Consider the following 119,907-nt stretch of genomic DNA (forward strand, 5'->3'; position numbering starts at 1 on the left):
ATACTTTAGTTATCACTTTGTGAACTACTTCCACCAATTTCTGTCCCCCATTTTTAACTAATTCTGCGGTTATGCAATCTGATCCTGGTACTTTATGGTTTTTCAATTTGTTGATTGCATCTCTTACTTCCTTTAACGATGGTCAGGTATCTGGGGTTCTGCTGTATATATTTCGTACACCTGTTTATTTCCTGCTTCCTGGTGTACATTTAATAGATGCTTAAAATACGCCCTCCATTTACTTAATATAGCTCTGGGGTCTGTCAGTATTCCCCCGGCATCCCCTCGAAGTGCATTTGTCCTAGCCTTGAACTTCTTCCTATACCCATTTATGTCTAGGTAAAGTTCCCTAATGTTTTTTGTTTTTTTCTGTTTGTTCCCATTTTTTAATTTGATTGCTCAAATAATCCCTCTTCTTTGCCCATAGCCTACGACCAACTTCCCTTCTCATGTTAAAGAACTCCTCATTTTCTGTCTTCCATTCTATCCCTATCTAATCGCGCTTTTCTCCTTTCCTCTACCAATTTCTTGCATTCCTCATCAAACCATGGTTTCCTCCTGTTCTTCTTAATTGTACCTATTGTGACCTTCACTGCCTCTTTGATATTATTTCTCACAGTGATCCACTGTTTATTTACATCCTCGTCTTGATCTTCGTGTGTCCTAAGAGCATCAAACCTATTTGAAATTTCTATCATGTACCTTCTTCTAAAGTTTTCATCATTTAGCTTGTCAGTGTCAAACCTAACAAGTTCTGCATTGTGACACCTTGATGTTGCTGTAGATAGCCGTTGGTGAACTTTGGCAACTACAAGAAAATGATCAGAATCGCAGTCTGCTCCCCTGAAAGTCATAACATTTTCTATATTAGTGTGCCATCTCCGATCTACAAGAACATGATCAATTTGTTTTTGGGTGTGTCCATCTGGAGATACCCAAGTTGCTTTATGAATGTCCTTCCTTTTGAAATATGTGCTCTCAACAATCATGTCTTTTGAAACAGCAAAATTGAGCCATTATCATTCGAAATGTTATGCAAAATTTCTTTCCCAATTGTAGGCCGGAATGCTTCCTTCTTCCCTATCTTCACATTAAAATCACCTATGATTAATATTATATGCATTGCTTTCTTCCCCAGTTGTAGGCTGGAATGCTTCCTCCTTCCCTATCTTCGCATTAAAACACCTGTGATTAATTTTGTAAAAAAAAAAAAAAAAAAAAAAAAAAAAAAACACTCATGGAATACTCAGTTGACATGTACAGGATACAGCTTTTATGTGCGTCTTTTTTTCACCTTCGCTAGTACTAGTATAAACTGAAGACTAGTGAAGGCGAAAAATGCAACAAATATAGGACCTACACAGGTCAAATGCAAAATAGGATACTGGTACTAGTGAATGCGGAAAAAGTGACAAATGTAAAATTTGTATCCTGCACTTCAGCTGACCTATATAGGTCAAATGAAGACTAGGGTATGACCTTGGTAGTTCAACTGAGGAAAAAGATGCTAGTGTTATATTTGCTTTTGCTAGTACTAGTATCTCATTCTTCAGTAGACCTACACAGTACAGGATGCATATCAGTTGCACAGGAAACAGTAATTGGAGTGACTCACTATCAGACAAAGGTATAATTCAAAATGTGTACGCAAATGATGTAGAAGTACTACAAGCAACAAAAAAAACATACGCAATTTCTGTCTCTTGGTAACACATTCATTTATTTTTATTTACAATTACAACGCTTTGCCACAGAAGATAACTGATATATTATCTATAGCTCGAAAATAAAGAAACTAATGTCTATGACTAAAATGTGAATTCGTTGGACAAAGTCGATGAGTTGTATCCCATTCTTCAGTTGACCCAATTTGGTGCTTAGTATTTCTTCTTCAATAGAATAGTGATAAATAAACATCTAAAATAAAGTCGCTACAAATGCAAGTTATCTCCTCTCAATGGAAACTAATTTCTAAATTTTGATACTATATCCTAAGAATAATATTCTTATTTAAACTTCACTGTTGTAGCAATAATCTCGAAAACACTACCATACTATGCTATGGGAAGCACTAAATTCGTTCTGGTATGTGATTTATAGTAATATACAGTCATGATAAATGTAATGTGAAATTTTAATGTTTCAAAATTATCTTCTTGTTACATGTCCTATTACTCTGTTCAGAGCAAGCGAGGTGGCACAGTGATTAGTACACTGGACTCACATTCATGAGGACGATGGTTTAAAACCATGTGTGGCCATCCTGATTTAGGTTTTCCATGATTTGCCAAAATCACTTCAGGCAAGCGACATGATGGTTCCTTTGAAAGGGCACGGACAACTCCCTTCCCCATCCTTCCCTAATCCGATGACCTCACTGTTTGCTCCCCTCACTGAATCAACCAACCATCATTCAGAATGATTAAGGGACAAATAAATAACTAGTTCTTTTTTCCCCAGACTACCTTATTTATAGGTGGATAACCTACTACAACAAAATGATTCAGCAGTATTATCTTTTGCTGGGAGTGTTGGATCTACACAGTGCTCAGATAAAGGAGTTTGTGGCAGATGTAGGACTATTTTATGGCAATAATGTCACAAACATCTGATATTCAAATTGAGATCAGTCTTCAACTTTCTTCACAGGCTTGTTTGCAGTTTTATTCACACGGGAAGAAAATCTTTACTGAAAATTGTGCAAATTGCATTTACTAAAAAGAAAAATACAAAAAGTATGGCACGTTTTATTAGACCGAAACAAAAAAACCTAGCTCACATATTGTGAAAAACATAATGATACATTAGTTCCACCAAAACCAAATGCATTTTTTAAAGCAATCCTCTTCTGATGATTCCACTCTCTCTTAATGTTTGAAACAAAATGTACATTTTTGGCATCAATTGCATTTTCAATATTTATGCTCGGAGGTAAGAAGCCGGTCTTAATAGCCATAATGGTGAACACAGATTCTAGATTACCTGCAGCACCAAGCAAATGTCCATGAGCTCCTTTGGTTGAAGAAACAGCAACACCACCATGTTTACCAAGCAGTCTGCTGATAGCCTTTGCCTCTATCTCATCACCAAGTGGAGTAGATGTAGCATGAGCATTGACATAACTTATTTCCTCTGGCTGTAGCCTAGCATCACATATTGCTCTTGACATTGCTAATGTCGCTCCCAGTCCATCTTCATTGGGTGCTGTTAGATGAGATGCATCTCCAGATAAACCATACCCTAACACCTCTGCATATATTTGTGCACCTCTTTGAATAGCATGGTCTAGTTCCTCTAAAATAATTACGGCTGATCCTTCGCCCATCACAAAACCGTCACGGTTCTTGTCAAATGGTCTTGACGCTTTCAAAGGCTCATCATTAAATTTTGTACTAAGAGCTCTCAACCTACAAAATCCTGCAATTGAGAGTGGATTGACACTTGCTTCAGTGGCCCCACAAACCATAACTTTAGCATCACTATGCTGTATAAACCTATATGCATCGCCAATTGCATGAGCACCAGTTGCACAAGCTGTAGAAACAGCATGGTTAGGTCCTTTAAAGCCATATCTAATGCTTATCAGACCAGCTGCCATATTTACAAGAATTCTAGGAACAAAATATGGGCTTACACGATTATATCCCCTCTTTAGTGATTCATTTGTGCTACAAATATCTTCCATATCAATCATTCCCATTCCTATTGCAACACCCGTCTGCTGTTTCATTTCCTCTTCCTCTGGGAACCAATTTGCGTCCTCTAGCGCTTCTTTTGCTGCTACCATTGCATACACTGTCGCTGGCGCCATTGTCCTTAGCTCCCTGTCAGCGAAATGAAGATTTATATTTAATTCACCATCACTGTTTCCTTTTTTCACCAGAGCTGCTATTTTGCATGGAAGGGTTCCATATCTGTCGTCGGGGAGACGAACAATACCACAGTCACCTGATAATATTCTGTTCCATGCATGCTGGGCCCCGCATCCCAATGGAGAAACGACTCCTATACCCGTTACGACAACACGACGTCTTTTCGTCGTTGAATACTGCTGAAAACTGACCATAGCCGAAGAGGTGACTTTTATCTGTAAAGAAATGTTAATATTCCTGGAGTATAACATTAGAAAATATATTTTGAAAGTTTGATATTCAACAGGTACTAACTCTCTGTATTCTCCACAACATTTTCTCAGTAACTCGGTTCTTCAATTTATATATAACCTATATAACAACCCTACAAGATTATGTAACTAAGTTTATGTTAAGCTTAAGTTCTATTAACTTGTAATGTGAAAATCTCATTCTAAGAACTGTCAGTCACTGTATTAATTGCATGTAGGACACCCAGACCAAATAAACTCAATGTATTCTACGTATGTCATATTATGTACACGAAAACATAATAAATGCGACAGATAAACATTGTAATGTTTTCGCGAAGACCACTGGCTCACAACGAACAGCTGTTTTTTTAGTTAGCTATTGTTGGTATACACTATACACCATACCAGACTGTTTAGGCAAAGAAAATAAACGCCGTTTCGGAGACAATTCAACCGTAAAATTAAACGTATTATTGCGAAAATAAAGTGGAGAAATTAAAATAACTTCTTACTACAACATAAATGTAATATATTTCTCCATTTATTTTTTTCTGAGAAAATGATTGTTATGGCATATTCAGGTTTGAAAGAGATATTTCATCTATGACGGGACGCGTGGTTAACTGTTGGCAGAACTGTAGTTGTTTCAAAATACACAACGTGAGAGAGAAACAAGCTGGAGTTTAAAGTTTCTGTTAAATATTCATGGAAATGATTTTTGTACATAGTCCACTGAGTATTTTGAATGTCAGATTAACTGCTTTCTACCAACTGCATTCGGAATCCAGCTGATATCATTTCCGTGCTGTGACGGAAACAATTATTTTGTGCATTAAATGGATGCTTTCTGTTTATATCCTGCCAAACTAGTCTCCTTCAAAGAATTTAACAGCTTCTTGTTTTAAAACTGTGAATAATTATTACTCTCAGTGACATTAAAAGATTTATTTTAATACTAAGATAAACAAGTGTTGCTGCTTAGTAACACATGCCAAAAATGGTTGTACAGAGAGGATTAGCTTCTTGGCCATCAGAGCTAACAGAAGTCCAACGAGAAATGATACACTCTAATCATGAGTTACATTACGATTCAACGACTGCACTTGGCACCTCAGTTGAGTTAGAACAGACCACATTATCAGTTCACAACTGTGTGTTACCAGAAGTTCCTTCCCAAGAGATCCCAAATGACGAGAATTTCGTGGAATGGGTAAGTTTTAAAGATCACAAAGACATACGTAGCTTTCGAGATTGATATTTTCTAGCCTTTGGTTTTAGTTTCTAGACATACATAGATTTCATCGTCGATATTTTCTAGTTTTTGTCTTTGATTCGTATACATTTTACAGTCAGACATTTACGAGATATTGTAAACATAATTTGAAGCCATAATAATTGCAAAATGCGCATTTTTTGCATGTTTATTTATTTATTCATTCGTCTCTACACCATCTAGTAAAATGGTGCCGAATATATCAGATACAGCACAGAAATAATGCAGATAAAATACTAACAAAGTAGGATAAGATAAGGTGAGGATAGGGCAGGAAGTCCGCCATGGTTTAATGAAAGGAACCATCTCAGCATTCACATTAAAAACTCGGGGAAACCATGCAAAACTCAAGTTAGGATGGTTGGATGGGGAATAAACCTTGTTCCTCCCAAACACGAATCCAGTACTTTAAGACTGGAGTAGCCACCTTGCTCGGTATGTGGTTAGAAGAGGAATCACAAATACACAGTGCGCATTGCAAGTTCAACATGAACAAGAAATACTGAAAATAAAAACACTACTGACAAAGTGAAAACATGAATACATTCCATAGCACTGCCAAAAAGTACAACATACACAAAAAGTAAATCAGTGATGTAGGTAAATCATGAAACTTTGATACAGAACATCTATGATAAGGTAAAAACTCGTGAGCATGTTATGTAGCACTGCTGAAAAGTTCATCGTATGAACACACAGAGACCTGCAAACTCTATATCCATCACATCTAGGCTTGCACCAGATCCCTTTTCAGAGGTGGAGTATGGCACTGCATCTAGACCAGAGGAAACAGAAAACCAACATCAGAAACATTCTGTGCAAAGACACACACAGCATAGTTTGTATATCAGTTTACAGAAGCAAAAGAATTCAACAATAAATGGGCTTAGTAGTCCTGTAAGCTTACGTTTTCATTTTAATTGTGTAACCATTTCTCAACAAGAAACGACTTTAACTCTGCTCTAAAAGTCATTTCTGTCTCCAACCTCTTTATGTTTGTTGGTAGTGCATATAAAAAATGACACCAAAGTAGCTCATGTGTTTTTTGAACACAGGTTGTTCCAACTTGTTCCATATGGAGGGCCAAGAGTTGTGAGTATTACAGCTATCGCAATTGGAGTTGCTATGCAGGTCATCAAGTCTAGTTTGTCATCAACACACATTTGCAGGGTAGAGTAAGCAAACACAACTTTTTAAGTAGGTAGGTGATTGTGGTGAGCCCTAGGAGAGCTATGTGACAAGATGCGAATATCCCATTCCTGAACGTAAAAATGTCGATATTGGATCATTCTTCTTAACAGTATAGGCAGTACAGTATCTTATTTATCTGCTGATAGTAGGTAGCGACTTTCAATTAAAATGTCCTCCCCTGTATAGTAATGTTATAATGTGTGTAGGGTCATTCCATATCAAATCACCCAATAAAAAATAAATTTTGCACCCACCTCCATAGATTTTCATGAAATTTGGCTCAAATGGTTCTAATACCATCCTGACAACACCTGCAAAATTTTTTTGCTATATGTCTTATAGTTTTTTTAATAAATTTTTAAAGTTTTTATGTTTTGCGTTTTCTGAACCTTCGGAAATGGTAAATTTAATTTGTATTCAAAACTTTAAAATTGCTTGTCTTAAAAACTCTTTTAGATAACATCATGAATTTTTTGCAGCAAGTTTATTTATTATACATATTTGAAGATAAAAATGATACTATTAAAATATATTAATATTTTCTATGAAAAGGCGGCGATGAAGATCATCAGAACAGCGGAACTGGCAGGCTTTTGTATAAAAGCACCAGACTGTAGCGTCTGTTCCCACAGTGGGCGGCTGCAAAAGGCGTCTGTCCCACTTGTTAGTGGCGGCCTCACTTATAATTCTAAGCCAAATGCTTGAATTTTTATCATCGAAAGGTTCAACTACCTTTCCCCAAACCAAACTTTAACCTAAGACATGATGGTAAATTTCAAAATGAAAAAAAAAAATATGTAGCCTATATATGTATTTTTTTTTTTTTAACGGATGTTTTGTTTTATAAGAATTGCAATATCTAGAGTCTCATACCTGATAGAATGCTCAAATTTGTTTTAATTTACTCTTAGACATATCTAGGCTACTTGATAAAACAAAAATAATGATGGCTTTTTAACATGTTTATTAATTATAGTAGATTACATTAGAATTATGTACAAAGATAGTGTACTTACGACACTTATCTATAACCCAACTGATTGCTTGAAACATTAAATTTTTTGAGTAATTTTCTCTTTTTAATAAACATTAATGCTGATTCAAACTGTTTTTCCACTTCATCCAAGAGCTTTCAGTTCTTTTGATACAGTCTTTTTTGAAGTAATACATTCTTCCAGTGCCGCTTGATTGAGGTGCGTCTGCTACACAGACTATGTGCTCCAAAGGCACTATGCAAGAATCTTCTCTTTCAGGCCAATAAAATGATGCAGCTGGTCCTGAAGGATGTAGAAATAGAATTTCTGCATCTTCTTCATCATTGTCCAAAGTACCAGTTACCATCATAATTTGCAGCCACATAGCTATTTATGGATGGTTCAACACGAACCCAATCAGAAGAAGAATGGAAAGAAAAGACTAAGGAGGATTTTACACTATCTGTAGTCCTTCTAATTTCAAGGTTGTTTGTTGGAAGTGGCTTGAAGTTATGAAAACTTCTTGTTCCAGGAATGGTTCGGGTTGCTGAAAAACGTTTTTCTAGTTTTAACCGTAGCAAATCAGCTTCTTTTTTGTCAATAAAGTGAAAATGAATGTTTTCAATATTTTTTTCACAAAACTTGTACACATCGATTGCTGTCATTATTTGTTCTTCGTCTGGAAGCTGTAGACTGCCTTTCCTTAAAATTCTTTTAATAGTTCCTCCTAGGCCATCTCAAATTGACTTCCCATGACTTGTTGCAAAAAAAGAGTGTTGGGCCTTCAAATTAAAGTCTCTCAAGTGTTCAGTCAAATTTTTAAAACTGTTTCTATTTTTGTACTGCCCAGCACAACCCAACCATCTGTAAAGTAGTGAACTGAGTCAATGTCAGTATGATGTAATGACAGCCTCTTTGTAATTTCTTTTTGTACAAAGTTAACAAAACCAGTGTCATATTCTTGGTCATCACTAATAAAACAGTGGTTGGAAACAAAAACATTGTTTTCCTCATTTCTTAGAAAAACTCCAACTGAGTGTAGAGTACAACCACCTCTATTCCAGTGGTAACTTTGGATCTCATTTTGTATAACAAAGGAATAATTTTCACTGAAATCCATCACAATAATTGCTGGTTTGGGTGGTGGGTCTTCTTTCAATCTTTTAAAGTCTGCTGATTGGGATTTTGCTATAAACGAGTGCGGGGTGAGCTTTTCCAATGACCTAACCAATAAAGAAATGTAGTCTTCAACACTGATAGACTGTTTGATCATTTCTGCCCTGTCTGTGTTAACCCGCTGACTGATTACAATTTCTTCTTCTAAATCATAATCTTCACTTAGTTTTTCAGTTAAGTACTCAGTTAGTGCAGTATTTGCAGGACAGCTGTCGCAATGATGTAGCATGCAGTTTTGGTTTTCCGTGTTGCACACAAGCATCTTAATTAGGTCTTTATAAGATTCTTCAATTTTCACAGCATCCAGTAATAGTTTAACATTCTGGTGGATACTGCATACACATACAGTGTGTGTGCCTGCAGCACCAGCAAGGATACACCATTTAGGTCTCAAGAAACAAAATTTTGAAAATCCTACTTCTACCTCGGGATTCTCCCATTTGAAAGAATAATAGTGTTCTCTCAAGTTACACAAAATGAGTCTTTTTTGCATGTACAGTTTTTTTTTTTTTTTGAGCACTTACTTTGTCTTTTATTCCAGGTAGCACTCTGGAACTTTCATCCTTTTCATAAAAATCTGTTACAAGTCTTACTGTATTTTCAGAAAGAGTTTTACCTTTTTTTGGACCAGGAGTTTCCAAAATACCCTTTTCAGATTTTAGCTTTCTAGCTTGTCGCACCATGTACTCACTTACATTAAATTCTTTCATCACTTTATTTCGACTCCAAGAATCTGGAGCCAAGGTCAGAATCTGGATTTTTCTAGACCTCCCAACAGATGAAATCTTCTCTTTCATAAGAGAAATCATTACCTCAAATTCCGTTGCTTTCTCAACCACAATTGTATCTTCTTCGTCATCATCAGAACTTGGTGCATCATATTTTAATGCTTTTGAAACTGCCTTTTTTGCAGTCTTTTCAATACTGCTAACCTTCCTTTTAAAATAAGACCCTTTACTTTGTTCTGACAAGCCATGAAGCTTTATCAGTGTTAAACCTAGATTATCAAGAGCAATGTTTGTTTGTACGATGGATTCATTTCTGGATTCCAATGATTCTAATTCAGCCATGGCTTCATCATCTGTTTCACTTTCATTGACTTCAACTCTTAATTTTTCCTCACAAAAGTTATGGCCTGTTGAGCAAAGCTTTTGTCCAGGTTTTATGCTAGTATTTTTTGTCAGTAATTGTTTAGAAAGATCCAAGCCTACACTTCTCAATGATTTTTGATGGGCTTTTTGTGTTTTTTTAGTGGGTCTGCACATGTTGTTTGATACTTTTCAAAAACATTTAAAAAGTAGTAGCTGTGGTGTGAACATATGTTCTTAAATTCACACAGATTAATTCCAGATCGTAAGTGGATCAAATCTTTTTCTTCCTCACTCAATTCAGATACCGGTTGTAACTTTTTTGAAGGTGTGTAGATTGTTTGGAAACAGTCAGATTTTTTAAATAACCCGACGCTACAGGTTTGAATATCTGACATACTGATTTCACTTTTGGTCTGATTACTGTTCTGGTTACTTTTATAGGATATTGGAAAACAATCTCTGTAAACTAAGTAACAGTACTTACTGAAAGTTCGAATAAACTTAATAAAATACTATCCAAGCACTATTTAACACTGTAATATTTTTTTACTTCAAAACACAGGAGTAACAAAACAAAATCCAAGCGTACATTGATACTCCAAGAAGACAAAAACTTATTTTCGGTGTCTAAGTCACTTGGTACTTTTTATTTTTAAAATATAATTAATATTATTTTAAAAGTTAGATAACTATTAAACAGGTTAAAAAGCCAACATAATTTTTCTTTTATCTAATAGCCTATGCAATTAAGAGTATTTTAAAACAAATTTGAGCTCTGAGACTCTAGATATTGCAGTTTTTGTAAAACTAAACATCCGTTAGCTAAAAAAAAAAAAAAAAAAAAAAAACTTGTAAATTTTTTTTCATTTGGAAGATTTTAATATATCTTTATGGTAATTTTTTTTAACATTTAGATATAATACACAAACTTATTCCAAAATTTCATACTGATATCTTGAGTATTCTTTAATATATAAATTTTTTTAGTTGTGAGGACACGTTTAAGTTAAGATTTCAGACTGCTGAAACAACGCCAAATCTAAAAACTTTAAAAATTTATAAAGAAAAAACTATAAGAGATAGAGCAAAAAAATTTTACAAGTGCTTTCAGGATGATAAAAGAAGTAATTGTACCATGTTTCATCAAAATCTGACATGGTTGGTATCAAGGCCTGGGTGACTTGACATGGAATGACCCTGTACGAGTACAGGTTGTGATGCAGAAATGATGGCATGGAAGTTTGGTCCTGCTCGTGTGTTGAAAGCCAAAGCAGTTAAGCCAGCCACTCGCATAAAGTGGGAAATTCGGGCTCGAGTCCTGGTCCTGCAAAGATTTTCATTCCTTTATACAGGTGATGGTTGGTCATATTTTCAACTGTGAATACATTTCATTTATGTAAAAATTTCATTTAATTGGTTGTTAATTTTACCCCATTCCATAAACTCTAAGGGACCAGAAGAAACCAAAATAAGCCATTGTAGCACTATCTGTGGCTTAAACCATACAAAAAATTCTCAGAGCAAAACATGCAGAACAGAATCTGTGCGAAGAATTCAGTTACATGGTCTTTCCAGTTTAAGTGTTAGTCAACATACATTTCTAAAAGTTTGGTGCATCACACCCTTTGTAACTCAACCCCCCCCCCTCCCCCCAGTACCAGATGGAATCTTGATTTTGATTCATCTACCAAAATTGTAAATATTTTGTTTTCTTCACATTAAGTATCAAGTCTGTTGGCATTGAACCATGAATGCAAGGACATGCAGACTTTATCAGTTGTAGTGGGCAGAGATTCCTTAATACCACTCACTATTACACTAGTGTCACCTGCAAACAAAATGATCTTTGCTGCAGTTTCTGAAGTGTGTATGTCATTTATATAAGTAAGGAACCGAAGGGAGGCTAGCATACTACCCTGGGATTTTTCTACTTTCCTTGCATCAGATATTAATCTGATTTTATGATTAGCATGAGGTGGCAGAAGTTCCATCTGTGATCTATTTTGGAAAGATGATTGAAACTACTTGTTTTCTATACCTATTATCCCCATTGCTTTCAAATAATCTAACAGAATATCATGAATAATTGTATCAAAAGCTTAAGAAAGATCCAAATTAACTCATACAACACTATTATTGTCATCCAAGTTTTCAACTCTTTCTTGGGTGTAACCATTTATCACTATTATTGTTCTTGTAACTGTACCTGTTGGTGTCATGTTGATTATTATTCAACAGGATATGGTCATCTAAGTACTTGGTGATTCATTGTTTCACTAATCTCTCAGTTACTTTGGAGAGGAGTTGAGAGGAGTTGAAACCTGAAATAGATAGCTGTGAGATTTTCAGGAAAAATTAGCGTATATTGAAAGGATTGGCTAACAGAAAATGGAGGTAGAGTGTTTGTCCCAGTAGACAAGAAACTAAAATCCACGGAGATAGAATTTGAAGCTGTATGTGAGATTTTTTGGGCAAGACTCAGTATCAGGGATGGACATAAAATAGTTGTTGGATCCTTCTGTCACCCACCAGTTTCACCTCCTGATGTAACAGAAAACTTAATAGAAAACCTCAGTTCGCTTGTACGTAAGTTCCCTAATCATACTGTAATGGTAGCTGGAAACTTTAATCATCCAACAGTCAACTGGAAAAATTACAATATTGTTAGTAGTAGGCATGACAAGACATCCTGTGAAGCATTACTAAATTCCTTCTCTGAAAACTACCTAGAACAGATATTTCTAATGGCAACTAATAGACCTGACCTCTATGAAGAAGTCTGCATCGAAAGTGGTATTGGTAACCACGACCCGGTTGTGTCAGCAATGATTACCAAAGTACAAAGAACACCTAAAACAAGTAGAAAGATATAAACTGATGGGGAAAAAATTGCAACACCAAGAAAGAGTTGGCAGGCATGTTTCTATATCTGAAAGATGATGTCTATTCAAATGTCATGCCAGTTGCATAAGAGTGATGCTAGTAGCGCCACTATGAGAATCCAAATAGGGTTTGCTTAAAATACATGTTGTAATGATCATCAGCTTTAAGTTACCAATGAGATTGGGCGTGGTGAGTTGATTAGTCAAGAATGCCTTTAAGGTGACAAAAGACACCATTATCAGCACCTCACTGAGTTTGAATGAGATCATCTAATATGCCACTTGGCACTACTGAAAGGGAAGACCATTGTGTTCAGTATATGGCTCTGGCGCATCGTACTGCACCTGCAGCAGCAATTTGAGCAGCAGCTGGTGCCACAGTGAAACAAAAGACTGTTAAAATTTGTCACCTCACAGACATCTCCGAACCAAACACCCTGTAGTGTGCCTTCCACTGACACCAAACCACCGTCATTTGCGACTTCAGTGATGCCAAGCGAGAGCTCAGTGGAGGGTAGAGTGGACGTCTGTTGTGTTTTCTGATGAAAGCCGGTTTTGCCCCTGTGCCAGGATGGCCGACTGTTGGTTATAAGGTAGCCAGTTGAGAGCCTGCAACCAAACTGTGTATGTGTGCTCGACATGCTGGACCTACACCTAGCGTATGGTCTGGAATGCGATTTCGTATGACACTATTGTCGAAATTTGTATGTCAGTCAGGTGATTCAAACTGTTCTAAATCTACATCTGTACTCTGCAAAACACTGTAAAGTGAATGGCAGAGTGTACATCCCATTGTACAACTTTTTATAGGGTTTCTTCCTATTACATTCACATATGAAGAACAGGAAAAATAATTGTTTGAATGCCTCTGTTTGTGCTGTAATTATTCTAATCTGATCCTCGTGATCCCTATGTGGCTGATACATAGGGGATTGTAGTATATTACAAGTGTCGTCATTTAAAACTGGTTTTTGAAACTTTGTTAGTAGAAATTCTCAGGATAGTGTATGCCATCTTCAGGAATCTGCCAGTTCAGTATCTTTGTGACACTCTCCCATGGATCAAATATACCTGTGACCATTCATACTGCCCTTCTCTGTATATGTTCAATATCCCCTGTTAGTCCTATTTGGTATTGGTGGCAAACACTTGAGCAGTATTCTAGAACCAGTTGTACAAGTTCTTTGTAAGGAATCTCCTTTGTAAACTGATTGCACTTCCCCAGTATTCTACCAATAAACTAAAGTGTACCACCTGCTCTACCTGTTACTGAGCCTACGCGATAATTCCTTCCGCAGCTCGTGGTCGTGCGGTAGCGTCCTCACTTCCCGCACCCGGGTTCCCGGGTTGGATTCCCAGCGGGGTCAGAGATTTTCTCTGCCTCGTGATGACTGGGTGTTGTGTGATATCCTTAGGTTAGTTAGGTTTAAGTAGTTCTAAGTTCCAGGGGACCGATGACCATAGATGTTAAGTCCCATAGTGCTCAGAGCCATTTGAACCATTTTTTTGAACGCGATCATTCCATTTCATATCCCTACAAAGTGTTACAGCCATTTATTTGTATGAGTTGGCCAATTCCAAAAGTGACCCATCGATATTAAGTGTACAATTTTACATTTCACATTTAGAGCAAGTTGCCATCTTTGCACCACATCGAAATCTTATCAAGATCTGACCGAATATTTATGCAACTTCTTTCAGACAGTATATCATTATAGATAATTGCATCATATGCAGAAGAGTCTGAAGTTACTAAAGCAACTATTAATATTGTCTAATGTAAATGGATAGGTAAAAAATCTACTCACCAAGCGGCAGCACGGGAACACACACACACACACACACACACACACACACACACACACACACACACACACACACACAAGGATTGTCCTTTTACAAGCTTTCGGAACCAGTGGCTCCTTTTTTTGGCAGAAGAGTTGAAGGGGAAGGAAGAGGGGTGAAGGAGAAGGACTGGAGAGGTTTAGGGTTCTTTTCAGAAAAGTCACCCAGATCCCTGGGTCCCAGATGGGATGAGAAGGAATTCTCCAGTCCTTTTCCTTCACTCCTCTTCCTTCCCCTTCAACTCTTCTGCCAGAAGAAGAATCGATGCTGGCTGGCATGGAGAAGGTCATTCTTTTCAAGATATTTCATTATGTTTGAGCTCTGAGTATGTTCTACAGCAAATCAATGTCAAGGACATTGGAAATTAGTTTTGTGGATCACTTGTACTACCCTTCTTGTAGGTGGGTGTAACCTTTGCTGTTTTCCAAAAACTGGACTTTTTTATATTTTTTTATATGTTCATAGAATATAGTTAGAAGAGGGGCTAACTCAGCTACAAATTCAGTATAGACTCTGGCAGGGATTCCGTCTGGCCTGGAGTTTTGTTCAGCTGTTTCTCAACACCACTGACAGTAACACTTATTTCACTCATTTTTTTCAGTGGTATGAGTATTAAATTGGGGCAATTCTCTTGGCTTTTCCTATGTAAAGAAACATTTGAAATAAAAGTTAAGCATTTCATCTTTTGCTTTGCTACCCTCAATTTCAGTTCCTTTCTCATTCACTAGTGATTGGACAGTAACTTTAATGTCACTGACAGCATTTACACACAAGCAGAATTTGTTTTGTTTTTATACAAGATCATTTGACAATACTCAGCTACGCTAGTCACTGAAGGCTTCACCCATTTTTCTGTTGACATCCAAATGCATTTCATTCAGCATCATTCTCTCGCTCTCTATGTCCCTGTGCTTTGTTTTACACCTATTATACATTAATCTCTCTTTCTTTAGCAGTTTCTGTACAGTGGCTGTACACCACGGAGGATCTCCTCCCATTATTAACTATTCTACTGGGTACATACCTATCCATTGCTTTGTCAATTATTCTTTCAAACTTGAACTTAGTTACTCTACGTACTCCTGCCCTTTGTTGAAAGTTTCTGGTTGTTCATTGAGATATGAAACTACTGATTTTTTATCTAGTTTAGTGAACATATATACCTTTCTGCATTTTTTAGTCGTCCTTTGTACTTTGGCAATCGTAGTCGCCACAATCAGTCATGGTCACAGATATCAGTTTTGACGTGGACACCATCAAAGAGATTGGGTCTGTCTGTTGGCTTTAGATACAATATATTTCCATCATGAATGGGGTTCCGAACTAGGTAGTTTTCAGAGAAGTCATTTAGTAATGTTTCACGGGATGTCTTATCACACCCACCACTTAAAAGAACTGTAATTTTCCCAACTGATTGTTGAATGATTGAAGTTCTGCTGCCATTCATGAACAGTATTCCAGGGAGTGTTTACCAACAGGATAACACTCGCCCACATTCCGCTATTGTAAACCATCATGCTGTACAGTGTGTTGACATGTTGCCTTGGCCTGTTAGATCATCAAATCTATATCGATTATATATATGCATTATCCACAAACAATGTTTGATCATTCCCGTATTGACCAATCAAGTGCAACTGATGTGGAACTCCATCCCACTGATCAACATCAGTTACCTGTACAACACAATGCATGAACATTTGCGTGCTTGCATTCAGTATCCTGGCATTTACACTGGTTATTAATGTACCAGCATTTCATATTTGCAATGGCGTATCTTGCACTTACATTAACCTCTTATGTTAATCACTTAAATACGTTTCCTAAACACACATACTTCCGAAATTACATTCCTCTACATCAATTACTTTTTTGGTGTTACAATCTTTTTCTGTTGGTGTATATGTTCAGTAAACTAAATAAAAAAGCATTAGTGCCACATCTCAGTAAGGACCATGAAATTTCTAGCACAGCATAGAAGCATGTAGAGGAACTATGGCTCAAGTGTGAAAGAATAGTTGACCGTGCACTGGATACGTATGCACCTAATAGAACAGTTCATAGTAGGAGGGATAATCCATGGAAAAAAGGTCACTGTAAAGAAACTTCTAAAGAAATGGAGACTACTGTATATTATGTGTAAAACGAAGCATAGGACTGTAGATAGATAGTTGCAGAATGAAATGCATTTGGCTGTCAAGAGAGCAGTGTGAGAAGCCTCTGATGACTACAACTGCAGAATATTGTCAAATCATCTTTCACAAAACCCAAAGAGGTTCTGGTCACTTCTAATGACTGTTAATGGCACCAAAGTTATTGTCCAGTCTTTAGCAAATGAGACAGAAACTGAAATCGAGGATACCAAAGCAAAAGCTGAAATGCTTAGCTTCGTTTTCAAATGTTCCTTTACAAAGGAAAATCCAAGAGAATTGCCCCAATTTAATCCTAGTACCACTGAAACGATGAGTGAAATAAGTGTTACTGTCAGTCATGTTGAGAACAGCTGAAATTGTTAAAACTGAACAAAGTCTGATGGAGTCTGTATCAGATTCTTTACTGGATTTGCAGTTGAGTTAGCCCCATGCCTATTGTAGATCCCTCAAACAAAAAACCGTGGCCATTAGTTGTAAGAAAGCACAGGTCACACTCATTTACAAGAAGGGTAGTTGATGTGACCCACAAAACTGTCCTCCAATATCCTTGATGTTGATTTGTTGTAGAATCTTCTGAAGTCAAACATAGTGAGGTATCTCAAACAGATTGACCTCCTCCGTGTAAATCAACATGGATTCCAATAACATCGATCATGCAAAACCCAGTTCACATTTTCCTCAAAAGACATACTGAAAGCTGTTGATCAAGGCAGTTAGGTAGCTACAGTACTTCTTGATTATCGAAAAGCATTTGACTTAGTACCACGTCTATGCTTTCTCTCAAAAGTATGATTGTATCGAGTATTAAGTGAAATTTGTGATAGTATTGAGGATTTTTTGGTACAAAGAATGCAGCTTGTTATATTAGATTGGAGTCATCATCAGATGTAGAACTAACTTCAGGTGTGACCCAGGGAAGTGTGTTGGGATCCTTGCTGTTCATATTGTATATTAATAACCTTGCAGACAATATTAATAGTAACCTCAGACTTTTTGCAGATAATGCAGTTATCTGTAATGAAGTACTGCCTGAAAGAACCTGCATAAATGTACAGTCATATCTTAGTAAGATTTCAAAGTGGTGCTAAAATTGGCAATTTGTTTAAATGTTCAGAAATGTAAAACTGTACACTTTACAAAATGAAAAAAGCTTGATATCCTATGACTATAATATCAGTGAGTCACTGTTGGAATCAGCCACCTCACACAAATACCTGTGTGCAACCGTTTGTAGGAATATTAAATGGAATGACCACAAAGGTTCAGTCATGTGTAAAACAGATGGTAAACTTTAGGTTATTGTTAGAAAACTGGTGAAGTGAAGTCAGTTTACAAAGGAGATTGCTTACAAATCACTTGTGCGACCCATTCTAGAATGTTTCTCAAGTGTTCTGGAGTTGTCTTCTCATTCCACACCATTCTCATCACATGATACAACCACTGTTTTCCAACCTCCCTTGTTATCTTCATCATTTTGACATTCACAGCATCCATACCTGTCGCGGTTCCTCCTTTCATCTTGTCCAGTGCCATTTCCATTTCTTTCCATGTCAGGTTCTTTTCCTCCCCAAAGTTTACTTCTACCTCCTTCAGTCTATTACTCTCATCTCCAAGTCCATTCGGGTTTAGTGAATGTTCAAAATATTCCTTCCACATCTTCATTGACTGTTATTAACCTCATCCCATTTTATCTATCATTGTTGCATCTTCCCTCAAACCCATTTTCTTACTTTGACATTTCCATATTGTACTTTCTTTCTTCCTATGCTGTCTTTCTCCATATTTGTCCTTTCTTCCGTCCACTTTCTTCTCTCCTCAGCCACTATCTTATTTGCCTGTTTCTTCTTTTTCTTATGTCCCTCTCTTGCTAATTTGGTCCTTTCTTGGAACCGCAGTTGAAGGTCTGGTTTCTTCTTTCCACCACCACTTTGACTCTTTCATCCCATCATGGTTTTCTCTTCCACAGTTTTCTGCCACTTTTCCTTCCGCATACAGTTACTGCGGCTTCTACCATAGCACTTTTAAATTGCCCCTATTCCTCTTCATCTGTTTTTGGTTCATCCTTTGGTAACCTTTCCCTTATAATCTCCTGGTATTCTTCCGTTATTTCCTTTTCCTTCAATTACCATACTCTAATTTTCCTTTCCTGGTTGTCTGTCTTTTTCCATTCCTTCTGATTCTCATGCTCATCACTAATAGCCAGTGGTCACTATCCAATTACCTATCGGCATATTTTCTCATAAGTCTGTAAATATTTAATAACTTGGAGATATGTGGATCTTTTCATTTGAGAACTGAGCAGCATTTTTAACATCTTACAGGAAATTTTAATGTGTGATGTAATCCAGAAACTAGATTTAGTGATCCGACATGAATGGACCCTAGTCAGTCTCTTAGGGAAACACATTTCAGAACTGGACATGGATATTGAAGACACAGCATCATAAGCATTGTGAAAGCACTTCTAACAAGGATTTATAACTTAGATTAACAACAACACTAGCACAGGTTTCCATGGAAAAATTTGTTCTGTAAGAAAGAAGTAAATTCCCATTTCTCACAGGTATAACTGGAACTGTAAGTATGGGGGCATTCTGACTAGATAACCCTAAGCAGTATTAATAATTTCTATCTCTGTTGTGTTCAAGTTTGGAAGTATGTTGTCCGTAATACTTTCTGTTCTATTTGTTGTTCTTGTGGGGCTACGTATAAGAGGAAATATGTTGGAGCTGTGCAGTACATTAAGAAACAGCTTGATTCTTAAAGTCTATTTTGAAGTCCACACAGACAGTTACAGTGGATTTTTCAGTAAAGATAATATCCAGCAGAGACTCCAATTGAATAGAGAAAGTGTCTGTTCCCACAAGGTGCTCTATAAACTGATATGATTATTATGTTACGCGGCTTCCCAAGAAATGAACAGCAGCAGCTTCAAAATGATTTTCAATACTCAAAGCTTATTCAAAATGCTTTTCAATACTCAATGTTTCTGCCACACACATTTTTGCATATTCCACATTACATTTAAGAATAATACAAACTCCACTACTTTTGCCACCATTCCTATACAACTGAATAGCCAGATTTTAATAATTAATATTGACAAAACTCTATTTAAAATCCTCGCAGTAGTGCTCCCGAATACAAATTCAGCCAGTTTTGGCATCCTTAACAGCAATTTCAAGTTTGAAGTATTTATTTCTCAGATTGTGGATATTACAGCTTAAAATGTGAAAACTGCTAGAATAGAGACTGGTGACAGTTGTACTCACATTTTACCATGCCATAGCTGATGCTGTTTTGAGATGGGGTACCAAAAATTCTTGAGCACTAAGGGTTTTCTGTGCTTTCGTATATTGATGCATTGTATTGCTCTCCATAGCAGCTGCTGAGACTGGATCAACAGCTGTCAGTAAAGGGCCTTCTGAGGTTGTTGGTGTCTGATCTCTGACTGCCAGTGAGGTGTCCTCTGCTGGCGGTAAGGTGTCCTCTGCCGCCAATGGAGCAACCTCCACTGCTGGTGTAAAGTCTGCTGCTGGGGATGTCCCAGCATCTGTAGGTGACCTGGCCTCAGCTGTGAGTGATCTGACCTTAGCTGCAACAGTACTTGATTTCGGGATCCTCAGGAATTCTGCTGCCATAGATTCTTTCCACATTCTGTTCTGATGGAAACCATGCCTGGTGAAGTCGCCTCTAAAAGCACTGTCAACATAAACAAAAGTTGCATGCACAGACTCTCTGTAGACATTTTCTGGATTTTTGTTCATATACTTTATTGCACAGTTCACATATATTTGTTTTCCATTAGGTCATGCCCATGAAGTACACTCACAACAATGAAATTCCCTTTCGGAATTTTTTTCAGTGTCCGTAAGAGTAGACTCAGCACTTCTGCACTCTTTCTTATAAATGCCATTTGCACCTCCAATTAGCACACAGTCTCTGCCAGGTTAACTAATTTGTCACAGCCTTTCAGTACGTCTTAGGTTCACTACTAGCACTGATACACCACTTCAAAGGTTATCAGACAGTATGGTAATGTTGCTTCCCCCCTCCCTGCTGTTCTCTGTTAACAGTATGGCAGCTTAGGTGCACTTACACAAACCATTGCACTGTCCATTGAGGCTGACAAAAGTGTGACAGATTCATCTGAATCCAGGACTTGGAATGTATTGTTAGTCCTCAACATGACCTTTGGGTCACTATGCCCACTATGCCATAACTGAGATGATCTACTTGGCCTCGAGTGACTGTTGTGCTGCACAGAGTCATGTAATGTATGTGTAGGTACATGGTGAAAGACTCGCAGGATATCGTAAATTTAAAATTTATTAAAAACAAAAAATGAAACGCCGATCAACCATAAACATTGGCAAAGATATTAATTATGAATTCGCAGTAAGGTGCAAACAAATAAAAAAAATCATTCATTTTTTTCCTTGTACATGATTTTGTTTTCTCACTCTCTCATATGTTGAAGTTTCTGTTTAAGATGTGCGGCTTGGAGTATGATGGGCTATGAGTGTTTTGTATCATATAAGTTTTGAAATTAGAGAAGATTTGATATCAGTATTCAATATCCTTTTATTGAAGTGAAGTGGAACCGAGTAAGGAGGATTTTCTTATTTTTGGTGTCCTTGAAGTCTGCTGACTGCATCTACAGTTGAAATGTAAAAGAGGAAGTTTGATTAGCCAAAAATCGTACAAGCACAACATTTCTAATAATGCAATTGTAATATACTTTAAACTTTTGCTTTCCATTCACATATGTATTATTATATTTTTTTATCATAACACATTTCATTTCCCAAACATGCCTTTTGGCTGCTGAAAGTTAACAATGAGGAGCACTTTCCACAAATACTTCACTGTTTTCAAAACATTAGGCCATTGCTGTTTCTCTTGGATTGCAGTAAGAGAAACCACAAAAACAAGTTTCACTTAAAGTACTTGTGTTCACCTAACATCCAAGTGCGTCCACACATTGAAAACAGGACATAGCCTGTCATAACAGAAATAATGCTAGTAACTAATGTTCCAGTTCTTTAGAAATTTTAAGTTGCAACGTAGGATTTATTAACAGCATTTTACATTAAATGTTCGTTGCCATTGTTATTTTATTGCTTTGCAGTGGAGCACAGGTAAAAGCTACTTAGTGGTTTTACATTTTTCGTAGTTTGTATGTGATATATGGTATGTACATAATATACAACAAAATACTCATCTTAAACTTGTCTATTATCAAATACAGATTTTCTGAACATATCTTGTAGGGTTAACTATAAACAAGAAAAATACATTAAATATAGTGCAAACGTAAACATCATGAGACACTACAGGCCTATCTGGTACAACAATCTTATTTTGCATTCGCATTTGTGGGTTTCACCAACTATCAACCAAATTGCCACCTTGCACAGACATTTGGCTATGCTACATACCAGTGTGTGTGTGTCACCCCAACTAAGATTTGAGGGGAGAGGGGGGCCGGGATCATTATTGCACTCTACGTGAAGTATCTACACACAGATTTTCATGTAAGCAGAATGCAGAATTTCTCTCTCTCTCTCTCTCTCTCTATCTCTCTGTGTGTGTGTGTGTGTGTGTGTGTGTGTGTGTGTGTGTGTGTGTGTCAGCATTGCTAAGTAAATTGTATTTATGACTACAGTAAAGTCTCATTTGCTAATTTGGCATTTACTTACTGCATATGCGATTCTGTTTGAAATGTCAAGCACATATGAGTCTGCTACTTTGACATGTGATATAATGAATGGATTGAAATCTTTTTTATATAATTTTGTTAGAATGTCAAAGATAACAGTGAACCTGTTGGTGAAACTGTCCTAATATGCAGTGTACAGCACAAAAATTAAAAATTGTGCATTAAAAGTTCATAGAGTCAGTAATTTGATACAGCCGACAGTTAACAGATGGAGTGATCCATGAGGAAGCTCTTCAGTTTCAATTTGAAAGCACGTGGATTACTGCTAAGATTTTTGAATGCTGTGGTAGCTTATTGAAAATGGATGCAGCAGTATACTGCATGCATTTCTTCACAAGAGTCAAGGAAATGCAATCCAAATGCAGATTGGATTTCTGCCTAGTATTAACTGAGTGAAAGCTGCTAATTCTTGGGAATAAGCTGATATTGTTAACAAGAAATGACAGTAAAGAATACGTGTATTGAGAGGCAAGTGTTAGAATCTCCAGACTAGTGAACAGGGGTCGACAAGAGGTTCGTGAACTTACAGCCCTTATTGCCCGAACTGCCCATTTCTGAGCCAACACTATCCTTTGAGAATGGGAAGAGTTACCCCAAAATATAATACCATACAACATAAGCGAATGAAAACAAGCAGACCACTTTTGGTGTCAAATGATCACTTTCTTCTGATACCATTCACATAGTAAAAATAGCAGCATTAAGTCTTTGAACAAGATCCAGAACATAGGCTTTCCACAACAGTTTACTATCTATCTGAACACCTAGAAATTTCAGGTGTTCAGTTTCACTAATCATGTGCCCATTCTGTGAAATTAAAACATCGGATTTTGTTGAATTGTGTGTTAGCAACTGTAAAAACTGAGTCTTACTCTGATTTAGCATTAGCTTATTTTCTACAAGCTGTGAACTAGTCTCATGAACTGCACTGTTTGAAACAGAGCCAGTGTTACACACAACATCCTTTACTACCAAGCTAGTGTCTCATCAAACAAAAATATTTTAGAGTTACTGGTAATATTGGAGCGCATATCATTTATATAAATAAGAAACAGGAGTGACCCCAGCACTCATCCCTGGGACACCTCCCATTTGACCATACCCCCTCAGACCCCACATTACAGTCATTCTCAACACTGTGAATGTTGACCTTTTGCTGTCTGTTATTAGAGATGTAAGCTACTCCCAATATTCAGTAATGGTCCAACTTCTAGAGCAATATTTTGTGATCAACACAATCAAATGCCTTGTTGTTGTTGTAGTTGTTGTGGCGGTCTTCAGTCCTGAGACTGGTTTGATGCAGCTCTCCATGCTACTCTATCCTGTGCAAGCTTCTTCATCTCCCAGTACTTACTGCAACCTACATCCTTCTGAATCTGCTTAGTGTATTCATCTCTTGGTCTCCCTCTACAATTTTTACCCTCCACACTGCCCTCCAACGCTAAATTTGTGATCCCTTGATGCCTCAGAACATGTCCTACCAACCGGTCCCTTCTACTTGTCAAGTTGTGCCGCAAATTCCTCTTCTCCCGAATTCTGTTCAATACCTCCTCATTAGTTATGTGATCTACCCATCTAATCTTCAGCATTCTGCTGTTGCACCACATTTTGAAAGCTTCTATTCTCTTCTTGTCCAAACTATTTATCGTCCATGTTTCACTTCCATACATGGCTACACTCCATACAAATACTTTCAGAAACGACTTCCTGACACTTAAATCTATACTCGATGTTAACAAATTTCTTTTCTTCAGAAACGCTTTCCTTGTCATTGCCAGTCTACATTTTATATCCTGTCTACTTCAAGCATCATCAGTTATTTTGCTCCCCAAATAGCAAAACTCATTTACTACTTTAAGCATCTCATTTCCTAATCTAATTCCCTCAGCATCACCTGAGTTAACTCAACTACATTCCATTATCCTTGGTTTGCTTTCGTTGATGTTCATCTTATATCCACCATTCAAGACACTGTCCATTCCATTCAACTGCTCTTCCAAATCCTTTGCTGTCTCTGACAGAATTACAATGTCATCAGTGAACCTCAAAGTTTTTATTTCTTTTCCCTGGATTTTAATACCTACTCTAAATTTTTCTTTTGTTTCCTTTACTGCTTGCTCAATATACAGATTGAATAACATCAGGGAGAGGCTACAACCCTGTCTCACTCCCTTCCCAATCACTGCTTCCCTTTCATGCCCCTCGGCTCTTATAACTGCCATCTGGTTTCTGTACAAATTGTAAATAGCCTGTCGCTCCCTGTATTTTACCCCTGCCACCTAAAGAATTTGAAAGAGAGTATTCCAGTCAACATGGCCAAAAGCTTTCTCTAAATCTACAGATGCTAGAAACCTAGGTTTGCCTTTCCTTAATCTTTCTTCTAAGATAAGTCAGTATTGCCTCACATGTTCCATCATTTCTACAGAATCCAAACTGATCTTCCCCGAGGTCGGCTTCTACCAGTTTTTCCATTCGTCTGTAAAGAATTCACAATAGTATTTTGCAGCTGTGACTTATTAAACTGATAGTTCGGTAATTTTCACATCTGTCAACACCTGCTTTCTTTGGGATTGGAATTATTATATTCTTCTTGAAGTCTGTGGGTATTTCGCCTGTCTCATACATCTTGCCCACCAGATGGTAGAGTTTTGTCAGTAGTTCTAATGGAAGTCAATTCCTGGGGCTTTGTTTCGACTCAGGTCTTTCAGTGCTCTGTCAAACTCGTCACGCAGTATCGTATCTCCCATTTCATCTTCATCTACATTCTCTTCCATTTCCACAATATTGTCCTCAAGTACATCACCCTTGTATAGACCCTCTATATACTCCTTCCACCTTTCTGTTTGCCCCTCTTTGCTTAGAACTCGGTTTCCATCTGAGCTCTTGATATTCATACAAGTGGTTCTCTTTTCTCCAAAGGTCTCTTTAATTTTCCTGTAGGCAGTATCTATCTTACCCCTAGTGAGATAAGCCTCTCCATCCTTAGATTTGTCCTCTAGCCATCCCTGCTTAGCCATTTTGCACTTCCTGTCAATCTCATTTTTGAGACGTTTGTATTCCTTTTTGCCTGCTTCATTTACTGCATGTTTATATTTTCTCCTTTCATCAGTTAAAATCTATATTTCTTCTGTTACCCAAGGATTTCTACTAGCCCTCGTCTTTTTACCTACTAGTTCCTCTGCTGCCTTCTCTACTTCATCCCTCAGAGCTACCCATTCTTCTTCTACTGTATTTCTTTCCCCCATTCCTGTCAATTGTTCCCTTATGCTCTCCCTGAAGCTCTCTACAACCTCTGGTTCTTTCAGTTTATCCAGGTTCCATCTCCTTAAATTCCCACCTTTTTGCAGTTTCTTCAGTTTTAATCTACAGTTCATAACCAATAGATTGTGGTCAGAGTCCACATCTGCCCCTGGAAATGTCTTACAATTTAAAACCTGGTTCCTAAATCACTGTCTTACCATTATATAATCTATCTTATACCTTCTGGTATTTCCAGGATTCTTCCATGTATATAACCTTCTTTCATGATTCTTGAACCAAGTGTTAGCTATCATTAAGTTATGCTCTGTGAAAAATTGTACCAGACGGCTTCCTCTTTCATTTCTTACCCCCAATCCATATTCACCTACTATGTTTCTTTCTCTCCCTTTTCCTACTCTCGAATTCCAGTCACATATGACTATTAAATTTTCGTCTCCCTTCACTACCTGAATAATTTCTTTTATCTCATCATACATTTCATCAATTTCTTCATCATCTGCAGCACTAGTTGGCATATAAACTTGTACTACGGTAGTAGGTATGGGCTTCGTGTCTATCTTGGCTACAGTTATGCGTTCACTATGCTGTTTGTAATAGCTTACCTGCACTCCTATTTTTTTATTCATTATTAAACCTTCTCCTGCATTACCCCTATCTGATTTTGTATTTATAACCCTGTATTCACCTGACCAAAAGTCTTGTTCCTCCTGCCACTGAGCTTCACTACTTCCGACTATATCTAACTTTAACCTATTCATTTCCCTTTTTAAATTTTCTAACCTACCTGCCCGATTAAGGGCTCTAACATTCCACGCTCCGATCCGTAGAACACCAGTTTTCTTTCTCCTGATAAAGACGTCCTCTTAAGTAGTCCCCGCCCGGAGATCCGAATGGGGGACTATTTTACCTCCGGAATATTTTACCCAAGAGGACGCCATCATCATTTAATCATACAGTAAAGCTGCATGCCCTCGGGAAAAATTTCGGCTGTAGTTTCCCCTTGCTTTCAGTCGTTCGCAGTACCAGCACAGCAAGGCCGTTTTGGTTAGTGTTACAAGGCCAGATTAGTCAGTCATCCAGACTCTTGCCCCTGCAACTACTGAAAAGGCTGCTGCCCCTTTTCAGGAACCACGTGTTTGTCTGGCCTGTCAACAGATACCCCTCCATTGTGGTTGCACCTACGGAACGGCCATTTGTATCACTGAGGCACGCAAGCCTCCCCACCAACGGCAATATCCACGGTTCATGGGGGGGGCAAATGGCTTACTTAAATCAAAAAAAGATGCCTAGCATTCGAAACCTTTTGTTTAGTGCATCTAGTACCTCACAGAGAAAGGAGAAAACAGCATTCTCAGCTGTTAAGCTACTTCTAAAGCCGAACTGTACATTTGGTAGCCAATTATGTGATATAAAATGATCAATTATCCTTACATACACAGCCTTTTCAGTAACTTTAGCAAACACTGATGGCCTAAAAACAGGTCTAAAATTGTCTACATTGTCCCTTTCTCCCTTTTTATAAAGCAGCTTTACTACTGACAAGGGAACCTCCCCATCGCACCCCCCTCAGATTTAGTTATAAATTGGCAAGTGGATAGGCCTTGAAAAACTGAACACAGATCAATTGAGAAAAAAGTTGTGTGGAGCTATGAAAAAAATAAGCAAAATATACAAACTGAGTAGTCCATGCGCAAGATAGGCAACATCTAGGATAATGTGAGCTCAGGAGCACCATGGTCCCTGGTTAGCATGAGCAGCTGTGGAACGACAGGTCCGTGGTTCAAGTCTTCCCTCTAGTGAAAAGTTTAATTTTTTATTTTCAGACAATTATCAAAGTTCAGGCACTCACACATAATCAACTTCACTCTCCAAAATTCCAGGACATGTTCAGATTTGCTTGGACATATGCAGGATTTGATGGTCTACACACGGAAAAATTTGAAAACATTAAACACATATGTTTTGACAGAGCACAGGGAAAACTGTGCGACTGTGAAACTGTTGCATTCGTTTGTTGCAGTTTATGTGACAAACTCTTATGTTTTCATCACTTTTTTGGGAGTGATTATCACATCCACAAGAAAACCTAAATCGGGCAAGGTAGAAGAATCTTTTTACCCATTCGCCAAGTGTACAAGTTAGATGGGTCGACAACATATTCCTGTCATGTGACGCACATGCCGTCACCAGTGTCGTATGGAATATATCAGACGTGTTTTCCTGTGGAGGAATCGGTTGACGTATGACCTTGCGATCAAATGTTTTCAATTCCCATTGGAGAGGCACGTCCTTTCATCTACTATTCACACGGTTTTGCGGTGCGGTTGCAAAACACAGACACTAAACTTATTACGGTGAACAGAGATGTCAATGAACAAACGGACAGACCATAACTTTGCAAAAATAAAGAAAGTAAACTTTTCACTCGAGGGAAGACTTGAACCAAGGACCTCTCGTTCCGTAGCAGCTCACGCTAACCATGGGACCACGGCGCTCCTGAGCTCACAGTATCCTTGATGTTGCCTATCTTGCACACGGACTACTCAGTTTGTATATTTTGCTTATTTTTTCATAGTTCCACACAACTTCCTCCAGTTTTCTCGATTGATCTGTGTTCAGTTTTTCAAGGCCTATCCACTGTGCCAACTTATAACTAAATCTGAGGGGGGTGTGCAATGGGGAGGTTCCCTGGTGAGCACTTTTATCTTCAGGAAACTGACCATTCTTAAAGGAAACATTACAAATATGGCTAAATACAGGGCTAACATGTGCAGCACAGTACTTTAACATTCTGCTAGGCTCTCTGTCATATCCATGAGAGTCCTTAGTCTTCAGTGATTTAATTATTGACTCAATCTGCCCCTTGTCAGTATCACACAGGAGTGTTTCAGACATCAATATCAGAAAGGCGTTTTCCGAGATAGCAGAAGCAGCAATCTGCAGGGTATGAGGAAGGGGATGGGATAGCAGGGTTCAGTTTCGGGGGGGGAGAGAAGAGCACTGTCTGGTGGAGCATGAAGGGACCAGACCACCAACAAGCACAGCATTGAGGCTGTGGGGGAGGAAGGTGGGGAGGGGAAGGGGAAACGGAGAGGAATAGGGAAGGGGAAGTGTGGGTGGGTATGTTGGCAGAGGGTGGCACACAGTGAGGGTGGGGCAGATGAATAGGGAGGGGGGTAGGACGGGGGGGGGGGGGGGGTTGGAAACTGCTGGATACAGGGTGTGGGGATAGTAGGTTACAGTAGGTTGAGGCCGGGATAATTTTGAGAGCAGAGAACATGTAGGAAGGAGCCATTGAAATCACCATTTTATGTTCAGCTGCATGTTGTGCCACAGGGTGGTCTTATTTGCTCTTGGCCACAATTTGGCAGTGGCCATTCATCCTGGTGGACAGCTTGTGGGTAGCCATACCAACATAAAAAGCTGTGCAGTGATTGCAGCAGAGCTGGTACATGATATCACAGGTGGCGCGGCCTCCAATGTGGTAGGATAAACCTGTAACAGGACTGGAACAGGAAGTGCTAGGTTGGTGGATTGGGCAGGTCTTGGAGTTGGGTGCTTCACAGGGATATGATTCAGCTGTGGGGACATGAGAAACCTTTCATCACTTATTACCCATCAGGCCTTGTTTTATTTTGGAGATGCTTGCGAGCCGCGGTGGCTGCTGCATGCAGATCCACATTACAACTGCAGTGAGTGGCACTTCCATTACTGTATTGATGACACTTTGGTGGTGGACAGCTTGTTGGTAGCTATAATATATATAAATATAACAGTATTTACTAATATAAAAAGCTGTGCAGTGATGCGCAGAGCTGATATATGACATGGCTACCTTCACACGTGGGCCGGCCTGTGACAGCATTGGAACAGCAAGTGTTGGGTGGGTGGATTGAGCAGGTCTTGCACCTGGGTCCACCACAGCGACATGATCCCTGCGGCAGGGGGTTGGGAGTGGGATTGGCATAGGGATGGACTAGGATACTGTGGGGGTTGGGAGGGGTATGGAACACCACTTTAGGAGAGGTGGGAACAATCTTTGATATGATGTTCCTCATTTCAGGGCATGATGATACATAATCAAACCTCTGACAAAAGATGTGGTTCAGCTGTTACAGTCCAGGGTGGTATTGAGTGACGAAGGGGCACTCCTTTTGTAGCTGGTTCTTGCGGGTTTTGGGGTGGGGGTGGGGGGGTGGGGGGAGGGGGGAAGCACTGGAGATCTGTTCGTGTACTAGGTCTGGGGGTTAGCACCTGTTGAACAGCCATCTATTTGGTGCTGCTCACTGCATTGCAAGCAAGGCCGGCAATGCAGAACACAGCATTGTTGGATGGTATGTATGTGGTGTTGTCGGAGTACCCAACCATTGTCGGCCACTACCATGAATATGGATGATGTCCATATGCATCCTGGGATCCATGCTGACACTGCAGTCCCTTCATCTCACTGGTGGTGACGGCCAGGCATCAGTTATGGTAGATCACAGCCGCATTGAAACTTGCCCTTCCCCATGCAGAAAGAGGCATCAGCAGAACCTGCAATTAGAAAAGGATTAGAAGGGGTGGCAGGCAGATATGCCGGAGAGCACAGTCATAGTATGATGATGGGAGGTTGCTATGTCTTGTTGTGCTGTCCCAGCCTAGTCCCCCTCTTGAAGGCTGCAGCTCCGATGGTGAGCTGTCGTTTACCATGTGGGAAGCCGGTAACACCTGTGGTGTTCTGTTGATGGAACACTGACTCAGACTGACAGGTCCACATTGAGCACCTGTGCACACCAACAGCCACATCCATGAGAAGAATGCAGGTGTCAGAATTGTAGATCCTGAAATGCAAATCCAAGAAGAGGTCAAGGCCCAAGATATTGAGTGCTGGTAAATTTGAATAACTTGAGAGATCCAATCAAAGCATTAACAGAAGCATTGATAAGAGAATTAGGTGCACCAGTGTCTATTTGAAAGTGAATCATTTGACCATTAATATTGATATCCACAAACATTTCAGTATGTGAAAAAACCTGGTCCCTAGTATCAGAGTTAACATCGTCAAAGGTAACATCGGAGCCAACTTTATTTGATGAAAAATCATTGTATGCATTAACATCAAATTTTTCAGTAGTAGAAGCAGCATGTGAAATAACATTATATACTGTATGTACAAAATATTTAAGATTAATCAAATGCACGGAATTGTCTGTGGTTCTGGGGGAAGTAGAGCACTTGGTGATGTGACGGAATTTCTTGAGACAAACTTCAGCCTTATGACGCTGTTTATGGCAATATAAACTTTTCGTGCTTATTTAATAGCAAGATTTTCTGTCATGGGTGACAAAACATTGAGAGCAAGGTTTGACGGGTGACGAGGGAGTTGTCCCCCCGGAGTGTAAGTGCTTGGCATTGGTTACCATTCGTTATATCAGAGGGAGCCTCAGTACAGTGAAAACTCATTTGAAAAACTTTCGGTTGCATACTGTGAAGCATCTGATCTGAGAGTCTGGATTGGTCAAAGACTTGCGGAAGTAATAAGCACTCCTGTAGTGTAGGATGAGGTGGTTGTGGCACCCAGCATCTGAGATGTGAATAATTAACAGGTGCCCCACTGCAATTTCTGCATAGGAAAGAGCACAGTCTTTGTTCTCACATCTAAAATGACAATCTCACATGAGGCTCTCAAAGCGGTAGTCCAGTTAGTGTATGATTGGCCAAGTGCCTTGCATGTATGCTAGAATTTATGGCATGCCACTGCAGTGAGCAAAGATCTCCAAAAATAGGTACCTAGCTTGACCTTAATGTCAGAATAACTCAAGTCACCCAAGTCCTTATCAGGGAAAAATTTTTGAACCAGGACAAATATTGAAGCACCCTCATTAGGTAAGAGAAAAGCTCACTTTGTTACATCATGGAAAGTTCCAAGGGCGATGAAATGTTGTTACAGTTGGCCACATAGCTGGCCCATTGCTCCCAATTCATATCAAATGGGAAATGCTGGTGGCATTCACTGAACACTGAAATGGCAAATTTGTCTGGTCCTCTAGTCGGTGGCACAGTAGGTCCTCTGCAACAGCCAATTTCTCCAAAGAAATGTAGAGGGGAGTAAATGCTAGAACCGCCAGATCAATTTGTTACACCGTCTGGAACAGAACACGGCCAATGAGAATTTCAAGACATTGCACAAGTCTATCAGATGCATGACTCAAGTGCACAATGTACATCAATGAGGCGAAAATGCAAAGAACATTAAGAATAGCGACCAAAGAGCAGAGAAAATGTCAGTCATGCTGTCCACTATCCACTCAACATGCCGAGATCAACACTAGTAGGCAGAAAAATCATAGGAAGACACTGTGCTTTAGAAAATATCTTACCTGCGAGGTTCAGCAGATACTCGTGAATCAGAACCACTGTAATGGCAGTTCATATATCACCAAATACCTGAAGAAATGCAGTGGATGCTTGGGCATCAGATCACAATACTAACAAAGCCATTGAAACGTTCTCAATACTGGTGAAGTAAGTCATTCTGAATGACTATGCCAGTGTAGCATTCTGAAATCATTACACAATGAATTAGTCAAAGTCCACAAACTCTGCTTTAATATAACTCACAAATACCTTGATGAGAACTTTTAACAAAAGTATACCGAGGGCTGTTCAAAAAGTAAGGTGACTTTTCAAATTGGGCAGGCAACGTACATTCGATTATCAATCTTTATATTTTATTTTATTTATTTTATTTTTTTTTACACACATCATGAACATGTGTTCACAGTTTCTGAGTTTACTGCATACTGCATTTGTTTTTGACAGATTTCTAAAAGTTAGACATGTTTTAGTGTGCTTGGTGATTTTTCATTATTATGAAAAATGGAGCAGAGAATTTGCATCAAATTTTGTATGAAAAATGGAATCCAGTGCTCTAAAACACTTGAAATGTTGACAGTGGCATACAGTGAGTCTGCTCTAAGTTAAAAAAAAATTGTTTACAAGTGGTACAAGTTCTTCCAAGATGACCGAGAAGATGCCAATGATGAACCTCACTCTGAATGCCCCAGCATTTCAACAACAGATGATAATGTCGAAGCTGTAAAGAAAATTGTTTTGGAAAATCAAGTTACGGTAAGAGAAGTTGCTGAGGATGTTTACACATCAGTTGACTCTTGTCGTGCAATTTTTTCGGATGTTTTGGGCATGAGTCGTGTGTCGGCGAAGTCTGTTCCAAAACTTCTCAATTTTGATTATCGCTCAGGAGCTCTTGAATGACGTCAGTGACGATCCTGATTTGCTCAAAAGGGTCATAACTGGTGATGAAACATGGGTTTACGGTTATGATGTCAAAACCAAAGCCAAATCATCCCAATGGAAACATCCCATAGAGCCAAGACCAAAAAAAACATGCTAAGTTCAATCAAATGTCAAAGCTTCGCTCACTGTTTCTTCCCCCCCTCCGTTATGGTGGTGTAGTGCATCATGAATTTTTGCCACAAGGTCGTAAGGACAATAAAAAGTATTACCTTAATGTTATGTGCTGTTTGCAAGAAGCAGTACGCATAAAAACGTCTGGAATTGTGGAAAAACAATTCAGGGCTTTTGCATCACGACTATGCACCTGCTCATTCATCGTTGCTTCTGAGAGGTTGTTTGGCCATAAACAACATGACAATCATGCCTCAGCCACCATATTCACCAGACTTGGCCCCCTGTGACTTTTTCTTGTTCCCATAAATGAAGAGACCTGTGAGAGAACGAAGATTTTAAGTGATTGAGGAAATAAAAACTGCGTCGCTGGAAGTACTCAAGACCACACCAAAAAGCGCTTCGAGAACTATAAGAAGTGTTGGAACAAGTGCAGGGGGATTACTTTGGAGGAGGACAACATGAATATTGATGAATAAATAAATATTTTTTCACAAAAATATAAAGTCACCTTACTGTTTGAACACACCTCATAACAGTACTTCTAGTAGTACAATCTCAGCCTGAGTGATACAGTAATTGACAGTACTGACAATAACAAATCCATCACTAATACAGCATATTCGAGGATAGCGGCTCAATTAATCCGCATTGATTGAAAAACTGCCAGTCGAAACTTCGTGATACAACTTCAGGATTTGATTCCAATATGAGACTGCCTGTGCAGCCTTTGGTTGCGACTTAGAATACCATGTGGATTAAGACAGTGGAGTTGCACGATTGACCACAGCTATCGGAGATAGTGAGCTTGTCACTGAATGGCACTGCAATGGCAGACAGTAGTAATAGTAACATCAGGTGTTTTGCAGATGGTACAGTTAGCTATAATAAAGCACTATCTGAGAGAAAGTGCATGAATGTACAGTCAGATCTTGATAGGATTTTGAAGTGGTGCAAAGATCAGCAGCTTGCTTTTATGTTCAGAAATGTAAACTTGTGCACTTCACAAAAGGAGAAAAAGTAGTATTCTGTGACTATAATATCAGTGAGTCACTATTGGACTAAGCGAACTCACACAAATATCTGGGTGTAACATTACAGGGATATGAATGGAATGATCTCATAGGTTCAGTTGTGGGTAAAGCAAGTGGTAGACTTCAGTTTGTTGGTAGAATACTAGGGAAGTTCAATCAGTCTACAAAGGAGATTGCTTACAAGTCACTCGTGTGACTGGTTCTAGAATATTGCGAAAGTGTGTGGGACCTGTACCAGATTTGACTAATTGGGGATATTGAACATATACAGAGAAGGACAGCGCAAATGGTCACAGGTTTGTTTAATCTATGGGAGAGTTACAGAGATACTAAAGGAACTGCTTGGAAGACTCTTGAAGATAGAAGTAAAGTATCCCAACAAAGTCTATTAACAAAGTTTTAAAAACCGGCTTTAAATGATTACTCTAGGAATATATTACAGTTCCTTACGTATTGCTCATCCAGTTATTGTGAGGATAAGATTATAATAATTACTGCATGCATAGAGGCATTCAATCAATCATTCTTCCCAAACTCCATACATGGACTGAACAGGAAGGAAGTGTAATAAATAGTGCAATGGGACATACCCTCTGCCATGCACCTCATGGTGGTTTACAGAAAATAGATGTAGATGGCTTTCCTGACCAAATAATGTCATCATCTCAGATGCGTGTTCCAGTGGGTCTGCAGCAAAATGACTTCATCCGCCAAAGGCGACATCTGTTGAGCAGCAGATGGACTGGCATCGCGGGATATGTTACAGGCATGGCCGGCTTCCCGGAACACAACAATATGAAAAGTGATGTCTGTGGCATAGTAGTTGGAGTATTCAACAGTGGCCATGACAGTACTGTAGATATTCTGCAATCTACTGTTTCTCACTAGTTGTCAGTACAAATTTAGCTGAAACTTAGTCGAAAGGTTCCTCATAATCTATGAATCCCAAAGAAAGTGGTAAACAATACTCATTGCTTTGTCCTATACTATTACTGAGCCTTGCTATGGTTCATTGTACTACATGTGTTTCTAAACCCAACTTGTATAAACAAGAGACTGATTACAAGTTATGTGAGATTTATACTCGTAAATTGTGTGCATTTGTGGAACAAGTCTATAGAAGAGGTCTTGATGTGTTGATGATGAATGAGAAACACAAAATCTTGTCCACATGGCCATACAGCTGTATCCACAGTATTGATTCACTGCTGCAGTACTGCAGTTAGTGTGAAGTTGTTTGTGTTGATAACTTGCTACCTCTTTGTATAAGTATCAGAAGAAATGGAGGTTACACAACAGCCTGCAGCATAATCTAGCTTGACACTATATTGTTAGACTGGACTGTGCTTCACTGTGAAAAATAACGTAGTTAGTGGAAACTAGATATGATGGTTGGAGGGAGAGTGTAATAAAAGTCTAAGGTCAAGCGGACTGTCCATTTACAGGAGGACTCTTGTAACCACTGATTCACGTGAGCTCGTCACATTATATTTGCAAAAGACTGCTGTCATTGTGTGTGTATGTATTAGTAGCTTGATTACATGTTACATATGTCATTTCTTTCATTTTTATCAAAATGATGGGAATTGAGTTACTTTATGATGCTACATCCTGGATATGTACATATTAAAATAGATAGCACATTGGTGACGTAAGGATGAACATATAAGTCTTTAATACTACTTGTATAACTGCTGATAACCTTAAATTTAGTTAATTTAAAGCAGGGCTTCACAACATACGTGCTCGTGGAGCAAACTGTGAGCAGCAAGGCGCGAGCACGGAGCAGTGCGAGCACGCTACCCCCACTACCGGACCAGAGCGGAGAGTGGGGAGAGTCACGTGGGGTACACAACAGCTGCCGCCAGTCAATGTAAATCCGCGGCCACCTGCAGGGATATCATTCACGAATTATTACTGCGACAAATGAAACAAATAAAGGAGAATGTACACGTGCCACATAATTTTAGCTTAGTGTATGCCTCTACCATCTGTAGACACTGAAACTAAAGAATTCCACGACAATCCTATATTTTCAACACTTTCTTCAAAACTACTTAAAATATCACCTCCGGTTGTAGTGTTCTTCATGGCTACTACATCGAGGAGCTTCTCCGTCACCTGAAGATCTCTATTGACACCGCTAATAAATATGGCAAGCTGCGCTGTTCCAGTGATATCAACACTTTCGTCCAAAGCTAGAGAATACGCCAAAAAATCTTTACGGATATTTGCAAGCTGGCTGTGGACGTCGTCTGCTATGTCCTGTATGCGACGCATAATGGTCATGTTAGATAATGGCACAATCCGAAACTGTTCAACTTGAGATGGACACAAATGTTCCGCGGCAACTACCAAACATTCTTTTATTAAATTGCCATCAGTGAAGGGGCACAGGGATTTTGCTAAAAGCAAAGCAATTTTGTAACTCACTCTGAGAGCTGCCTCAGTTGATTTTTCTTCGTCGTCCAGATTTTCTTCGGATAGCTTCCTTTTAGGTTTAATAACTTCCTGTGTACGATCTGGTCCATCACATTTTCCACTTCCGTAGTCTTTCGCGTGGAATGACATATAATGTCGCTGCAAATTAAATTTCCTAAAAGAATTCAGCGTTTTGTGACATACTAAACATTTTGCAACACCATCTTCTTCTGTAAACAGATACAATTTCTCCCAATGGGGGTTGAACTACGAAAGCATGGTTGGGGTTATACAACGACGACTTGACTTGATTCTTAACCAGTGAAGTGACTGTTAGAGCTGATCGTAGTACTTTAAACGTTACAAAGTCGGCGCGAATTCAATAGGCACGCTGCGGCCCTATTCAAACGTGTGCGCGCATTTCCCCTTCCTCCCCTCCCACCCTACTCCGCGACCTTGCACCTGCTCGCGAGCACGTGCCTGAGCAGACGCGAGTACTCGCGCTCAAATCCGGCCAGTTGTTAAGCCCTGATTTAAAGCTTCAAATGCTACAAGGTTTTAGTTAAAATGTTGTCTCTAGAATAGGAGAAGTTGTCCAAAAGAAAAGATTTTAGGTCAAATTTGAAATCTGCTTTGCTGTTTGTCTGACATTTTATGCTATAGTTTATGGCTGCATATTACTCTCATTACTGAACCACTGACAGATTCAGTAATGAGGAATAAAGATAATATTTTCTTCTATGTTTAGCTTGGGCCATCACTATACTTCTCAAATTGTGTTGGATTATTTCGTTACTGAACATATATGTTGTGAAGGAGTTGTTATAATGCCTAACTTCTTGGTTGGTGAATATCACATATTATTCTCATTCCTCACGTTTACGCGTTGTTGTTGTTGTTGTTGTTGTTGTTGTCTTCAGTCCAGAGACTGGTTTGATGCAGCTCTCCATGCTACTGTATCCTGTGCAAGCTTCTTCATCTCCCAGTACCTACTGCAACCTACATCCTTCTGAATCTGCATAGTGTATTCATCTCTTGGTCTCCCTCTATGATTTTTACCCTCCATGCTGCCCTCCAATACTAAATTGGTGATCCCTTGGTACCTCAGAACATGGCCTACCAACTGGTCCCTTCTTCTAGTCAAGTTGTGCCACAAATTTCTCTTCTCCCCAATTCTTTTCAATACCTCCTCATTAGTTATGTGGTCTACCCATCTAATCTTCAGCATTCTTCTGTAACACCACATTCCAAAAGCTTCTATTCTCTTCTTGCCCAAACTATTTATCGTCCATGTTTCACTTCCATACATGGCTACACTCCATACAAATACTTTCAGAAACGACTTCCTGACACTTAAATCTATACTCGATGTTAACAAATTTCTCTTCTTCAGAAACGCTTTCCTTACCATTGCCAGTCTACATTTTATATCCTCTCTACTTCGACCATCATCAGTTATTTTACTCACCAAATAACAAGACTCCTGTACTACTTTAAGTGTCTCATTTCCTACTCTAATTCCCTCAGCATCACCCGACTTAATTCGACTACATTCCATTATCCTCATTTTGCTTTTGTTGATGTTCATCTTATATCCTCCTTTCAAAACACTGTCCATTTCGTTCAACTGCTCTTTCAAGTCCTTTGATATCTGACAGAATTACAATGTCATCGGTGAACCTCAAAGTTTTTATTTCTTTTCCATGGATTTTAATACCTACTTCAAATTTTTCTTTTGTTTTTGCTTTACTGCTTGCTCAGTATACACATTGAATAACATCGGGGAGAGGCTACAAACCTGTCTCACTCCCTTCCCAACCAATGTGCAGTGTTACGTGGCTTTATGCTTAATTACAGACTTACTATTTTATCAGTTGATTTGTTTTCACCACGTAACGCCCGCTGTTTATGTCCTTCTTCTTTGCTGAGTGATGCATCACTTTTCGTTCTGACGCCGCAACTCTTTCTTTCCTATATCTTTACTACTTCTTATCTATATAAATGAAGAACTATTGGTTTTGCCATTTAACAACTTTTTAATAACTGTGGAAGTATTACAGGCATCGGGTCCCACCTAATGTGTCACCCGCCTATACGTTTTACATGAACCTTTCAAGACTCGATCGACCTGTTTACAAAGAGAAAGCAGAATATCTCTTCCTTTCACGTTGTCCAACAACGACCTAGGAAGCTCGATGACCTCACGGCCCAGGCTCTTCCATGACTCGCGGTAGTTTGCAGCATTCGTTTTATTCCTTGCCCACTTGCCGCTACGTCGAACTTTCATGGTGATCATTGGGCAATGTCTTCCACGTTATCTGCAACATAAATAAACTTTCTTCCCACAGTATTTCTGAAAACCCAAAACAAACTTAACATAATAATAATAACTGTTCTTACAATTGTTCATATAAGTCTTGGTCGATTTAATGAGGGGTGGGACAGGCCTAAGCCTTGTGACACCACAACTGCTTCCAGTTCATGCCCCTCGACTCTTATAACTGCCATCTGGTTTCCGTACAAATTGTAAATAGCCTTTCGCTCCGTGTATTTACCCTGCCACTTTCAGAATTTGAAAGAGAGTATTCAACATTGTCAAAAGCTTTCTCTGAGTGTAGAAATGCTAGAAACGTAGGTTTACCTTACCTTAATCTATCGTCTAAGATAAGTCACGTGTTCCAACATTTCTACGGGATCCAAACTGATCTTCCCCGAGATCGGTTTCTACCAGTTTTTCCACTCATCTGTAAAGAATTGGCATTATTATTTTGCAGCCATGACTTATTAAACTGATAGTTTGGTAATTTTCACATCTGTCACTTCTACACAATCAGCACATTATTTCTAAATGATGATTTATCTCAGAAAATTATGATAGGCACTTAAGTGTGAGTTGCAGAGTGGACATGTAGATGTAGACATTAATGAGTGGGAATGTGCAAAATATTTTAAGACCTTTTTTTTTTTTTGCAAAACCCACACCAACAGGGGTGGCACAGGCGTCAGACATTATCCAGTCCTTCCCCAAACCAAGCGATTGCTCTTTCTCTAATGACCTCATTGTTGACAGCAGGTTAAACCCTTAATCATCATTCAATCTCTCTCTCTCTCTCTCTCTCTCTCTCTCTCTCTCTCTCTCTCTCTCTCTCTCTCACCCCCCCCCCTCCGCCCCCCCCCTTCCTCCCTCATGCACGCTCGCACGCACATGCTCACAGTCTTATATTCAACAGAAACTGGCATTGTTGTTTTCTATTGTTTCTCCTTCCTTCATAGTAAGAGATTTCTTTCATAATTACTGAACATTTCATGTATATTACTATTTTTAACATAATTGTTTATTAATTGGAAAGCATTATTTCCAAACAATGCCGAATTGAACTTCTTCATTTGTGCTGTATTATATAAGGTTGATAATATGGTCATGCTCATAGCACTAAGTACTTTCATATCTGTAAAGCACATGTGCACTGTCGATTGAAACATGTTGGTTTATTTATAATTTAGTTATTTCTGTTTACCAGAGAAACACCTTCAATATGCGCCAGGTGATACTTTCAAACTTGTCAAACAGCCAGATGGGGTCACGTTTAACATTTCGACCACATACACATCTACCAATGAATAGAATACGCGGGCGATGCATCACAAGTGCTGCCAAATCACTGGATATACTCCGACTGAATATTCAGGCAGCTGTCAACAAAGAGCTTGATCTTGTAATAAAGAAGTACCTGGAGGTGAGCAGTTAAGTAATTACAATCTCTTTCTCCCCCTTTTCTGTCCTCCCGTACTGTCCCACTCCACCTCCTCCACTTCTCCCTAACTTCCTCTTCTCCCTATTTGTCCTCCTCTCTTATACCTGTCCTTCCCTCTCTCCCTTTGTGTCTCCCCTACGTCTTGCTCTTTTCCATCAGCTGTCTCTCCCCACTCTGTTTGAAAATTACTGGATCTTTTAACATTAATTAGTATTGCTGTTCACTGTTACCAATACTTTGATATTACAGTGCTGAAGTAAACTTTGACAGTATTGTTAATGAGAATTCTTGTTCCTTAGAATAACTGGAATAAAATGAAACTGTTAAAGCATCAAATCTTATTTCCTAGTGTGTACACAATGAAAAGTAGACAGCAGTATAATTTGGGCTCTGGGGGGAGGTTGTTGCTAATACTTTTTTTTAAAGTGATTTGCTCACCTTTTGTAACTGATGTAATTTCTTTTCTTGTCCATTTGGTTTTGATGTTTAACACTATTTTCATTTTATCTTTGCAAGACGTTGTGCATATCATTAATGTCCTTGTTAATATTCACAGAAGTTCTTCCAGCCTGCTGTGGACAATATTCGCAACAACCTGGGTGCAGGCTCTGTAACAGAAGATCACATCCGTGAAGTATGCCGTCAGATTTTGGAAGATGCGAAGCAAATGTATTGTAGTGGTCCACAATCTAGGGGTAGTTCGCCATCGAATGAACTTAGTGATTCAGAAACGGGCAGCATCAGCGATCATAGGTTTGGTAGGCCTGCAACAAGGGTAAGTGTGTGTGGACCAAAGTGCACTTACAGTGTCAGCAGTTCTTACATGGGATGCTGATGTTACCAATTTCTTGAGGTTTTTCATAGCCAGTTGACTGATAATACATAATAGGCAATGAAAATCACTAATTTAATGTTTTCTTTTGGTGGATGACAGGAATTGCTTAGCCTACATTTGTTTTCGGTAAAGAGGGTATAAGAATAATTTAGTTGTTCTGGTTACTGTGAATTTTAAGATTGGTTCCTGTATTTGATTTTTACTGTGTTTAGTTTTTTGTACATTTCTTGGAAAAAAACAGGAATTTTTGTGATGTTGTTTCATGTTCTCCAATGCAGTTGCTTTAATTTGCAGGGTGAAGTTGTAGAATGCTGTTTACAACAAAGTTTTAATGCTAGAGAAAGTTTCTGTAATAAGTATTCTCTGCCTATGGAGTTAGTTCTGAGAAAAGTCCAAAGTGATGGTGTTTCATGTTGTTGCAGAAAATGGTTCTATGGTTGCCACTACAGCTTACAACAGATGAATTGGGTTGTCATAAGCAGGCTGAATATGTTTTAAAAATAATGTAGCTGTGACTGAAAAAGTGTGGTAGCTCCTTCATTTCTGAAGAGTTAAATTTGTTGAAGCACATTCTTCAACTGGCACAGTTTTTGTTGTGAAGTGTGTTATGTCTTGTATAACTAATGGTGACTTATTTGGGGGATGAGGGGTAAATGTGGTATCAGCAGAAGAGTGTTTGGCGGGGATGAAAGAGAAAGCAATATTTCTTAGAAGTTGTTCCGCAAAGAATCAAATATGTGCTTTTAAATATACTTAAGAAATATGTGGTATGAGGAACAATTGTGATATCTGATTATTTCCTGTCATATGATTGCTTATCAGATGAAGACTACATCTATTTGTCTGTGAACAACAAAATGCACTTCGAAGATCCAATTACAGGCGCACACACAAATAATATAGAGGGGACATGCTCCATCTTTTCAAACAATGAAGTTCTTTTATTAAAAGAACTTTTATGATTCTTATTTTTTGAGTACATGAGCAGGAAGAGGTAATTCAATGGGAACAGCTTACTTATTAAATTTTTGGAAGCAGTAATTCGAATTTATAATCCAAAATAATTTTGTTGTTTTTAAGTACAACTTCAATTACAGTAGTACCTTTTCATGTCAATTTGTTGATATTAACGATAATGTATGTCACCTTTTCTGATTTAGTGATTACTTTGGGACTTAATAGCGCAGCTTAGTCATGATTATCACTAGTGTGGCATTAGGTTGGAAAGTGACAGTTCATAGATGTATGGACATACTGACCTATATTGTAACCTGAAGCCTAGATTATGTTGGTATGTTACAGTTTGGTTGTAAGTTGGTCAACCTAGTGAATGTGAATTGAAGAAAACTAGACGTGCCAACAGACTGACTTGTAGTGTAGCTCAAGGCCTAGGTTAGGATGAAATTTGACAACTTGGCTTTGAGTTCCAGAAGGTATTTTTTCACTCTGCAGTAGACCCCCTGCAGGTCCGGCGGTTAGAATAGGCCCGAGGTATTCCTGCCTGTCGTACGAGGTGACTAAAGGGAGTTTCACATGTTTAGGCCTTTATGTGATGGTCCCCTGTAGGGTTTGACCTCCATTCTTCAAAATTTTCCCAAAGAGCGAGCCAATTTGGGAAGGGCGCCTTACATGGTGCATAGTGTCCATCGTGCAATGAGATCTTTAGCCCACTTACTCATCGTCGCATTGCAGTCCTGCCCATTCTCCGTCTCTTGGGCAAGGACACTTTCCTGGGTGCATTTTCCACCAAGCACTATGCAGTGTCAATTTCTGTGTCGAAGATGACCATGGACTTCTCTGCATCTGATATCCAGCACGGTAGCCAGTCCGTTGTGGTGGGGCCACCATGTACCCTGTGGGTTGTAGCCCCCTAACCACACTGGGATCGCTCAGCTGATGCCTGTGCTGTTAACTCCCCACATATGCCAAGGGGTAGATGCCCGTCCCCCTGGGGCATCGGGACACCTTGCAAAGGCCATCATGCCAGGTGGCCTTTGCTGCGGCTGGGTGGTACCTGTGGGGAGGACCCCTGGTCAGAGTGGGTGGCATCAGGGCAGATGACACGCAATGAAGCTTAGTCTATCATCTCTTGCTAGTGTTGAAACACCAGCAGCCTCTAAGCGACCATGAACTCAATTCAATGCACAGAAGTATGACCCCAAATTGTTCCCCTCCCTGGCCACACCATGGGAGGAATGTCGGGCTGAGGGTGGCAGCGGATCTTATTTGCCCCGTTACCTTGTATGTTCGAGAGCTGATGGGGTATCTTTCATGATGAAAAAGCCTCAATTTTTTGTTGAGCATTTAGAGGCCAAGTTCAGGAAGGTGGAGGGCTTGTCCAAAATGAGATCTGGGTCAGTATTTATCAAAACAGCATCCTCTGCCCAGTCTCAGGAGTTACTCGCTTGTGACAAGCTGGGGGATGTTCCTGTAACCATCACGCCCCATAAGAGCTTAAATATGGTCCAGGGTATCATATTTCACAGAGACCTTCTTTTGCAGTCCGACGATGAACTGTGTGCCAATTTAGAGCAGCGAGGTGTACATTTTGTCCGGCGTGTCCACCGGGGTCCGATGGATAATCAGGTAAGCTGGAGAAGCATAAGTCTTCTTCGGCCTCTCTCGCTAGGAAGGGGTCCCATGAGTCACTCCCTTCCCAGGTTTCTGCTAGTGGGAAAGATGACACCCACCAGTGGCTGAAGAGCTCAAAAGCAGCTGGTCATAGGGCTTCACGCACATCCTCAGTCCAGGAGATTGAGCCAGTGAAGTCCTCCCAGCCAGGGAAACCCAAGAAGCAATGAAAGAAATCCAAAAAGAAGACCCCTAAGACCAAGGAAATTGCAATGGCACTCACACCACTGCTACCTACAAGCTCTGTGTCTGAGAATGAAGTAGAGATTCTGGCATCCGCTGAGGACTTGGCTCTCACCAGACCCTCAGACACAATGGATACAGACTGCTCAGGCAAAACGTCGGCGGCAGCACTGATTGATCGCTTCTGTCTGAACTGGAATCCTTCCCTTCGCCACCTCTTTGAGGTCTATTCATGTTCACCTCCGTGGTGTAGCTGTAGGCCAAAGCTTAGCCTGGGCCTTTCGCGTGGCCCTAAGGACTCTGTTAACCCTGCGGCTCTCCGCTGTCACTTCCTCTCGATTCTTGAAGTGTTCCAGGGCTCTGAAGTGGTTTACACCAATGGCTCGATGGTTGATGGTAATGGATGGTAATCTTGGCTTCACCTTTGTCCACAGAATTCCTTGCCCGATGCCTGCAGTGTATTCACTGCAGAGATGTTGGCCATATCTCGTGCACTTCAGCATATCCGTTCATGCCCCGAGGAATCATTTCTTCTGTGTACTGACTCCTTGAGCAGCCTACAAGCTATCAACCAGTGTTATCCTCGCCATCCTTTGGTGGCATCCATCCAGGAGCCCATTTATGCCCTGGACCGGTCCCGTCGTTCGGTGGTGTTTGTGTGGACCCCAGGACACGTCAACATCCCAGGCAGTGAAGTTGCCGACAGGCTGGCGAAATAGGCTATGCGGAAATCGCTTCTGGAAATGGGCATCTCTGAACCTGACCTGCATTCTGACTTACGCCACAGGGTTTTTCAGCTTTGGGAGACAGAGTGGCTTAACAGTATGGACAACAAACTGCTTGTCGTTAAGGAGACTAGGAATGTGTGGATGTCTTCCATGCAGGCCTCTCGCAGGGAATCAGTTGTCTTCTGCTGGCTCTGTATTAGCCACGCTTGGGCGACCCACGATTACATCTTGCCCCGTGAAGACCCTCCTCAGTGTCGGGTGTGGCGCCCGATTGACAGTGGCCCATATTCTGGTGCACTGTCCCACTTTGACTGTCCAGCAACGAAATCTTGGTGTTACCGGACTCGTTGCCGCTCATTTCATTTAACAACGTCTCATTGGCTGATTTAGTTTTATTCGTGAGGGTGGGTTTTATCATTTGGTCTAAGTTTTAATGCATATCCTTTGTCCCTCTGTGCCCTCCACCCTAGTGCTTTTAGGACGGAGGTTTTAATTTGTTGCAGAGTGACTGGCTTTTCCTTTCTATTCTCATGGTCGGCCAACCACTGTAATCTGCTTTCTTGTTTTACCTTCTTCTGTTTCTAGCATCTCTCTGTTGTTTTCTTGTTTTCTTTTGTTCCTTCTAGTGTTCTTCGCCTTTCCTTTGTTCTTGTGGATTTTCCTTTCTTTCCATTTTTTGTTACATGTCTCGTCTGTTATATTCTCACACTTGTAGCATTGTTTTATTAGGAACAAGGGACCGATGACCTCATAGTTTGGTCCCTTGCCCCCTCTTTTAAACCAACCAACCAACTGATATGAAACTTCCTGGCAGATCAAAATTGCGTGCCACCCCGGGACTCAAACGCAGGATTTTTGCCTTTTGCGGACAAGTGCTCTGGTTTCAAGTTGGTGAAACCAACAAATGTGAGTGTAAGAAAACTAGATTTGCTGACTGACTGACCGACCTGTAGAGTAGCTTGAGCTCTAGGTTAAGTTGAAATGTGCCACTTGGTTTAAAGTTGGTGAATCCAAAGAATATGAATGGAAAAAATAGGATATGGTGGAATGTGACAGTTTGTTGGAGAGTTAGCAAAGCCAGTGAATCTCAACATGAAAATATGATTGCTGCAATAGTTTGATGAGTAGCATAACCTGAGAGACACATACTCCATTGCAATAACCTACTTGTATCTTTTATTACCAGTTTTGCCAAAAAGCCTGACTATTTGATTAAGTTCTGTCTTGTGAAACAAAATACGAACATAACTTTATTTATGACGAGCATTCTGACTGGCTACTGACAACTGATTCCTGACTTGTCATATTCAGTTTCTTGGTTGCCTCAAATACACACATCAAAAAAGTTTTGCATCACGCCGGTTCCCAGAACTCCTGAAGATAGATGTTGACTGTGGATATTGTATCACTGTTCAGAGTTGTCACTAAACCCACCCAAAGATGTAAACAACCATGCATGAGCAGCGCCTATTAGATGGAGGGGGTCCGACAGCCGATCAGTTCCAGTCTTTCCACAAGGAAGGAGGTACATGGCTCATGTTGTCTGTAGTTAAACCATGCGTAGATGGTCAATACCGCAGTTCAATCGCGTCTGCATTGTTACTTTGTGCCACGAAGGGCTCTCAACAAGGGAAGTGTCCAGGCGTCTTGGAGTGAACCGAAGCGATGTTGTTCGGACATGGAGGAGATACATGTCGATGACATGCCTCCCTCAGGCTGCCCGAGGGTTACTACTCCAGTGGATTAATGCTACCTACGGGTTATAGCTCGGAGGAACCCTGGCAGCAACACCACCATGTTGAATAATCTTTTTCATGGAGCCACAAGAAGTCGTATTACGACTCAAACTGTGTGCAATAGGCTGCATGATGTGCAACTTCACTCCCAAAGTCCATGGCGAGGTTCATCTTTGCAACCACGTCACCATGCAGCATGGTACAGATGGGCCCAACAACATGCCGAATGGACCATTCAGGATGGGCATCACGTTCTCTTCACCGATGAGTGTTGCATATTCCTTCAACCAGACAGACACACTGTCCAGCAAGTGCAGCAAGGTGGAGGTTCCCTGATGTTTTGGGGTGGCATTATGTGGGGCCAACATACACCACTGGTGGTCATGGAAGGCGCTGTAATGGCTGTACGATATGTGAATACCATCCTCAGTCCAATAGTGCAACTATATCGGCAGCATATTGGCGAGGCATTCGTCTTCATGAACAAAAATTTGCGCACCCATTGTGCACATCTTGTGAATAACTTCATTCAGGATAACAACATCGCTCAACTAGAGTGGCCAGCATGTTCTCCAGATATGAACCCTGTCGAACATGCCTGGTATAGAATGAAAAGGGCTGTTTATGGACGATGTGACCCACCAACCACTCTGAGGAATCTACGCCAAATCACTGTTGAGGAGTGGGACAATCTGCACCGACAGTGCCTTGATGAACTTGTGGATAGTATGCCATGATGAATACAGGCATGCATCGATACAAGAGGATGTGCTACTGGGTGTTAGAGGTACCGGTGTGTACAGCAATCTGGACCACCACCTCTGAAGATCTCGCTGTATGTGGTACAACATGCAATGTGTGGTTTTCATCAGCGATAAAAAAAGGGTGGAAATGATGTTTATGTTGATCTCTATTCCCATTTTCTGTACAGGTTCCGGAACTCTCGGAACCAAGGTAATGCAAAACATTTTTTTGATGTGTGTATTTGATTGTTACTTGTGCGTATGTGATGGATTCCCAGGCCGTGGCTAGGGTGGATCTAATAGCAATAGTAAAAAGAACTCTAGATTCAGCTTGATCATAAATGGATCACTGTGTTTTTTGTTTTAGTATATTATTTCCAAAATGGTAGTTCAGTTGCAACCAGTCAACTCGGTGTCAATTGTTGCGAGTGAAACAAATTATCAACCAACTTCATTTACCAAGTGAATGAAATCAGAAATGAGAATCTCTGGCTCTAGGTCTGAATAATGATTTATTGTGTTCACTTGTCGTCATTTATTGAACAAACTATTACCAACAGCAGCACACAACGGAAAAGCTACCGACATTGCAAGTGCACTTTTACTGCACATGTACCTGTTACATGCTGTGTTACCTTTATGTCTTCAGATTCAAACTTTTTGTGCCATCCATTTTAGTTTATGTAGTTACCTTTTGTGGTTTAACAGAAAAAGATTTTGGTGAATCACAAAAAAAGACTGTATGCAATTGGTTTAAGGATGCCTTATGGTAGTTGACTTGCAACAGTGCAACATCTGACGTACAATGTGCAGCCTGACATGATGATAGAATGAGTGATATGTCTTCTGATGTTGAACTTGCTAAATCTGAAACAATCTTTTGTCATTATTTTGGTTCCTAAGAGTTTGACGTTGATGAAGATGGTAGTAACAGCAGACAGTGCTTTAGTGGCATTAGTAGTAGTAGTAGTAGTAGTAGTAGTAGTGCGGCCACCGTGGCCAAGTGGCTCTAGGTGCTTCAGTCCAGAACCACGCTGCTGCTACAGTCGCAGGTACCTTGGGCATGGATGTGTGTGATGTCCCTAGGTTACTTAGATTTAAGTAGTTCTAAGTCTAGGGGACTCATGACCTCAGATGTTAAGTCCCATAGTGCTTAGAGCCATTTGAACCATTGGAGTTGTAGTAGCATTTTTTTTTTTTTTTTGGGGGGGGGGGGGGGGTCGAATATGAGAGGGCTGTATAAATTCAATATCCTTAATGTCAGAGTAACAATGTTGCTTAGTCATAAGAAGGCTTGTTGTGATCGCCATCTTTTGAGATGTTTGAAATCTTAAATTTGTCATTGTTTTTGTTTTGCAGAGTCCACTGTTGAGAAGAAGAAAAGAATCTGATACAGATTCAGAGACGAGTCAGTCTGCCCGTAGAAAGAGGAGTAAGACTAGGCTTCCAAGTGGGCTCTGTGACCGGTCTATACCTATAAAAATACCAAAAAGTGATTCTAGTCGTTCTGAGGGCTCAAAACTAGACCCATCTCGAATACTTAAAGAAACACTGTTTGTGATGGGTGCTAGGTAAGTCATTCTTAAATTTCTAATCCACTTACTTCAGAGACATCAATACGTAGTTGTGATGCGTGCTAAAGATGGAAAAATAAATAAAAAAAAGTGCAAGTAATATACTGCAGAGGGTTCTGGTAAACGTTGATGTCTTTTTCATAATGTGTGTGGCCTGTTTCTCAGATAGAGGGGTCCATACTGGCAGTTTTATACATTCATATTTGTTGCTCCTTATTCTTTTCAGTAACCAGAGTGGGAAAGCAACAACAATTGCTAATGTCTGAAAAATTTTATTGTATCACAGTCTCAGTCGCACCTAATGCTGTTAGACTGATTTTGATACCTTTATGCCGTCGTCTTACTGCCTACCAGTGCGATGTCAACTCCTAAGATGTATATATGTAGACTGAAGCCATGAATGAAAATTTGTACCAAGGCCAGGATTTGAACCCGTGTCTCCTGCTTATTAGGCAAATACAGTAATCCCTATGCCACCCTGGCACAATGGCTTTTCACAACTGCACAGACTATTCCAGCACACCTCCCTCCTTAATCCAAAATCCCATTCATGCCTCAGGCCACTTGATCTTCCCCCTAAGCTCGAACAGCGTTGCAGAGGCACTCCAGTTGTATGCGAATAGCGGCTCAGTATCGAACAAAAAGGGGTATTCTGCTTGAAACTCGGGCACAGATGCTTTTAATCAGATGGAACTATATGGTTTCAGACAACTTGCATTGAGGAGAGAGACTTGCTAGAGCAGTCCGTGCAGTTGTGCAAAGCCTCTGTGCTAGCGTGGCTTAGTGGTTAGTGCATTTGCCTAGTCAGCAGGAGATGCAGGTTCAAATCCCAGCCTTGTTGCAGTTTTAATTTGCCTCTTCAGTCTGCATATATAAATCACAGATTTTTGAGATGTGAAAAGGTCTCTGGAACTGTATAGTTTCATTTCATTAAAAACACCTATGCCTGAGTTTCAGGCAGATTCCCTGTTTTGTTCGATACTGAGGTGCTATTCCGATACAGCTGCAGAACCTCAGCAATGCTGTTCGAGTTGAGTAGGAATGCCAAGTGCGCTGAGATGTGAATGGGAATTTGGATTGTGGAGGGTAGTCCGTGCAGTTGTGAAAAGCCACTGTGCCAGGGTAGCGTAGTGGTTAGTGCATTTGCCTAATGAGCAGGAGACACGGGTTCAAATCCTGGCCTTGATACAAATTTTCATTCATTGCTTCAGTCTGCGTAGATAAATCATAGATGTTAAAGTGTCAGGATTGGCCAGGAAGGGAAAGCAGTGGGCACGTGTTGAGGCGAGGAAGTTAAACATTTTATAAGGGCATGGTGATTTAATGCAGTAAAAAAAAGCAGGCCTAGAAAGCTGCCAAAACTGAATGGGCTGCTGCCCAAGAGAGCAGGAGAGGAGAGTGTCTAGTCTGGTCAGAAGCTGCCAGCAGAAGAGGGCGGACGGCGTGTCTGCTCCCGGCAGCTGGCCGCTGTTCCACCCCCACGTGACTGCCTCCAACCCTCCCTATTGGACAGCCAAGTTGTAGACGCACAGTTTGGTAGCGTTACCTCGTCAGCAACATGGGAGTTTAGCTGCTGATGGTTCAACACGTGAGTTTCAAAGTGGTTCTGTCCGGTTTTGCACAACGTGACTGATACGCTGCAACTAGCTGCCAGGCAGAAGGCACTGACTAACGTCAAGTGAAAAATAAAATCAAATTTTTATACTATTAAATCCATTCGGTAACGGCCCTCACTGTACACCGTTCCCCCTCCGCAGGAGTGAAGCATGGGGGGGGGGGGGTAATTGATAGTTACTGTGAGGACTCTTATGAAGAATGGCCTTACATAATTTTGACAATACATTTTTAATTTTTTAAAATTTGCATTGAAAGAATGATAATAATTTGGTAATGAGATCGTGCATGACAAAATTTGGATGATGGCAGACGGTGTGGCGGTGGTGTGAGGCGCTGCAAATGGCGGCGTAAGGTGCGGCGATCAGCTGTTGGCACCGATAGCGGCGAAGGTTGCTGGCCACAGCAGGCAGCGGTGCGCTATGGCGTACTGCAAGTTCTGCCAGAGCGTATAAGTGGGGGTTTCCCGAAGGGGCGATGTGCAGATCACAAGGGGGAATGGGGTTAATATTTTTGCATCACTTCAAACGCACACGGTGATTCACTTTGTTGCTTACATCTAAAGGAGAGCCACGCCTTTTCTTTTTGGAGGTATTTTATTTATTTACTATTTCTTTTCTGTCCACATGGCACTCAGACCATGGCTATTTTCTACTGGGCTACTACAGCATGGGGCAACAAGAAACATTCCTGCTCCCATTACAAAACTTAAGCGTGATATTCCCCAGGAGGTTGCTGTTCAGCAGGAAGGGGTGACCAAAGTCACTCAAAAAGTCCTTTTCTAAAGGCACCCATAGTGATAAACCAAATAGGATAATTACTAAAGGGGTGCATACAGAACTGCGAATAACTATACGACTGAGATACTGGTGGTGGTGGTGCCAATCCATGATATGTGCGGTGGCATGGTCTAGCGCAATCTGCCCTGACTCTTTGTTTACCAGGTCGGTTAAAGATTGGACCAGCTGGGAATGTGAGTGATTGAGATGGCCAGTTGTCAGGCGATGATAGTTCCATTGGTTGCTCTGGTAAATGCTACAGGAGAGGGGGGAGTTGCAAGTTATGGGCATAAGACAAGTGTGCCTCACTGGAGTAGTGATATTGCAGTGAGAGTTATTAAATAATAAACTGCTACCATTGAGTAGCACACGGTAGGGCTGGGTTGCTCAAAGGTACTTGTGACACATGATAGCGACTGTTACTGAGTGGGGTACAATGTATAAAATGCTAATAGTGGGTGTCGTGGTGACGGGTGATAGTACAGAGTGCAGGTGGTCATGATTGAGTACCTATAAGCACAAATTAATCTTGTTAGCTCCAGCTGGTAGTTATGTTACGAAAGGGAAGTATTACAGTGGATGAAGACTAGTAAATAATTACCTGAGGTTGTAGTGGCAGGTGAAAATTCGATGGTTAACAGACTCGTGGGCAGTATGTCACTGGGCAATCTAAACTGACGATTCCAAAGAACTGCAGGGATATAAGTTAGTAGCAACGGGGTAGTGGGGGAAGGACAGGGGTATGGTCGTGCTGAAAAAAGGCTTACTCGTCATCCTTACCAGCATGAGTGGAAAAATGTGGGGAAGCATTAATCCATGCCTGCAATCGATGCATAGCAGAATTCGCAGTATTTAGTGGTTTTGGAAGTGATTTGCTGAATCGGAAGCTTTAGTAATGGATGTTGTGGCTTAGGAGGAAAAGGGATTTGACCAATGAGAAAATTATGTTGCAGTTAACACAGGGTTTTTTCTGGATATATTCGTGGACAGCTGTCCGTGATCGCAGTGCCGGGGTAGCTCGACATATTGGCCATGTATGCCGAGCGGCCCACTCACGGCGAACTGGAAGGGCACTCACGTTAAAGAATAAGGAATTGGGTATAATTGGGAACAAGTTCAGGTAACAGGTTTCAGAATAAGATTGATTCAGCAGTGATACATCCACTAGTTACAGGGTTTTTTCCTTCCCCCTCCCTCTAGGGGAAGCAGTATGTCTGAGTAGCATTGGCTACTGACCAGGGTGCAAACAAAGGCGAGCCTCATTGTGATGTGTCAGTGATGCATAGATGAAAGAGATAGGTAAGTGATCAATTTATGAAAGCGAAAACTGAAAGAATGACCCGATCAACTGGGCACTCTGCTGGCAGTAACCACACCGTGTAAGGCACACAGCCCAAGAGGAGGGAGTTACAAAGTAATGGTTGAGGCTGGAACAAATAGATGAGCGACTCAGAGCAAGGGTAGTAACCCAGTACAATGCATGGGCGAGGGAGAAAGTGTGCTCTGTCTCCATAAGGGCGATTTCGTCTTGTGGGGTTTAATTACTACAAAATTCACAAAATCAGTAAAGTAATAGGGTGAGCTACGAAAGGAAAGGGGGCGCATACCACTACGACATTGTACAATAAAAACTTTTATTCATTAAGGTGGAAGTCTCTTGCTAACTATATTTCCAACAAGAAAACGCATTATTGTGCTTGGGTGATGATGTCACATCATGGGTGCTAATCAACAATCTAGTGCTCATTTCAGTGGGTGCCTCAATCTTATTACGTCATGGGTGTATTTGTTTGAGTAAACAGACGGGTGTCTCTCACTTCCTAAACACACAGTGGAGCACTGTATCCAAACGGTAGCAGCACCGATTTCCATGCTCACTCGTAACATCTTCACTTCATCACTAAATTACTTCGTAGAAAGTAGGGTGAACAATAACGAAACTTGTGTTCATGTGGGTGAACTCTTAAATGTGCAAAATGCACATGGGGTGCAAACTACAGTTCTTCACTTACTTGGCTGAAACTTATTTTGTTTTAATCCTATCGCAAAATCTATTTTGCTTACTGCTCTACAGCGAGAGGGTAGTGCACTTCTTCTAAACTTCAGGGGCGCATTCGACTTTTCTCTATTTAGTATCTTAGGTAACTTGGATGCTTCACTTCCTTCTAAACATACCAGTCTGGCTCCGGGCATGAACATGGTACATAATAGGATTCGGGAATCGCTAACACACAAAATCATGTATCACGACTGAGGGGGGGATCTTATGTAATGGGAGTGTTGCTATAGTGCAACATATCTAGAATCCAGGGCTGTGGTGAGCCTGTACATACTGGGGTCATAAATATAAAATACAAGTTCATACTGTACAAAACAAATGGCGTAAATTATAAAAATACATGCATGATATAACATATAGGGTATAGCAAAGGCTTTGCTGCGCAGCAAAATTATTGTGAAATGCTTAAACGTAAGACAAAATCATAAGGGCGAAAAATACAAGTTATTGGGTAACAATTATTAAACAGCTAGCAACTGGCAATGCGTAGTGGGTCGGAGGTCGCTCAACGCCTTTAATCATACAAAATGCGCAGAATACTGAGCCTTTTTGGTATGTCTCTGGGTGGGGAAGAAGAGGTTAGGCACCGTTTACTGGCGGGATGTACTTGTTTTAGCGTTCTGGTGGTGTATCATGTTGTACTGACGGGACAGACTTAGCTGTAATTATTTTTTCCTGTCAACTGTGGCTGGGACTCAAAGCCTGGTTCTCTTCAATTGTGTGCTCTCTCCTAATACCTGTAAGCTGTCAAGAGTATGAAGGGGACAATTCGATAGTCGATTTTCATAAATCTTACATTCAGGGTGCGGGGTATAGTGAATAGGTACGTAATATTTATTTGTGGTATTAATACTTAAATTTGTCTGTTTGGGGGTTCTCTTATTGGTGGAGATGCACATATGGTAAGAGTTTTTAGGGTGCCACCAAAACTGGGTGGTAAAACAATTTATGAAACTCGGTACATGGTTAGCAGGTAGTGTTATGAAACTGGCGAGAGAGACTGGCAGATGTGCTACAACAGAGGCAGGTGTTAGGTGAGTGCTGATATAGCGGGGCAGCGGCGCGACGCATGCAGCGCCCCACACGTGTCCTGAGTTAGCGACTCCTTGGGGCGTTTGAATTAACCATTTATAAAATGTAGTTCACGTTAGTTAATAATATTAGAATGGTATTAGTGACTGTTGTGAATAGTACTCTAACTTCTTTCTTGAACAAATCAATTTTTATATGGGTTTATTAGGTAAAATTACTATAGCTCATTTATAAAGATTTTTGTTTTCACAGTGGCAAAAGTGAATAGGCTGTGATGGGCACATAATGGTGAAACCATTTAAGAATTTGGAAAGGGAGCAGGTAGTCGGTACTTAAGATGCGTCAGACTAGACGGAAGGTGGTATGGTGGTACTATACCTCAGAGGAGGCTTGGAAATGCAGAGCGCCACCAAACTAAATGGTGGTGCACGGGAAGACACCCCATAACGACGTGCTTCGTTATTGCGATGCTTTTCCGCTTCACGTTCCATCAGCTGGAGATCGCTTGCTTCCAAACTCTCCTCGGAATTATAGTCTGGTCAGTGGGCATGTTAAGGGTTTAGGTGTGCAAGCAAATTTACGGGTGGATTTCCAAGTTGTTGAAGTTACCCGGATGTGAGACGGAAGGATTGAAAAAATCACATTTGAAATAGGTATTACTTAAGAGGATGGTTCCTTTCTGTATTAAATTGCTATACATTGGTTGATAGTGAAGATAGTACATTCTAATAGGTGTAAGGTCTCTTAACAGCGGCAGTCAGGCGCACGGATGGTGCCCGGAGAGAGGGGAGGGGGGTGGAAGAATCAGGTGGCGACAGCCAGTGCGCCTAGTGGGACGGCGCAGGTTGGGGAGGGGCGGGGATGTAGCTACAATGTCAGGTGTTTAAAGTGACTCCGCCCTTCACATTATGGCTGCTGCACATGTGACTCCTTGTTGACGGGTCCACCTGGTTCTGACCAGTGGAGCACGTGTTTACAACTTCGCAGTACCGCCGAGTGGCTAATTTACCTTCTGAGTTAACCTGAAAAAAGAACAGGCATCCGTGAGGGATGGTGGGGGAAATTTAGAGTGTCACTGTTGTGTGTAAGCCACGCGGCCGCGGTTCAGGAATAATCTTTGAGTTATCTAACATTTCTTTTGGTGTCAAAGCAACAGGTTATGTATCTTCGTTAGGAACAAATTTCTCATTAGTACTGTGTGTTATTAATTATCACTCTGGGTGTTCAAACAGGAAAATTACTTGATGAAACATGGTGCCATTTCAGGGAGAAAGTCTTTGGAATGAAAAGGTAGAGACTTAATGCAATCATTACTTCATACAATATCCTAATACTGATCCATAACTTCTCCATATGATACTCTTGTTTATAATTAAATGTATTGATATTGAAAATAGACCTGTTGTCTGACTATTAGACGTGTCATAACACATAAATAACATAATAAAAATAACATAATAGAAATACTGGTTAAGACTAGGGATTAATTAGGCTAAGCCAGCATTGCAGAACAGGCTGGGCAGGTAAAGCTCTGATAAACTCTTTCAGAGAGGGAGTCTAGGGTGACCTCTTCATTTGAAAGTAATAAGGTGGTTGATTCAGCTTTGTAACTTTTTTTTGTTGCTGTGACTGGGAATCTCCTAAGTAGGAAGAAGTGCCTGGATGTTTAGTCCCTGGATCTAAGAGCATATGGGTGTTTAGATCTCAGAGCGTATCTCGGGTGAGCTAGGGGTGAGGTAATTTTCCTTTTCCTCCACTTCGACGGGGAGGGGGGGGGGGTGGTTGAATATGGTCCGTCATACAGAGGGGTGAGTTTTTTCACTCTTCCTTTCTTTGTGCTATGTCTTTTTGGCAAAACCAAATCACCACGTTTATAGGGGGGAGAGGGGGGGGGGGGCAGGATGGCATTTCTGTTACTTCCATCCATTTGTTTCCTGGTTGCTTTTTCGGTTGTTCCCATGCACCTTCTTCCAAATGGCCTTAAGGCTGCAGGCTAGCCCCTTAACAGCTGTGTGATCGATTCCTGGAGGTAATTTATCGATCTCAAAGGGAGATTCCATAGGACGGCCAAAAACTATCTCATAAGTGGTATGTTCAGTGGCTTCGTGGAAACGGCTATTGTATGCACTTGCTGCGTACAGAATGTATGTTTGCCAGTCACTGTGGGCTGAGTTGATGTAATATGAAAGCATTCGTTTCAAAGTGTGGTGGACACGCTCAATGCGGCCTTTTGCCTGGGGGTGAAAAGGGGTGGTTCACCATTTTCTAATTCTCAGCAATTTGCAAACTTGGACAAATAAGGTGGACATAAAATTGGTTCCTTGATCTGTGATAATGGGTTCAGGGCTTCCAAAAGGAAGGACAAGATGATCCGCAAAAGCTCGTGCTACTGTTTCAGCTGACATGTCGCGATGGGTACCAAAATAAGGTATTGGGAAAAGTGGTCATTAATGGATAGGATATATTTACTTCCTTGTGTACTTATGGGGAGTGGCCCGACTACATCCAAAGCCACGAACTGGAAGGGTTTTGATGCCTCAGGAAGAGATTGTAAGGGAATTTTGATTCGCGGGGATGGTGCTCTTTGGGCACGTGGTAGGCAGTTTTTTATATACTTCGCAACATCTCGCCATCTTTTGTCCCACCAATACTTCGTGGAAATGCGAGCATTTGTGGCTTTACCTCCACTATGGCAATCTTGAATGCTGTTATGGCACGGGGCAATAATTCCGGACTGTAGGTTTTTAAGTAGTACTATATGCTGCCTGGCAAACCACGAATGCGTGCACTTGTTATTGCGCATCACATCTGGTGTGTCAAGCGCGAAGTTATGATGGCAACTTCATCGGGTACGGCATGTTAAACTTCAGTTACGTCAATAAGTCGGGCCTAACGGTGAGCGATCCCACTTCTGACACCAGATGTTAAAAGTGTCAGGACTGGGGAGGAAGGGAATGCAGTGGGCACCTGTTGAGGTGAAGAAGTTAAACATTTTATAAGGGCATGGTGATTTAATGCAGTAAGAAAAAGCAGGCCTAGAGAAGCTGCCGAAACTGAATGGGCTGCTGCCCAAGAGAGCAGGAGAGGAGAACATCTAGTCGGGTCGGAAGCTGCCAGCAGAATAGGGCGGACGGCGTGTCCGCTCCCAGCAGCTGGCCGCTGTTCCCCCCCCACGTGACCACCTCCAACCCTCCCTATTGGACAGCCAAGTTGTAGACTCACAGTTTGGTAGCGTTACCTCGTCAGCAACAACAGAGTTTAGCTGCTGATGGTTCAACACCTGAGTTTCAATGTGGTTCTGTCCAGTTTTGTGCAATGTGACTGATATGCTGCAACTAGCTGCCAGCTAGGAGGGACTGAGAACATGAAGTGAAAAATAAAATCAAATTTTTATACTATTAAATTCATTCGGTAACAGGCCTCACTGTACGTAGATGTTTGAGACTTGAAAAGGTCTCTAAAGCCATATACTTCCATTTGGTCAACAACTAACATCACTGGCTTCAATACTTTCTCACTGTCATTGTTACTTAGAAGCCTAGCAATGTGACAATAGGCAACACTGTTTATGAATGCTCATCTATATAGAAAAATGCCATTCATTCCTGTTTATGCTGTTATATTTTATGCATTTTCACTGGTTTACATTTTTCTGTAACTATTTGATGTTACCAATATATTTTAAATATTGAAACGAAAGCTTTGTTATTTTCATATTAAAGAATATACTAACATCCAAAATATAGCAGGTAAGGGTTTGTATGGCAATTACTACAGGGATGGGAAGCTGTTCTTTTAACCAGGATGGCACACCTCCCCCCACCCTGGCATTTTGGGTGATTGTAGAGATCAGAGTCCTGTCAACAAGTTGGCAGTAGCTGAATTGAACTCTGTTATTAACAGGAGGACTTTCAATACACTATCAGAGATGAGTATGTACCCACATCCTGCTAGTGCATTCTATCATTAACCTCTGCTTCATACAGACTGAAGTAGTGGCAGCACAGTCTTGGACTGTAGTGCTGGGAGTAGTGGTGAGTCAGGACAGCATGGGTGGTATCGAACTGTGAACTTCAGTGTACAAATGCCAGCTGACAAAAGAGTTACAACTACCCAGCAAATACTGGCCAGATGATGGACACATATAAATAGCACCTTAGTGGTTGTTTTGCAGCTGCAGCTGCTGCTGCTGCTGTTACTGGTGTGTCATATCGGAAGATACGGCAACATTGGTTTGCTACCCTTTGTGTCAGTATGCTGCATTGCCACCATGATACGGACAGTGTCAGTGGTAGAGTCATGTCAACAGCCTTGAGTAAACTGCAATAATAGACATGAAAAGTGTGTCATACTTTTGTTTTACTACTTTATTATTTTGGGGCGTCATTGAATGGCACACGTGCTAAAACCAGACTAGCCATGTGAAGTAATGGAATGATAATATGATTGCAGCTGTGATATAATAAAATTATTCTATATTTTCACTGAAGATCGTCTTCACATCTTTGAGAAGCATCTAGCGTATCCTTGTAAATGTTCATATTGCTCACACATTATTGGTATTATGTCGTCTTTGACGTGTCTCCTGATTGCAATACTTTGGATTTCTTCTGAAGTGTGTGCAGATATGCCTAGCATAGCCAAGCTTACTCAGAAAGATACAATTTCAGATCAGACAGAACTGCTGATTGTTGTGATTAACAATGTAGGTATTTTTATCAATGTGGTCTTTGATATGAAAATTATCTGTGTGCATCTTTTCAAATGCTTCAACATGTCTGTTTTGTGTCACAACTCCTTACTTCACATGACTGGTTACTTCCAATTGACAGAAGAGATGTCACAGGATGCTAGGTTTCATTTTAAGGTACCGCTGAAGTGCTGGATTTGCTTGCCAACTTTCATCTTTGAGGTTATTGTGAATAGTTAACTAGCTAGTTACTCAAGAGGACGTCGTTATCAGGAGAAAGAAAACTGGCATTCTACGGATCGGAGCGTGGAATGTCAGATCCCTTAATCGGGCAGGTAGGTTCAAAAATTTAAAAAGGGAAATGGATAGGTTAAAGTTAGATATAGTGGGAATTAGTGAAGTTTGGTGGCAGGAGGAACAAGACTTTTGGTCAGGTGATTACAGGGTTATAAATACAAAATCAAATAGGGGTAATGCAGGAGTAGGTTTAATAATGAATAAAAAAAATAGGAGTGCGGGTTAGCTACTACAAACAGCATAGTGAACGCATTATTGTGGCCAAGATAGACACAAAGCCCTTGCCTACTACAGTAGTACAAGTTTATATGCCAACTAGCTCTGCAGATGATGAAGAAATTGATGAAATGTATGACGAGATAAAAGAAATTATTCAGGTAGTGAAGGGAGACGAAAATTTAATAGTCATGGGTGACTGGAATTCGTCAGTAGGAAAAGGGAGAGAAGGAAACATAGTAGGTGAATATGGATTGGGGGGAAGAAATGAAAGAGGAAGCAGCCTTGTAGAATTTTGCACAGAGCATAACTTAATCATAGCTAACACTTGGTTCAAGAATCATAAAAGAAGGTTGTATACCTGGAAGAATCCTGGAGATACTAAAAGGTATCAGATAGATTATATAATGGTAAGACAGAGATTTAGGAACCAGGTTTTAAATTGTAAGACAATTCCAGGGGCAGATGTGGATTCTGGCCACAATCTATTGGTTATGAACTGCAGATTGAAACTGAAGAAACTGCAAAAAGGTGGGAATTTAAGGAGATGGGACCTGGATAAACTGAAAGAACCAGAGGTTGTAGAGAGTTTCAGGGAGAGCATAAGGGAACAATTGACAGGAATGGGGGAAATAAATACAGTAGAAGAAGAATGGGTAGCTCTGAGGGATGAAGTAGTGAAGGCAGCAGAGGATCAAGTAGGTAAAAAGACAAGGGCTAATAGAAATCCTTGGGTAACACAAGAAATATTGAATTTAATTGATGAAAGGAGAAAATATAAAAATGCAGTAAATGAAGCAGGCAAAAAGGAATACAAACGTCTCAAAAATGAGATCGACAGGAAGTGCAAAATGGCTAAGCAGGGATGGCTAGAGGACAAATGTAAGGATGTAGAGGCTAGGGGTAAGATAGATACTGCCTACAGGAAAATTAAAGAGACCTTTGGAGAAAAGAGAACCACTTGTATGAATATCAAGAGCTCAGATGGCAACCCAGTTCTAAGCAAAGAAGGGAAGGCAGAAAGGTGGAAGGAGTATATAGAGGGTTTATACAAGGGTGATGTACTTGAGGACAATATTATGGAAATGGAAGAAGATGTAGATGAAGATGAAATGGGAGATATGATACTGCGTGAAGAGTTTGACAGGTCACTGAAAGACCTGAGTCGAAACAAGGCCCCGGGAGTAGACAACATCCCATTACAACTAATGACAGCCTTGGGAGAGCCAGGCCTAACAAAACTCTACCATTTTGTGAGCAAGATGTATGAGACAGGCGAAATACCCACAGACTTCAAGAAGAATATAATAATTCCAATCCCAAAGAAAGCAGGTGTTGACAGATGTGAAAATTACCGAACTATCAGTTTAATAAGTCACAGCTGCAAAATACTAACACGAATTCTTTACAGACGAATGGAAAAACTGCTAGAAGCGGACCTCGGGGAAGATCAGTTTGGATTCCGTAGAAATGCTGGAACACGTGAGGCAATACTGACCCTATGACTTATCTTAGAAGCTAGATTAAGGAAAGGCAAACCTACGTTTCTCGCATTTGTAGACTTAGAGAAAGCTTTCGACAATGTTGACTGGAATACTCTCTTTCAAATTCTGAAGGTGGCAGGGTTAAAACACAGAGAGCGAAAGGCTATTTACAATTTGTACAGAAACCAGATGGCAGTTATAAGAGTCGAGGGACATGAAAGGGAAGCAGTGGTTGGGAAAGGAGTGAGGCAAGGTTGTAGCCTCTCCCCGATGTTATTCAATCTGTATATTGAGCAAGCAGTGAAGGAAACAAAAGAAAAATTCGGAATAGGTATTAAAATCCATGGAGAAGAAATAAAAACTTTGAGGTTCGCCGATGACATTGTAATTCTGTCAGAGATAGCAAAGGACTTGGAAGAGCAGTTGAATGGAATGGATAGTGTCTTGAAAGGAGGATATAAGATGAACATTAACAAAAGAAAAACGAGGATTATGGAATGTAGTCGAATTAAGTCGGGTGATGCTGAGGGAATTTGATTAGGAAATAAGACACTTAAAGTAGTAAAGGAGTTTTGCTATTTGGGGAGCAAAATAACTGATGATGGTCGAAGTAGGGAGGATATAAATTGTAGACTGGCAATGGCAAGGAAAGCGTTTCTGAAGAAGAGAAATTTGTTAACATCGAGTATAGATTTAAGTGTCAGGAAGTCGTTTCTGAAAGTATTTGTATGGAGTGTAGCCATGTATGGAAGTGAAACATGGACGATAACCAGTTTGGACAAGAAGAGAATAGAAGCTTTCGAAATGTGGTGCTACAGAAGAATGCTGAAGATAAGGTGGGTAGATCACATAACTAATGAGGAGGTATTGAATAGGATTGGGGAGAAGAGAAGTTTGTGGCACAACTTGACTAGAAGAAGGGATTGGTTAGTAGGACATGTTTTGAGGCATCAAGGGATCACAAATTTAGCATTGGAGGGCAGCGTGGAGGGTAAAAATCGTAGAGGGAGACCAAGAGATCAATACACTAAGCAGATTCAGAAGGATGTAAGTTGCAGTAGGTACTGGGAGATGAAGAAACTTGCACAGGATAGAGTAGCATGGAGAGCTGCATCAAACCAGTCTCAGGACTGAGGACCACAACAACAACAACTAGCTAGTTACTTAATTGTGTACTCATCCACAAATTATTTTATAAATATGTTAGAAATATCACCTTAATACAGCATACATTCAATCTGACTATGTAGTGTGGGACACAGTGACTTGAAGATGTGGATTTGTGGGGGGGGGGGGGGGGGGGGGGCGGCGGCACAGAATAAAGGAAGTGGGAGACTGTGGGCATGTGGTTTGGGTACAGGTAAAGACTGATTGAAGTTACGGTCCTGGGACAGGGGTGGTGGTAGGTGTCAGGCCGGGAGCTAGCAGAGATTGGGACCAAGACAATTAAGGGATCGAAGGATCTGTTGCAATAACTCCTATCTACAGGTTGAAAGAAGCCGGTGTTGGAGGGTAGGATCCAGGTAGCATGGATTATGAACCAGCCATTGTAATGAAGCATGTTGTGCACAGCAGTGTGTTCCACCACTGGTTGATCAATCATAGTTTGGTAGTGAACAACTGGTTGGGGTTTATGTTCACATAAAACGCTGGGCAAAAATTGCAGTAGAGCTGGTATGTAACAAGACTACTTTCACAGGTTCCTCAGCTCTGATAGGATAGGATAAGCCTATGGTAAGGCTGGAGTAGGATGTGCTGCATGGGTGAAGTGGACAGGTCTGTCTTCCAAAGGGGTATGACCTTGGAAATGTGCAGGGAATTGAAGTGGCACTGGAATGGACTAGAATATTGCATAGATTGTGTGGATGATGGAATACTGCTTCAGGAAGGATGGAAGGATTGCAATGATAAATAGTTGAAGTGTTCCTTTGCAGCCAGTTTTTTGGGGTACTCAGAGGATCAGGGGTGTGTGCAGATATAGTGTGTGGAATTGTCTGCGGATTATGTGTGGGAGATAGGTCTGTCTGTGGAACCCTTATTGAGACCTTCACCATACTGGACAAGGGAATTCTCCACACTGCAGAAGTACTGTTCATGGATGGCCAATCTAAATGCGAGTGATATTTTGCTGTGGAAAGGGTGACAATTATCAAAATGCAGGTTCGAGGGATTGATGTTGGGTTTGAAATGTGCGCAGGGATATTGGTGGAGCCATTGGTGCGGTGGTCAAGTGGAGTGAAGGGAAGAGGAGGCGTTTCGGCTGTGGAGGAATGAGGACAGGTTATCTTGGTCCTGAGTCATCATGGACATACATCATCAATGAACCTGAACCTGAGTCAGATAAAGGGTTTGGAATCTTGGGTGGCCATTAATGTTTTCTTACAAGGAAAACTCCCCATTGCACCCCCCTCCCCTACCCCTCAGATCTAGTGGTAAGAAGATCCAGTGGACAACCCATCAAAAACTGAACACAGATCAAGCATGAAAGCTGGTAGAAGGTGTACTGAACTATGAAAAACAATCAAAGTAGAAACAGTGAATGGTTCAAGGATAATAAGTGCAATATAGAGCAGGCTGAGGGAGCAGTGCCAGTGTATAGTATGACAATTGCCAAGACCACAGAAAGAGAACAAGCATTTCAATGATCAGACAGACAATTCGTAATGTCATGAAAAAAGAAAAGAAAAATAAATGGCACGATGGAGTTTAGAACACGTCTCATCCGGTTAATAGCCCAACACTGTAATCACTTAACCACGATGCCATAGCTGTTTGATTTCTCATGATAGTGCACTTGTTCAGCTTGGACCGTTCAATGTTTTTATTTTGCTTTTTTTTTTTCACAGTTCTGTACACTTGCTTCCTGTTTCCATTCTTGATATGTGTTCAGTTTTTGACAGGCTATCCACTGGGCAATCTTTCCTCTAAATCTGAGTGGGTTGTGATGTGGAGTTTCCCTCATTAGATGATACATTAGGAGTACAGCATAGGAAAGAGCCATATGGATGCATATGTCTGGACTACAGATTTGTTAGCATATCTTTCCCTCATTGGAGCTGTAGCTGTGTGGGAGGATGTAGTTAGTTAGACATAAGAGGAATGAGGCCATGAATTTGGAATTGTATGGATGTTTGGAGAGGTAGTGTTTGATAGTGGCAAGGTCATTTGCATGTATAATGTAGGGAAGTGGAGTCAACAGTGGTCTTTAACTAGTTCCAAACTTTTTTTTTTAGGAAAATTTTTCTTTATGCTCTGATGCTCTTAAGTGATTTTTTTTAATGATGGTAGATGCAAGATTTGTACAAATATATACTTTACACTTGGCTCCTTTTCATGGAATAAAATAAATAATTTTGAAATATTCACTGTTATAATAAATACACTGATAATTCAATAATTACCATGCAAAATAACAATAATAATAATGTTCACTGTGCAACCGTGATGACAGCACGGCAGTGCAGCTGACAGTACTGCGCGGGCAGCCGTGCCTTCCCTTCATCAAGCGGGCAGCTCTCTGTTTTGGCAGTGGCTCTCTCGTGAGTCAGGGTAGGCTGCCCTGTCCCGTGGTTGAACAGCAGACCCCGTACTGCATTTCAGGATGTCGCTCTGGTTGTCGCACGCTTACGGTGTAGTCAGTGATACTGAGACAAGAATATTTTAGTACACGAGTGGCTGAGTTCATTCAAACTGCAGACTGCATTTATTTAGGGCTTAAGGCATGTACTCTAAACACTTCTGTGGTGGTAGGTGAGGAAAGGCTTCTGTCCTTCAGCCAGCACATTACAGTGTCGGCTGTTGCTATATCGACCCATCTGGCTCCCTCCACATTGCAATGTCTGTCGGCCGTTTTTTGCTTTGCAGTACATAACACTCTTGCCCACCTGTGGCTGGCTCTGTTGCAACTCACTTCCACTCTGGCATATCTTTTGACTGTATACAGTTTGTGACATTCGCCTGCTTTATTTCTTTGTTGATAGTCCTCAGTGTCGACGTACTGCATTGTTGTAATGGCTGAAAAATGGGGAGGTGGAAGTTAAACCTGACTACTGTGTAAATGATGTAGCTGCCAGTTGCACAATTGCGTTTCACAGTTCTTTACTTTCATTGTTCACAACCCCCCAATATCACACAATTATATGGCCAGTTCACTATTGGTAAATGTTGATAAGCCTCATTAATAGGTTGCAGGCAACATCAGCATACTGCTACAATAGTTTGCTGTTGAATATCTATGAGCCATAAAAACCTAACCACAGAGTTCACAGTTCTTGCAGAATAATAACGATACATTTGACACTATTTTTCAAATAAATTAACCAGACATTTTTATTAATTGTTAACACGTGGCTTATTTGTTTTACACTTATTCCACTATTAAGTTGATGCATTGTTGTTAATCTAACCAATACATGTTTCACGTCTGAAAATCAGCCATGGACTGACTGTATCGGGACCAAAAATCACTCATTTATATATGCTCACAATAATAGGCACTGAAAATATACATAATTCAGTGTTTAAGTTACAGAAATTGCAATTAAAACAATCCAGAGCTAATACAGAGCATCATGACTGATACAGGGATTAGTGATCACAGGGTCGTTGTAGCTAGGCTCAATACCGTTTCTTCCAAATCCACCAGAAACAAACGCAAAATAATTTTATTTAAAAAAGCGGATAAAGTGTCACTAGAAGCCTTCCTAAGAGACAATCTCCATTCCTTCCGAACTGACTATGCAAATGTAGACGAGCTGTGGCTCAAATTCAAAGATTTAGTAGCAATAGCAATTGAGAGATTCATACCTCATAAATTGGTAAAAGATGGAACTGATCCCCCATGGTACACAAATCAGGTCCAAACGCTGTTGCAGAGGCAATGGAAAAAGCATACGAAGTTCAGAAGAACGCGAAATCACGAAGATTGGCTAAAATTTACAGACGCGCGAAATTTGGCACGGACTTCAATGCAAGATGCCTTTAATAGGTTCCACAACGAAACATTGTCTCGAAATTTGATAGAAAATCCGAAGAAATTCTGGTCGTATGTAAAGTACACAAGCGGCAAGACGCAGTCAATACCTTCGCTGCTCAGTGCCGATGGTACTGTTACTGACGACTGTGCCGCTAAAGCGGAGTTATTGAACGCAATTTTCTGAAATTCCTTCACCAGGGAAGACGAATGGAATATTCCAGAATTTGAAACACGAACAGCTGCTAGCATGAGTTTCTTAGAAGTAGATACCTTAGGGGTTGCGAAGCAACTCAAATCGCTTGATACGGGCAAGTCTTCAGGTCCAGGTTGTGTACTGATTAGGTTCCTTTCAGATTACGCTGATACAATAGCTCCCTACTTAGCAATTATATACAACCGCTCGCTCACAGATAGATCTGTACCTACAGATTGGAAAATTGCACAGGTCGCACCAGTGTTTAAGAAGGGTAGTAGGAGTAATCCATCGAACTACAGACCTATATCATTGACGTCGGTTTGCAGTAGGGTTTTGGAGCATATACTGTATTCAAACATTATGAATCACCTCGATGGGAAAGATCTATTGATATGTAATCAGCATGGTTTCAGAGAACATCGTTCTTGTGCAACGCAGCTATCTCTTTATTCGCACGAAGTAATGGCCGCTATCGACAGGGGATCTCAAGTTGATTCCATATTTCTGGATTTCCGGAGAGCTTTTGACACCGTTCCTCGCAAGCGACTTCTAATCAAGCTGCGGGCCTATGGCCTATTGTCTCAGTTGTGCGACTGGATTCGTGATTTCCTGTCAGGACGGTCGCAGTTCGTAGTAATAGACGGCAAATCATCGAGTAAAACTGAAGTGATATCAGGTGTTCCCCAGGGAAGCGTCCTGGGACCTCTGCTGTTTCTGATCTATATAAATGACCTGGGTGACAATCTGAGCAGTTCTCTTAGGTTGTCCACAGATGATGCTGTAATTTACCGTCTAGTAAGGTCAACCGAAGACCAGTATCAGTTGCAGAGCGATTTAGAAAAGATTGCTGTATGATGTGGCAGGTGGCAGTTGACGCTAAATAATGAAATGTGTGAGGTGATCCACATGAGTTCCAAAAGAAATCCGTTGGAATTCGATTACTTGATAAATAGTACAATTCTCAAGGCTGTCAATTCAACTAAGTACCTGGATGTTAAAATTACGAACAACTTCAGTTGGAAAGACCACATAGACAATATTGTGGGGAAGGCGAGCCAAAGGTTGCGTTTCATTGGTAGGACACTTAGAAGATGCAACAAGTCCACTAAAGAGACAGCTTACACTACACTCGTTCGTCCTCTGTTAGAATATTGCTGTGCGGTGTGGGATCCTTACCAGTGGGATTGACGGAGGGCATCGAAAGGGTGCAAAAAAGGGCAGCTCGTTTTGTATTATCACGTAATGGGGAGAGAGTGTGGCAGATATGATACGCGAGTTGGGATGGAAGTCATTAAAGCAAAGACGTTTTTCGTCGCGGCGAGATCTATTTACGAAATTTCAGTCACCAACTTTCTCTTCCGAATGCAGAAATATTTTGTTGAGCCCAACCTACATAGGTAGGAATGATCATCAAAATAAAATAAGAGAAATCAGAGCTCAAACGGAAAGGTTTAGGTGTTCGATTTTCCCACGCGCTGTTCGGGAGTGGAATGGTAGAGAGATAGTATTATTGTGGTTCGATGAACCCTTTGCCAAGCACTTAAATGTGAATTGCAGAGTAGTCATGTAGATTTAGATGTAGATGAACTTATTCAATTAACTGAATACATCAAAAAATTCCTTCTACCACAAGGATTAGGCCGAATTATTTGTCTACGTAATGAAATTAATAGATATAGTTATACAAACAGTACTTTTGACAAACTTGGTTTATTATTTTGGAATTAATTAAGGGCTGGCTTTGCTAATATGTTTTCAAATAAAACCAAATAAATGCTTTAAGAATCCTAATAGTTCTTCTTCCAAATGTTTCTAATTAGTACAGAATTTATATTTATAAGTCAACAATAGAATCTAAGTCATGAAACAATTATTAATTTTACCCTTTAATGATCTGTGGCAAAAGATATTAACTAGGAATGCTCAAAATAAATTAGGAAATTAATTACATACATAAAACTAAGCACAAAATGAAACCTGGTGCTACATTCCTTAAGACTGAGGACCAACCATTCTCTTTTATGGAAATGCAGATTATACTCAAACATGTGAATTTAAGGAAGCAGATGGCAAAACAAGAAAGGAAGTAGAGAGTCCCCCAGCTTGCTTCGTCACATTATCCCTTCATTGAATTGATCAGATAGATATCGCAATTAGCTAACTGGACAATTTAATGACCAGAAGTGACCCCAGAAAGTGGGTTTAACATTCTACACACAAAAGAATATTACATAAGAAATCTCCTTATCAAAAATTACAGTACATATCTTTTTCAAATTTCTGCTTATATGAACTGGCCATATAAAAAATCTACATACAAACTATTTACATGTAGTGTATTGTACAGTGGCACAAAAATCCACAAGTTATATTTTTAATAAAAATGGGCATCTTCATCATGAGTGATGTCCTTTTTGGATGAACAAAGATTATATTCTAAGATAGGTATCACTTTATAAAAGTCCTGTCTTGCTTCAAAGAATAATTGATCATAGGATGTGGAAAGTAAAATTGCACTGCACCTTGCAGTTCATTTTCAGACAGAAAATTTCAGTTTTTCAATGTTTAGTATTTTTCACAAGCACTTGCACTCTTTTTATTGAGCCTTAACACATTTTCTTGCCAAGTCATCTGCGCCTTCAATAGGTCTAAGTGGCAGTTATAAAGGGAATGCACTGCTGTCCGTTCCCTTGGAGGCGGTTCTCCTCCACCACAGTACATGAAAAAATTAGACAAAATACCCTGCTTTAGTACACTTGCTTTTACTTCTAACTAAGTATAAGAAAAAATGTTTCACACTACTGGCAAATAGTAGTCATTACTTTATAAATAAGTACATTGCACAATCCTCATAACATTACAATAATTAGCACTAAAATTGGCTATAGTACGAAAGTTGAGGACTAGTAAAAATTTAAAATCAAGTGCACATTACACTACAAAACATTACTCTAGGTCATAACTCTGTCTCAAACTGGTTAAACTTGAAAGATTTGGGTTTCTTTTCCATTTGCAAAATCACTAAAATGCCAATTCCTGGTTTGAAATTCACACCATTCATGGACTAATATCACGTTAATGTCCAAAATATGTACATTACCTCTAGCAAAAACTCAAGATATGCAGTAGCATAGATTTACTAATCATTACATTATGAAAACAGAACAGAGCCATCATCACAGAACATAATTACTACTCAAATCAAAATTAAGGGGATGAAAGTTGTACCAAATCATTGCCCTACTTCTCCACTCAACTCTGAGTACTGCTCTCATTCAACCAGAAAATTAAATCCTCACAAAATCACAAAATGTTAGCAAATAGTTGACCCGTCAGGATATTCACATCACTCTAGCACCACAGTTATCAGTAAATCAGCAAAATTATTGTTCTCCGTTTCAGTATTACCACTTTAAGCTCATAATTCCTCAGAACACAAATAGAAGCTTTCAGAGATAGATCCGATAATGCAGCATCATACGACTTGTACCTCACTAAAGTATTGCTCTTTCTGTTAAGCTCTCATTCCCAGTTCCCAGTTGCAGTGTCATGAATTGCACAATATACACAATACCCAATGTTACCTAGTTCAAAAATTGACCATCAATATAGTTAAACCACATTTGTTTGTATACAGTTCTCTTTTTCTTTACTCAGTCATGTCTGTCAGCTCCATTATTTTACTTAGGTTTCTTACCTCGTTGGGTAGTGGAGTGCGTTCTCAAAAAAAATGTCCCTACTGCAGACAGACTACCTAACCATTAAGACCCTAACATTATTCATTATTTCTTCATTATGTAATAAATAAACACCTGTTCTGCTTACCCAATGGAAAACTGATTCTACTGAAAAACACTCCACATTAACAGATCCTTATGCTAAGGCAAACTTAACTCTCATTACTGATCAGACAAAATTATCACGTAGAAAAACTATGATTTAACTGTATTCCATCAAATTTCTTGAGATTCTAGCCTGAAGGGTGATATACATACAAGTATTGCTTATTCTTCCCACACAAATTGCTCCAGGCAACTACGTTTAAGTTTTAATGTTAGAAGAGGCTGTACCATGACACACTTCTGTAGGTAGATAGTTATCTCCATATACTGACTGCACTGAACACACACACTTCTATTATACCACAGTTCATATTAACACCTAGTATTCAAGATGGTTTTTACTGCACATTGCCTCTGCTGCTGCACCAAATTATAGTAATTTCATAATTGAGCTGATTACTTCAGATATTAATTATAGTTTTCAGATAATCAGCACCTTCTCCTCCACATATGCTGACACCTTTCATTTTCTGTTTTCCTTACCTCTTTGTTTGACAGAAGTTCTTTAACCATGACACCAATTTACTTTCATCATATTTCATAAAACCAGAATAAACACAGTATCTCATGGATTTTTACCAAATACCACTGCTGTTTTTATTTTTTTCTTTATTTCCTTTTCTTCCATCCTCTTATCATTCCATTATGTATCACTAACACAACATAATATATATAGATAACACTGGAGAAACCTTTTCTAAAATATTCCTATACTAAACTATCCTATCATATGAAAGTCAAAGATAGAATGGTTCTGATTCACTTATAAACTAGACATAGAATAAGAGAAGAGTTTGACTGCCTCAGGAAACGAAAAATGAGACAGACAGCTGGGGTAAGCATTATCGCCACATAATTGAATTCAACACAGAATGTTGAAGGCCCTACTTGCTTGTAGGTCTTCCTTCTGGTTCAATGCCCACTCAATTTCTGTTCCTTGAATTTCTCCTGCCAATTCCATGCCCATTCTGGCTATCCTCCACCCAATCATTCCTTGAATTTCTACTAGAATTATTTCTGTTCATCCTATTTACCTGAAACTCTCTCCCTGAGTGATTGTTATCATGAAAATTCCTCCTATGATCTTGCAGTGAGGGCTTCACCCCCTCCACTTTATCAACATAATTCAAAAAATCACTAACATTACCCCTAGGGGCAGGTACAAGCAATTCTCTAACTTTCTGCGACAACTCGGTTTTTAAACCCATAATTATTGATTAATTACCTAACCCTTTGTCCAGATATTTCAGTTTGCTTATTCAAAACTACCAGAAACCTTTCACAGTACCCTTCCTAGAGCCAAATCTCTCTCCTCCCCAAAATTAACTCAAAAGTCCTCACTGCTTCCCTTTGGGCATGAAGACTACTCCTGAACCTCCATGCACTCTTACTTTCCTCAGTTATTCAAACTTTCAGCTGTTGATTGATAAATTCCTCCAAAATTGGCTGCAAGTACCTCAGTATTCTATTTGGTTTGCTGTAGACTAGTGATTCATTCCCCGTTGGCATACGGTAGTGTGTAATATGTGTGCTGGTAATGGCTATTTTGAAAAACACAATGCTTAAATTGCAAAAGTAATTTTTCCATCTGCCCTCTATCGCTTCCCTTTAGGTGCTTCAATTTTCCTCATAATGCAGTTTCAGTGATGTCTGATGGCTGTCCGTGGCTGATACCAGGGCGATTCTAGAAGTCAGTCAACGGGGGAGGGGGGCTCTAATGGCAGGGGGAAGGGGGAGGAATGGAATATCGCTTAACAACAGGAGAGTTGGGATCCTCCGCCGACAAATTGATAAAATGTGGTGTTGCTTAAGGTAGTTTTTGGTAACTGTTTTGGAGTTCATGGTAAAAACATGTCAACAAAATGTGTGTGCCTGGGAAAACAATATGATTTGACCTAGATGTCCAGCAATTTCGAAGTTTTTGTCTGGGGTCAGTAATTTAATTGTTGGTAGGCATACCCGGCATATTTAGCTTTCTTGATTATTGTAAGTGGTACTTGTACATTAATATACATCCAATGTATGTTAATAAATAAGACACCTATTTTAAGTTAAATGATATTTATTGGTTTAGATAGTAAGCTATTTGCCGCTCTTATTCTTTTGTTAAAACGTGTCTGAAATACATTGTAACCTATATTGCTACATAATTATTAAAAAAAAGGATTGAATGTGTTGAAGTAATATATTCGCTGATTTCTGAAGTAATTGTATCCAGTGTAATATGATACTGCATTTGGGGGGCAGGGGCTATAGCCCCCCCCCCCTTACCACCGTCCCTGGCTGACACACCCCTCGTGTACCATTCTTCTTTCTCCAGGAGATCCATATTAGCAATTAACAACCCCTTTGTTAATCCTGTGTACTCTATGCTAAAATTACCTATAAAAACTGGTACCTTCTTTTCACCCTTTATTTCTTATATGGGTACAGTACCTCTTTTAACTAATTAACCCACTTGATATAATACTTCATTCTCTTTTAATGATTCCACTTAACACAAAATTCCTACCAGCTAGCTAGACTCAACATTGACCGAAAGTGATTTCCACTGACCCAAAGTGATTTCCCAGTACCTTTAGGTAGGCAGTCTTGGTGTAATGTTTCACAGTTTAATCAGTTTGTCCTTCATGAAAAACTCCCCTCGCGACATTGCTATGCTGGCAATGGCTTCACCTGACTGAAACATTTTTCAGTCAAGTTCCACCCTTTGTTGCCAAAGAGCGATTATGGCACAGTGCTGATATAAGAAATCTAATCCTTGAATCATATTGTAGGCCTCACTCACGTGGTTCCCGTTGGCATTTAACATTTTATCCTTCCCCAGTCATCTATGTTTAAGACTACCACTGCTCTTACTTTACCCGCATCACCCTGAGGCTAGTGACACTGCCTTCTTACATGCCCCATTTGTCCACACCTGAAGCATTTTATACTAGCTGCAAATACTGTCTACCCTGCATTCCAGTCAACAAATCGATCTCCTCACACTCTATAGCTAACCACACTGCTGTGCGCAAATCCGTCGGACCCTCTGTCTGTACACATCTTGACATTTCTGCGTGCAGCCCTCTTAAAGAAGCATCGAGTGCCCTCTGCTCAGATTCTTGCAAAATAATTTCATTGACTGCAGAAACCTGTCCTAATTCATAGGTGTACATCCATTAATTGTCATTATCATATCCACAATTTGTTCCACAGTTTCCATACTTCTCTCAGTTACTACACCTAGCTGGATGGTATTGCCGGCTGGAGTGGCCGAGCGGTTCTAGGCGCTGTCCTCCTTGGGCATGAATGTGTGTGTTAGGTTAGTTAGGTTTAAGTAGTTCTAAGTTCTAGGGGACTGGTGACCTCAGAAATTAAGTCCCATAGTGCTCAGAGCCATTTAAACGAACCATTTTTGGATGGTATTATGCATCAATTGACCAACTGCCTCTTTTTTTTTCTCTCCTGGTCTTGTGTGGAGGTGTAAACTATCCATGGAAAAATTGTTTGACACCAATATGGTCGATTTTTTGACAGGAAGTTAATCTGAACCAGGCACCAAACATTCTGTCTCAGTTATTAATTCTGCATCAGTTGGCTAACTGCACAATCTTATGGTTTTATTTTGCATCAGTTGGCTATGCAGCAAATGAGCATTGCTTGGTTGTGTGTGCATTAATGCTTTGTCTGTGCGCCATCTCTCTCTCTCTCTCTCGCACACTGGTTCTCTCCCCCATGCGTGGTATGTTTCTGATTGTGAGACAATCCTCTGATTGTATATTTTATTGTTTTCACTGTTTGTAAGTGTTTTCTGGATAGCAGAAATGTATAAAACATGAGCAGAACGTATAACAGAGGTCATGAAGAGAAAGGATAATTAACTTGAAATGCAGATTAGTTTCTTTAATATAATGTTGGCAGTTCATGGCACAGTAATTGCAGATTATTTGTAGATTGTTTTTATGATCCATTTAAGTGATGTTCTAAATTACTATGTTTATCTAAACATCCAGTTTTCCATACGCAGGAAAATGAAGATGCAGTAGGCTCCCAGTCACCTACCTTTGCAACACAAGTCACAGTAATTGTTCAGTAACGTAAATCAGCTATTTATCTCTGACACCTAAATCTAGAAAAGTGTAATTTAAGCTCCATAACTATTGTACAGTCATATTGTGAAAGAAATGATGATTCTAATTTAGATGCTGTGACCCCAGCTAAAATTTCTGAGGACAGAAGAACTACTAGATCATGAAATGTCAAATTCTGAAGACATGGGAGAGTCTTCAGATGCGAGACCAAGGGAGGGGCAGAAAAGAAAGTACCATCACAAAACGGGCAAATAAGGCAGACAAAATGTATTAGAAATGAGACTTACATAACTCAAAGAGGCAAAGTAAGTGAAGAAAAAGACTTCAGAGAATTTTTCTGCCCCTGCAGATGTTTTTATAAGTTAGGAAGGGATCTTTAAAAGGCAACTTTGGAAAATTCTACAATTCTGACTCACATGATGCTCAAACAGCACTTATTTGGGCTGTGGTATTAGAAATAAGCATACCTGGTGTAGAGAGGCAACGTAAACATTTGAAAACAAATAAATCACCATGTCTGTATGGAATTCCATTTCGATTTTACAAAGAGTACTCTACGGCATTAACCTCTTAACTAGCATGCATTTATTGTGAATCTCTTGCCCAGCACGAAGTCCCAACACTCCAGTATATAAGAAAGGTAAAAGAACAGACCCACAAAATTACAGACTAATATCCCTATCGTCTGTTTGCTGCAGAATGCTTGAACATACTCTCAGTTGGATTATAATAAACTTTCTTGAGGCTAAGCAGCTTATGTCCATAAATCAACATGGTTTTAGAAAGCATTGCTCATGCAAAACTCAGCCTGCCCTTTTCTCGCATGATATTCTGAGAACTATGGATGAAGGGCAACAGTCAGATTTCTAGATTTCCAGAAAGCTTTTGACATGGTGCCCCATTGCAGGCTCTTAACGAAGGTACGAGCATATGGAATAAGTTCACAAATATGTGAGTGGCCCGAAGACTTACTTAGACAAAATTTCCAGTTTGTGTGATGAATGTCAGGTAGCCATAAATGTGGAAAAATCTAATTTAATGCAGATGAGTAGGAAGAACAAACCTGTTATGTTTGGATACAGTATTGCTAGTGTCCTGTTTGACACAGTCAAGTATTAAATATCTGAGTGTAGCATTGCAAAGCGATAAGAGGTGGAACGAGCAAGTTAAAACTGTGGTAGGGAAGGCAAATGGTTTATTGGGAGAATTTTGGGACAGAGTGGTTCCCATGTAAAGGAGACCACATATAGGATACTGGTGCAATCTATTGTTGAGTGCTGCTCAAGTGTTTGGGATCCGTACCAGGTGAGATTCAAGGAAGACATCAAAGCAATTCAGAGGAGGGACGCTAGATTTATTATCGGAAGGTTCGAACAAAACTTAATTGTTACGAAGATGCTTCTGGAACTCAGATGGGAATCCCAAGGGGGTAAGGTGGTGGTCTTTTCGGGAAAAGCCATTGAGAAAATTTAGAGAACCAGCATTTGAAGCTGACTGCCAAACGATTCTGCTCCCGCCAACATACATCGCACATAAGGAACACGAAGATAAGATGTGAGAAATTAAGGCTCATACAGAGGCATACAGCCTATCGTTTTTCCCTCGCTCTGTTCATTAGTGGAACAGCAGGGCAAATGAGAAGTAGTGGTACAGGGCATCCTCCACCATACACCTTACAGTGGCTTGTGGTGTATCTATGTATATGTAGAAAATGAAGTAAAAAAGAAGAGAGTTAAGAACACACAGAAAAGGATGAAAACAGGGGTATACAAAATATGCTGGATTCCTATACGTAAAACTGTCTTTCTCCATACTTTGTCATAACATAACTAATGAGGAGGTATTGAATGGAATTGGAGAGAGGAGAAATTTGTGGCACAACTTGACTAGAAGAAGGGATCGGTTGGTAGGGCATATTCTGAGGCATCAAGGGATCACCAATTTAGTAGTGAAGGGCATCGTGGAGGATAAAAATCATAGAGGGAGACCAAGAGATGAATACACTAAGCAGATTCAGAAGGATGTAGGTTGCAGTAGGTACTGGGAGATGAAGAAGCTTGCACAGGATAGAGTAGCATGGAGAGCTGCATCAAACCAGTCTCTGGACTGTGAAGACCACAACAACAACAACAACAACAATGAGAAAGTGTTGTAAAAAAAATGAAATGAAATGATTTTGGGGCATTGTTGGCTGGGAGGCCCTTTCCAGGGAAGTTTTGCTGCTGGATTGCAAGTCTTATTTCATGTGACGCCACATTGGGTGACTATAGGACAACACAATACCCAGTCCACAAGCGGAGAAAATATCCAACCCAGCCAGGAATCGAACCCGGGCCTGTTACATGGGAGGTAAGCACGTAACCTTTTAGCTAAGCAGGCGGACACAATGTACTGTAAAAGAAATCCTCTTACAGTTCATAGGATGAAAGTTGAAGATTTCAAGAATACGTCCGATATAGAAAACAACATAGCAAATCGCAAAACCAAGTCGTGAAATGAGAAAATAGACTCATTGAAGACAAGAGAGATAGAACTGTTTAAAGACAAACCATTCAATATATTGTTCAAAACTAAATTTAATGGTGAAACATTTGAAGTTGACATTAGGAAGAAATCAGCTCAGATACAGAACAAAATTAATTTTCATACCCTCTTAATACCTCTACGGCCAAATGGAAAGCCATTTATGGAAACCAAGCTAAAAGACATCCAATCTCTAAACAACCTCATTCCAAATGATGCACAAAATTTTTTACCACAAACTCTTCAGCTGCCTTCAAGAATGACACTAAACACTTCAATTGCCAGCAATTTTACTTATTGTTGTTGGTAGTGAATTGTCAAAATAAGAAATTTCTATTGTTCACTTATGCAAATCTAAAGTTTTAATTTCTAGAATCTGTGTAAGATGTAAGAGCTTTTATTTTAATTTTATTTCTAAACACTTTATAATGAAAACGTCTTAAGAAGTAGCTTAATTTTATATAAATTAGGTGTACGCAGTAATTTCATAATATTGTAATAGGTGTCAGGTATTGATACATTGAAATAATGTTTAGAACCAATGTTAGTACCTATGTTCATATGTCAGTAAAATACATTTACGGTTTCAAATTCATTAAAATGTATTATATATTATCATAATATTTTACTTCTAGAAACGTTTTTTTAATTGCATTAGAAAAATAAATTATTTTCTGAATAAATAAGGAGCATTTTTCTTCAAGTTGTGTATGCAGGTATTACTTCAAAAAATAGGCGCATAAACTTTAAGCATCACATGACCAAGCGCCATTTCTATATAAATTCAGAGTTTTTATACATTTTGTATGATTTTAAGATATGAGCGCATACATTTAATTCAGTTTCATTATTTTACTGCTTCAAAACTAGATTTGGTGAGAGACTGGAATTATATTAACACTTTGCCCTTTTGTTAATATCTCAAAATCAAGTTTTGGCGCTCGGTCAGTTGATGTGTAAAACTGTCCATTTGTTCCCTATAGTGTGTGGCACTATTTCATTTTGTATATCTCTGAATTAACCCTTCTTTAAATACTTCAAATGTAGTGGCTCCCTTAAGAGCTGCTGTACATCCTACATAAGTTTTAACTTCCCCTGTTAATCTCAGTTTTGCAACATTCAATAATTCAATAATTCTTTATCAGAGCAAAGTTCCATCCCAGCCTGAATTCCAAGGTCACCCACAAAGGCCTGCATGTCCTCAGTTACCATAACAGAAAAACGAGCAGTTAAACTTATGACTGACAAATCTACACCCTGTTTCAATGATTATAATTCTACCTTCCCACAAAGTACTGTACTACCTGCAGTTAATTGTGCTACCTATTCTAACAATATGCGTACTGCTTCTGGCTCTGACACACCTTGTTTCTGTGGCTGGTTCTGTCAAAGCTTTGTCCTTGGCAACACCTATTTTGAGAACTAACACTCACAAGACAAGAAAACAAAATACATTAACTCAGTTCTTACATCTAATCATGAGCTATCTTAACTCCCGACATTGCCTAGCCATATGCCACAAATGATTACATGTATAACGTTTTACTGTAACTGATTCTGTACAAGACACTGAGAAGCCCTGAAGGCTACACTGTACACGCCTAACATGCACTAACTAATCGTGACTTCCATTACCTGTAAAACTAGACAAATCTTTGGTTCTCTACTCACAATAAAATCTACTTCACAAAATGCATGACAGTCAACCTTTTCTCCATGACCAAAATTCAATCTGAATTTTTGGTCTGAATTCGTACTGTTGGCTGTAGGTTCAGACATTGCTCTAAGAAGACATGTCAGTGATCTGACACTAATGTTAGATGACCCATGTGTTGTCATCCGTGGAGAGTGAAATGAGATGTCAGGATGATTTGTTTAATAACTTCTTTATTCCGGTCCTCAGCCATAGTACATCAAGAACAGCTTGGTCCAGTTGCATCTTGTGTGAAACAATAGATGTCTGTCATTACTGACAGCACAAGGAGTGAGGCCAAGTGCGGAGTCATTCGAATGCTGCAGTCAGCGATGTATCTGGCTGCGACCATGATGACAGCATGGAGGTGTAGCTGACAATACCGCAGGGGCTGCCGTGACCTACTTCCAGCGAGCAGGCAGCTCTTTGAATCAGCGTTGGCTCTCTCGAGACTCAGGGCAGGCTGCCTGTCCTGTGGTCAAACAGTGGACCCTGTACTGCAATCCAGGATGTTGCTCCAGGTGTCCCAGGCTCATGATGTAGGCTGTTTTTCTGAGACAAGAATATTTTAGTACACGAATTGCTGACTACTTATATGCTCCAGACTGTTTGCTTAGGGCTTAAGGCATATACTCTAAACACTTCAGTGGCTACAAGTGAGGAAAGGCTTCTGTCCTCCCTCTAATATATTGCAGCATCGGCTGTTGCTAAACCATGTCCATCTGGCTCTGCTTCACAATGCCTGTCGTCTCTTTTCTGCTTCACAGTGCATATCACGCTTGCCTGCCTGTGGCTGGCTCTGTTGCAACTTACTTCTCACTCGTACCTTTTTATCAAATGCAGTTGATACTCTGCGGTTGATATTATTACAGTGATGCCAAACAGAAGGGAGCACTTGTGCGTGACATAAAGATTGAATATTCACAGATGTTTACCCGAGGTTTCCACCAACAAAAAATATTTCGGTTGCAACTAATACACACTAAAAATAATGTACACTGTTGTAGCCAGAATGTCTGAATGGGTTAATATGGGAGGCCAGGCTGGGAGGCAGCTGGTTGGAGCTGCTGGTCAACAAGAGCAAAAATTTCTTAGTAGGACTGCAGTATCCAGCTACAGTGGGGTGTCCAGGTGGATTTTGGGAAGCATGTGACGGTGGGGTGAGCAGGGAGATAGATTCACAGGATACATTCTGGGCTGGGCCTACGTATTTGAGAAGGGATTGGAGGTTATGATGGACTTCTGGGATGGGATCGCTATTGCAGGGCTTGTAGGTGGAGGAGTCAGATAGTTGCCAGATGCCTTCTGTCAGGTAATCACTGCTGTTTACCATCACAGTGGTGTAGCATTTTTCTGCAGAGAGGATACTTAAATCACAGTTCGTCATTGAGATTTTTGTGCTCCTGGGAAAGTGCTGTGGAAAGGAGGGCGAGTCCAAGTTGCAGGCAATGAATTCCTGATAGTAATCAGGGGGTGGGAGTGAGGGAGGGCCACAGTGGGATAGTGGTATGAACTGGGAGAAGTAGGATTCTGTTTTGAGATATGGTTAGCATTGGTGAGAGTAGTGTTGGCAAAAAAGTGTTTCCACAGTATGGATTGGGAGGACACTAAATCTTTGGCGAGTCAAGTATGACAGAATATGAGACCTTTGGATAGGACAGAAATTTCTGTAGGATGCCAGGACTTTCCATTACCACAGTTAAATGTAACTCTTATTTAACAAACATGCCCCCCCCCCTCCCCCCCTCAAAAAAAACAGAACATCAAGGAGGAGTTGTACGTGTGTTTTGTACATATGAAAAATAATGTCTATTCAGATTTCGTGCCAGTTGTGTAAGAGTGGCATTAGTACTGAAACTGTGAGGATGCAAATTGGGTTTGCATTAAATACACACTCTAATTGTTGTGAGTGTTAGTTACCTTTGAGATAGAGTGTGATGAATTGATGTTTGTCAATATACCTTCAAGGTGACAAAGATGCAATGTCTACACTCCAGACTTTGAGCGGGATCATTATTAGGCCTATGAGAAATAGGATGTTCCTTCTGTGATATTGCAGAAAGACTTGGCGGGAATATAGCCACTGTACATGATCGCTGCTGCAGTTGTTATGAGAATGTACTGTCGCAAGAAACCAGGCTCTTGTTGGCCCTCTCAAGAGGGAAGAACATCGTGTTCAGCTTATGACTCTGGCACATAATACTGCATCTGCAGCAGCAATTCGAGCATCAGTTGGCACCACAGACACACAAAAAACTATTATAAATCAGTTGCTTGAAGGACAGGTCCGAGCCAGGTACCCTGTAGCATGCATTCCACTGATCACAAACCACTGCCATTTGCGACCTCAATGATGTGAAATATGAAGTATTTCCTGATTAAAGCTGGTTCTGCCTGAGTGTCAGTCACGGCCAAGTGGGTGTCAGTGATGGCCAAGTGTTGATTAGGAGGAGGCTAGTTGAGGCTCAGAAACCAACCTGTGTGTGTGCCAGACTCTCTGGAGTGTGATTTTGTATGACAGCAGGAGCACTCTTATGATTATCCCACACACCCTGACTGTAAATTTTTAAACCTGGTTATTCGACCTGTTGTGCTGCCATTCATGAACAGCATTCCAGGGGGTGTTATCCAACTGGATATCTCTTGCCCACATGCTGCTGTTGTAACCCAAGATGCTCTAAAAGTGTCAAATATGTTGCCTTGGCCTGCTTGATCACCAGATCTGTCTTAATTTGAGCTCATGTGGGACATTGTCGGACGACAAATCTGGTGTCATCCACAAACGGCTTTAACTGCACCTGTATTAACTGAACAAGTGCAACTGGAATGGAACTTCATTGCAAAAACTGACATCCGGCACCTGTACAACACAATGCATGCATGTTTGCATCCTTGCATTCAACATTCTGGTGGTTACATCAATTCTTAATGTACCAGCATTTCACATTTAACCTGTAATCTTGGAATGTTAATCACTTAAATATGTTACATAGAAAAATGTATTCCCAAAATTTCATTCCTCTACATTAATTAGTTTTTAGTGTTGTGACTTTTCCCGTCGTCTAGTTACTTACTGGTCCAGATCATTCCAAAACTAACATTATACTATTTATTCAAATTACCACTTGTGTTAACCCTCAGTGCCCTCACAGGACCGTGATGACACTTCTACCTCTTCCTTATATCTTGTACTTTTGTATTTGCCTTCTGGAGGAGGAAAAAAAATCAGAACCAGCAAAAGGTGAAGTTCATGAAGATGAAGATGAAAGGAGATTAACATTTTCCATCACAGATCTTTGGCATACAGTTTTCCAGTAATGTACATTTTCCTCTGAAAGTATGCAATAAAATGACAGACATGTGTTAATTAATTTTTAACAATACAAACAATTTTTACCAACCCCTATTTTTGCATGATTTAAGTAGTATTTTACTTTACATTAAGTATTAAGAGATAGGCTTAACTACTATTTAAAACAAGTTGGGTTTTTGTTGCCTTTTTCATTTCCCTGCAAAATTCTCTGTAACATTTGATTCACTTGTAGAAAATATTGTTTTGAGATTTTTGTGCAGTTTTTCTCAGTTTGTATAAGTTACATCAGGCACTTATTCCATGAATGTGAAGACTGCTGTTAGTGTAAAAATTGTTGACATGTTTCTTAATGTTATTAATGTATAAGAGATTTACTCAAATGCTGCAGTAATAATCCCCGTTCTTTAAATAAATTTTGAAAATGCATCCAGTTATTGTATTTGTTATTTTTATGACTCTTTCTTGAAGTATGAATATTTTGGACATATATTGTTCACTCGATCTCAATACTGTAGTTGAGGTTTGAGAAATAGTACATAACTATGAGGTACTGATTGTTGCATTCTGATGATAGGACTACTTTAAATTCATGATGCCATTCTCTTTGCTAGTACCTCTGTGTGGTCATTCTGCTCAACTGACAATCAGTATCCTTCACCAACGTTTTTTGGTTCTTTGCACAATATGTGTAATCATGATCTTCATTTAATGTGAGAGTATTAAATTTATTTAATAACCCACAACTTACATGCATCATGTGTCCACAACATCATAACTGACCTTTCATCAGAAGGGGCTCAGTGCAGCACATATTGCATCTTTGCAGAATTTCAGTTCTTAGTAGACAATCTTGAAAATTTGATTCAAGGACAGCATTGAGGTGCTTCATGCGGAAACTGTCCAGATGTTTGCTGTCATATCTGTAGTGATGATGACTGTCAGAGGAATATAGTATATAATATATTATTTACAAGTTTTGTGTTAGCAAGCACAATTTAAGATTGACACGAAAGACAGTTGTCGCTTGAGGTGGAATATTTGGTTGACAAGGAGGACATGAGCTGGTGTTGGATTGTAAAGATTAGACTTTCCAAAGTTAAATTAAACAAATAAACTGTGTTGTTCCAAAGAACCAAAGTATTTCATTTGATATAATGGTTTTATTATGATGAATATTAACTTCTTTTTTTTAGACTTTTCCTGTCACCAATGTGAAATTTAAAGAATACTGGTAAGTGAGACAGAAGACAGTACACTGTGTTTCATATTCTGGTTCTGTGGTCATATCTGTAGAGTTATCTGATTAGTGTCTAGAATGCTACAGGACTCAGAACAGTTGAGTAGGAGCTGTCACATCTTAATTTTGTCTCATGTGTGCAAGTGACACTGACGAGCCTTATCTAGTAAACATTACACAACTAGAGGAGTGTGCGATGTTCACCTGGGTGCAACGATTCATGTCTCTATTACCTACTGTAACACAGCAAGGATTAACTGAAGCTTTTGTTACTGCGTCACCAACTCTCAACAAAACCATCACCATTCAACTTAACCTAGGTCTCAGCCTACACTGCAAATCATATGTCACCACAACTTAGGTCTCGTATTAACATTTGTTACCTTCGCTGCCTCGCACCGCAGAGCAAACTCGCTCATGTTGCATATTGCCCTGAGCTTGTGAATGGTGGCAGCAGATGTGTCTCTCATGATTTTTTGAAGGAAAGGTATATTTAAAGGAGAACAGGTGACTTTTTTGCCTGTTGTCCAAGGAGTGATATTTCTGCCCGCAGTTCATGGTCTAGTGATACCTGCATCCAGATTGTGAGGTCCTGGGTTCAGTTCTCGACCAGGTCTGAGATTTTCTTCAGTCAGGGATTTTGTGTGTGTGTGTGTGTGTGTGTGTGTGTGTGTTTTGTTCTAAATAATTTCATCTCATCTTTTTTTGACATGCAAGTCACCGAAATTTCAGTGATATTTCTTAGTGGAAGACTGGCAGAACTAAGAGGGTTTTTTTTTAATTTTCTTATCAATGTGACGTTCCAAATTAATGTTTTGTTTATTTAGATGCAAAGCAGTTTGCATCTAAGAGTGACAGAAAATATCTATTTTTGTGACCTATAAGTCATTGTTACTACTACAGAATTTGTTATTGTAAGATTAATAATTAAATTGTTTGCTACAAACCAGTTACAACCTTGTTCAAGTATTCTTGTCATTGTATTAAAGTCTGTTAAGAGAGCACTAGCCACACCGTAGAACATTAGTTTTTGGAAAGCCTTTTAAATCAGTTATAGCCAATTAACTTTGATCTGAAGCAGATGCAGAGCAAGTATCAAATCATCTTGAAAGCTGTACTTGATTTTCTCCTACTCTTGGCGTAGTTTCACTCTAGTGTTGCAGCCTATTAACGTGCATTCTGTTCCCTGTTATGGAGCTAAGACATCATGCACCAAAATGTTGTAAAGTGTAAGTGAAAAGAAAACCACAGTGTAAGTTGAGGATATCATACTTTTGTAAATACTTCTACATTGAAGGATTTTAATGCATTGTGTTTAGAAACCGTGTTTGGGTCCTCAGTTGTGTACAGCATTTCTTGTGGCTTCACACCTGACACTCAGTGTTGCTGCTAATAGCTAAAAGTGAGGAAGAAACCATTTCTTTATTGTACAGATATTATTGTTTATTTTCCAATTATGCTTGTAAATGCAATATCGCATAAAGAGACAGTAAGGGAGGGAAGGGGGGATTTATGGTGAGAGAGTGAGATGAAAAATATTTGGTGCAACTCTGCAGCTGCTAGCTGTGTACAATTTCTGCAAATATACCCCTAGATATCTCATTACTGTGTTTCTCCTAATTGTTACATCATTTAATTTTATTTTAGAGTCTCTTATTAGAATTACTTTCAGCAGGAGGTACATCGTTTTGTGAGGTGCAAGTGACAATTTAACACTTCTACACAAGCCCTCAAGGTCGTGGAGGTCCGCATTACATCTGTCTTCTGTAATTCTTCTGGAATCACCACTTACAACGAACAGCATGTCGTCTGCAAATGCCACCAGTCCGCTTATGTTACCGCTGTCACATGACTTCTCTAGTGTGGGCTCCAGCGCTACATCTCAAACTCTGGACGACACTGGCCCCTGCTGACAGCCTTTTGTCATTGTCTTCAGTATTTTCTTTCCTGGGCATGTTAAAGAAGCATGTCACTCGTGCTAACCTCTCAGGCAATTACACAATGCTACTGAACACTCCAAATCCCTAAGGAGATCATAGAAAGACGGCTACCATAGGTTATTGAAAGCGCCAGCAATATCAGCCATCATTGTTAGAGCTTATGTAGAATGAGTATCTTTTGCTAGCGAGTTCACCTTATTAATTGTGTCTTTAGTTGACTTGCCTCTTCTAAACCCGTATTAGTGAGGGCTCACACCATGTAGCAGTCTGAGATCTTACATAATAGCTTATCAAATAGCCTACCGATAATGTTCAAAAGACAAACTGGTCTGTGGGATTTGGGTATCATTGGATCCTTTTCTTGCACTTTTCTAATTATTACCACTTCAGCATAATTCCATGGTCCAGGGACCCTTCCGTGCAAGAGATACTCATCGTACAGATCGCACAAGAAACAATCTAATTGGTAACATAAGGCTTGTATTACTTCAGCAAGGATCCCATCCAGTCGTGGAGATTTTTTCTTTTTCAGTCTTAAAATCATCTTCCTACTTTCTTCTTGTGCGAAGGGGTACACAAGATTATTGTTTCTCTACTCTTCCCATAACATTTACCGACACCTATGCTGATCACCTGACTTACTTTCTTCGCCATGGCGACTGTTCCCAACTTTCTGTTACCATCCCGTCATTCCTTTTCAGCTTGGGTAAGACTGTTGGTGATCGTATTTTCTCATATACTATTTTATATGGTGCACCCCAGGTATTGGTTTCTGAGTTAGCCTCCACACATTGCTTCCATCTTCCATTTTTGTTTTCCGCAACTATTCCTTAAAACATTGTTTAAGATACCTATATCTATGCAACCTTCTGACTCTTTCTTCTTGGATCATACTGCTCTGTTATAGCTTCCTGGCTGTTCTTGTTTTGCAACTTAATTTCTGCAGTGTCTCGATCCAGATGCAAGCTGCTCCTTTAGAATGATCTCTACTGACAGATACCAATGCCTCCATTGCTCTATGTACAGTCATTGTCAGTTCTTGTATTTTAACACCTACATTATAACCCAGCGATGGACTTGTGGACTCTGAAACACTCTTCTTAGTTCTGCCCAGTTTGTGTTCTTGATCTTATATTTGGGCCTTATTGGCATGTTTTCTGCGCTGTCTTTGATTTGCCCTTCCAGTGATGGTAGAGAGTATGGTATTGTGGTCACTCAATGTCATTCCACTCGCAACTTTCCAGGCTTTCATATGGTGTGGCACTGCCATATTTGCTAAAGTGATGTCAGTATTTAACGTTGCTCCGACCCTCTCTTTGTAGGTTGGCGTATTGTGAGGTGTTTTCAATACCTATAGGTTGAGTTCCATAACGGCTTCTTTTAGTTGTCTTCCATGGTCGTCAGTCAGGTGGCTGTGCCACAATACTGACTTCGCATTTGCATAAGTGGAGTACACAAAGAGGCTTAGTTCATCCTAGATGACTAATATCCTTTAGTCTTACAAGGTACTTGTCGATCTCATCACTAAATTGGAAATACATGGAAACCAGGATGCAACTCTTTCTTCCTGTTAACATTTCCACACAGATTACATGTATTGTGATATTATCATCACTCCTGTGGCCATGTAAAGTACTATTATTGTGCCATGGGACTGTGCCCTTGTGTGACTATCTGTGCAGTTATTGACATACTGGGGATCTTCCCTGCCTTCGTATAAGGTTCTTGGAGGCACAGTACATCTAACTCAACTCTCCTGCCACTCTTCTAGCCTCATGCAATATGCAGACACTTCTTATGGTATTAAGCTGTCATATCGTTATCTCCATTAGAGGTGACGGGTGTGAATTCAACAGTCTTGCCCTCCTCACTTGCAATCAAATGCTATAAGACCATGTGTCATCCCAAAGTGCTTGTACAATGTATCTAAGGAGAATGATTCTGCTTGAATAACTTATACAGTTTTTCCACTTCTGTTGGCAGATTGTTCACTCTGAGATGGATTCTATCACGAAATCAGGTACAGAAAAAGTAATTTGCTCCCCCTCTGGATGCTTATACATTACTAGCTGTCTTAACACTGTAGTAAGCGTCGTCAGCACTTCCAGTCTAGTAAGTTGTATAACATTTTCTGGGGATCTGTTCTGGTCTGTGTTTTATTGTTTACTTCTTTGTAGTGGGTGTTTGTTTCCTGTACGAACTGGCTCTGAGCCTCATACTGTTTTTTTGCAGATTCACATCCTGCATTTGTGAATCTTCTTTTGCTTCCGTAGGCAGCGCAGTGTATTCCTCAGGATGTGTGCTGTCGCATTCTGTGTACAACTGCCCAGCTTGTGTCACCAAATCCTGATCACCTATATCATACGTCACTCCTACTTCTGTCTCTTCTCTTGCTTCTCTGTTACACCACATAGTTCTGAAGTTTCACCAAAAACTTCTTTCCTGCTTTTTCGTAGGTGCATGATGCTCTACTTCAGTCTGTGTTGCATGCTCTGTTCCATGGTACTTATGTTCATTTTTTGCCCGAAATTCCTCACTCTTTTGCCATCCCTTCTCCTCCTCTTCCCCCCCCCCCCCCTCCCCCCGATGATGATTCATGTTTCTTACATTCTTACATAGAAGGCACATGATGCTGTCATTAGAGTCCTCATTGCTTGCTATTGTTATAAGACACCTACTCATAATCCGTTGTTTAGTGCCCAAAAACCTCAAACCACACACACACACACACACACACACACACACACACATAATCCATTCTTAAAATCTGCCTTGTTAGGAGGGTTTGATATGTGTGACATTCATCTCTGTGGAGAATATATAAAGAATAACTGCATCTGTACTTCACTGTGTGTTTTTACCATCAGTTCCCTTTTTTATTTTTTATGGGCTCCTTTGTTTTTCTGGCCATGGATGGAATGATTGGATTGTCAATTACATCATGGCTACATATGTTATTGTGTTTCAGTCTTTTAATAGGGAAGTCCTTCAATTTCTCTGATTTTTTTTTCTTTGTGTTACTACATTTTTGTTATGATTGTAATTATTACATGAAACCCTTCACTTGTTTGTGCAGAGCAAATAAAGTACTAGGGTTTGGACAAACAAGAGGCCGGCTTTATATGAAGCATCCTGGGCTGTTGAGATACACAGGAGACCAGGAAGACAAAGAGTGGCTGCTCAGGCACAACCTTATGTCTCCTACAGGAGGGAAGGCCTACATAATGATCCTGGATGATATACGAGAACTTGCAGAGACTGAAGAGTATAGGTAAGTTGATACTGCTCATTCAGGAGATTTTATTTTCTCCTCCTCCTCCTCCTCCTCCTCCAGCAAATTAGTATTTTTGTTGCAATACGGCATTGAAAATTGCCAGTTCATCCTATGCTCATGTGATTCATTTCATGAAGTTGTCTACACAGGTTTCTTTCACCCCCCAATTTGTTAGCCAAAGGCAGAACATCGAAAGTGAAACTTTTTTGTTCAGGTATTTGATGTACAACCATTTTTATGTACATGTACTTAACATGGGGAAGTCAAGGATGGAATTAAAAAAATGTATAGAAAGGATAGATTGCTATTCACAACATAGCGGGGGTGTTGAGTTGCAGATGGGCACAGTGAAAAACATTACTAGAAATATTCAACCTTTTGGTCAAAGTCTTGTTTCAGAAGTAGAGCGCCCATGCACACGCACATGCGTGCGCGCGCGCGCACACACACACACACACACACACACACACAGAGCCACTGTCTCCAGGTGCTAAGGCTGCCCCTGTGTGGTCAGTGATAATTTATCCTTTCCATGTTGTTAAGTCAAACAATATAAAGTCCATAATGGGATGACAACAATATTAAGGAAAGCATAGGTTGCTGCTCATCATATACAAGATATCTGAATCACAGACAGGCACAGTGGAAATACTGCTGCACATTTTAAGCTTTCGGCCAAAAAACCTTCTTCAAAAACAGAAGACCTACACACATTCACACAATTGCTGGACTTTCCATATTGTTGTTAACATGTATTTGACGTATATAAAACTTGTACAGAAACCAGGCTGCAGTTATCAAAGGACAAAGGAAGGCAGTAATTGAGAAGGTAGGGGTACAGAATTGTAGTGTATTCCCATTGTTGTTCAGTTTGTATATAGAGCAAGCAACAAAGGATACCAAGGTGGAATTTAGTAAATGAATAAAAGTTCAGGAAGAAAAAATAAATACTTTAATGTTTCCCAGTCATAGTGTAATTCTGTCAGAGGCAGTAAAGAACTGCAGGATTGGTTGAATGGAATGGAGAGTTTTTTGAAAAGAGCTAGGGCAGAAGTTACCTGCAGAAGGTGAAATTATGGCACCACTGGTAAAAAATACACAACATGATACTAGCTTTCAGTCTTAATAATTCCTTCTTTGTGTAGGAGTGAGGGATTGATTGGGGTATGTTACAAAGGAAGGACAGGTCATTCAGACCCCAGGAGGAAAGGGATTCACCTACAGTGAAGTTGTTGAGAGACAAAGGCAAGAAAAGGGAGGATGGCCTCGAAGAGAGTACCAAAGAAGATACTGGAATTTAGTCAGGTTAAGTCAATTGTGCTTGAAGGAATTAGTTTGGGAAATGAGATGCTAAAATAAGTGTATTTGTTTTACTATTGGTGCAGCAGTATAACTGGCGAAGGTAGAAGTAAAGAGGATGTTGGATATAGATTGTCTACAACAAGATTAGCATTCCATAAAAGAGAAATATTTTGGCAATGAATGTAAATTTAAGTGTTTGGAAGTCTTTTACGAAACTGTTTGTCATCATATCAAATGTGGGTTGTAAACTGTAGAAACTAGGAGAGAATAGAAGCTCTTGTAATGTAATTTGCTGGTAGATCAAATAACTAATGGAGACATACTGAGTCAAATTGAGGGAAAAAGAAATCTGCTGTGCAACTTGACTAAAGGAAGGCTTATACTGTCTAGAGGGGAGAGAGTTTTGAATACAGTAAGCACGTTCAAATGGATTCAAAGTACATTAGTTAAGCAGGCATAAAAAGAGCTGCGTGAGATAGATTAACATGGAGAACTGTATCAGACCAGTCTTGTGGCTAGCTAGTCAGTCTTTAGAAGTCTCTACATAACCGTTTCACTATTGCGCTGTACGTCTATTTGGGTCTGCTTACTGTATCCAACCCTTGGTCACCCTTTACAATTGTTATCCCCTACACTTTCTTCTATTACTAAACTGACAATCCCTTGATGCCTCAGGGTGGTTCCTATCAGCCAATCCTTCTTTTCATCAACTTTCTCTTCCCCAGTTCGATTCAATGCCTCTGCATTAGTTGTCTCATCAACTTTAAATGTTAAACACTCTTCTGTAAACACCATGTTACAAGAGTTGAGATCTTACTGGGGTACTATTTTACCTCTAGAATATTTTACCCGAGAGGAAGCTGTCATCATTAAACCATACTGTAGAGTTGCAGGTCTTTGGGCAATTGACTAGCTTGCTTCTCTGGATTTGTAAGCAGGCTCAGGACTACTGTAAGAAAAGAGAGATGAACACTACACTGAAACTATCTGATAAGAAAATTGAGTAGCATTTTCCTGGAATATGAAACTTGTTACTTGAGTCTGCTGTTGACGTACTGAATAATATTATGGTGTATGGGAACACTACAGTGTAGAAAGATTTTTTGCTGTAGCTGCATGTCTTGGGAATCATACATAGTGAGAAAATAGTTTGCCAAACTATAAATGTGTGGTTGTAATCAATGGCCCAAAAACTATCCTCAGTTGCAACTGACTATAGAAGCTGACACTGCACCATTTGGAAAAAAAAAAGAAAGAAAGAAAGAAATCCTGTCAACTTTCCTCACAGGACATGTACATTGCACCATTCCCTCATCCCCTTTTCTCCTTGTAATCTTCCTAATTTTTCTCCGCTCTAACTGTTCAACTTCCTGTGTAGAAGTTAAACCAGTCTATCTACTCAGCTTGTAACCTCTCCCCCTCTAATTGTCTATGCAAATGGCCATGATCACTTGAACCTAATTGGTACAGAAAATTAAGGTAATTATTTGCTGAATTACTAACACAATAGCTGGGGAAGTGTACAGGAAGTTACCTTTACAAATAACTTACTATACCTTCTTTGTTAAGTAAATTTTGGATGATGATTTTAAAGTATGCAAATCACACGACAAAGAAAACGAAACATATGAAATTTTGAGTAAACCACAACAAATCAATGAAATTATTTCAACATTTGGTCACCACTCAAGTTGGACAAACTGTGTTCGTTAACCAGTTGTTTGCCAGAACAGTAAATATCGCATGACTTGTCTTAGCAAATGTGTGCTAAAGAAATTATTTTGCACACAGAATTAACAGAATCACATTGCAGAATAACAAAGAGAAATGTTAGTGGCACTTTTAAATTGCTACAGAAAATGAAATGTAATAAACTCCACAAAGATGCAAATAGTAATTATGGAAATGGTTAAATGGTGAGCTCCCTGTTGCAAACAAAATTGTGTTACAGTAACATTTATCTACACTGGCAAAACTCATTAACTTCCCACATAAAGATTGTAGAATTCCAGTATTTAAAATAATTTGGAAGTGTTTGCCAGAAGTAAAAGTAATGTAAATTAATTGAGTTGCAATGACAATATACAATCCACCAAGCAGAAAACCGAAAGCACTTCCACAAATTAAATCTTAATATATGAAAAGTGCAAAAAATATTGTTACAGTTTGCTGTTATTAATTATTTTACTGTTACTTTCATTCTAACTGTAATTATTTATACTGCCCATGATTGATATATTGAACAGATTGGCTGACTTGTTTAGGATCTGTTACAGAAAAATATTGAATATTTTCCAACAAGGTAATGTGGCATAAATTCTGTAATATATTTATCTTTTAAAAGATTATTGACACTATTTTTATATTACAATAGGAAAGGTGCAGGATTTTGTCTAGTTAACAATGACTGGGATTAGTGGCAAGATCTGGGAATCAGAATTTTACATAACTAGGATTATTATTTAGTTTTCACTAAAATTCACTGGATTTGCTTTAGAAAAGTTCTAAGCTAATCTAATGTGGACAGTCATCCAGGTCTTTAATACTACTGAAATGACAATGTCGATGTCTATGACAGTGCATCAGTAGCTCCAGTTGTTAATTGCATACAATTTTGAGCCAGGATCTTGAGGTTATTGGGTGCTCAATTTATCTACCCATTTACGTCTCTTCCATTGTGTCTTGTGAAAAGTGACTTGCCCTCACATGGACCAATTTCTTGTCTTGCCTGAGATACATCCATCCATGGTGTATTGTGACTAGTACTGAAATGCCCAGTTTGTGCACTCTGATGTAAAAAAGCAATGCCCAGAGGCATTGTTACAGTTTACTTTCTGCAAAAGTATAAAACATCAATTTTCCATACTGTGATCCAGTGTAATAATAATTCATGTGAAATTACAAAAATTATTAAGATTAAACTTACAAGATACATATCAATTACAAATTACAAAACATATTTTGTTTCACTCACAGGTATAAATTTCAGAGTTTGAGGAAAATGTTACCTGGCATTTCCATTGTTTGAAATATTTTAAAAGAAGTCACTTCTGTGCTATAATGTTACAAACATCCTGCCACCAACACCAATATCCCCCAAGTCTTTGAGAAACCACTAACCAGACTATCCACAGTCTCACTACGGTTGTCAGCCTTTTCCCAAGGTATTGTTTTCAACATAAATTTGTATATATCTCAGCCCTGCTGTGCCTGTTAGACATGTGCTTTACTTGTCCTGTAAATAATATTTGGAAACACATAAATGCCATTAAGCTGCCTATTGAAATGTAGTTGTGTTAGAAAACTGCAAGACTGTGGTTTTCAGTTGTCTCAGTTTTTGCAGTTTGTTTGAGTCCTTTGATATTACTTTCAGTGTGCAAGAGTCATAAAGTTGCTTTCATTTAATCTTATAATGACTGAGATATATAATGGTTTCCATAAGGATTCAAATCACCATTGTCTGTGTGTATACAGTTAGTAGATTTATTTATTTATTTAATATAACATAACATTGTATTATTGTTTTTGATATGTATTTATAATCCATTCTTCATAATAATTGTGTAATGAGTTTAATTACTCAAAATTTATTTCTTTGGTCCCAGAAACAGCCCAAACTTATTGCTGCACGAACTGAAAGGCTTTGAGGCACCTGAGTTCATGCTGAGAAAGATACGTGCATTTCTCAACCATATGCAGACAGACACGTTAGATTCAAAGAAATTAATGCCTGTAGATTTCGGTGATAATTCACAGACAAACTTTGCTATGGTAAGTGTCTTTCAGCTATGAATTTATAAGGCAGTAATGTTTGTATATTCATGATCGAAGTGTTGCAATAAGATTATGAGAGTTACCAATACACTTAATATAACACTGTTGTAGCACATGTAGTTTACATTGTAACAACTTGTTTCACAGGATTTCATATCCAATGATTAGCTTTCATGATGTTAAGCTTAACAATGCGTAATAACTCAATGTATCCTTGTCATTATTTCACTGCGAGATGTAGCAAGTATTTGATACTTAAAGAGAACAAAAGACAATGGAATTGTCATGTTTGTAAAAGATGAAATAGTAATGTAACCCCATTTGCATTTTAGCGTAATTTGAAAAGCTGGTGCAGCAGATGATAAAAAAGGAAAAAATCTGTAAAATTACCAGGACACATAGGAGACACAAACACTTAAAAATTTAAGTTTCTTATTATTATTATTAAAGTGCTTGTAATTTTACCACCTGAAAGTAAGTACTATTAGTTTACTCAGTTGAATTTTTGGTTTGATAGAATAACAAATAAGGAAAAAAGTTACTTCCATCAAATACATAATTTTGGATACCATTGATATGTCAGACTTTTGTTTCAGCTAAGTTTAATTTCTGATTATATTTTGTGGACTAGATGTAAATAAACAATATGTACTATCACCAGAATAGTATTGCCAGCATTAAAATATTGTAGGTTACAAGGTAATATGAGTATCATGTTCTTTGATAGCCAGAGTTTTGTAATGTATTGATGAGATGACAAAAAGGGTAGAGCTTTGAGTCATATTTTACATAGAACGTATTGGAATTTCAGATACATGGGCGATTTTCTCTTGGGAATGACTGTGTGTCATCTGCTATGACACCGCCAGCTACTGTACTAGACTCCGGTAAGATACTAACCCATAGCTCATTTAATCAAAAACAGTGTAACTGATTGCTGTATACCTGCTCTCTGTGGAGATTTATATATTTTTTAAAGTTTTACTTTTTCAATCAAAAGAGAAACTGGTGAAGTGCAAGAATGTGTGCTTACTTACTAAAACTTTTAATATTTTAAAGTAATTAGTTTCATTGTTGGTTGAGTAATATGTCATACCTTAATTTCATTCATCATAATTGATGTTTTTTGAACACTGTCTTTCATGAGTTAGCCAGTATAAAAATGCACTAATTACATTTTCTCATGCACAGCACAACACATTTCGAGAATTTATTCTGCTTATCAGTTAGAAATATTTACATTGATGTTTTATGTGATGTTTGCATATGTGGTGTTCAGCAGTGCAAAAGGAGGAGAACAACAATAACACAAACATGGCATAAAGCATCAATGAAATACAGTAAAACTTGATCAAAGTGGAACATACATAATTAGGAAATTGGCCCAAATTGTGCAAATAGTTCAGTCCCAATGCATTCAATACAATTTTATATGCTAATTGTTTTTGTATAAAGCGGAATGTGCTAACACAGAAACAGAATGTGAATTTTAAGACGTAATTAATATTTCATTGTATAATGGACTCCCCCCAATCCCCCCCCCTCCCCCCAACCCCAATCAAATGAACCATGGACCTTGCCGTTGGTGGGGAGGCTTGCGTGCCTCAATGATACAGATAGCCATACTGTAGGTGCAACCACAACGGAGGGGTATCTGTTGAGAGGCCAGACAAACGTGTGGTTCCTGAAGAGGGGCAGCAGCCTTTTCAGTAGTTGCAGGGGCAACAGTCTGGATGATTGACTGATCTGGCCTTGTAACACTAACCAAAATGGCGTTGCTGTGCTGGTACTGCGAACGGCTGAAAGCAAGGGGAAACTACAGCCGTAAATTTTCCCGAGGGCATGCAGCTTTACTGTATGGTTAAATGATGATGGTGTCCTCTTGGGTAAAATATTCTGGAGGTAAAATAGTTCCCCATTCGGATCTCCGGGCGGGGACTACTAAGGACGACGTCATTATCAGGAGAAAGAAAACTGGCGTTCTACGGATCGGAGCGTGGAATGTCAGATCCCTTAATCGGGAAAGTAGGTCAGAAAATTTAAAAAGGGAAATGGATAGGTTAAAGTTAGATATAGTGGGAATTAGTGAAGTTCGTTGGCAGGAGGTACAAGACTTCTGGTCAGGTGAATACAGGGTTATAAATGCAAATCAAATAGGGGTAATGCAGGAGTAGGTTTAATAATGAATAGAAAAAATAGGAGTACGGGTAAGCTACTACAAACAGCATAGTGAACGCATTATTGTGGCCAAGATAGACACGAAGCCCACGCCTACTAAAGTAGTACAAGTTTATATGCCAACTAGCTCTGCAGATGATGAAGAAATTGATGAAAATGTATGATGAGATAAAAGAAATTATTCAGGTAGTGAAGGGAGACGAAAATTTAATAGTCATATGTGACTGGAATTCGAGAGTAGGAAAAGGGAGAGAAGGAAACATAGTAGGTGGTTATGGATTGTGGCTAAGAAATGAAAGAGGAAGCCGCCTGGTAGAATTTCGTGCAGAGCATAACTTAATCATAGCTAACACTTGGTTCAAGAATCATGAAAGAAGGTTGTATACATGGAAGAACCCTGGAGATACTAAAAGGTATCAGATAGATTATATAATGGTAAGACAGAGATTTAGGAACCAGGTTTTAAATTGTAAGACATTTCCAGGTGCAGATGTGGACTCTGACCACAATCTATTGGTTATGAACTGTAGGTTAAAACTGAAGAAACTGCAAAAAGGTGGGAATTTAAGGAGATGGGACCTGGATAAACTGACTAAACCAGAGGTTGTACAGAGTTTCAGGGAGAGCATAAGGGAACAATTGACAGGAATGGGGGAAAGAAATACAGTAGAAGAAGAATGGGTAGCTTTGAGGGATGAAATAGTGAAGGCAGCAGATGATCAGATAGGTAAAAAGACGAGGGCTAGTAGAAACCCTTGGGTAACAGAAGAAATGTTGAATTTAATTGATGAAAGGAGAAAATATAAAAATGCAGTAAATGAAGCAGGCAAAAAGGAATATAAACATCTCAAAAATGATATTGACAGGAAGTGCAAAATGGCTAAGCAGGGATGACTAGAGGACAAATGTAAGGATGTAGAGGCTAGGGGTAAGATAGATACTGCCTACAGGAAAATTAAAGAGACCTTTGGAGAAAAGAGAACCACTTGTATGAATATCAAGAGCTCAGATGGAAACCCAGTTCTAAGCAAAGAAGGGAAAGCAGAAAGGTGGAAGGAGTATATAGAGGGTCTATACAAGGGTGATGTACTTGAGGACAATATTATGGAAATGGAAGAGGATGTAGATGAAGATGAAATGGGAGATATGATACTGCGTGAAGAGTTTGACAGAGCACTGAAAGACCTAAGTCGAAACAAGGCCCCGGGAGACAACATCCCATTAGAACTAATGACAGCCTTGGGAGAGCCAGGCCTAACAAAGCTCTACCGTCTGGTGAGCAAGATGTATGAGACAGGCGAAATACCCTCAGACTTCAAGAAGACTATAATAATTCCAATCCCAAAGAAAGCAGGTGTTGACAGATGTGAAAATCACCGAACTATCAGTTTAATAAGTCACAGCTGCAAAATACTAATACTTTGTCTGGCAACAATTCTGAGGGGTTAAAAAGTGAAACTAATGGCTTGTGATCCATGATGTGATGGAATTTTACACCACACAGGAATATAAGAAACTCTATTTGTGCATATCTAGACTGAGACGAAATGAGCGTCTTTGACGCGTACACAACATGCCACTCACAGCCCTCAGAATATTTAGGAGCTTACACTGCTCCCAGCCCATGCTGGGACACATCTGTTGCTAGGACGCATCTGTTGCTAACACTAAATATTGACCCAGTTGGTGGGTTATAAGGCAAGGTGCAGATTGTAACATAGACTTCAGTTTGCAAAATGCCATTTCACACTCCTGCAAACAGTGGAAAGACTTCCCGTTACGCAGCAAGCCATGTAACAGTTGTGCAACAGGCGCCGCCCCGGCAAAAACTGATGATAATAAGCAATCTTACATTTAAAAAAACTGGAGTTCCTTGACCTACATAGGATGCAGAAGAGCCACAATGGCAGAGGCATTCTGACGAAGGTGTTTGATACCAGCGCTAGAGACCTCGAACACAAGATAAACGATAGAAGGCTGAAAAAAGTGGCACTTTTCCAAATTGCATTTTAACCCAGTGGCCTGTAACAGTGAAAAGGGTGTATGTAAGTTGTTGAGATATTCAGCAGTAGAGGAGCTGGAGACCACAATATCATCAAGATACTTGGCACAGTCAGGCACAAATCTCATGAGTTGTTCAAGAAACAGTTGAAAAGTCACCAGGCCATGCCAAATGGTAACCTCAAATATTGATACAAGCCAAAAGTTGCAATAACAACGAAGAGCCATTTAGAGTCAGCAACAATGGGAAACTGCAAATATCCATTGGAGAGGTCGATCTTGGGAAAATACTGACCACGAGCGAGCTGAGAAAAAAGTTCATCAGCGTGCAGCAAGGGATACGTGTCAGTGATAGGGCATTCACAGAAACTTTGCAATTGCAGCAAAGGCGTAACTGTCCCAACAGTGACTAAGGGGGTGAGCCCATTCACTGGATGTGATCGGTTGGACAACCCTGGAGGCTGTGAAGCAGTCAAGCTCCGCCTTGACTTGGTCACACAGTGCCATTGGCACCGGGTGAATCAGAAAGAAACAGGGACTAGCCGAAGGTTTCATGGTGATGTGGGCTTTGAAATTATTGGCACAACCCAAACCCACAGAAAAATGCTGCAATACCACAGTAAGAAAACCCTTGCTGATCAACCAGCCAGTGTAAAAACTCATCAGTGGCACCGTCAGACATCATAGACACAACGGAGGACGAACCAGAGGCTGAAAACCCATGCGGAGATCAATCCCACACTCGTTGTCACTTGTGTCTTAACATGGACACACAACACAACCAAGAATATTAGTACAACTTTATTAAACTGTGGCATGTACACCAATCACCATAACATACACTGAACACAATAAGGTAAGGCAAATATAGATACAAGCAGTAATAACATGATAACTGAGCATGAACGTAGTGCACCAGGGTTTAAATAGGCACTTGCCCATGGTGGGCTCTATCTGAAGTTCACTGTATTGCTCGGCCGGCCGGTGTGGCCAAGCGGTTCTAGGCACTTCAGTCTGGAACCACGCGACCGCTACGTTTGCAGGTTCGAATCCTTCCTTGGGCATGAATATGTGTGTTAGGTTAGTTAGGTTTAAGTAGTTCTAAGTTCTAGGGGACTGATGACCTCTGATGTTAAGTCCCATAGTGCTCAGAGCCATTTGAACCATCACAGTATTGCTATATCACGGCACAATCTCGCGGGAAGAAACACACTGCTAAAGTGTGCAGCTTTCAGGTGTGTGCACATTAATTCAGTAACTGATGCAGTGTTTTGTTAAATAAATCACGATATGTGGTACTTGTTTGTAGTAAGTAATAATCAATTCACGAGTTAAGTAAAAAGTGTCATTAAAAATGTGACTAGATCACATGGTCCATGTCATCTCAACAGCTTGGTGCACGGTGGTTACAACTGTTAGACAGATAGTGTCCACAAACAAATTTCCCAGGCAGTCTCCTCCACCCACAATATGACAAATATAGATTCAATTCTAAAAAAAATTCAGAGTGCCCCTCATCTACCACCAATTCAAATCCTGAAATGAGATCATCTCTCCCTTACCAAACCTTATCATATATGATGTTCTCAGATCATACTCCTTATATCCCTACCGCAAGATTCCTACCCTTGCAATAATTCTTGCTGTAGAACCAGCCCCATGCATGTGGCCATAACCACTTATTCCAGCACAACAGTGGTGAATCCAGTATAAGAGACAGAGCAACATGGGAAACAATATATTTTATTTACCAGCAAATATGTGTTCAGTGCACTGCCTTTTATACAGGAATGACTATCACCAAACTGGCTGAGTGCTTGGATGGGCATTGAAGAACTCTCCACCTTGGGGATAGTTAGTTGCTGAGTATTTCCCATGCCATGACTCAAGGGACATGTCTGTCTGATACTTCACATGAGCTGTTTGGATCTCTCCAACATATCCAGGTATCCCACATTTCTCTTTTTGAGCCATCAGTCTTCTGACTTGTATTCCAATCTCTGTCTTCCTCTACAGTTTTTGCCCTCTACAGCTCCCTCTAGTGCAATGGAAGTCATTCCCTGATGTCTTAACAGATGTCCTATCATCCTATCCCTTCTCCTTATCAGTGATTTCCACATAGTCCGTTCCTCTGTAATTCTGTGCAGGAGCTCCTCGTTCCTTACCTTACCAGTCCAACTAATTTTCAACATTTCATCTGTAGCACCACATCTCAAATGCTTCAATTCTTTTCTGTACCGGTTTTCCCACAGTCCGTGTTTCACTGCCATACAATGTTGTGCTCCAAACTTACATTCTCAAAAATTTCTTCCTAAAATTAAGGCCTATGTTTGATACTAGTAGACTCTCTTGGTCAGTGCTAGTCTGCTTTTGACGTTCCCCTTGCCAATCCATTATTGGTTATTTTGCTACCTAGGTAGCAGAGTTCCTTAACTTTGCCTACTTCGTGACCATCAGTCTTGATCATAAGTCTCCTGCTGTTCTCATTTCTGCTACTTCTCATTACTTTTATCTTTCTTTGATTCACACTCAGTCCATATTCTGTATTCATTAGATTGTTCATTCCGTTCAGCAAATCATATCATTGATATCCTTTCGCCTGGCTTTTAATCCCACTCCTGAACCTTTCTTTTATTTCCATCATTGCTCCTCCGATGTACAAATTGAACAGCAGGGGCGAAAGACTACATCTCTGGCTTACATCCTTTTTAATCCGAACTATTTGTTCTTGGGCTTCCACTCTCGTTATCCCCTCTTGGCTGTTGCATATATTGTATATTACCAGTCTCTCCCCACAGCGTACCCCTATTTTTCTCAGAATTTCGAAATCTTGCACCATTTTACATTGTCGAAAACTTTTTGCAGGTCAACAAATCCTTTGAACACTTCTTGATTTTTCTTTAGTCTTGCTTCTGTTATCAACTGCAACATCAGAATTACCTCTCTGGTGCCTTTACCTTTCCTACAGCCAAACCGATTATCATCTAACACATCCTCAATTTTCTTTTCCATTCTTCTGCATATTATTCGTGACAGCAACTTGGATGAATCAGCTGTTAAGCTGATTGTGCGATGATTCTGGCACTTGGCAACTCATGCAGTCTTTGGAATTATGTGGATGATATTTTCCTGGAAGGCAGATGGTACATCTCCAGACTCATACATTTTACACACCAATGTGAATAATCATTTTGTTGCCACTTCCCCCAATGATTTTGAAAATTCTGATGGAATGTTATCTATCTCTTCTGCCTTAGTTGATCTTGAGTCATCCAAAGATCTTTTAAATTCTGGTTGTAATACTGGATCCCCGACCTCTTCTAAATCGACTCATGTTTCTTTTTATATCACATCAGACAGATCTTCCCCCTCATAAAGGCCTTCACTGTGGTCTTTCTTCCTGTCCACACTCTCCTCTGCATTTAACAGGGTAATTACCATTGCACTCTTAATGCTACCACCCTTGCTTTTAATTTCACTGAAGGTTGTTTTGACTTTCCTGTATGCTGAGTCAGTCCTTCCAACAATCATTGCTTTTTCGATTTCTTCACTTTTTCATGCAGCTATTTTTTCTTAGTTTCCTTGCATTTCGTATTTACTTCATTATTCAGTGACTTGTATTTCTGTATTCCTGAATTTCCCTGGACATTTTTGTACTTCCTTGTTTCATCAATCAACTGAAGTATTTCTTCTTTTACTTGTGGTTTCTTTGCAGTTACCTTCTTTGTATCTATGTTTTACTTTCAACTTCTGTGATTGCCCTTCTTAGAGAATTCCATTCCACTTCGACTGTACTGCCTACTGAGCTATTCCTTATTGCTGTATCTATAACTTTGGAGAACTTCAGGTGTGTCTTCTCATTCCTTTATTCTTTTGTGTCCCACTTCTTTGCTTACTGATTCTTTCTGACTAATCTCTTAAACTTCAGCCTACTCTTCATCACTACTACATTGTAATCTAAGTCTGTATCTACTCCTGGGTAAGCCTTACAATCATGAATCTGATTTCAGAATCTCTGTCTGACCATGACGTAATGTAATGGAAGTCTTCTTGTATCACACAATCATTTCCAAGTATGCCTCCTCCTTTTGTGATTCTTGAACAGAGTTTTACTAGTTGAAATTTATTACAGAACTCAATTAGTCTTTCTTCTCTCTCATTCCTTGTTCCAAACCCATATTCTCCTGTAACCTTTTCTTCTACTCCTTCCCCTACAACTGCACTTCAGTCTCCCATGAATATTAGATTTTCATCTCGCTTTATGTACTGCATTACCCTTTCAATATCCTCATATCTCTCACTATCTTTTCATCTTCAGCTTGCGATTTCGGCATGTACACATGAACTATCATTGTTGGTATTGGTTTGCTGTCAGTTCTGATAAGAACAACCTCATCACTGAGTTGTTTGCAGTAACACTCTCTCTGCCCTACCCTCCTATTCATAACGAATCCTACACCTGTTGCACCATTTTCTGCTGCTGTTGATTTTACCCGACACTCATGTGATCAGAAATCCTTGTCTTCAATTCATACTTCTGTACTTAACCTCCATTTACATTACCCACTTCAGAAGGGTGTCTGGCTACATACTGACACTTAGCAAACATACACTGCAAACATTTTTTATTATTTTTTAACTGTTTAAGCTAATAATCCCTCTAGTAGAGCCCTGCAGGTAAGTGCCCCATCTTGAATAGTCTGCAGACGGCTGTGGTGTGCTAGGGAGAGATGTATACACTTTGCATAATCTGGTAGAAGTTGCTGAATGCTACCTCACCAAATGACAGCTGAGTGAATGCATGTCCTCTACCACACAGTTGGCACAGCTGAGTGAATGCTTGTCCATGGCCACACATATGACGTGCTTGCATTCACTTGCACAGAGGATGTGAATTTGCAGCCTGCACATGTGCATTGCGCTTCCCTTAACAGAAAGAGTTGGGCAAAATTTAACTGAATGACGAATAAGGAATAAAGATAATTTTTACTGTTCATTTTTTTGTGAATAACAAATAGAAATATTGATTATTATTCATTTATATGAACCATGGACCTTGCCGTTGGTGGGGAGGCTTGCGTGCCTCAGCGATACAGATAGCCGTACCGTAGGTGCAACCACAACAGAGGGGTATCTGTTGAGAGGCCAGACAAACGTGTGGTTCCTGAAGAGGGGCAGCAGCCTTTTCAGTAGTTGCAGGGGCAACAGTCTGGATGATTGACTGGTCTGGCCTTGTAACACTAACCAAAATGGCCTTGCTGTGCTGGTACTGCGAACGGCTGAAAGCAAGGGGAAACTACAGCCGTAAATTTTCCCGAGGGCATGCAGCTTTACTGTATGGTTAAATGATGATGCCGTACTCTTGGGTAAAATATTCCGGAGGTAAAATAGTCCCCCATTCGGATCTCCGGGCGGGGCTACTCAAGAGGACGTCGTTATCAGAAGAAAGAAAACTGGCATTCTACGGATCGGAGCATGGAATGTCAGATCCCTTAATCGGCAGGTAGGTTAGAAAATTTAAAAAGGGAAATGGATAGGTTAAAGTTAGATATAATGGGAATTAGTGAAGTTTGGTGGCAGGATGAACAAGACTTCTGTTCAGGTGACTACAGGGTTATAAACACAAAATCAAATAGGGGTAATGCAGGAGTAGGTTTAATAATGAATAAAAAAATAGGAGTGCGGGTAAGCTACTACAAACAGCATAGTGAACGCATTATTGTGGCCAAGATAGATACGAAGCCCTCGCCTACTACAGTAGTACAAGTTTATATGCCAACTATCTCTGCAGATGAAGAAGAAATTGAAGAAATGTATGATGAAATAAAAGAAATTATTCAGATGGTGAAGGGAGACTAAAATTTAATAGTCATGGGTGACTGGAATTCGTCAGTAGGAAAAGGGAGAGAAGGAAATGTAGTAGGTGAATATGGATTGGGGGTAAGAAACGAAAGAGGAAGCCGCCTGGAAGAATTTTGCACAGAGCACAACTTAATCATAGCTAACACTTGGTTCAAGAATCATAAAAGAAGGTTGTATACATGGAAGAATCCTGGATATACTGACAGGTTTCAGATAGATTATATAATGGTAAGACAGAGATTTAGGAACCAGGTTTTAAATTCTAAGACATATCCAGGGGCAGATGTGCACTCTCTATTGGTTATGAACTGTAGATTAAAACTGAAGAAACTGCAAAAAGGTGGGAATTTAGGGAGATGGGACCTGGATAAACTGACTAAACCAGAGGTTGTACAGAGTTTCAGGGAGAGCATAAGGGAACAATTGACAAGAATGGGGGAAAGAAATACAGTAGAAGAAGAATGGGTAGCTTTGAGGGATGAAGTAGTGAAGGCAGCAGAGGATCAAGTAGGTAAAAAGACGAGGGCTAGTAGAAATCCTTGGGTAACAGAGGAAATGTTGAATTTAATTGATGAAAGGAGAAAATATAAAAATGCAGTAAATGAAGCAGGCAAAAAGGAATACAAACGTCTCAAAAATGAGATCGACAGGAAGTGCAAAATGGCTAAGCAGGGATGTCTAGAGGACAAATGTAAGGATGTAGAGGTGTATATCACTAGGAGTAAGATAGATACTGCCTACAGGAAAATTAATATCAAGAGCTCAGATGGAAACCCAGTTCTAAGCAAAGAAGGGAAAGCAGAAAGCTGGAAGGAGTATATAGAGGGGCGATGTTCTTGAGGACAATATTATGGAAATGGAAGAGGATGTAGATGAAGGTGAAATGGGAGATACGATACTGCGTGACGAGTTTGACAGAGCACTGAAAGACCTGAGTCGAAACAAAGCCCCGGGAGTAGAAAACATTCCATTAGAACTACTGACAGCCTTGGGAGAGCCAGTCCTGACAAAACTCTACCATCTGGTGAGCAAAATGTATGAGACAGGCGAAATACCCTCAGACTTCAAGAAGAATATAATCATTCCAATCCCAAAGAAAGCAGGTGTTGACAGATGTGAAAATTACCAAACTATCAGTTTAATAAGTTACAGCTGCAAAATACTAACGTGAATTCTTTACAGACGAATGGAAAAACTAGTAGAAGCTGACCTCGGGGAAGATCAGTTTGGATTCCATAGAAATATCGGAACACGTGAGGTAATACTGACCCTATGACTTATCTTAGAAGCTAGATTAAGGAAAGGCAAACCTACGTTTCTCGCATTTGTAGACTTAGAGAAAGCTTTCGACAATGTTGACTGGAATACTCTCTTTCAAATTCTGAAGGTGGCAGGGTTAAAACACAGAGAGCGAAAGGCTATTTACAATTTGTACAGAAACCAGATGGCAGTTATAAGAGTCGAGGGACATGAAAGGGAAGCAGTGGTTGGGAAAGGAGTGAGGCAAGGTTGTAGCCTCTCCCCGATGTTATTCAATCTGTATATTGAGCAAGCAGTGAAGGAAACAAAAGAAAAATTCGGAATAGGTATTAAAATCCATGGAGAAGAAATAAAAACTTTGAGGTTCGCCGATGACATTGTAATTCTGTCAGAGACAGCAAAGGACTTGGAAGAGCAGTTGAATGGAATGGATAGTGTCTTGAAAGGAGGATATAAGATGAACATTAACAAAAGAAAAACGAGGATTATGGAATGTAGTCGAATTAAGTCGGGTGATGCTGAGGGAATTTGATTAGGAAATAAGACACTTAAAGTAGTAAAGGAGTTTTGCTATTTGGGGAGCAAAATAACTGATGATGGTCGAAGTAGGGAGGATATAAATTGTAGACTGGCAATGGCAAGGAAAGCGTTTCTGAAGAAGAGAAATTTGTTAACATCGAGTATAGATTTAAGTGTCAGGAAGTCATTTCTGAAAGTATTTGTATGGAGTGTAGCCATGTATGGAAGTGAAACATGGACGGTAAATAGTTTGGACAAGAAGAGAATAGAAGCTTTCGAAATGTGGTGCTACAGAAGAATGCTGAAGATTAGATTGGTAGATCACATAACTAATGAGGAAGTATTGAATAGGATTGGGGAGAAGAGAAATTTGTGCCACAACTTGACTAGAAGAAGGGATCGGTTGCTAGGACATGTTCTGAGGCATCAAGGGATCACAAATTTTGCATTGGAGGGCAGCGTGGAGGGTAAAAATCGTAGAGGGAGACCAAGAGATGAATACACTAAGCAGATTCAGAAGGATGTAGGTTGCAGTAGGTACTGGGAGATGAAGAAGCTTGTACAGGATAGAGTAGCTGGGAGAGCTGTATCAAACCAGTCTCTGGACTGAAGACCATATCAACAACACATGAATAATATCTATTCTCCACCTGTGAATAACAAGCATTGCAAATAATAGATAAATTTGAAATCCATTGGCATTTAATGCACAAATACGCAGTCATTTATCAAGCAAATATACTTTTGCTTTTAAAATTAGTGTCAGACCAACTTTTGAAAAAAGAAAAATATGTCCATTAGAAATTTTGATTTTTTAAGATTTGCCACTGTTTGACATTAAAGAAAATACATTCAATGCATACAGAGAGGATATTGGTGCTTTATATCTCCTTAAATTGTCTTTATGTCAGGGTAATGATATAAGACTTTAAAATCAGTCTTCTTCAGCAAAAATAGAGAAATAAGTAATCCCACTGTAGTTTTTTTGCAAACAGTTCATTGTGATTCCACATTACCTTTCTCTCCCAAATCATGTTCAAAATAAAATTTACTTTTTACATCATAACATCATTTGAAACTTGTGACATGATTTCTGCAGCGTTTCTTTGGCTATTACATTCCTGTAGTTTCTTGTAATCCTTCCTTTCTCTTGGGCAGCAGTGGTAAACTTTTTGTTTTTAAATTGTGGGTAATACATTTTTGAAATAGTTTGAGATGGTGCAGAAAGATGAAAAATGTCTTCCAAGTGTCTCGACACTTTCTCAGTAAAAAAGTTGGGAGTTAGCTGCAATATTAAGAACTGTGGTGTGTACTGTGTTTACTCAAATCCAGTGGTTCCTCTGAAATTTTTCAATCTGGAAGTTCTACATAATGATACAAACATGTCCTCCATCTTCTAACAAGAAACTTACTCAAAGTTAATCCTAAAACACCTTTGGACGACTTTGAACATCCAGCAGCATTCCATAAATGTTTTAGGAGACTTTCTATTTATGTTAGTCTTAGCAAACACTGAATTCTTACTTTGTATGCTCATTTTGTAGCACCACAAATATAAAGAAACTGCGTAAATATATCAAAAGACACCCATATCTGACAGTGTTGGCAATCATGGTACAATTGAGGCTGGTGTTGCAGATTGAGAGTTTTTGTTGACTGCCTTCTCATCATTAGCTATTTGCATAGAGTACTTCTGTATTTTAGCAGAGGGAGAGTGGGAAGTAATGACAAGTGCAAAGGCAGCTGAGTTGGGCATTTGCATAGTGTGTAATGGATAAGGGCAACTGCCTCTGAAGTAATTATATGTTCAAATTATTACAGTGTAACCTAAGTAAAGCTGTGCTCAGCCCAAAGATTGGTTTGATGATGTGATGTTTGCCTGCTTTATTTCCTCGTTGATTGTCCTCGGTGTTGATGTACTGCATTGCTATACTGGCTGAATAATGTTGTTGGAAGTTCAGCACTGACTACTTTAAATGATGTAGCCAACAGTTGCACATTTGCATTTCACAGTTCTTTACTTTCACTGTTCATAACCCCCCAATATACACATTTAATATGGCCAGTTAACCTTTGTTTAACTTTCAATAAGCCTCATTAACAGGTTGCAGGCAAACATCCACAGCCGTAAAAGCCTAACCACACATTTCACAGTCTTTCAAATAAACTGAACAGATGTGTCATTGCTTTAACACACAGCCTATTGGTGTAACACTTATTTCACAGTTAAGTTGATGCATTGTTGTTGATCTAACCACTACGGGTTCCACATCTAAAACTCGGCTGGGACCAAAAATCGAGGCCTTATATATATTCACAATAATAGGCACTGAAACTACACATTGTTCGATGTTTAATTTACTGAAATTACAATTAAAACTTAACTCCATCAATTAACTGCATACATTGAAAAATTGTATCTTTTTAACAGTTTCTTCTACTACATGGGTTAAGCCGTATTATTTGTTTAAATCATGAAATTAACAGACATAGTTATGCAAACAATACTTTGGACAAACCTGATAATTATTTTTGAATTAATGAAGGGCTGGCTTTGCTAACATGTTTTTGAATAGAGCCAAATAGATCCTTTAAGAATACTATTAGTTGTTCCTCCAAATGTTTACAATTAGTACAGAATTTATATTTGTTTATAGGTCAACAATAGAATTTAAGTTATGATACAATAACTGATTTCACCCTATAACAAAAGGTACTAACTAGGAATAGTCGCAATAAATTAGAAAAACAATCACACACATAAAACTAAGCACAAAATTAGATATAGTGTTATATTCTTTAAAACTGAGGGCCAACCTTTCTCTTCTGTGAAAATGCAGATTATACTCAGGTATGTTAATGGTAATTAGTTCAAAAATGAAAAAATGAATTTTAAGGAGGCAGATGGCTAAACAAGAGGGGAAGTAAAAACATTCCACTGTGCTTCATCACATCACCCCCTCATTGGATTGACCAGATAGATATTGCAAATCGCCAACTGGGCAGTTCAATGACCACAAGTGACCACAGACAGTGGGTTAAAAATCTACACACAAAAACATATTACGTACAAAATCTTATTAAAACTATAGTACATATGTTTTTTCAGATTTATACTCACATGAACTGGCCATATGAATATCTCCATACAAAATATTTACATACAATGTATTGTACAATGTCACAAAATATCCACAAGTTACAATTTTAACAAGAATTATTCATCTTCATGAAAAGTGATGTTCTTTTTGTGTAAACAAGGATTACATTCAAAGATACATATCATTTTATGCAAATCCTATCTTGCTTATAAAAAAAAAGTAAATTGTCATGGGTTGCAAAAAGTTAAATTACACTGCGCATTGCAGTTCACTTTTTAGACAGAAAATTTCACTTACTCATTGTTTTGTATTTTTCACAAGCACTTCTACACTTTTAATGAGCTTTTACACATTTTCTCACCAAGTTGTCCACACCTTCAACAGGTCCAAGTAGCAGTTAGTAAGGAAATGCAGTGCTGTCAGTTCCCTGGAAAGTGGTTCTCCTCCGCCACAGCATATGAAAAAAAATTAGACAAAATACCCTACTTTAGTACACTTTCTATTACATCTAAGTATAAAAAAATGTTTCACACTAAAAATAATAGTCGTTACTTCATAAATAGATACATTACATTACACAGTTCTCATAACATTACAATAATTATTATTAAAATTGACTACAGTACAAAAGGTGGGGACAAGTAAAAATTGGAAAATGAAGTTCACATTACACTACAAAACATTACTCTAAGTCATAACTGTCTGAAACTGGTTAAACTCGAAAGATTTGGGTCTCTTTCCCATTTGCAAACTCTCACCTTAGTGTGTAAAATATGTACATTACCTCTTGAAAATACTCAAGATGTGCAATAGCACAAATTTACTAATCATTACATTATGAAAAAAGAATAGAGTCACTGTTACGTAGTTTAATTACTACTAAAATCAAAATTAAGGGGATGGAAGTTGTACCAAATCATTGCCCCACTTCTCTACTCCACTCTGAGCACTACTGTCATTTACCCAGAAAATTAAATTATCACAAAATGTTACCAAATAGTTGACCTGTCAGAATGTTCACATCAGTCTAGCAGCATAGTTATCAGTTAATCAACAAAATTACTGTTCTTCATCCCAGTATTACCACTTTAAGCTCATAATTACTCAGAACAGAAAGAAGAGTCTTGAGATAATCTATAGATCTGATAATGCAGCATTTTATGACTTGTACCTCACCAAAATATTGCTCGTTCTGTTAAGCTCTTATTCCCAGCTGCTGTGTCGTGAATTGCAGTACCCAATGTTGCCTAGTTCAAAATTTAGGTAATGCAGTTAAACCACATTTCTTTGTATATAGTTATCTTTCTCATTATTCAATCATGTCTGTCAGCTCCATTATTTTACTTACATTTCTTACCTCGATAGCTAGTGGAGTGCATTCTCAAAAAATATCTCTACTGCAGAGACAGGCTCCCTAACCATTAAGACCTTAACATTATTCATTATTTTATTATTACTTGATTATCTAATAAATTAACACCTGCTCTCCTAATCCAATGCAACATTGATTTTACTGAAAAACACTCCACAATAACACATCCTTATGCTAAGGCAAACTTAACTCATTACTGATCAGACAAAATTATCACTTAGAAATACCATTATTTCACTGTATTCCATCAAATTGCTTGAGATTCTAGCCAGAAGGGTGATGTACATACACTTCTTGCTTATTCTTTCCACACATTACTCCAGGCAACCATGTTTTAAAGTTGTAATTCCTTAATTTTAGAAGGGGCTGTACCATGACACTTCTATAGGTAGATAGTTATCTCAATATCGTAACTGCACTGAACACACACACTTCTATTACACCACAATTAATATTAACACTATGCCGTCCAGTAACACCATAGTGGTGTCGTGCACGAAATAGCGGTCAATGGCCGACGACACCACAGGGGTGTCATCTGCATGGTATCGCTCAGTGGCTGGCAACACCACAGTGGTGTCGTGAGCATAGTATTGTGCAGTAGCCGGCGACAACACTAGTATCTTTTGAATTCTGTTGGTGTTTTGTTTAAGTAACAATAAGTTACACATGTCAACATTTTTTTGTTTTTTGTTTTTATAAGTACTTGTGCCCTTTCATCGTAGCAGGCGAAAGAGACGATATGCTTATTTATGAAAATGTAGTGGAAAATTTTCAAGAAATGATTTTAAGGGGGAAATCAGAAGTATACTGCAGACCCTCAGTGTAGTGGAAAATTTTCAAGAAATGATTTTAAGGGGGAAATCAGAAGTATACTGCAGACCCTTAGTACTCTTGTAAAAATTATGAACGTACATTTTTATGGACACCAGATACCATAGTATTTATTCTTCCCATAATCCATCTGCAAATGAAACTGAATAAAACAGTAAGTACCTCCACTACTGTCCTCACAGTTATTTGGAAATTACAGACGTAGTTTCAAATGAAGAGAATAGGCATATTAAATATTGAATTTTACTGTGTTAAAATAAAAATAAAAAATTTATTACTGTGTTAATGCTTTGCTGTTCAATCATACTCCATTCATGTTGCGTGTCTTCTTGAAAACTGCATGTTCTCGTGGAATTTCAGAAGCGATGAAGAAGGTGGCAGAGAAATCACCTACCTCCAGGCAGCGTACTAGCCCCAACACTTCAATATTCGTACCAGTGTACACTAATGAAAGAGCTGTGTTGTCCAAAGCTGTACGTTTGAAGAGGTAAAGTGAGACTCATTAACATCCTGGAGAAGCCCATACTAGAGTATGTGCATGACTAACTGAAGGCCAACCTGACAAAATCCCAGGCTACATAGAGAGGAATGCTATTGGAGCACTGCTCCTGCCCCGGATACTTGGGTGAAAACCTGAATAGAGCTCCGAGGTAGACCAGCACAACCGAAAGAAAATCGGTCATAGAAACAATGACATCCAGAGAAGTGTAGGCTCAAATTTAGATGCTAAGTCACAAGTGGTAGAAACTACAGTACTGGAAATTTGTTATTGTGCCAAAAAGAAAGATGATGTGTCTCTCTCATCTAATACAGAGCATGTTGATGCCTCATTCAGTGAAATGTGCAGATTAATCACTAGCTATCTGAAATCTATTCCTATATGTAAGTTCTACTATCTGGCTTGAATTAATCTGCTACAATTTGAGGAGAGGCAACAACCCACAAAGAGAAAATGAAGCCCTCCATGTCTGAACAACAGTATTCGGTTGGTTACCCAAAGGCTGAAATCAAGAAATAACTGCCTCATAACAGCCAAGGACTATGAATACCAAACTCAGCGTAAAGTGAAGGTTTTGTCAACATCAAGGAACCGTTAGGATGGAACTGCCAGAACAACTAGTCCTCAGCAACCTCAAAAACTTGCGAGTTTTGTAATCCCTTAACAGGCAGTGGACTGAAGCAAGACCGAAAGCAAATCTCTTAAAATCAGTCTGTCTAACCAGTGTAACTGTGGTGACCAGACAACCCGACATATGTATTCCTATTTCTCTGCCTCGTGATGACTGGGTGTTGTGTGCTGTCCTTAGGTTAGTTAGGTTTAAGTAGTTCTAAGTTCTGGGGGACTGTTGACCATAGATGTTAAGTCCCATAGTGCTCAGAGCCATTTGAGCCATATGTATTCCTACCCTGATAGCCCTACCCAGTATAGCCTCGAGGACTGTAAGTCAGCAGCTCCTAGCACAGTTTATGTCAGCCACTCCTGGGTTAAATTTTCCTCTTAATCTGTTCTGTTTCGTGCATATTTGCGTGCTCTTTTTTTTGCAAGAACTCTTAAGTGTTCTTTTCTGTTGTTTCCATAACTTAAAATCTCTTTCTTCTTTCGGAAATGGAAATGTCATGTGGCTAGGGCCTCCCGTCGGGTAGACCGTTCACCTGGTGCAGGTCTTTTGATTTGACGCCACTTCGGCGACCTGCGTGTCGATGGGGATGAAATGATGATGATTCAGACAACACAACACCCAGTCCCTGAGCGGAGAAAATTTCCGACCCAGCTGGGAATCGAACCCGGGCCCTTAGGATTGACAGTCTGTCACGCTGACCACTCAGCTACTGGGGCAGACTTTCTTCTTTTAATTTGAGATCAATTGCATCTAACAAGAATAATAAGAAAAGGCCTCTTCATTGTTGCTTATATTTGACATGTAACAGTGCCACCACATTCTAGAGAATTCCTTTCATAATATATTAATCTCTTTATTATAGGGCCTCCGACTCCATCAGATGCGCTGGATCTCCTGGACTGCCCAACACTTGCATCCCAAGGCTCGGACAGCTCTCCTGGCCCCGTCCGCACTTTGGATTCGAGCCCGTCACTGCCCCTTCAGCAGCAGATTGCTGGCTACAGCAGCACTCTCTCTGCCTTGCTCGCAGGCCACGTTGGTGGTGACAGTTCACAAGGAGGGTTAGAATAGGCTGGTAACAAAGAATTCATAAGTTTCTTGGTTGAAAACTCTGCTAAGGAATGAGTAGCATAAAGTATAATCATACATCCTGTGTAACAGGACTGAAAAGAAATGCTTAACTTCTCCCAGACAAAAAGGCATTATAGTAGATGCCTTAGTCCGGTAGGGGCTTAATATCGAGAAGGCTGTGAGAAGTAAATAAAAATAGAATCACAAATTCATAAGAAAGTGCTAAAGACTTTAAAAGAAAAATGAGGTTTGATTGAGTGAAGCATTTATAATTTTGTAAAATTGTGGGGATTTTCATGTAAAGTATGTAGACTACAGGAGAAAATCAATGTTTTTAAACGTTACGTGCGAACTGTTGAAATCAGAGTGGTTTCCATTACAAAAAACAATTTTTGACATGTGAAGTGCCACGGATGTAAAAAAAATCTTTTTGCAAGGAAAAAAATGAAAAGGTTTCACTTGGGAACTCCATTGTCATGATACATAAAAGCACATGTACTATTTTCTTAGAAGAAGAAAACATCATACAGCATGATATTTCCATTGAAACTATCAAACTGTCTCTGTAATAAGTGATCAGTCTCAAAAAAATTTCTACTGCGTTAGGTATAATACACAAAAAAGTTGCAAAATGGTATGGATTGTAAAAACCATTTCCTTACAAATGTAATTTGTAACCTCTCCATCAATTTCTCTCTCTATGGAGACCCCTCTACATGTTTCTCACAAATACTTTTTTGTCATATTAGTTATGATGGATTTTGGGAAAGGAGGGGGAAGGAGACCATCTTGTATGTCAGATATGAGGGCTATCTGGAAATTAACCTCTGGTAGACTGTTAAAAAAGTACTAGAATAATTAAAGGAACTTTATTAGAAAAATACTAAAACTATAACCTTTTATTACTTCATTACACACCACCATTCATATTTAAGAATGTTTCAGTTTTTTCAGATCTCTTAATGAGTTGACAAATTTGCTGTTCATAAAGCTTGGCCACCTGAGTTTCCAGCCATACCTTGCTTGTACTTTGAAACCTGTTCGTTCTTGTCAGAGCATTGAGAGTCAAGCCACTTTTTCATCTGCATGAAGAAGTGGAAATCACTTGAAGCAAAGTCTGAGCTGTAGGGCAGGTCTGAAAAATTCCCCATTTGTTACTGTATTTACCAGTGTGGCCAAGAATTGCCCAGCAAAGGTCTGGTAGTCTAAGGACCGCACCATCTGACGGCTCTTCTCAGTTTCCTTAATGTATCACAGCATGATTCAGAATTGATTATTTTTCCATATTCTACAAAATCTGAAAAGAAGATGCCATTCACATTCCAGAAAATAATCGTAGCCCTAAACTTCCTGACTATTTTGGTTTGTTGAGTGAGACTGTATGATGTCACTGGTTTGATTGTTGTTTTGTTTTTGTTAACATAGGAAACCCATGTCTTGTCAGCAGTCACAGTTCTGTGCAGTAGGCCTTCTCCTTCAACATTATATCAAATGAAGGCCACAGAAGTAATCAATCATTGAGTTATGTTGTTCTCGGACAACTTTTAGAATCCAAACAGCACAGGCCTTGAGATACTCTAAATATTTAGTCACGGTTTCATGCAAAAAATGAAATGCCAGTTTTCCCAGATTTTTACATCAATTTTCTATCCTAGTTCATTGCTGACTGCAGATAGATGACCACTGGCCACTTCTGCCATTGTAATGAACATTTGCCATTTATGTACAGCACCATCATTTATCGCAATCAGTCTCTGTACAGCACAATTTGTGAATTGAATGTCAACACGTGTGAGATTTTCAATTACAGTTCTCGTTTTGAATGTCTACTAGATTTGAACAAAAAGCAATGTGGCATTTGCTCTAAGCTACATGTCCTTGTAGTGTCTATTCAGTTTGTATCAGTACTTCCTGCCAGGCTACTTAAAAACTGGAGGTTACTTTCTGGATAGTGCTTGTAAATTCATTGAAAGGTTGCTGGAGAGAGAGGGAGGTGGGAGGGAGAGACTGTGGGTTGCATTGACTGCAAGAAAGACATGAAGAAATCATTTTCTTAGATAGAACTATGTGCACGGAGTAATATTTCCATGAGGTTTTTTTTTTTTTTTTTTAGGTAAATACTAGTTGGTGTCGGTGACCTGATAAACAGAGATATTTATGATTAGGCAAAAGGAGATTAGGATCTGTGAATCATGTGACATATGGAAGTGTGAAATAAAGTCTTGAACATTAAGTTGTTACCTGTCCCTCACAGAACTTATTCATAAATAGTAAAATGCAGGAGGAAGACAGAAGAAAATAATGCTGTGACCATTTTGGCAATATTGCTACTTTAGTGTATGTAAAACTGTTGTGTTTTGATCCTGTTAAGTGTATTTGATGGTTTACTCTGTTACATCCTATTGTGTATGTTCCATGTTCTACTGTGTCATAAGTGTCTGCTAGATAGTAATTGTTAAAATGATTGTTTGTGATCAGATTAAGTCTCTGTCTGTGACAGTCATGAAACAAAGTTTTTTCACTGTGGTACCTATTGAAATGATTACGGATAGTAATATGTTGGAGAGGTTCTACTATTACACTAGCTATGCAGGAGCAGTTTTACAAAACACACACACACACACACACAAAAGTAGAAATATTTTCTGTTTGCCCACAGGAAGGCTGTTTATTACTATTATTTGTATGGTGTTCCGATTCAATATCAAACAGTAATTTGGACAAAAAACTGACTCAAGTAGTATTAAGGAACAGATAATGTGTCAGCCTTTCTAAAAACATCTCAAGTTTTTATTTTGCTTCCACAGTAGTTTTACAAAAATTCATTAAATTTCTGAATGGGTCATAACTATTAAAAGAAGACTGCAAACTCACAATATGGAAGTAACGAAAGATGTGTATTTTACTGAACTGTTGCCTTTAGTTTGAATTATTACAGCGATCAGTGTTGGCTTTTAAATCCAGGATTATGTTTTCTTTTTTGATTATGCTATGAGTCTGCTAATTGTGTGATATTTTATGTATTTCATATATTTTTGGTGTCTTTCCTCTCTGGATGGCATCCTGTTGACAATTCATACGAATGAACTTTTTCACTGTATTGCATATTGTGGCAACTGATAGGCAGATTAAAGCAGTGTGCCAGATCGATACTTTAACCCACAACCTCATTTTTAGCGGGCAATGCTGTTACCTTACTGAGCCGTCCAACCGTATGTGTAGAAGTTTCAAAATGGTGCATACACTGCTGCAGATTGAACAATTCATTCTGGAAACTGGCAGCACATTTTTGCAAATTCTGTTTCCATTGGTGTTCACTGCAGTAACGTAAAAGTTCAGCCTCTTTCAGAACACACTTTTGATTTTATGTACTCCTTCAAATAGCTCTGCACATGTGGGAATTTAATTTATCCACAAACATTAGTAAGTAGTAATAATAATAATAATAATAATAATGATAATAATGATGATGATGATGATGATGATAAGGCAGTGTTGATGCTTACAGGATAGCCACATATGCCAGCAGTATTACTTTTTCCTCTTTCCTGTAGATAAACAATGTGGGATGTGAACAAAGTTTCTTGATACAGTGCCCCAGATATCAGAAGTACTGCAGTTCCTTTATACAATGAAAAGTGATTTTGTAAAAGCACATATTTCCATTCTTACTGACGTTATTACACAAATAAAACAAGTTTATAGCAGTGAACACCTTTCAACAGGAGTTATTTTACATTCTGCCATATCTAATTTCACTAATCAGATTCTGAAATGTTCTAAATTTATGTATCTTTCAGACCTTTTTTTATTTTTGTTTACTTTAAAAGTAATGTAGTGTTTAATTGTAAGCAGCTAGGCTACAATTCCAATTACGTATTTGCAGTTGTATCAATGTAAGTGCAGGTGTTTGTGGACAAAGTTTTGCATGCCCCTGCACTAGTGTATTCTGTAATAGCCATGTTTATGTGGTGACATATTTTTTTACTCACACCTCTTGCCAGGTGCTTAACACAGCAGCTATGCTCTGTACGGAATGATTTGCATAATTTACTTGTCTTGCTCCACCATTATTCTCTTTTAAGAATATGTTCCTGTAGCCTGTATCATCTGGAATTTGCTCCTCAGTTTCTGGCCACATTCATCACTTGACTCATTATAATGTTATGGAGTTTCATTAATTTTCATTACATTAACTTTGCAGTCAAATAACATTTTCAATATGTTGCACTTCTTCAGTTTTACTTTCTTACCTAATTTTTTTATCATATGACATTTTTATCTACTTGAATGCCCTACCATCTTGTGTCTGAGTTTTTTGACATTCTTATAATATTTGGGACCAGTTATGTCTTTTGGACATTGTAGACAGGAATAGATGGCAGTTGAAGTTGTAGGAATAGATGGCAGTTGAAGTTGTGAGCCAGTCAGTGTGTAATAATGGGAAGACTTAATTGAAGTTCTCTAGATCAGCACATAGTTCTAATATATTACAGGTTTTAATTTGGAATCATTGTCAGCAACAGTTAATCACTTGAAAAAAAATTCAGACAATTGCTTTATTGTATTCATAAGTAATTTGTGTCCACAGCTCATGCTCTGTTGTGTGTGTCCTGGGTTTGATTCCTGTCCAGGTGAGAGATTTTCTTCACTCAAGGCCTGGGTGTTTCTGTTATCCTAATCATTTCATCTCATCTTTTTAACAGAGACATGCAAATTGCCAAAGTGATGTCACATAGAAAGACCTACACCAGGGGGACGAACAACCTCAGACGGAATCTCTCTGCCAGTATTACCACATGCTCGTTTCAGTTTCATTTCCAGTAGTAATTTGTACAGATGAAAACATAGTTGTATGTATTTCCCTCAGTCTGCTATATATTATTGTGCTATCAAGAAGAAAAGTTTTTTAAATTCATTGTTCATAAACTTATGTGGCATTCTTCACAAGAGACAAGTAGTTATGTAAAAAGTATCCATGAGACATGAGAACTATCGACATCTGTGTGAGTTCTCTATAATTCACATGTAAGTGCTTGGCAACGGGTTCATCGAACAATCTTCAGACTATTTTTTTAAAAATTGTCAGCCTCTTTATAATGTGTCTGTTGGATGAAACCTCAAACAACTGTGTTACATGCATGGCGAAATGCCGTCTTTAACTCAGATTGTGAGTTGTGGAAAATTTGCTTGCATGCAGAAAAAGAGCCAGAATATTTTACTGCACAATCAAAAGCACATTCTATGAATAGTCAGTTCTCCATTAGTGTCACATTTGTGATGTCTTCTTTTTTTCTTTCTCTTAGTATGAATGTGTCTGTTTTTAATGCTTACATCCAACTCTTGCCTCTCAAGGTGCTTATGTGGTACTTATCACGTAATGGCACCTTATTCCTATTTGTTTGACCTCGAAAATTAGCAGACACAGCTCATTATTCTTCAGACAGACAGAAATTGTTCTTTATTTCTGCATTCATTATTTACCCCTTCTGAAGAGATGTGGGATTATTTTTTAAATCTAGTTCTCAGTTTGTGGCAGAGAGTACACAGAGTACCATTACAATTTTTCCATAGATTGGCCCTCAATTAGACAAATGTCAGTTCATTTTTGTATATGTAATACCTCTAACTCTGTTGCCTTGTAAGAAAGTAATATATACTTGACTTTGAATAGTTGTTTAAAATAATCTTGTGTAAAAGTTTGTGTAACACTTATGGTAATCAAACAAGCAAATGACAAATCATGCAATGTAATTGTTAACCTCTTGCAAATACTATAACAGAAATATATACATACCAGGCAACAGCAGACACCAGAGCAAATAAAAGATGGCTGGTGCTAGATTACAGAGCCATGTGTTTCCACCTTTTCTAGCAGAAGACTAGGACTGACTGGAAATTTAATATGAAATCCATCCTAGACTGTGGGTGGCAGGAGACACACCAAACAGTAGGGAAACACTGAATTGTTGATTTTATTGATACCTTATTTGTGTGTTCTTTCTTTCTTCATTTTGCCCTTTTAAGGATTGTGTTTAAACTTAGTATTCGATTGAGAGTTTCTGCATTTTATCCTCCCAAAATATCTTCACGAATTCATGATGTTTTGTCTTACATTCATTTGAGCATTTCTTCTTTTCAGCCTTCTCTGCGAATATTATTTATTCACTTTATTTATTTATTTATTTATTTTTATATTATGCTGTTATTGTTCTTTGTAATCTTATGCAATGTTGCCTTGTAATGATAGCATAATAGTTTTTACATGAATGAATCTGCAGCATGAAACAAGTTCAGGTTTCCCAAGAACATTACGTGCTGTAAGTGCAGTATTACCTCAGTACTTCAGGGTAACACTCAGAGCTAGCATAAAAGCTGAATAGAAAACTGATATGTTAGCTTTGTTTTTATTGCACACAGTATTTTGCATCTTGCCATTCTTGGTATTTTGATTGTTGCGACAGGTGTACTCTATCTTTTGCTTGCTTTGTCATGTTTGTCTGGTTCTGTGTGAACCATTTAGATAATCTTGTATCATTTTATAGCCTTATCATTTCTGTGCTTTTTCTTTTTAGAAGACTTGTTTTATATGCCAACAACTGTGTGTTGTTCCATTTGATGTGAACAGGAGATGCAAAAGAGGTGTTTGTGACAATATGTGTAAAGTGTGGAAAAGAAAAGTAGTGATTAGTGTGCTATTGGCCTACAGCCCTCTATTTTTTAGATTAACACTCATAACCTACTGTTTAATGACCCCAGAGAGGAAGCACAAATGATGTGGCATACAAAGCACACTAATATTATATTAAGCAGTAGCAACTGAAAATGTTTTCTTTCTTATTCATATTGTGCCAAGTGTTCAACATTTTCAGAAACTTATATTTACACACCTGGGCTAAAATTCCTGATGTTTGTATTTGGAGAGAGAAAATTATCCTGGATCTATGATTAAGTCATATTTTAATTGTTGAAGTCAGATATTACATTTTGTAGTGGGAAGTTGTAACCTGATGGTAAAAATTAAATTGTAGATATATTCAATGTCAAATATTCAAAACAACGAAACAAAGCATATATGGAACAATTAACTTATGTAATACTTATATGTCACTTACTGCCTTTCATTTTTGGAATTGTTGTTTATGTTATATGAGAAAAATTATTAAAGTTAATGACGTGAGTGTTACATTGACATCACACTTTTCCTCGACTTTGAGCAAATAATTCATTAGACTCTCAGTTTGAAAATTTCATTGTAAAATAGTTTATTATTTTCCAAATTACAAATACTTCTCACCTTGCAGTTCCTGTTGAATCATTTGCACTAGTCCGAGAAATATTTTAATTTGTGAACTGGAAGTAAGACTGTTGGTCTGGACTACCAGACTTTAAAAATGTGTCTTAGTTGTTAGAAAACTAATTGTTGTTAGTTCCTGTTGCATAGTGATAGAGAACCGAATAAACGAATAGTGATGCATTGCCTGTTGATTAACATCTTCTTTGTATTTGTTTCCTTGTTTTATTATCTCTTGTTGGAGATAGCCATACT

General features: G+C 39.3%; 2 protein-coding genes across 2 annotated transcripts; one reads left to right on the forward strand and one right to left on the reverse strand.

The window, feature by feature from the left end:
• Positions 1 to 1,706: 1,706 nt before the first annotated feature.
• On the reverse strand, positions 1,707 to 4,507 carry LOC126234874 (3-oxoacyl-[acyl-carrier-protein] synthase, mitochondrial). The gene is made up of 2 exons (XM_049943617.1): positions 4,167 to 4,507; positions 1,707 to 4,087 (listed from the first exon to the last, which is right to left on the reverse strand). The coding sequence occupies exons 1-2, from the start codon at positions 4,185 to 4,187 to the stop codon at positions 2,771 to 2,773; spliced, it is 1,338 nt and encodes a 445-aa protein (XP_049799574.1). The 5' UTR covers positions 4,188 to 4,507; the 3' UTR covers positions 1,707 to 2,770.
• A 607-nt stretch (positions 4,508 to 5,114) lies between these two features.
• Positions 5,115 to 112,358, forward strand: LOC126234858 (deoxynucleotidyltransferase terminal-interacting protein 1). The gene is made up of 8 exons (XM_049943632.1): positions 5,115 to 5,315; positions 40,060 to 40,275; positions 40,850 to 41,068; positions 48,509 to 48,720; positions 87,766 to 87,960; positions 92,871 to 93,036; positions 93,851 to 93,926; positions 112,150 to 112,358. Exons 1-8 carry the CDS (start codon positions 5,163 to 5,165, stop codon positions 112,356 to 112,358), a joined length of 1,446 nt encoding a protein of 481 aa, XP_049799589.1. The 5' UTR covers positions 5,115 to 5,162.
• Positions 112,359 to 119,907: the final 7,549 nt, after the last annotated feature.

Source organism: Schistocerca nitens, chromosome 1 (assembly GCF_023898315.1).
Source record: "Schistocerca nitens isolate TAMUIC-IGC-003100 chromosome 1, iqSchNite1.1, whole genome shotgun sequence".
NCBI lineage: Eukaryota > Metazoa > Arthropoda > Insecta > Orthoptera > Acrididae > Schistocerca > Schistocerca nitens.

Excerpts from the sequence above, each read along its gene's own strand:
- LOC126234874 (XM_049943617.1), bottom strand. The coding sequence starts at position 4,187 with ATGTTGTGGAGAATACAGAGA. Across the intron at positions 4,088-4,166 it reads TGTTGTGGAGAATACAGAGA|ATAAAAGTCACCTCTTCGGC; the intron begins GTTAGTACCTGT and ends ATTTCTTTACAG.
- LOC126234858 (XM_049943632.1), top strand. The coding sequence starts at position 5,163 with ATGATACACTCTAATCATGAGTTACATTACGATTCAACGACTGCACTT. Across the intron at positions 40,276-40,849 it reads TAATAAAGAAGTACCTGGAG|AAGTTCTTCCAGCCTGCTGT; the intron begins GTGAGCAGTTAA and ends TAATATTCACAG. Across the intron at positions 41,069-48,508 it reads TTGGTAGGCCTGCAACAAGG|AGTCCACTGTTGAGAAGAAG; the intron begins GTAAGTGTGTGT and ends TTTGTTTTGCAG.